The 144,179-nt window shown below is 44.8% G+C and overlaps 1 protein-coding gene across 2 annotated transcripts; it reads left to right on the top strand.

Annotated features, from left to right (window-relative positions):
* The first annotated feature begins 38,422 nt into the window (after positions 1-38,422).
* PHRF1 (PHD and ring finger domains 1) lies at positions 38,423-132,766 on the top strand. Of its 2 annotated transcripts, none has more exons than XM_088471006.1 (20): positions 38,423-38,530; positions 53,471-53,588; positions 58,132-58,215; positions 58,747-58,964; positions 59,353-59,436; positions 59,787-59,908; positions 65,099-65,193; positions 66,445-66,617; positions 69,138-69,270; positions 69,663-69,745; positions 78,228-78,415; positions 80,681-80,800; positions 80,954-81,102; positions 87,008-89,742; positions 91,763-92,021; positions 98,588-98,898; positions 100,167-100,341; positions 104,762-104,817; positions 112,577-112,705; positions 132,073-132,766. In XM_088471006.1, the coding sequence occupies exons 2-20, from the start codon at positions 53,495-53,497 to the stop codon at positions 132,220-132,222; spliced, it is 5,358 nt and encodes a 1,785-aa protein (XP_088327132.1). In that variant the 5' UTR covers positions 38,423-38,530; positions 53,471-53,494; the 3' UTR covers positions 132,223-132,766. The 2 variants fall into 2 exon arrangements, with proteins under 2 accessions (XP_088327132.1, XP_088327133.1); XM_088471007.1 differs by having other exon boundaries at positions 38,426-38,526.
* Positions 132,767-144,179: the final 11,413 nt, after the last annotated feature.

Genomic DNA, 144,179 nt, shown 5'->3' with positions numbered 1-144,179 from the left:
CAGCCGGAAATTTCATAACGTCTAGTTTCATAGATAAATTTCATATTCCTTGTTTGTCTCTCAACCATGCCATCTCTCTGACCGCTATAGACGGACGCCCTCTAACTAACGGGATAGTCACCAAAGAGACTCAACCAGTATTGGTCCGAATTGGGGCACTTCATTCTGAGTCCTTAAAATTCCTGGTGATATCAGAGGCCTCTCAAGAAATTGTTCTTGGTCTACCCTGGTTACATCAACATAATCCCAGGATTGATTGGAGTTCTATGCAGATTCTGTCATGGGGTATGGACGGTCAGAAATCCTGTCTTCTAAAAATTCGACCTGTGAGGAAGACAGTTCCATTAGTTTCTTCTGCCATTCCCAAGGAATATCAGATGTTCGCCAACGTTTTCTCTGAACAACAAGCAAATATCTTACCCCCTCATAGGGAATGGGACTGTCCAATTGAATTGATACCTGATAAGATACCACCTCGTGGTCGTACCTATCCGCTGTCCTTGCCTGAGACTCAAGCCATGACCGAATACATCCGGGACAACCTGGCAAAGGGGTTCATTCGCCCCTCTACTTCACCTGCCGGAGCTGGGTTTTTCTTCATTGGCAAGAAGAACGGTGGTCTAAGACCATGTATCGATTATCGAGGCCTTAATGACATTACTGTAAAGAATCGATACCCTCTTCCCCTGATTACTGAGTTGTTTGATAGGGTCAAGGGCTCTGTCATTTTTTCAAAATTAGATCTAAGAGGGGCTTACAACCTCATTCGTATCCGAGCTGGCGATGAATGGAAGACCGCTTTTAATACCAGAGATGGACATTTCGAGTATTTAGTAATGCCTTTTGGATTGTGTAACGCCCCTGCTGTCTTTCAAAGTTTCGTTAATGAGATTTTCCGGGATCTGTTATATGTTTCGGTTGTTGTCTATCTGGATGACATACTGATTTTTTCACCCTCTGTGGCTAAACATCAAGAACATCTTAAAGAAGTTTTGACCCATTTGAGAGAAAACCACCTTTACTGCAAACTGGAGAAGTGCGTCTTTGGAGTGCCCAGTGTACCTTTTCTCGGCTATGTAATATCTGGCTCCAGTTTAGAAATGGACCCCAAGAAGGTACAGGCAATTCTGTATTGGACCCGACCTCAAACACTGAAGGCCATCCAGAGATTGTTGGGCTTCGCAAATTATTATAGACGCTTCATTAAGGGATTTTCTACACTGCTGGCTCCCATTACAGCCTTGACTCGCAAAGGTGCTAATCCTGCCCAATGGTCACCTGAGGCAGAGTCTGCCTTTCATCTTCTAAAACAGGCCTTTATCTCAGCACCAGTTCTTCGACAACCCGATCTGGACTGGCCTTTTTTGTTGGAAGTAGACGCATCATCTGAAGCTGTGGGAGCAGTCTTGTCTCAACGTTATGAGGACAACCGAGTCCATCCGTGTGGGTTCTTTTCTAAAAAATTCTCTCCTGCCGAAAGGAACTACGCCATAGGTGAGCAAGAACTACTAGCTGTAAAGTTGGCGTTGAAGGAATGGAGATATTTGCTAGAAGGCGCCAAGTTTCCATTTACTGTATTTACGGACCATAGAAATCTCCGATTTCTCAAAAACCTCCAATGTGTGAGTCCTCGTTTGGCCCGCTGGGCAATATTCTTTGCCAAGTTCCAGTTCACCCTGACTTTCTGGTCTGGAGCACTTAATCAGAAGGCTGATGCCCTATCGAGATCTCTCCTCTGTGATGATCAATCTGAAAATCAAAGCAATACCCCTGTCTTGGAATCAAGAGTTTTCGCCGCATTACAACTTCAGCCTCCTATGGGAAAATCATTTGTGGCCCCGGAATTAAGGAAGCAGCTTCTCACTTGGGCACATTCCTCTCGCTTCGCAGGGCACTCAGGCACTCGGAAGACCTTGGAGTTCCTGAAAAGACACTATTGGTGGCCTGATATGAAGGCAGATATAATGGAGTTTATCTCTTCCTGCTCCTCCTGTGCCCAGCATAAATCATCACGACAAGCTCCAGCTGGGGAGTTGCTTCCATTACCTACTCCATCACGTCCATGGATGCATCTCTCCATGGATTTCGTCACAGACCTGCCAGTCTCTCAAGGTTTCAACACTATCTGGGTTGTAATAGACCTATTTTCTAAGATGGTCCACTATATACCGTTGAAGAAGTTACCTTCTGCCCCTGACCTGGCACAGTTGTTTGTCCAACACATATTTCGTCTACATGGCCTTCCTGCTGAAATTGTCTCTGACCGTGGTGTGCAGTTTACTGCAAAATTCTGGAGGGCTTTGTGTTCTGTTCTTCAAGTGAAGTTAAACTTTTCCACGGCCTACCATCCACAAAGCAACGGCTCCACCGAGAGAGTTAATCAAGATCTAGAGACTTTCTTAAGAATTTTTATGTCATCTTTCCAGGACAATTGGGCTGCCTTGCTGCCGTGGGCTGAGTTTGCACATAATGCTTCCTACCACTCGTCAACTAACCAAACGCCATTTCAGGTTGTATATGGCCTTCATCCTCGTGTTCCCGAATTCCGAAGCCTGCCTGTTTTCGATGTTCCGGCCGTGGAGGACACGGTGCGGAATTTTGCTGCCATCTGGACTCAAGTACGGTCTGATTTGTTGAAGGCATCCTCTCGCTATAAGACCCAGGCCGATAAGAAGCGTAGAATAGTTCCACGCATGCAAGTAGGAAACCAGGTCTGGTTGTCTACTCGGAACCTTCGTCTAAGAGTTCCGTCTATGAAATTCGCACCCCGCTTCATCGGTCCCTTCACCATTACAGAAGTCATTAATCCAGTGGCCTACCGTTTAAAGTTACCCCCATACCTAAAAATTCCCAATTCCTTCCATGTTTTCTTATTAAAGCCCCTAGTCCTGAATAAGTTCCATAATGCTCTACCTGCTTCTCCTCGAGTCCAGACGGAGAGAGGAGTTGAGTTTGAAGTCACCCAGATCTTGGACTCTCGTTGCGTAGAGGTCATCTTCAGTATTTGTTGGACTGGAAAGGTTATGGTCCAGAGGAACGTTGCTGGACCGATGCTCGTGATGTCCATGCTCCCACGCTCATCAGGAGATTCCATTCTGCCCATCCGGAGAAGACTGGTGAGTGTCCTGAGGCCACCCCAAAAGGGGGGGTACTGTCACGGCCAGGGTATTTCAGCATGGCGCTAGGCGGGTGTTACCTGTGAGGCCATTGTGGCGCGGGCTGCCTGGTGGCGGAGCTGGTGTCTGGCGGGGGGCTTTGGCTGCGCGCATTGTTGTGCGGCCCTGTTGTCACTCTGCGCTGGTGAGGCCTGGCGGTGTCTCCGTTCCGTTTGGCATGGGCGCCGCCATCTTGCCTTCTGGCCATGTGATGCGGCTGGCCAATCCTGGTGAGTCACATGTTCCCTCCGGCCAGTAACAGCACGGCATGGGGTATTTAGGAAGGGTCAGTGCCTTCCTTCTTTGCCAGTGCAACATGTATCTCAGCCTAGCTGAGTGGGAATTCTCTGTGCTTTCCTGTTCCTGTGAATTTGCTGTCTGCCAGTCTGCCTGTCAGCTCCTAGTTCCCACTCAACTACCCCTCTACCTCCACCACCCTTGCCCATACCTGAGTGCCTGAGCCTGCTGACATCCTGCGCTTCAGTTCACTACCTGCAAACCTGGCTTGATTATTTTCAGTTCACTACCTGCAAACCTGGCTTGATTATTTTCAATTTCACTACCTGCACACCTGGACAGCTCTAATTGTTTCTACCTGGACATTAACCCTTTTGCTCCCACCACAGAACTCTTGTGCACATTTATATTTTCCTGGACTTTTATTTACTGCCACATTATATGTCTACTCAAGCACTTATTAAAAATCCTAGTTTTATTTACAAATCTGCTTCTGTGATCGCTCCTGCTACCACCCCGGGTCCACAAACAACCCAGAACATAACAAGGGTATTGTGGGGGAAAAGAAGTGGGTGGATATCCTGGGACCTGTGGTTGCATTGGGTTAGTGGGATAGAGTTGTGTTTGTTGTTGAGTGGGGTTAGTGAGAGCAACTTGTTCTGACATGAGTGTGTGTGCAAGTGCAAGCGTGTCTGTTGGCTGTGATGTTAACGTCATTCTCTCCAGAGCTTGTATACTGACAGCCTTTAATTTTTCGCTCTGGGTCTCCCTCTTTTTTGAGATGTTTTTGTCATGTTCTATGGCAGACTCTATGAGGTTATCTATTGTAAGTCCCCGCCAGCCAGGCTGTGAGGTCTGAACCCGAGTTTTTAAATTCTCTTTTAATCCATCCATGAATATCGTGACTATCATTCCCCTGTGGTGAATGCTATCTTTAATCTCTTCTATCCCAGTGTACTGGGTGATAGCCTGCAGAGCCCGGTCGCAATATTCTTCTGCAGTTTCACTCTCTTTTTGTTTGATTGTGAAGATTTTGTTCCAGTTAATTACTACTGGAAAACATACACCCAATTGAGTCACAATGCGGGAAATGTTACCTTGGTTTACTTGGTCTGTTAAAGGAACGTTGCCATCCAATACACAGTCCGTGATAAATTTTGTCACGTCGGTATTGCGTGGCAGGCAAGCCCTTAACACTACACGCCAATCTTTATTTGTGGGCTCATGAGAACTACCCAAATTTCTCAAAAATCTTTGACATTTGGCTAATTCCTTTTTTGGATCAGGGAAATCATTTATGATGGAATTTAGTTCTGCCCTTGTCCATGGACAATGCATCACTACTTCCCTCGTGGGTACTATACCGTTTGCATCCCCATTTCCATTTGGAACAGTTATTATCCGAATGGGATGCAGACCGGCAGCGTTGCCACCTCTGACCTGGTTACCTGGCTGGGGGTTTAATCTGCTGCTGCTACGTATGGTATTAACAACTTCCTCAATGTGTGCAGAGTGTATTAACACTTCCCTTGCTGTTACCGATGGAGATGGCGGCACCACCCGTGATTGTGGTGATGCAGTATCTATCATTTGCACAGCATGGGAAATGGCAGACATTACAATAGGCTCATCTTCTACATCATAAACATTTTCTTTATGGTTACTTAAGAGGGGGTACAAATTACTTTTTACATTTTTATTGGTATTTTTGGTAACTGTACTTGCACCTCCATCCACATAAGGTGGGGGAGGTGAGCGTGAACTGCTGGCAATACTCCCCACGACGCTACTTTGCAGCACGTGCACGCCAATTTGCGGCTCGCCCGTATTGCAACTCAGCGTCGTGGATGTATTTTCTGGCAATGCGTTCGCAACGCTAGCTTGCGTCGTTTGCACATTTTTAAGCCAAGCATCCCCTTCATGCTGCCATATTTTTAAACATTCAAAATACTTAATCTTTTTCTCTCGGGATCGCACCATACTGATGTGATCCTGGACATTATCTAACACATTTTTGTCAAAACTACCAATTCTGGGAAACGGTCTAACACTCTTTCTCGTCATATTAAACCATATATCACAATACCTTATTGCATAAGTACCGTACTTGGTATGCATGATACGACGGGCTGACCCGATCGGCGCTTCCATTAGCAGCACATCATTGCCTAACATTTCTACTGTTTGCGTGGCTCCCATTCTGAGACAACTCCTACGCTTTTCAATAAAAATTTAAACTGGTGAAAGACAATCAAGATACTTTCACTTACCTGTGAACGATTTAAGTCGGCGGCGCCCACACACCTGGATAAGATTTCGTAAGGCCACTTCCACACCTCGATAAGTTTTGAAACAGGCAACTTCCAGACCCGGATAAGCTTTAGTAAGGTAACTTCCAGACCTATGAGAGTTTATATGTCGGCCACTCTCACGCACCTCTATACAACAAAGACAACATGTACACCTGCTACTGTGTTTTGAACGGTAAAGCTGCTTACTAAGCGACTAGGCTAACCCTTGCACCTAGCCCTTAAGGATCATACGGTACCCTTAACTTTAGGGAATAAATTACCCCTACCAACAATACACACACTGTTACACACTTTTTCTCTGCGCAGAAAATAAACGTTTACCCAGATATTGGTAGATAGAAAAAAAATGTAAACCTCAATGGCTTTGTTCAAACACGTGGCAGCAGAACCGGAAGTGCGTATACGCTATTGTGCGATCGGTCGCATACACAATTATGCGACTACCACACAAGCGTATAATTACTTTTTTTAACTGCGTACGCAAAAATGCGTTTTAGCTGCATACGCAATACTGCAGCAACCTTCTAAACACAAGGCTCTATCAACAGAGGAAAAACAAAAACTTTTTTTTTTCCTCTCTTGTCCCTGGATTCTGATCAGCGCTTCCTCTACACAATAACCGGCAGTACGCTCTCAGCAACACTGTGGTAATGAAAGACTAATGCGTCTCTCAAAAGGCGCCTCCACCCTTTTGCTGAGAGAGGACTGACCGAGTGTTATCGTGTATCAGATAGTGTGATAAACCTACGAGCCCCCAACTGTTGAATCGTCAGTATTAACCTTTAGTATATTCCTTCCTATAAACCTCTAAGATTTACCTGCCTAGAACCTCTAAGACAAAACCCTGCCTAAAACCTCTAAACAGAACGCTAATTGCGTACGCAATATAACCGCAAATAAAGACAGGAGTGGAATCTGTGTTTCCAACACACAAGTATTATTCAGTTAAAAGTACAGTCAGTTACACGCAATCTATACATACACAAGTTAGGCGTAAAAGAAAATAATACAGACCCAAGTACAGTTATACATACGCTGCGCCTCTGGACCCAGAGATAGACCTCAGACTAGATATCCTCAGTTCATCCAAAATTCAGCATGAACTGGCAAACCAGTGTTCGGACACATGTATTTATTCCCCCCCAGACTGAAACAGGACAAAGGGAAAACTTCCTGCTGATCTCATTGGTTCCCAGAGGAGAAGCATATGTTACGACACATTTAACAGGTTGTTTCAAATAGACTTTCCCTGCCTCTAACAGCCGAAGTCTTTCTGGTAACGCCTCCTGTAACATTCCATCAGCTAAACATTTTGTTGCTTGTAAGTTCTACGATCCGTAACTTGAGTTTGCATGAAGCGATCTCTCCACCGATAACACCGGGATGCTGTAAAAAGCGTACGCATCAGAACGAAACCAAACACACCTTGCTTATCATGTATAATACCTTAGTTATCAAAAACCTCTATTTCTTAGCATTTAAACTAACTTAACCAACTTGAATCATACAATTTGATGCTAATGGAACCTTGTGTGCGAATATGTAGTGTGTGAGTATTCGGGGTTTGATATAAGGACGCTAGATAATTTGGGGCAGATGCGTGTGCCTAAAGCTACTTTTTCAGCGGTTTCATACTAAGTCTCATGCATTCGCTAATATGCGATTATTTAATAGCGCCCTTGTGGGTATAATTGTGCGTATGAAAAATGGTGAAAGAAGCGATCGCATAGTGCTAATAAAAATATCGCCACATGTACTATATTGTGAGTTCACCTAAAATGGCGCTTAGGCGGCCATTCGCAAAATGGCGTCTTGCGATCGCAATTCTAAAATGGAGTCTTGCGGCCATTCGCAAGATGGCATCGCTGCGATTAAATTTTAAACTGAACTTGTCTCACTCTATTATTCAGCTTCAACAGTCATAACTTCTGGGACTACTCTTCCCAGATAACACAAACCTTCGGAACTCGGGGAGAGCCACTTATACGCTTTCCTTCCACATATAAAATATACATCATCGGGGGAGAACATAAGGAATAGTATGCATCATCATCATTAAACACATTTCCCTCACAAATAATCCTATCTCAGGTTCTCCCATCTGGCAAATACATGTTTCTGATTGTATAACCTTAGCACAGTACCCTTCTGGTATTCTACCAACCATTTCTTTGGTGTTACTTAGTGTATATTTATACCGGAAGTGTCTTCCACCTGACCTAATTTTGCGTAATAGTTCATAATTCATAGGCTCATGGTCAGCTGTTTGTGAGAAGGTCATCGTCTGATTATTCCCAGCCACTTCCAAACTTCCTACGCCATTGGAGTTGGTGATGTTTAAACATAAAAGTATTTTATCTGCTTGGTACTGGTGGAGCTTAAAATGGGGTGATTTGGTATTAAGAAATTTTCCGTCCAGTGTCTTCCCTTTTGGCAATTCTAAAATTTCAGAGATATTTAACGGGAAGGGCACTAATCCTACATTATGCTGTCCTTGGGGCACGTAAGAGCACACCCAACAGTCAGTTTGGTTCAAAATTTTGCCCACCATGGTGTGATAATCCTCTAAAGGATACTCATCCCAATACTGATTATACTTTGGTTGACAATGTTGGATGCATCTCTCGTCAATTACGGACCCACAGAACTCACACATACAATAATCCTCAGACGATAGACCTTTACACTGTCCCTGAGTATCCAAAATAGAAGATCTCTTAACAATTACAGTACTACGATTGGTCAAACACTCCCTGATTGGCATAGCACTCCTCCTTCCGACTGTACTCCATCAATTCTGCCATCAGCTCCCATCTCCTCTATCAGTCCACCGTCACAGAAACCAGAAATCCCCAAACAAATTAGGATGATGGAAATGGAAACTCTGGAAGAGAATATAAAAATGAACACAGCAGACCAGTCCATTGCTGCAGCAAGGACCTGCAAATTTCTTTACCTCAGATATCTCACTGCAACCTTTTAACCCTCCCTGAACAAGCTCGCGATCGACAGGTCCACGTTATCAGCCTTGTCTCCACCTTGTTCTTCACTGGTTTTTTGACCTTCTTGCAGTGAGTGGAATGGACCCAGGTATCTCTCTCGGCCACCTTCAAAGATGTGGCACTCATCAGCTACACCTGATACGGACCTTCCCAACGATCAGTCAAACAACCTGAACGTAAGAAATTTCTGATCATAACATATTCTCCAGGTTCAACATCATGACAGTTTGTTTCAGGCGTATCATGGGACAACAATTTCAGTTTCTGCTGTTCCTGTTTTAACTGTTTACTCATTGATATAAAATACCTTACAGTTACCTCATTGTTACCTTTCAAATCTTCCTGCGGACTTATAATCAAATGAGGTTGTCTACCAAACAGTATTTCAAAGGGGGACAGATGTAGAGGGGGTCTAGGAGTGGTCCTTATGCTATGTAGGACCAACGGTAGTGCTTCTGGCCATCCTAGTCCAGTCTCTGCCATGATTTTACAGTTTGTTGTTAATAGTTCTGTTCATCCTATCCACCTTGGCACTGGCTTGCGGTCGGTAGAGGGTATGAAGTCGACTATTAATACCCATCAGCTTACACATATTTTGAAAAACATCACCTGTGATACCGTATCTGCACACAAACTCCTGAACAATTTTCTTGGCAGTAAACGCAGCAGTATTAGTGGTAGCTGGGTATGCCTCAACCCAATTGGAAAACACATCAGTGCACACTAGTACATACTTGAGATTCCTGCAGGGTGGTAATTGGATTAAATCAATTTGTATTACCTGGAAAGGTCTGTCAGTCGGGGGAATGTGGGATGGTTCGGTAGGGATAGTTTTCCCAATGTTGTTCCTCACGCAGGTCAGATAGGACATTGCTCTCTTTTCCGCTTGAGAAGAAAATCCCGGTGCGCACCAGTATGCTCTCACGAATTTACACATACCTTGCTTTCCCAGATGATTCAGCCTGTGCGCTGCCTCAGCCAGGCTTGGGTAGTATGCCTTGGGAGCTACTGGCTTACCTTGTCTGTCTCTCCAGAGTCCAGAGGACTCTTGCCCACATCCCTTGGACCTTCAGATTGACTTTTCCTGGATAGAACACAAATTTTGCATCTCAAATAATTTCAGCATATCAATTGTTTGGAAAGTCATGATTTGTTCAGTTGGTTTATTCATTTTTAGCCCTGCTGCCCATTTTGCAGCTCCGTCTGCCCTATTGTTGCCCAGTGACACCGGATCATCTTCACATGTATGGGCTTTACACTTAGTTACTGCCACTGCCACAGTTGGATTGCTGTTAATAGTCCTTTTATATGTTTGGAATGTGCAATTGGTGTGCCTGCTGCTGTCATAAATTTTCTCAGACGCCATAAGGCACCGAAATCGTGTACGATTATTAGCAGATTTACCTTTCGCTAATTCACACGCTCTCTTTAGTGCCACCAGTTCCGCCACTTGGGCCGAGTGTGGTGGTCCTAAAGGGTCGGCTTCTATGATGTCTTCGTCATTTACAACAGCATAACCTGTACATAACTCTCCAGTGTCAGTCTGTCTATGACAACTCCCATCCGTGTAAAATGTCACATCTACATTTTATAAAGGTGTATCCCGTATGTCAGGTCTTGCAGTAAAGGTTTGATTCAGATATTCCATACAATCATGTGCATCAATATACCTGCAGAACTCACCTGTTGCCAGCTACTCACCTCTCTCCACCCTTTGTGCATCATGTTGCATATGCACAAAGGGTATATGCATGTGCACATATGGTAAATACGTAGCTGGTTTTAACGTACTGCACCTTTTGATGGTGATGTTTGCAGGTGCTATTAAACCAAGTTTCCATTTTGTGAACCAAGCTGAGGAGACATGTCTGGTTTGGGCAGAGTCTAGCAAAGCAGATACAGCATGGGGAGTATAGACAATCATATCATGGCCTAGTACCACATCCTCACTGACCAATAGAGCAGTTGCTGCTACACTTCTTAAACACGTTGGGAGTGATCTTTCCACAGTGTCCAATTGTGTACTGTAGTATGCTACGGGCCTACTGGCATCACCATGTTTTTGTGTGAGGACACCTGCTGCACACCCATCAGCTTCCGTACAATACTAATCAAAAGGTTTTTCATAATCAGGTATTCCCAATGCAGGTGCTTTTGTCAGACTGTCCTTAAGATTAAGGAAAGCCTGCTCTGTTTCCTCTGTGTGTATGACATGATCGGGCTTCGAGGAAGAGACTAAGGGCCTGATTCAGAGCCACTCGTAAGCGGCCGCTCGTTCGCTCCGAGCGATGTTCGCACATCAGGATGAGGCGTTTGTGGGTGGTAACAGGGGAAGGTGCTTGAAAACGGGGAGTGGTGATCCGAACGCAGGCGTGCCAAACGGTCAAAACGGGTGTTTTAAGGGTGTGCATAATTAACAAAGCAGCGTCATCGACCACGTCACTTGGTTGTTTCTTATCCTGAACTGTTCACATGATTGCGGTAGGAAAATCTTACCATAAGCACTTGCGAGCAGTTCAGATGCCTTTCAATGTACTCGATTAATCAAATAAATATCGGAGATGACGTATGATGCGAGCGGCCAGGGGGCGTCTTTACAAAATAGCGAGCGCATGTTTCGTTCGCTCGCTCAGACATAGAGGCGTCAACAGACCGCAAAGAGCGAGCGCTCAATTTAAATAGCCGGCCCCTTTTTCTGAATGAGCGAGCGCAAATAGCATCCGGCTCTGAATCAGGCCCTATGTCCTGTAATGGCAAGGCCAAAATAGAAAAACCTGGGATCCACATTCTGCAGTATCCACACATTCCCAAGAAGGTACGAATTTGCTGTTGGTTCTGCGGCAGTGTCATGTTCTGTATGGCCTGGATTCTGTCATTTGTGAGATGTCGTAACCCCTGAGTTAGGCAGTGTCCTAAATATTTAACCCTGAACTGGCATGGCTGTAGTTTGTCCTTAGCAACCTTGTGTTCTGTTTGCGAGAGATGAAGCAACAAAAGTTTAGTATCATTTAAACATGACATAAACAAGTCAGAACATAACAATAAATCGTCCACATATTTTAGAACAGATCCATTGGCAGGTTGAAAAGATTGTAAACAGTCATGTAAGGCCTGGGAAAAGATACTGGGGCTGTCTATGAAACCTTGGGGCAATCGTGTCCATGTGTATTGTACACCCCTGTATGTAAAGGCGAATAGGTACTGACAGTCAGGATGAAGAGGCACAGAGAAGAAAGCAGAACAGAGGTCAATGACAGTGAAATGGGTTGCATTTGGTGGGATCTGCATGAGAATGACAGCTGGATTTGGCACTACGGGAAATTGGCTCTCTACCACCTTATTAACCCTTCTAAGGTCTTGTACCAGCCTATAACCCCTCCCACCACTCTTCTTTACGGGAAAGATGGGATTGTTGGCTACACTAGCTGTATGAACTAAAATTCCCTGCTGTAGCAATCGCTCAATTATGGGATAAACCCCTAATTCTACCTCCTGTTTTAATTGGTACTGGGGAATTTTAGGAGCTTGCCTACTGCCACTTTTTAGGTTTACCATTACGGGACTTACATTTGCCATTAATCCAGTGTCCTGTCCATCCTTTGTCCAAAGTGAATCTGAAATTTGGGATAACATTTGATCTACCTGAGATGGATTCTCACTTAAACTGGTGGAGTGATACATTATCATTTGGGGAGTGTACAGTATATCCCGCACCTCATGCGCAACTCTCTCTGGGATATCTAAAAATACACCATCAGGGGTACAATATATGACACATCCCATCTTACATAACAAATCCCTTCCCAGTAGGTTAGTAGGGGTGTTGCTGCCAGGAGGAAAGAATGCCTGGTATGCAATGGCCTGATAGTGACCTCTGTGGATTTTGTTAAAGGATAATGTTGCACTTTACCCGTTACGCCCATTGCTGGTACTGTCTCATTGGTTACCTGTAAATCAACAGGAGATTTGATCACTGACCTGTGTCTAGAAGAAAAGGATATTTAGTACCAGCTACATCAACCATCATTACCGGTTCTTCCCTAGTACTTGCCATTAACCTGACTATCTGTAGACTACAAGTATGACCTGACCCCTAGTGTTGACACCCACTCTCCAATAAAGCATTAATGGCCACAATTGGAGCTGGTGTCTTTTGGACATTTACTGGTCTCTGTGTATATCTCTTATGGGGATATCCAGGTACTCCCTGATTAGGGGGTGCTATCCTCTTCACCGTACAGTTCCTACTCACATGTCCCAGTTGGTTGCAATTAAAGCACTTCCGTGAGTGGGGTGGATGAAAGGATTGCTGTGTGGGTTGAGCAGGAGGGAAAGGTGGTGGGTATGGGTAAGGATATTGAGGGAGATATGGTGGTTGTGAATAGTAAGGGTGTTGTGGTTGTGTGTGATAAGTGGGGTAGGGCTGTGTTTGCGGTGGTGTAGGATTAGTGAGGACGTGTAGCTGTGCAGATTCAGGTGTAGGTGCAGGTGTGTCTGCTGGCTGTGGTGTTATCGTCATTCCTTCTAGAGCTTGAATACTAACAGCCATTAGTTTCTCGCTCTGGATCTCTCTTTTTAGAGATGTTTTTGTCATGTTCAATAGCGGATTCTATGAGGGTGTTTAAAGTGACTCCCCTCCACCCAGGCTGTGAGGTCTGGACTCGGGTCTTTAGGTTCTCTTTTAGACCAACCATAAGTACAGTGACAATCATTCCCCTATGGTGAGTCCTAGCTTTAATATCTTCTCACCCAGTGTACTGGGTTATATCCTGCAGAGCTCGGTTACAATAATCTTCTGCAGATTCACTTTCTTTTTGTTTTATGGTGAAATTTTTGCTCCAGTTAACTACTACTGGAAAATATAGACTCAACTGAGTTACAATGCGGGAAATGTTACCTTGGTTAACTTCGTCTGTTAAGGGAACATCTCCATCCAATACACAATCCGTGATAAATTTTGTCACGTCAGTATTGCGTGGAAGACAAGCCCTTAACACCACTCGACAAGACCCAAATTTTTCAAAAATCTTTGACATTTGGCTAATTCTTTTTTGGGATCGGGGAAATCATTCATTATGGAATTTAGCTCCGCTCTTGTCCAATAGACAATGCATTGCTACTTCCCTTGTGGGCACTACACCGTTCGCATCCGCATTCCCATTTGGTACAGTTATTATCCGGATGGGATGCAGACCGGCCGCACTGCTACTTTTGACCTTATTACCTGGCTGGGGGTTTAGTCTGTTACTGCTACTTATAGGGTTAACAACTTCCTCTACGGGTGCAGTGGATGTTAACACTTCCTGTACTATCACTGATGAAGATGGCGGCACTACTTGTGCTTGTCGTGGTGGAGCATCTAACATGTGTACAGCATGGGAAATAACAGACATAACAATAGGCTCATCATCCGCATCATAAATATTTTCCTTATGATTACTTAAGAGAGGGTACAAATTACTTGTTACATTTTTATGGGTTTTTTCAACAACTGTACCTGCACCCCCATCCGCATAGGCTGGCGGTGGTGCGCGTGAACGCACCACAATGCTACCTTGCTGCACGTGGATGTTATCTCGCGGCGCGCACGCACCGCAATTTAGCGCTGTGGGTCTACTTTCCGGTAACGTGCTTGTGACGCTAGTTTGCGTCGCTTGCACACCTTTAAGCCACGCATCCCCTTCATGCTGCCATAATTTTAAACATTCGTTATATTTTACCTTTTTCACTCGAGAACGCACCGTACTGATGTTATCTCGGACATTGGGCCATAGTCAGGGCCTGATTAGGCCCATTCAGAGATGTACACTAATGCAATCGCAGCTGCAATTTCGCACAGAACACATCTGCAAAACTATGCTAATGTTTCCAAAACTTACCTGAGCATAGGGGCGCCTACTGCTGCCTTCTCGTATCCGTCCAAAGTCATGCACCAGCGTGAACATTGGTAACATCGACGCAGATCAGTCAGCCATGCAGCATATATATGCGCCAAGTCTGACCTGTCTTAAACACAGCGGCTCTTCTGACACACAGTGAGCTCTCATGCTGCAAAGAAGATCGCAGTGGCTAATTTATGCACACCCATGAAACGGTATTTAAACGGTCAGACAAACCTGCGTTTGTCTAGCCACCCCCCGTTACCTTCCCCAAATGCTGACTACCTGTCACTCACTTTGCGATTGAAAACTCTGTGCGTATGTAGTCGCAGAAGTAATCGCTGCAAGTGCACATTGCGACTTACACGCATGCGGAATGGCAACTTGGTCTGCGTAAATATCTGTATTGCGTACACCTCTGATTCAGGCCTTCAGTGTATTGCAACTTTGAACTCCCAAGCATAAGTACAGTTAGTTGGCTAAACTGTAGCTTGGTATCTGATGGTGAGGACCTATCCTGTTTTATCAGGATTAAGTTGCAACCAACTGGCACTCATCTGGTCCTGGAGTTCAGCTAGATACCATTTCAGATTGGTATTAGGTAATCAGCACCCAGAGCAAAGGACAGTCAAGTGTCATGTGCATAGCAGTGGTAGGCCAGGCCATGGTATCTGATTTTTTCACCAAGTGGTAGCATGTTTACTGCAAATAGCATGAGACATAGGATAGGACCCTGTGGAACACCACATGGCGGTGGCACTGGTAATGATGAATATACTCCTGAAGATACCGTACTCTCTCTGACCTGCCAGTGAGAAATTATTTGAACCTGCTAAGAACTGTACAATCCAGTTCACAGAAATGTTTCAGTCACTAAACACAGACTGTGTAATGGTTAGCATTACTGCCTCACAACTCTGAGGTCATGGGTTCGATTCCCACCACGGCCTTACCTGTGTGGAGTTTGTATATTCTCCCTGTGCTTGCGTGGGTTTCCTGCGGGTACTCCGGTTTCCTCCCACACTCCAAAAATATACTGGTAGGTTAATTGGCTCCCAACACAAATTAACCCTAGTGCGTATGTGTGTGCGCAAGTGATAGGGAACATAGATTGTAAGCTCCACTGGGGCAGAGACTGATGTGAATGGCCAAATACTCTCTGTAAAGCGCTGTGGAATATGTGTGTACTATATAAATAACTGGTAATAAATAAATAAATAATAATAAATTAGAATCCTATGGTCCATGGAATCAAATGCTGCTAAGAGATCCTGAAGGATTAATATTGAAAAAACAGCTCTGTCTGGAATTACTTGTATAAGGCCCAGCGCTTTAATACAGTGCACAGGATGTCTTCGCCATGGTGTGAGAGTTTATCATGTCCCCATGCATTGAAATCCCTCTAGGATGAGCCATCTTTGATGCTCCAGGACTTCCCATCCCAGGGGTGGGGGGCAGAAAATTAAGTTATTTGAAAACTAAACTCCGGGCAGTGATACACCTGAATGAGCAAGTAATTTCTACTGGCTGAATGTGAATACCCTTTTTATACCAAGCTTCTGACCCGGAACAACCCGGGTCCTGGCTTGGTGTGAAAGGGTCAGGTTGTGTGTTCTGGGACTTCGACCCTGGTTGCAACCAGGGTTAAACTCGGGAACAACCCGTGTACAATGCAGACTGAAATGGGAGAGCGGGGTTATACGACCCAGGTTAAGCTTAAAAGCTGCTGATTGGCTGTGGATGCAGAAACTTGCCTCAATGGGTGACATGCAGGGCAAATACGATTGGAGTGTAAACAGGGATGACTCGGTAATAAACCAGTTCCAAGGTGCAGTATGAAAGTGTCTGAGCAGCTGTCACATGGGTTGAAATCGCGTTCAATAACCTGGGTCAGACCCGGGATTTTGGTCTGAAAGTGGTATTAATTTCAGTGCTTTTTTTAAGGCAGTTACCCATTCCACCTCCCTTGCAGTTCTCTCTTGAATTGTAGATCACAGAGTAATTTGTTGGGACTGTGGCTTCCAAGATAGCGCTGCATTTTAGTCTAGCCAAGTCTCTTATACCCCTTTTATACTAGCAGCAATAACCTGGGTTATTGCACGTGAACGCACAGCAACCTGGGTGTTATGAATCCCTGGGGAGATTCACACAAACAGGAGATAATAAAGAGTCCCAGGAGAACAGATGAGAGCTAGACTAAGGTACAGTCCTATAATTGAGTTACAGCTTTCAAGGCTGGTAAGTACTTGGCGGAGGTGCGGCCTCAGGCCGAGTTGCAGCCTTGAGGGCCGATGTGTAGTTGGCTGAGGTGCGGCCTTTGAGCCGAGTTGCAGCCTTGAGGGCTGATGTGTATTGGCTGAGGTGCAGCCTTGGGGTCATGATGTGGCTGAAACTGCAAGGATGTAAGACACAAAAAGTCCACTCAGACGCTGCAGTGCGACTGAGAACGACGTGATGTTAAGGAATTAAGGCCCTCATTCAGAGCCGGACGCTCTGAGTAGAGCGCTCGCTCTGAATGAGGGCCGTCCTCCATAAAAATGGAGCGTCCTCCTGGACGCTCTTATAGCTGTGGGTCACCACCCACAGCCTATATGAGCGTGCAGGTTGATGGTCGCGATGGTCTTGACCATCGCCACTGTGAGCCGTAGCCTGCGGTTGAGTTTCTCAACCGCAAGGCCCGGAGTGATTTTGGCTCTATCAGAGCCAAAATCACTCCCACTGACATCACTAGTGATGTCAGTGGGCCGGCTACTGACGGTAGGCGTTCCCTTGGGAACGCCCCCGTCTGGGAGGCACGCCCCCGGCACGCCCACCAAAGGGGGCGTGCTGTCAATCAACATCGACAGCACGCCCCCTTTGATCAGACACAACGAGCGGAGGAAAGTCCTTCGCTCGTCGCGTCTCGCGCATGCGCACGACGGAGCTCCCTCCGTCGTGCACATGCTCAGTGCACACCATCGACCAACTTGCGAGCGGACAGCTGCTCGCGAGTGGGTCTGAATCAGGCCCTAAGTTCACACAGATGCTGCAGTGCGGCTAGGACCGCCAATTTTTTAAGGAACAAATAGTCCACTCAGACGCAGCAGTGCGGCTGAGACTGCTCTGATGTTTAAAGGAAATAATAGTCCACTCAGATGCAGCAGTGTGGCAGAAACTGTAGAAACTCGCTGGACAGAAGGAGCTGGAACACACACGAAGATGATCTCCATACACAGGAACTGGAAGGCATGTACTGAATGCTATCACCAGCATCTGAGCAGAGATCCAGCAGGGAAGAAAAAGGAGAAGGATCCAGTCTGAGCAGCACGGAGATGATGAAGCAGACAATTAGGAGGACCTCACGGAGAAGCAGGCCGGCGTCCTTGTCTCCTCGCAACGGGCCTGAGAGAGCTGCCAAGAGTAATGTTGAGGAGGGGTTAAGGAACCCCTAGAACTCGATTTACCAGGAAGTTCACAAAAAAATCTTCTTTTTAGGGTGGGAGCATGTAAAGATCTTTCAAAGACCCAGGAACACTCCTCTGTATCATACCCCTTCCAGTGAACTAAGAACTGTAGACCTCCTTGTGAAAACCTGGAATCTAAAATTTTTCTCCACAATTAATTCTTGTTGATCCTGGATGAGAACAGGAGAAGTTCTAACTGGATGTCTGGAACTGAACCTAACAGAAGAAAAAAACGATTTGAGTAGAGAGCAATGGAATATATTGTTAATCTTGAGTGTGTTGGGTAATTTCAGCCAAAGGTGACGGGATTGATCTGAGAAATGATTATGAAGGGAGCAATGTATCTAGGACCCAACTTCTGTGATCGTTGGTGAATGTTGATGTTTTTTGAGGACAGTCAGACCAGATCTCTAACCTTAAACTTGCATGGCTTGCGGTGTTTGTCGGCCAATGCCTTGGAGCGAAAAGATGCTTTGAGAAGACGCTGCCAAACCTTCTTCTAAACAGAACGGAGCCTGGAGACTGGCATAGGAAAAGAAGTTCTTCCAGAAACCATTTCAAACTAATTAACTCTAGGATGCAGTCCAGAATTACATAAAAATGGAGACTAGGAGGAAGATGAATGACAAGAGTTGTTGAAAGCAAATTCTGTCAATGGTAAGTGAGAAACCCATTCATTTTAATATTTGGAGACAAAACACCGAAGATATTGCTCCAAGGACTGATTGACCCGCTCTGTCTGTCCATTAGATGAAAGGCTAAGGCTGAAGCCAAGCCAGGTATTTTTTTTTCTAAAAATGTGCAATAAATTGAGTTCCTCGATCTGAAACAATATCCACCGGTAAACCATGAAGTCGGAAAAAATGTTGAATGAACAAAACAGATAATTCTTTGGCAGAAGACAGTTTGGAGAGTGGAATGAAATGAGCCATTTTACTGAAAAGGTCAAGGACAGTCCAAATGTCTGCTTTGCCAGAGGTCCCAGAGGTGTCTGCCTTGCCAGAGGTCCCAGAGGTGTCTGCCTTGCCAGAGGTCCCAGAGGTGTCTGCCTTGCCAGAGGTCCCAGAGGTGTCTGCCTTGCCAGAGGTCCCAGAGGTGTCTGCCTTGCCAGAGGTTCCAGAGGTGTCTGCCTTGCCAGAGGTCCGAGAGGATCCACCCATGTCTGCCTTGCCTGAGGTGCCGACTCCAGAAAGGGAGTCTGAAATACCAACCCCACATATTGGGGATAATGTCCGGTTCTTTGAGGGGGTATCTAAGTCTCCAGTTCCAGGAACAATATCGGGTCTGTCTACCCCAGGAGGGACATCTGATTCTGTGTCCTTAGAAAAGACATCTGTCCTCAAGTCTAGTTCTGTAGCCCCTGGAGAGATATCTGATTCTGTGTCAAGTCCTGAAGCCTCAGAAGGGGCATCTGTTTTCAAATCTAGTCCTACAGCCCCTGGAGGGGTACCAATTCCAGCTAAGGGCCCAGGAAGGAGGGTAATTCCTTTCGAGTTCCCTGAAGGGGAGAATCCAGTCAAAACCCCAGGAGGGGTGTTTCATCACTTGTCTCCAAAACAGACTTCTAAATGTCCAGCTTCCAGAAAGACTTCCAAACATTTACCTTCCAAAAAAGCTTCTAATCTGTTAGTCCTAGGAGGGACATCACATCCTGTAAAGTCTGCCAAAATAACTGGTTGGTATTTCTTTCCAGAGAATTCACATCATCCTCCTAAAGACTCTCAATCCATTGTTCCGAACCAAGACCCTGACCTAGTCATTTTTTATGGGAAATTAGAACAATATTATGGTCTATTGCTTCAGTGTCTAGAAATAGCACCTCTTCTTACTCCAGCTGAGACCATACAATGCTTGACTATGTCCTTCAGAGGGGAGGCTTTGAAATGGGTTAAGCCATTTATTTGGTCCAATGATCCTATTCTTCAAGATTTACAAGCCTTCAACAATGCTGTTATAAGAAGATTTGGTGATCCTGACATCCTTTCTGACTCTTCTGGAAGTTCTGCCTTGTCTTTCAAAGAACCGCCTATCACTGAGCTCAGAATATCTTTAATTAATCAACGCACCAACAAAGAGTCAAGCTTGTAAGAACCAGGCTTCTGAGGACCTTCAGTCTCTGGTCAATCACAGCACGGTATTATCTTCTTCAAGCTCTTCAACCAGGATGATAACTGTTGGCTGTGACGCTTTGTCCTCATCTTGTAAAGGAGTTTTGAATAAATCTGATCTATTGTATCCAATACCCGTGTCGGCTATTGGACATTCTGCCGGTGCCCAATCTAATTGTGTTTCTTTTCCGGTATCATCTGTCTCGGAGAAGAGCACTGTAATCCTTCCTTTATATGGGGATTCTAACTCTGATTACAACTCTGAAGCCGAAGAAATTCCTTTGAGGGCACCATCAGTTCTGAAAATACTTTTGGACTTTCCATACTCAGACCTCAGCAATCTTCCAGAAAGAAGAAGTCTCAACGTAAATTTTGAGTCTGCCTTGTCCGTTTGTTTTCTTGTTTTCAGTTCATCTTAGTCCTGTTGGGGTGTCCGGAGTCCACCCTCAAGCGCGGGGGGGGGGATACTGTTACATGTGCCACTGCGGCTCTCTGCCTGATTGGCTCTCAGTGGTTATCCTAACTACCTGGACTCTGGCTGCTACATGCAGTTACTCACCTGTTGGTAGTCTAGAAGGTGCAAGGATGGAACTTATTGTCCTGGAGGTCCCTTTGGGACAATACAGCGCCAACACCAACTTCGGAAGTATCCACCTCAACAATGAATGGGATGATGAAGAACAGGAGCCGTGATGAAAGCTGACTTCAAAGAATTAAAGGCCAGTTCTGCATCGACTGGCCAGTTAGCTGTGTCAGCCCCTTTTTCAGTAAGTTCCACGATAGGAGCGACAAGGGAGGAAAAAGATTTGATAAAACTACGATAGTAGTTTGCAAAGTTAAGTTGAGAAAGCATTGGATGGCTTTAAGTGTAGTTGGTTGGACCTAATCCAAACCGTCTTTAACTTTGTTTGGGTCCATGGAGCCCTGGGAGATGACATATCCCAAGAATGAGACCTCTTTCACCTCAAGCTCACACTTCTCTAACTTTGCATACAAGTGGTTCTCTTAAAGTTTCTGTAACACCTATCTCACATGTTGACGATGCTGACTGCAAAAACTCCAAGGAACTCTCTTAGTACATTGTTTATAAGATCTTGAAAGACAACAGGTGCATTAGAAAGTCTGAATGGCATGACCAGGTACTCATAGTGGCCAGAATGAGTATTGAAGGCTGTTTTCCATTCATCTTCCTCTTTAATTTGGATGAGGTTATAAGTGTTACATGTGCCGCTGCGGCTCTCTGCCTGATTGGCTCTCAGTGGTTATCCTAACTACCTGGACTCTGGCTGCTACGTGCAGTTACTCACCTGTTGGTAGTCTCGTTACCTGATCTCAGCCTGAGTGACCAATCACAGGAGACCTCTCCCTTCATTAAGGATTCAAGCCTGTTCCTGCCTGCCGGTGATATTACTAGTTCCTGCACCTAGTGGAGGCTCACGTGGTCGCTGCATGCTGTGCAGTTCCTTGCTCCTTAACCTTTGTTCCTGTGTCCAGTATCCTGCTATTGAATATCCTTGCTCATAGACTCTGTCCTCGGTGTCCTGTCCCTGCCAGTCCTACTCCTGTGTCCTGCTGATTTCTGCCTGTTCATGTGTCCATTCCTGCTATGTGTTTGTGCCTTATCATGATTCTCCAGCTTACCTATTGTGTCCCCTCTGGTTTGTGTCTAGTCCAGCATGTACCTGTGGCTTCATCCTGCCTGTTCAACTACATCAAGTACTGGTTCTGCTACAACCTCCAACCTGCATCTCCCTGCCAGTTCAACCATTTCAAGTACAGATTCTGCTACAAACTCCAACTTGCATTCACCTGTATCCTGAGTAGCTGGCTTGCCACAATCAAGGCCATATCCAACAATGCAAGTACAACAATATTCACACCTGCATCCTGAGTAGCTGGCCTGCCACAACCAAGCCCAAATCCAGCATTGCTGCTTTGACATTGTTCCAGCCTGCATCTTGCAAAGTTGGCCTGCTACAAGTCCAGATCTGCATCCTAACTGATTTTGTGCATATCCACCTTTGCCAGTTGATTACTTCCAGCAGCAGTCTCCAGCACACACTTGCATCAGCTATTAACCCCTATCTTGCTTGATGCTTTACTCCAGGTAAATTATTATCTGTGGATCCCTGCCTATTGCATGAGCCCCATCTGCGAGCTCTAGGGGTCTCATGCAAATAGTGCAGGTACATTCATAACAATAAGCCCCGCATAGGTCAATTTTAGAAAAGATGGATGCTTCACAAAGTTGGTCAAAAAGGACTGAAATTAATGGCAATGGATACGAATTTTTTATGGTCATTTTATTTAGCCCCTGATAGTCAATACATGGACATAGTGATCTATCTTTCTTCTGCAAAATAAAGAATCCAACCCCCACCGGAGATTTAGATGGATGAATTAAGACCTTTTGTAGACTATCTTGGATGTATAATCTCTCTTTATGGAGTTTAGCCCCGCGCTGTAGTTCAATAGCACAGTCGTATGAGCGATATGGTGGAAGAATGTCAGCTTTCTTCTTAGAGAAGACCTCAGAGAGATCCCATTAGGGAGCAGGAATTGCAGAAAAAAATCTGATTGGATGGAAACAGCAGCTCGTACAGGAAGGACCAAGCATCTAGAGGAAAAAGAGGATCCCCACTGAAAAATCTCGCCCGAATGCCAGTTGATAACAGGATTATGATTCCTAAATCAATACTAACCCTAGAATTATAGGTGCCAAGGGCAATGAAACAGAAGGAATGAAATGTTTTCGAAATGTAAAGCACCAATAGATAGATGGATTGGAGGTGATCCGGAGTAGACTGCACCTTCAGAAATATGCCTACCATCTATTCCAACAATAGAGATGGGGTGAGGTAAGGACCCAAGAATTAAACCTAAAGAATTAAAAAACAAAATATATATAAAATTATCTTCTGCAACACTGGCCATGAAGGCGGAAATGGAAAGTTCTTTCTCAAAAACCTGTATTACTGTGGAGATATGGACTGAATTACCGGGAGAGACAGATGCAAGGCCCAGTAACTCTCCCTGTACATCTAGACCTTGCCTTTTCCCGACTTGACTGGGCAAACATAGGTGGTATGTCCCTTTCTGCCACAGTACAGGCATAATCCTAGTGACCGTCTCCTGCGTTTCTCTTCAGAGGAAAGACGGAAAGCCCCTCACTGCCCCTAACAGAAATCCCCTAACCTCTTGTGCATGTCACCCAAATTGGAGATCACGGAGAGATGGTTGGAAGCTCTTTCTAAAGTCTACGCTCCCGAAATTGACGGTCAATATGGATAGACAGATGCATTAACCCATCCAAACTGTCGGGAGCAGAGTACTGGACCAGGATGTCCTCTATTTGGTCCGAGAGACCAAGACGAAATTGGCTACGGTGTGCTGGATCATTCCTTCAGTCAGTAGACCATTTGCGAAACTCAGTACAATAGTCTTCAGCTGCTCCCTGTCCTTGTCTTAAAGATCAAAGACTTGCTTCGGCCAAGGCTGCCTTGTCTGGGTCATCCTACAACAGACCAAGGGCAGAAAAGTCAACATAGTGAAGTGCTGCATGAATAGAAGGAAGTCCAAATGCCAAGTCACCCTGGAGTAAAGAAATAACAATACCTTCAGATCCAAAGGATTGGGGATGCAACTTGAAATATAACTTGCAACTTTCTCGGAAGTTAATAAAATCTTTACGAGTTCCAGAGAAGCGGTCGGGTAGATTAAATTTAGGCTCCCTGAGCTTATGAAACTCAAGTGTCCTCTACTCAAAGTGAGTTATTGTACATTTTGGGTTAAGGCCTGAATTTGCGCAGCAAGGACTTGGGCCGGGTTTAGAGTGGGATCTATGGTGAAAGACAGTTGGCTCCTCTGTACACCTACTACAATATTTTTAGTGGCCGGTGATAATGTTATGAATCCCTGGGGAGATTCACAAAAACAGGAGATAATAAAGAGTCCCAGGAGAACAGATGAGAGCTAGACTAAGGTACAGTCCTATGATCGAGTTACAGCTTTGAAGGCTGGTAAGTACTTGGCGGATTTGCGGCCTTAGGCCAAGTTGCAGCATTGAGGGCTGATGTGTAGTTGGCTGAGGTGTGGCCTTGGGGCTAAATTGCAACCATGAGGGCTGATGGATACTTCGCTGATGTGTGCAGCCTTGAAGCCGAGTTGCAGCCTTGAGGGCTGATGTGTACTTGGCTGAGATGCGGCCTTGGAGCTGAGTTGCAGCCTTGAGGGCTGATGTCTACTTGGTTTAGGTGCGGCCTTGGGGCCAGGTTGCAGCCTTGAGTGAAGATGTGTACTTGGCTGAGGTGCGGCCATGGAGCCGTGATGCGGCTGAGACTGTCGGGATGTAAGACACAAAGTCCACACAGACGCTGCAGTGACCGCCGATGTGGCTGAGACTGCTGTGATGTTTAAAGGAACTAATAGTCCACTCAGATGCAGAAGTGCGGCTGAGACTGCTGTGATGTTTAAAGGAACTAATAGTCCACTCAGATGCAGCAGTGCGGCTGAGACTGTAGAAACGCTGGACAGGAGGAGCTGGAACACACACAAGGATTATCTCCACACACAGGAACCGGAAGGCACGTACTGAAAGCTATCACCGACATCCGAGCAGATTACCAGCAGGGATGAAAAAGGAGAAGGATCCATTCCGAGCAAGATGGAGATGATGGAGCGGACAGTTAGGAGGACCTCACGGAGAAGCAGGCCGGCATCCTTGTCTCCTAGCAACGGGACTGAAAGAGCTGCCCGGAGCACTGTTGTCGGACAAGATGCAGCGGCGGCCTGTGACACCTGGTTACTGTGCAGTGTGAAAGGGTCGGGTTGAAATAAGCCAGGTTGAGTGACCCGGCATTTCAACCCTGGTCATGAGAAGGGTTGAACACATGTTCAACCCTGCTCGTTGCGACCCGGGACCTGTTCTCTGCATAGGAAGCGCCGATCATCACGTGATCCATATGACATCACAGACCCAGCATTAGTGCCAGGTCGGGACGCCTGTCTGTATGAGGTCTCAGCCTGGTCGCCCAAAAAATTAGCACGTGAACATAATCCCGGGTGCGACCCGGCAGTCAACTGTAAAAGCAGTATAATCTGATGATTCAATAAGATCAGCAATTGTAACAGTCTTGTTTCTTATACCCATTTTACACGACAGCTAAAATCTTGGTTATTGCAGTTTACCCAGGTTACTGCTATGTGTAAAAAGGGCAAGGGATGGATTCAAAGGTTGAATGACCCAACAACCCAACCCGGGTAGCTTCCAGGGTTTAACACGGGAATGACCCCTGTAACCCTGCAGTGTTAACAGGTAACCCGGGTCATCCAAACTGGGTCCTATTTACAGCATGGGTACTTCAGTGTTTCTCGGCACATGGAGTGATGTCATCTGCACCCGTGTGCAGTGTGAACGGCTCCAACCTGGGGTCTTTCCCGGGTCTGACTCGTATTGGAACCATGTTCCAAATACCGGGTCAGACTCAGGACTTTAGTATAAAAGTGGTATTAAAGATCATGCGTTACAAAGGATCAGTCTTCTTCTGCATACCTTGGAGCCTGAGATAGTTTTCTGTTTGTCCAGTGCAGGGGTTTTGGGGATGGCAGTCACAAAGTGAGAATTCACAGTTCTGCTCCTCCAAGCACAGGACTGTTTGTTGGATACCCCTACTATTTTTCTCTAAGTCCAAGTAGGTATGAGCAAAGGGACAAGTAATAAAGTTACAGGGGAGAAGAGGTTTTTAGCCTACTCATTACCCACGACTGACCCGGTGTGTGTTTTTGATAATGCAAAGGGATTGAAGAATGGAAACCTGTGATGGTTTACACATGGTTGGCGGAGTGAAAGGATGAAGTTGGAGGTGCAGGATTACATTGGGTCAGCAATGAGAAAGGAACTATGACAGAGGTTCCCAAACTTGGTACTCAAGGCACACTAACAGTCCAGGTTAAGGATAACCATGCTTTGGTACAGGTGACTAAATTAGTACATTAGTCTTTTGATTTAACCATCTGTGCTCAACCATGGATATCCTTAAAACCTGGACTGTTAGAGTGCCAAGTTTGTGAACCTCTGAACTATGGTTAAAATTATGATGACTACAATTAACTATTGGCAGAGATGGATGGAACAGTTTTTAAGTGAAGTCTGTGTATGATCCAAAAATTATAATGGGTTAATGTGTAGAGCAGTGGTTCCCAAACTGTGTGCCGTAGCACCCTGGGGTGCCTCAGGGCACTTGCAGGGGTGCCTCAGGTTGGTGGTCAAGTACCAAATAAAATAATTTTTAGTCAGTGTGATAGGCAAAACCAGTGCCAATGTCTGCCAAATAAACAATATGTGGACAAAAAGAAGTGCAGCCCTGTCGACCACCACATAACTGAACCTAAGAGTGACGTATAAGCACAATTTACTAAATTTAATTTTTGCTAAATTTCTCAATGAGAAACATTTGGCCCAGGGGTGCCATGATAAATGCTGATACTCTAGGGTATGATTTGAAATAGTTTGGGAACCACTGGTGTAGAATGATTCATCCAAGCTTTTGCTGTGTCCAATTGCCATTTTTTTTCTCTATCTTTGAACTAAATATATATTTAAAACAATGAGTAATGAAATAAACGAATGTTTCTTTGCTATTACTGACTCAGTCACACAAATTAATGCAAAGTAGGTTTGTGGGAAGGTGTTAAAATCCCTTCTTATTGTTCAGGTGTGAGAATCCCAGTGTGAGAACCCTTTGAAGTGTACATTCCTTGCAAGGGTAAAGATAACATTTCTCCTGTATTTTGAAATTAACTGTGCCCCTCTCCCAAAAATACAGAGGCTGTGGATACTCTATATTAGTTTATTAATACAAGAAATTAGACTTATTTGCTGTTCAGAGAGCTGAATGATGTCTAAGGGAGGGATGGAATCAAAGATAGGTTGTTTTCTGCAGTACCTTGGCCTGGAATATTCAATGCAAAGGTTATGCCAATCTTTAGTGAAAGAGAGCAAGAGGTTGCAATCCAATTTGAATCTCAGTGGAAGAATGCCAACCTTTGATTTTGGACAGATCTTTGCATTGGCCAGTTAAAAGTAAGTTATTGGATATTTATGATGTTTCTTAAGTAAATTGTATTGCATTAGAAATGTTCCGGGGCACAAAGAAGGTGAGACAGCTATCTTGGGTGACCTCAGTATGACCTGTCAATGGGAAGCAATATTATTTACCGCCGGACACCTGCCCGGCGGTTGGAATCCCGACACCAGGAGGCCGCAAAGGAGGAAATCCTGATCGTCGAAGGTAAGTATTGTCTGACCTATTTCTAACCCCCTAAATCTCCTTTAGGGTGCCTAACCCTAACCTTCCCCCCCAGTGCCTAACCCTAATCCCCCCTCTAAGTGCCTAAACCGCCCTTCCCCGCTGCCTAAACCTAAGTCCCCCGGGGGGGGTCCTTAACCCTAAGTCCCCCCCGGGGGTGCCTAACCCTAACCCTCCCCCTAGCCTAACCCTAACCTCCCGGAGGGGGTGCCTAACCCTAAGTCCCCCCAGGGAGCCCTAAACCTAACCCCCCCCCTCTGCAGCAGTCTCCCGGCGCCGGCAAAATGACAGGCGTCTAGATTTAGATGCCTGTCATTTAACCCTTGCCGGGAGGATAAAACAGTCGGGAAGCCGGCTGTCGGGATTAGGTCCGCCGGCTTCCCCACTACATACCTGTCAATGTACAGCCATGGCCAAAAGTTTTGAGAATGACACAAGTATTGGTTTTCACAAAGTTTGCTGCTTCAGTGTTTTGTCAGATGTTACTATGGTGTACTGAAGTAAAATACAAGCATTTCATAAGTGACAAAGGCTTTTATTGGCAATTACATTAACTTTATGCAGAGTCAATATTAGCAGTGTTGACCCTTCTTTTTCAAAACCTCTGCAATTCGCCCCTGGCATGCTGTCAATCAAATTCTGGACCACATACTGACTGATGGCCGTCCATTCGGGCCTAATCAATGCTTGGAGTTTGTCAGAATTTGTGGGTTTTTGTTTGTCCACCCGCCTCTTGAGGATTGACCACACGTTCTCAATGGGATTAAGGTCTGGGGAGTTTCCTGGCCATGGACCCAAAATGTAGATGTTTTGTTCCCTGAGCCACTTAGTTATCACTTTTGCCTTATGACAAGGTGCTCCATCATGCTGGAAAAGGCATTGTTCCTCACCAAACTGTTCTTGGATGGTTGGGAGAAGTTGCTCTTGGAGGATGTTTTGGTACCATTCTTTATTCATGGCTGTGTTCTTAGGCAAAATTGTGAGTGAGTATTTCAGCATGGCGCTAGGCGAGTGTTACTGTGAGGTCATTGTGGCGTGGGCTGTCTGGTGGCGGAGCTGGTGTCTGGCGGGGGGCTTTGGCTGCGCGCGTTGTTGTGCGGGCCTGTTGTCACTCTGCGCTGGTAAGGCCTGGCGGCGTATCCATTCCGTTTGGCATGGGCGCCGCCATCTTGCCTTCTGGCCATGTGATGTGGCTGGCCAATTCTGGTGAGTCACATGTTCCCTCCGGCCAGTAACAGCACGGCATGGGGTATTTAGGAAGGGTCAGTGCCTTCCTTCTTTGCCAGTGCAACGTGTATCTCAGCCTAGCTGAGAGGGAGTTCTCTGTGCTTTCCTGTTCCTGTGAATTCGCTGTCTGCCAGTCTGCCTGTCAGCTCCTAGCTCCCACTGCTTCCTCCATCACCCTTGCCCATACCTGAGTGCCTGAGCCTGCTGACATCCTGTGCTTCAGTTCACTACCTGTATACCTGGCTTGTTTATTTTCAGTTTCACTACCTGCACACCTGGACAGCTCTAATTGTTTCTACCTGGAAATTAACCCTTTTACTCCCACCACAGAACTCTTGTGCACATTTATATATTCCTGGACTTTTATTTACTGCCATTATATGTTTACTCAAGCACTTATTAAAAATCCTAGTTTTATTTTCAAATCTGTTTCTGTGATCGCTCCTGCTACCACCCCGGGTCCACAAACAACCCAGAACATCACAGTTTGCACTGGCCCCATGGAGCCGGCCACGGATCAGGAGTCAGGAGTGGATTTGTTCAGGTGCATTTCTGGTCGTTTAGAAAATCTGGAAAACATGCAGCATCAGATGGCTCAATATCTGCAAGATGTGTCCAAGCGACAGGATAGTTTGCAAACTTCCTTTTCTACCCCTGAAGTACCAGCAGCTACATCCGCATCAGCGTCTGGGAATACAGGAGGCAGATCATCTCCCCGCTTACATCTTCCTTTACCAAATAAATTTGACGGCAATCCTAAACTCTGCCAAGGATTCCTAAATCAGTGTGACATACATTTTACCCTGCAGCCTGACAACTTTCTAACTGCAAGAACTAAAGTGGCTTATATAGTCTCTCTGTTATCCGGCCAGGCCTTGGAATGGGCTTCCCCACTCTGGGAGCGCTCAGATCCGCTGCTGGATAATTATGCAGGCTTTGGGTCATCCTTCAGGAGGATTTTCGATGAACCTGGGCGTACTGTATCAGCATCATCAAACATCATGACACTGAGACAAGGGGTCCGTCCTGTCAGTCAATATGCAGTGCAATTTCAAATTTTAGCATCAGAGCTCAAATGGAATGAGGAAACCCTCACCTCGACCTTCTGGCATGGGTTGTCAGACCGACTAAAGGACGATCTAGTCACTCGAGAGCTTCCTACTAATCTGAACGACATGATTTCGTTGTGTATCAAAGTTGACCTACGCTTCAGGGAACGTCAGGCTGAAAAAAACAGAACTGACCGGCAAAGGTCATTTATCCCCTCCATTTCTACCCGTCCCATTCCTTCTCCTACTGAAGAGGAGCCTATGCAGGTGAATCATACACACCTCTCCAAAGAAGAACGTCAGAGAAGAATGCAAAAGAACCTCTGTCTGTACTGCGGAGAGTCCGGTCACCTGCTCATCTCCTGCCCCCGTAAACCGGGAAATGCCAAATCCTAACTGACCCTGGAGACATCAAGTTAGGAGTTATAAACACGTCTCCAAAAATTTAAGATTTCACGATTACCCTAGCCTTGGATTTTAAACCCAAACCTGCCTTTGCTACTGCTCTACTCGACTCGGGAGCAGCCGGAAATTTCATAACGTTTAGTTTCATAGATAAATTTCAGATTCCTTGTTTGTCTCTCAACCATGCCATCTCTCTGACCTCTATAGACGGACGCCCTCTAACTAACGGGATAGTCACCAAAGAGACTCAACCAGTATTGGTCCGAATTGGGGCACTTCATTCTGAGTCCTTAAAATTCCTGGTGATATCAGAGGCCTCTCAAGAAATTGTTCTTGGTCTACCCTGGTTACGTCAACATAATCCCAGGATTGATTGGAGTTCTATGCAGATTCTGTCCTGGGGTATGGACTGTCAGAAATCCTGTCTTCCAAAAATTCGACCTGTGAGAAAGACAGTTCCATTAGTTTCTTCTGCCATTCCCAAGGAATATCAGATGTCCGCCGATGTTTTCTCTGAACAACAAGCAAATATCTTACCCCCTCATAGGGAATGGGACTGTCCAATTGAATTGATACCTGATAAGATACCACCTCATGGTCGTACCTATCCGCTGTCCTTGCCTGAGACTCAAGCCATGACCGAGTACATCCGGGACAACCTGGCAAAGGGGTTCATTCGCTCCTCTACTTCACCTGCCGGAGCTGGGTTTTTCTTCGTTGGCAAGAAGGACGGTGGTCTAAGACCATGTATCGATTATCGAGGCCTTATTGACATTACTGTAAAGAATCGATACCCTCTTCCCCTGATTACTGAGTTGTTTGATAGGGTCAAGGGCTCTGTCATTTTTTCTAAATTAGATCTGAGAGGAACTTACAATTTCATTCGTATCCGAGCTGGCGATGAATGGAAGACCGCTTTTAATACCAGAGATGGACATTTTGAGTATTTAGTAATGCCTTTTGGATTGTGTAACGCCCTTGCTGTCTTTCAAAGTTTCGTTAATGAGATTTTCCGGGATCTGTTATATGTTTCGGTTGTTGTCTATCTGGATGACATACTGATTTTTTCACCCTCTGTGGCTAAACATCAAGAACATGTTAAAGAAGTTCTGACCCGTTTGAGAGAAAACCACCTTTACTGCAAACTGGAGAAATGCGTCTTTGGAGTGCCCAGTGTACCTTTTCTCGGCTATGTAATATCTGGCTCCAGTTTAGAAATGGACCCCAAGAAGGTACAAGCAATTCTGTATTGGACCCGACCTCAGACACTGAAGGCCATCCAGAGATTGTTGGGATTCGCCAATTATTATAGACGCTTCATTAAGGGATTTTCTACACTGCTGGCTCCCATTACAGCCTTGACCCGCAAAGGTGCTAATCCTGCCCAATGGTCACCTGAGGCAGAGTCTGCCTTTCATCTTCTAAAACAGGCCTTTATCTCAGCACCAGTTCTTCGACAACCCGATCTGGACAGGCCTTTTTTGTTGGAAGTAGACGCATCATCTGAAGCTGTGGGAGCAGTCTTGTCTCAACGTTATGAGGACGACCGAGTCCATCCGTGTGGGTTCTTTTCTTAAAAATTCTCTCCTGTCGAAAGGAACTACGCCATAGGCGAGCAAGAACTACTAGCTGTAAAGTTGGCGTTGAAGGAATGGAGATATTTGCTAGAAGGCGCCAAGTTTCCATTTACTATATTTACGGACAATAGAAATCTCCTATTTCTCAAAAACCTCCAATGTGTGAGTCCTCGTTTGGCCCGCTGGGCAATATTCTTTGCCAGGTTTCAGTTCACCCTGACCTTCCGGTCTGGAGCACTTAATCAGAAGGCTGATGCCCTATCGAGATCTCTCCTCTGTGATGATCAATCTGAAAATCAAAGCAATACCCCTGTCTTGGAATCAAGAGTTTTCGCCGCATTACAACTTCAGCCTCCTATGGGAGAATCATTTGTGGCCCCGGAATTAAGGAAGCAGCTTCTCACTTGGGCACATTCCTCTCACTTCGCAGGGCACTCAGAAGACCTTGGAGTTCCTGAAAAGACACTATTGGTGGCCTGATATGATGGCAGATATAATGGAGTTTATCTCTTCCTGCTCCTCCTGTGCCCAGCATAAATCATCACGACAAGCTCCAGCTGGGGAATTGCTTCCATTACCTACTCCATCACGTCCATGGACGCATCTCTCCATGGATTTCGTCACAGACCCGCCAGTCTCTCAAGGTTTCAACACTATCTGGGTTGTGATAGACCGATTCTCCAAGATGGTCCACTATATACCGTTGAAGAAGTTACCTTCTGCCCCTGACCTGGCACAGTTGTTTGTCCAACACATATTTCATCTACATGGCCTTCCTGCTGAAATTGTCTCTGACCGTGGTGTGCAGTTTACTGCAAAATTCTGGAGGGCTTTGTGTTCTGTTCTTCAAGTGAAGTTAAACTTTTCCACGGCCTACCATCCGCAAAGCAACGGCTCCACCGAGAGAGTTAATCAAGATCTAGAGACTTTCTTAAGAATTTTTATGTCATCTTCCCAGGACAATTGGGCTGCCTTGCTGCCGTGGGTTGTTTGCACATAATGCTTCCTACCACTCGTCAACTAACCAAACGCCATTTCAGGTTGTATATGGCCTTCATCCTCGTGTTCCCGAATTCCGAAGCCTGCCTGTATTCGATGTTCCGGCCGTGGAGGACATGGTGCGGAATTTTGCTGCCATCTGGACTCAAGTACGGTCTGATTTGTTGAAGGCATCCTCTCGCTATAAGACCCAGGCCGATAAGAAGCGTAGAATAGTTCCACGCATGCAAGTTGGAAGCCAGGTCTGGTTATCCACCCGGAATCTTCGTCTGAGGGTTCCTTCTATGAAATTTGCACCACACTTCATCGGTCCCTTCTCCATAACAGAAGTCATTAATCCAGTGGCCTATCGTCTACAGTTACCCCCATACCTAAAAATCCCTAATTCCTTCCATATTTCCTTATTGAAGCCCCTGGTCCTGAATAAATTCCATTGTGCTCTACCTGCTTCTCCTCGAGTCCAGACGAAGAGAGGAGTTGAGTTTGAGGTCGCCCAGATCTTGGACTCTCGTCTACGCAGAGGTCATCTACAGTATTTGCTGGACTGGAAAAGTTACGGTCCAGATGAACGTTGCTGGACCGATGCTCGTGATGTCCATGCTCATCAGGAGATTCCATTCTGCCCATCCGGAGAAGCCTGGTGAGTGTCCTGAGGCCGCCCCAAAAGGGGGGGGTACTGTCACGGCCAGGGTATTTCAGCATGGCGCTAGGCGAGTGTTACCTGTGAGGTCATTGTGGAGCGGGCTGTCTGGTGGCGGAGCTGGTGTCTGGCGGGGGGCTTTGGCTGCGCGCGTTGTGCGGGCCTGTTGTCACTCTGCGCTGGTAAGGCCTGGTGGCGTCTCCATTCCGTTTGGCATGGGCGCCGCCATCTTGCCTTCTGGCCATGTGATGTGGCTGGCCAATCCTGGTGAGTCACATGTTCCCTCCGGCCAGTAACAGCACGGCATGGGGTATTTAGGAAGGGTCAGTGCCTTCCTTCTTTGCCAGTGCAATGTGTATCTCAGCCTAGCTGAGAGGGAGTTCTCTGTGCTGTCCTGTTCCTGTGAATTCGCTGTCTGCCAGTCAGCTCCTAGCTCCCACTGGACTACCCTGCTTCCTCCATCACCCTTGCCCATACCTGAGTGCCTGAGCCTGCTGACATCCTGCGCTTCAGTTCACTACCTGTATACCTGGCTTGTTTATTTTCAGTTTCACTACCTGCACAGCTCTAATTGTTTCTACTTGGACATTAACCCTTTTACTCCCACCACAGAACTCTTGTGCACATTTATATATTCCTGGACTTTTATTTACTGCCATTCTATGTTTACTCAAGCACTTATTAAAAATCCTAGTTTTATTTTCAAATCTGCTTCTGTGATCGCTCCTGCTACCACCCCGGGTCCACAAACAACCCAGAATATCACACCCACTCCCTTGGCTGAGAAGCAACACCGCACATGAATGGTCTCAGGATGTGTGGGATTGCTTCTCAGCCAACCCCACAGGCATGGAGACTACTGCTGCTGAATGACAGCAACCTCCTTAACCCCATTACAGCCCAGTGCTGGGGAGATTAGAGGGGGGGGCGGCGGTGGACACGGGTCCCTTCAACAAGCTCTGGCCCAATTAATTAGTACAAGCTCCAGTCCCTCTCAGCGCCCCTGAGCATATATCACTTTTACCTAATTTTAATGTTGGCATTAGTTCAGCTCTTCTTAGGCAACAAGGGACTCAGGGGCTACAGGAAGGTACAATTACCCTTGTCTCCAGAATTTCCTTGACATCTTTAAAAATTATCTTGAGTACCTCAGGGGCCACTAGATACACTGAGTTCTTAATGCGATGATCCTCCCTGGCATCAACATAATGGGCCACCACAAATGTGAGGAAGGACACCCTAATGCTAAGGGTGGAAGCTTATAGTTTTAGCAAATTAATTGGAGTTGTTGTACGACCGACACCAACCCCATATGCCTGGTTTGAATGTCCATTATTTGCGACCCTATTTGTACCACTTCTGGCCCTACTTTGTGCTTGGTGTCTGTTAGTAGAGCTACTCCTGGGTCAACACACCTACCTCCCACTCCAGGTATGCTGTCATCCGGTTGATATATGAAGCCGCTTCACCTTTGTTTCTAGAGCTACAGTATAGTAGGAATGGATATCTGAAGCCAATGGCTAGCAACCATTGATGTTCTCAGCTCAATGGAAATAGTTTTTCCATTCGTTGTTGGGTTTGTGATGGTTGCTAACCATCGCAAGCCTCCTTCTGATGCTCATCAGATGGCTGTCTTACCTAAATTCTTCTGCAAATGCCCGCAAGAGGTGTCTATGCCACAGCAGCTTTGCACATTTGTGAGTTCTCATTGCCGTCTGCACACAACACAACCATCGATGGTTACATCCTGTTGCAAGATATGTGGCCAATGACGAAATCGTCGCCATTCTTCAGCATCTCCATGCCTCTGAGTGAATGATCCAGCCCATGCAACCTGCAATTTATTTGTGCAAGTACAGATGTGTCCTCTTGCATCCTTGGTGCTCACGCTGCAAACGTGCGCACACATTGCGCCATGTGATTAGCCACGGAACACCATGGCGCACGCTGCGTTCGTACCATGAATTGTATGGGGTCGCAGGCAAATCGCACCTGCACTTATTTGCAGGTGCAATTTGCCACACAATTGGCAAAGATGCAACTGGACATACCTGTATGGACTAGTATTAGGGCTTTCTTTCTTACAATTATCTCCCTGGCTCAGGTATGGCTGTATACTTGATTTTGTCTAACCTGTACTGCATGAATCCTGGAGCGCATAAGCTTCATCAAGTGCTTACTCGGCTGTTCAAAATAGGGAGGGGATGATGAGTTTTTGAGTGACCACTGTATTGCAATTGTAGAGACCGGTGAATTCCTGTACTACCTATCGATAAGTGGATGCGAGCCATGAGGATAATTTCCAATCCCTCCAACAGTGGACATACACATGCAACAATTGCTTGACATTCCAACTGAACCTCTGTACAGCCTGTTATGTTGTTGGTTATATGGGTGGTGCAAAGTGGTCAGACCCTATGCATCAGTTCTCCCTGAAATTGGGACCCTGTTCATTGACTACATCTTAAGTGAATCTCACATGGTCAAACATGTCCATAAGGAACTGGAATGCTCATAATTTATGAGTACCAGTCTATCAAAGGGAAAATAAATCAGAATAATTCTAAACCATTTCCCGGTATGGCTAGGCTAAGGACAACTTTATCTAACGCCTTTAGCTGGATCGGTTCCCCAATTGTAAGTAGAATTTGAAGTGGATCCCCAGTCCTTTGACACACATTTGAAATGGCCTTGAAAAACTTCATCCTACATAATCCCCCACCCAAAGCTAGGTTGCAAGCTCACACTAGTCTTCTGCTACTGTGCTTTTATGAGCTAGTGTTAGCAGCTGCACAATACCTCAGGGAACAACCTGCTGCCAGTCAGTCAGCTAAGATTTGTGGGGGAGTGCATGTCAGTCACTCGTTTTAACAGTCTGGCTTCTCATACTACCTGGTCAAGCTAGCCGCAGCGCATACTAGAGAAATAGAGGCTTCAGCATCCTGAAGCCACTGAACCTAATTTTTCCAGCTGCAGTTTGTAAATGCACCCACATATTCCTGGAGGTGACTGTCTCCACACCCAGACAACCTCCACCTGGAACAATGCTTCCAGTGTATCATGAACTCTGGAATAGAGGAGCTCTTATAGGGACAGATGTTCATCAATGCAATAAGCTGCCATGAAAGAGCTGGGATGGGCTCCTGGGACAATTCCTTGTCACTTCAGGCAGGTTTGCTTGTTAACACCCGAAGCACTGTGGCGATGTGACAGGTCGTTGAGTTGGGGTATTCCACTGACTGTATATTTTTTGTAGTAGAGAATCACTCAGAGACCAGTGTATATATAGCCTCCCGGAACAGATGATGCTGTGGTGCAGGACATTTGTAGTGGTACAGAGAACAGTGTTTAGTCTTTCGTGGAGGGAGAGGACTGTTGCTGTGCTTCAGGGGGTTATTTCTGGCCATGAATAGACTGTAAACCAATTAAGTCTGTGCTGACAGTACTGCATTGCATCATTCGCTGTCCATATTTGTCACCTGACTGGCAGGAAGTTCCTTTTGTTTGCCTCAAGCAGGCCTCATGTATTACATTTGCCATACATTAATTTATATGCTACTGTGCTGTCACTTCTGAACAGTCTCTTTTTTTCATAGATTGTAAACTCCCACAGGCAGGGCCCTCTTTCCTTGTGTTTCCTGTCTGCACTGTCCTATCTTACCTGTGACCTATGTAATCACCTTCTGCCTGGTGTGTAAAGGTGAAATGTTTCAAACCTTGGAGAGAGAAAAAATGAAGCTGTTGCCAATAGCAAACCAATTAGCTTTGAGCTATCATTTATCTAGCACAGTCTACAAAATCACAGAAGCTGGTTGCTATGGGCAACCTCTCCACTTTATCTGTCATGATAAAGCCTATGGCCCTTTGTAGCGCATTAAAATAAATACTAATAGTAATAATAATGAAAAGGGGAAAAAATCCTTGAAAATATGTCATTTCATTTTAATTTTGCAAATGAACCTCATGCCTCACAGAGTCAGTGAAATCAGGTTTTTCATGCAAAGAATATCCTGCATTCTCCATAATAATAGATGCCATCATTAGACAGCTGCCTGCACACTGTGTAGGAGACAATGGTGCAGATGAATGAAGCTCTGGAAAGTAATAAAGTGCAGAGTGATAACCGTCCAGCCACTCAGCTCCCTACTGTCATGTTAAATGCATACCCTCCAACTATACCGTTTTAGCCGGTACAGTACCGTTTTCTAATGGTCTGTACCGGCAAACGGGGCTGTACCGTTTTGTACCGGGTTGGTATACTCACCAGATTTGTTAAGCAACACTGTTGGGACACAGGACTCCCACAGCGCTGCTGAGTGACAGCCGACCTCCGTGCTTCTCTGCTCTGACCGCCAGCGCTGGTATACATACAGAACATGCAGTATATTACTGCAAGTTCTAAACTAGCCAGCGTCCGATACCCCCACCCCCCATGGACACGCCCCTTTACCCGTGATCACACCCCTTTTTCTGTGGCCATGCCCCCATGTACCGGGTTCTTATTGGGAAATGTTGGAGGGTATGTAAATGCTGTGTTTGAAAAATGTCAGTTGGGAGCTGATTGGCTGGTCGTTTATCACTCTAAACTTTATCACTTCACAGACCTTCATACATATGCCCCATTGTCTTCTGCTACACTGTTGCTAAACATTCACATGTGCCGTAACCATGGAGACACATTAGCAATGGTTTACTCCACAGTATCAGACGTATCACACCTTCTAACGCGGACAAGTGGAGGTGTTACTCCTAGCAACCAATCAGCGTCTAGCTAGAATGTATTTCATACGTTCTAGAAAATGATAGTGAGAATGTGATTGGTTGCTATGGGTAACACCTCCACTTGTCCGCTTTAGGCTCGATAACTCTCCCCCTATTATATGCGCTCTAATACTGATATAGGACAACATGCAGAGATATGCAGTGAGCGGGGACATGTTAGCAGTCAGCTCGGCTGTTCCTTACTCCCCTGGTGAGTCCTCATCACTGCCATTTTCGCCGCCTCCATGGTAACCAGGGAATCTTACCAAGTGCCCTGGCGTCACATCTGGGCGGGCCTAACTAACAGCCTGACGTCACCACTTGTAGCTGTAACCCCGGATGCAGATCTGCCAGGACCGCTGTTGGCTTCCGGACGCAGTGTCAGTGTTTGGGCCGCACACGGAATATGCAGTGACGAGACCCCGGTGGGTGAGTGACAGTGTGATATGAGGCCTATCAGCAGTGTGCTTCGTTACGTCAGGTCGAAACACAGTCGGCGACGTGACGTCACATATTAGTTGGCGGAGTCCATTACCTGTCACCCTCCGTTAGCTTTGCGTGTTCTGTTCCTTATGGCTATGGGGACACATAAGTAGCCCCTCAGCAGAGGGTGTCTCAGATCAGGAGCTGCCCGTCACCAGGCTGTAATGCTCCCCCCCTCCCCCTCGTCTGCTGCCTTGTTTCCAGCAAGGATATCCTGTCTCTTGTGTGAGCTTCCATTGACGAGTGTTGTTGGAAGTGTTGCTCTAAGTCTAGTTCAGACAGGCTGTAAAATAAGCTGAGACTTATGGTTCCACAGCAGCTGCAGAGTCCTAGATTACATGGTTCTACTGCAGGCCTGGACAACCTGTGGTTCTCCAGCTCTTGTGAAACTACTAGTCCCAGTATACCCACCCACTGATCAGCTTGTAAAGCATGCTGGGACTTGTAGTTTTTCAACAGCTGGAGAGCCACAGGTTGGCCAGGCCTGCTCAACTTTCTTATCAAGCAGATTTCAGATCACGTACTGTCCATCTGCCTCCCTATACATTCATGTTCCCATATTACAGGTTACTACTCTGACTGCATGTAGGTTACCCCATACAGTTGTGTGATGTTTAGCACTGTCATAGGATAAATGACGTGTGTGATGGTTACATCATATAACAATAAATTCCTGTTTCTCTTTATTCTCTTCCAATGTCTTATTAATTTGCCATGCAGTGCCATACCAATGTGTTCTGCTACATCTTTACTGATCGTGCTACAAACGTGCGCATGCATTGCGCCATGTTATTACCTGCAGCAGCATAAGCTACGCAATGCTATGGCGCGCACTGCGATCGCAGCATGCATTTTTATGGAGGCACAGGTGCGAACGCAGTGTACATATACACTCGCGGGCACACACCTCGTACCATGCGTGGAGCGATTTGCTGTGAACGCAGCAAAGCTGTAGCAGGACACGTGTATATCAATATTCAAGAATGATGGGTTATATTGTGGATAAGACCATAACATGGATAAAAGGTCCTTTTTAGGTAATATTGCCTGTCACTGATTAATAAGTGTTTAGTTCTTATATTCAATGTAATTCTTTCTATCCTCTATTATATTGTATGACTTTAGATCATTGATTCCTAATGATAAGGTCTAATCAGCATTTAAAAGCTGTCTGTAGTAATGGACAGAACAAGTGATGGTAGGCCATATTTACATTACTTCAGAGTCTTCCTTACTATGTATCATTGCTTCAGCAAGTAAACACTGTTAACCCCTTGTGTGACATTATCTTAGGGCTGATGTAATACAGCGGTTTAAAAGCCAATGATATGCATGGAATTAATCATTGCCTTTCCCACTCTATTACTACCTATATAAAGCCATGGCTAAAAGTTTTGAGAATGACACAAGTATTGGTTTTCACAAAGTTTGCTGCTTCAGTGTTTTTAGACCTGTTTGTCAGATGTTACTATGGTATACCGAAGTAAAATTACAAGCATTTCATAAGTGACAATTACATTAAGTTTATGTAAAGAGTCAATATTTGCAGTGTGGACCCTTCTTTTTCAAGACCTCTGTAATTCGCCCTGGCATGCTGTCAATCAACTTCTGTACCATGGCTGTAGAGCTGGAAAACAATCATATTGAGCTATTAAACACTTACTGGAATCTAAACCCATTCTAATGGGAGAGAAGTGCAGCCATTACATTTGTACTACCACATGCCCTGCATTGATACAGAAACTCTAAATGAATTCTGCTTGCCACTTCAAAATGCTGGCAGTGGGTGCTAGTATGAGTGGGAGGGCAAAATCATGATGGCAGCTTGTGACTTGTCCTACTGCTCAGTCCTGATTTTTGGGCCAGGGCTGTAAGAGGAAGTGAGGAGCTCCTGGAGTATCATTGTTTCAGCACAATAGTTTCCTGGTCAGAAAATTGCCACGTTCCAAACTGTGTGTTTGTGACCCTACTCTGAGGCATGTGACAATTACATGTGCAGCAGATCTGAAAAAAAAGAATGCTGCACCTATCTAGAGCGGATTTATATAATGGGTGGTGTTGCATGTTAATGAAGTTATTAGCACACCTTTGTTATTCCATGTAAGACCATTAAGGATGTGACTCTGCCATGTGGGCCTACGGTTAGTTGTGATTATGCCTTTCAAAGATTATTGCATGTGTCTGATGTATATTATACTGTAAACACCATCAAATAGTTACCAATTGCCTCTAATTTTCTGTAACGGACCCAGGATTAACAGATTTATACATGGAAATATCCCTGTTTTTTAACAGTGACAGATTGCACAATAACATTTCTTTTTGTCTACCTGCTAGCAGTAATTCTTACCAGCTATCCTTATTGTATTGCAATACTCCATTGTCCGCTGAGACAGTAGTGTAATACCCCTTTCACATTGCAAATGCCGGGTCGCACCTGGGATTTGTACACGCGTCAATCCCGGGTGCAAACCGGCTGAGACCCCTTTCAGACTGGCGGCTCAACCCGGCAATAATGCCGGGTCGATGACGTCGCCGCCATCGCTGCTGAGCTGGCGCTTGGAGATGAGATCATCGACAAGTGACGGCTCTTCCTAAGCAATGAAGGGAACCAGGATTACCTGTTCACAATGCACCGCGAGCCGGGTTGAACGCGCATTCAACCCTGCTCATTACTTGAGTTGAAATGCCGGGTCGCTCTACCCAGATTATTTTGACTGGGCCCTTTCACACTGCGCAGTAACCCTGGTTATTTGCTGGCATTGTGAAAGGTGTATAAGTGACATACTCATGTGCTCTGTAGCAAAGAGTTCCTTCAAAAGTAGCCCCCGTTATTATAAATAATAAATAGATTAGAGTTTATGGTGGTGGAGGAAAGCACCAAGCTGCTCACGATTGGTACAGAAGTCGCAGTGACTAGTCACTGACCAGCTGGGTGATTCCTGCCTCCCCCATAAACTATTGATCAATTTATTTACCATTCTAGGTCAGAAGTTATTTATGCTGAGCACCTGCTTTTTGCCTGCTGCATTCTTCATATATCCGCAGTAAAGGGGCCTATCCATTAGCAGATCTTTCTGAAAGACAAAAGATTTATCTTTTGAAAATCACTGGAGCTGCGGTGACAGATATCTATCATGTACATGACAGATTTTTGCAAACGACGAACGATATTGCATGACAACATTCTGGGAGTGTTTTTTTTTTTTTTTTTAATGTTTGTATTCATTTTCATTAAAAAAAATCGTTCGTCGTTTACCTCGACAGATATTTCTAATATCTGTCAGCGATAAACGATAATTGACCAACATGTTGGAGAGACAAATGACCCAATTTGTCGGCCGCAGGAGTGCGCATTTTTATCTTTCAGAGCCTGTCCATTAGCAGATAAATTGAACGATAAATCGTTCATCGTTCAAATTTATCTGCTAATGGATAGGCCCCTTTATTCATCTTGCTGTAACAGTACAGTATTTGCTGCTGCATGCTAAAAGCTTTGCATTGTCATTCTTTAAGAACCCCTCTTGGTTTACACAGTGGTGATTTTGATTTATTTTTGTTCTCTTTACTGATTAAAATAAAATTATACTTATACTTAATGATTTGCTCTGAAGTAAAAAAAAAAAAAAAAAAAGGAAGCAAACATTAAACATTTCTGTATTAAATGTGGACCATATTGAACAATGTTTACCTGAACTATGGAAATGTCCAATCCTATTAATAATTCCAAGTGGGGGTTGTAATACTTTTTTTTTCCCCCTCCATCTGTCTTGCTTAAGGCTTATAGAAAAAAAAATACCTTGTTGATCATTGTAAATTTAATAAATATAAGTATGCCCCATAAAACACTTACAGAAAGTTAGTAATATTCAAAAAAGATGCAGTAAAAAACGAGATATTTTAATACCAACAATATTGATGATGATAATAAAATCCTATTTCATAGGAATGCTCCACGCATACATGTTGCAACCATAATGGACACAATAAACAAATGTTACATGAAACAGTGTTTCTCTCTTTATGTTGCTATACAGAAAATAATCACAATTCAAAATAGCAGCTAGGAGCTCCCTGATTCTATGCTCTTGTATATAACCAAGTGTTTTTATTATTAATTTGTATAGCCCCATCCGGCTGATTTTTAAAGAATTAATTAATACTCCAGATTTCTTTTTTCTTCCTCAATTGATTCTCGTGAGTGGTACAATAAACTTGTATATCCGGCCACCAAGTGTCTTATTCAATTCATCCGTGTATACTGATGGTTTATAGACCCGCTGCTGTCATAATCCCTGTATTAAGAGGGGGCCACTTGCCTCTTATATATTGCGGTACCTTGTGTAAATGTTCAAAGAAATTTCACTTTTACATATGTTTATTGTGTCCATTTGCGGTTGCAACATGTAGGCTTGGAGCATTCCTATGAAATAGGATTTTATTATTATCAATGTTGTTGTTATTACAATATCTAGGTTTTTACTGCATCTTTTTTGTATATTACTAACTTACTTTAAGTGTTTTATGGGGCATACATATTTTTTTTATTCAATTTACACTGGACATGTTTTCTAAGCGCGGTTAGTTTCCCTTTTTATTTTCTCTGTATGTTATTGGCTAGCAACCACATTTACTGCAGCTAGAAAAATTGCCAAGAATATAGAAAGGAGGATTACTATTGGGTTACTATAGTTTTATTATTCTGTTTAAAGCGCCGGGGCTGTATGTTTTGATTCTTGTTGACCATTGGTCTGTTCCCATTAATTTGATGACTGTTAAGATTTCAGAACAAGTGCCTTCTCTGCCCTAAAGTACTGTTTTGCTAATAGAAGCACCTATCCAACAGATATTTTCTTTATTTTATCTGCTGTGTGGCCGTGTTCAGTATATGACAGCAAATGAAATAAAGTATCCCTAAAGCTGGTGACCTACGTTGAAATACAGCACCCAATATTCATCAATTGGTCTGATATAACAGTGCATTTGGCCTAAAAAGACCAGAATGGCAGACAATAATTCTATTATGGGGAATTACATTTTTTTCTTGTGCCCGATGGGCTATATTTAGACGCGTAAAACAGCTAAGCATGTGCAAAGTAATAGGTGCTACCCTAACGGCGGACTTTTAACAGGTTTCTGCTCGCCACCTCTGCAGGCACTCGCACACATTAGCATAAACAATTGAATAGCTTTTGATCACTTTAGACAGATGAAAGGGTGCCCAAAAACAATTGAATTCCCCCCCATTGAATTCAATGGGACTATTATCAGACATAATAGAGCATATGGGGTGGATGTTCTTTTTGGCCTGTGTGTGCTGCAATTTTCCAACAACATTAATACCCGGAATTAATTCATAAGTGAATAGGCCGCTTCACCTGAGAGATGAAAAGCCTGATCATTTCTGAATTGGCCATCTATGTATGTGGCAAAGTTAAACAATTACTAGGTCATTGACATTTTTTTTTTTATAACATACCCTCCTGATCTCCAAGCCAACCATGTTTTAATTGACCCTTCATGCACAGCGTATTTAATAACTGCCTAAGGTACTAACTAAAGCACTTGTGCTTATGCATGGATATCCTTAAAACCTGTTAGGATGCTGTGTGTACCAAGTTTGGGAAACACTACTTAAGGGTATATCCAATTGCAGGTGTAATCCCCCCCCCCCTTCCTAATAATTAAGCAATTTAAATTTTCCAGTGTGTTTTAATTAGTCAATAATACCTTTTGCAATGCTGTCTTTTTCCTCTGTGTCCCCGACTGAAGTCTTCTGCCTTCGTCTTCTCCAGCAGCATGAGTGTTATGGTCCTTGTTAGTGTGTGTGACCCCCTGTATGAGGGGTGTTTCCTGTGTTTGTGTGTGAGAGACCCCTGTCAGTAGTGTGTGTGCAGGTGGTGTGTGGAGCTTGCGGCAGCTGAGTGAGTAGCACTGGAACACAGGTGAGTGTAGTGTGTGCGTGCAAACATTTCCCCCCTGCAGGATTTTGGCTGCTAAGAAAACAAAATCTGCAACCACTTTTTTCATTAGTTAATACCAGTGGCTATCGGGAGCGGTAATTCAAAAATGGGCACAAGGTCCGCAACATTTTTCATGGCAAAATCTAGCAACCAATTGGATAGGCTTCTTAGTGTATGACTAGGTTGGTGTGTGTATGTATGTGTATGTGTATGTATATATATATATATATATATATATATATATTATAGTGTTCCTTCTAGCTCCGGCGGGAGGCAGGGCGCCGGAGCTAGAGAGGGCATGTCTATAAGACGTGTCCCCTTTTCGTCACTCTTGGGGGCGTGCCCGGCACTTACGGACACGCCGGGCAGCCCCCAAGCCCTGCAGACAGGGAGAATAGACGGCGTCTATTCTCCGGCGGTGACCGGGTCACCGCATGTTTCTCCACCCGCGGGACACTGCGTCCCGCGGGTGAGAACGGCTCCCGCAGGCTGTGAGGGCAGGGCGCTTTTTGCCCTCCTCCTGGAGGGCAAGGTGCTTTTTGCCCTCCAGAAGGAGGGCAGGGCGCCGCGCCCCGCTAAAACAGCCTAGCGGGAACGCTATATATATATATATATATATATATATATATAACACATACACAGTACCAGTCAAAAGTTTGGACACGCCTTCTCATTCAATGTTTTTTGTTTATTTAAATTATTTTCAACATAGAAGATTAATACTGAAGACCTCAAAACTATGAAAGAACACACATGGAATTATGTTGTAAACAAAAAAGTGTTAAACACATCAAAAGATGTTTTATATTTTAGATTCCTCAAAGTAGCCCCCTTTTGCTTGGATGACAGCTTTGCACACTCTTGGCATTCTTTCCATCAGCTTCATGAGGTAGTCTCCTGGAATGGTTTTAAATTAACAGGTGTGCCTTGTTAAGAGTCAATCTGTGGAATTACTTGCCTTCTTAATATGTTTGAGACCATCAGTTGTGTTGTGCAGAGTTATGGAGCATACACACGGTCAGATTTGTCAGACTTGTCAGATTTGTCAGATGAACGACTGACCGATTGAACGATTTTTGACTGCATTAAAATGAATGGAATCGTCCAAGTCTGACTGCAAACCCATCAGATGTCAGATATCGTTATCTGACAAACGGGAACGTGCATCGTTGATTGTCCATCGTTCAGGCATGTCAGATATGAACGATTTTCCTTCAGATATGAACGACTGAACGATTTTTAAATCGTTATCGTTCATATCTGAAGGAAAAATCTGACCGTGTGTATGCACCATAAGGGTTACTACACAGTGGACACCACTATTTGACTACTGTTGTAATCCATATTATGGCACCAACCACTCAACTCAGTAAAGAGAAACGACAGTCCATCATTACTTTAAGACATGACGGTCAGTCGATAAGGAAAATTTCAAGAACTTTGAATGTATCCTCAAGTGCAGTTGCAAAGCCATCAAACGCTATGATGAAGCTGGCTCTCATGAGGACCGCCCCAGGAAAGGAAGACCAAGAGTTACCTCTGTTACAGAAGATAAGTTCATTAGAGTTACCAGCCTCAGAAAACGCTACTTAACAGCACCTCAGATTAGAGACCACATGAAGTCTGCACAGAGGCCCTGATTCAGAGCCGGACGCTCTGACAGAGCGCTCGCCCTGAATCAGGGCCATCCTTCTTGTTTTTCAGAGCGGCCTCCTGGCCGCTCGCATAGCTGTGGGTTGCCACCCACAGCTATAGCGAGCGTCCAGGAAGATGGTCGCGATGGTCAAGACCATCGCGACCATCGGGCTTGCGACGAGACCCTTGTGGTAGGGTCTCGTTGCCGCAAGCTCCAGAGTGCTTTTGGCTCTATCAGAGCCGAAAGCACTCCCACTGACATCACTTGTGATGTCAGTGGGGCCAGCCCCTTACGGTAGGCGTTACCACGGGAACGCCTCCGTCTGGGCAGCCCTGGCCCGCCCACCAAAGGGGGCGTGCTGTCACTCAACATCGACAGCACGCCCCTTTTGATACGAGACCCAGAGCGACGGCTTGCCCGTCGCTATCAGGGTCTCGCGCATGCGCACAACGGAGCCGACTCCGTCGTGTGCGTGTGCACTGGGCCACCATCGACCCGCTTGCGAGCACATCTAAATCAGGCCCAGAGTTCAAGTAGTATACAAATCTCAACATCAACTGTTCAGAGGAGACTGCATGAATCAGGCCTTCATGGTCATATTGCTGCGAAGAAGCCACTACTGAGGATGAACAACAAGAAGAGGAAGAGAAATGTTTGGGCCAAGAAACACAAGGAATGGACATTAAACCCGTGGAAATCTGTACTTTGGTCCGATGAGTTCACATCAGATGTCCAGGCTTCCACAATCACCTGACCTAAACCCAATTGAGCTGGTTTGGGATAAGCAGCCAATAAGTGCTCAGCACCTCTGGGAACTCCTTCAAGACTGTTGGAAAACCATTCCAAGAGACTACCTCATGAAGCTGACTGAGAGAATGCCAAGAGTGTGCAAAGCTGTCATCCAAGCAAAAGGGGGATACTTTGAGGAATCTAAAATATAAAATATATTTTGATCTGTTGAACACTTTTTTTGTTCAGCAAATCAAAATAATGTTTTATGTTCATTATTAAATAATTCCATATGTGTTATTTCATAGTTTTGATGTCTTCAGTATTAATCTATTATATTGAAAATAATTTAAATAAACAAAAACCATTGAATGAGAAGGTGTCCAAACTTTTGACTGGTTGTGTGTGTGTGTGTGTGTGTGTGTGTGTGTGTGTGTAATAATAATAATAATAAAAAAAAATAATATATATATATATAATATTATTTTATATTCCTGGGGAAAAAGACAACACCATAGCTCTTGCTGGAAAATAAACTGAATTTGGCAAACTGGGGAAAGAGCACTACAGATGCCATGAAATATATATATATTTATTTTATGTAAACGGACCGAATTGAATAGAGAAAACTTTGTGTAGAGCTTAATTCCTGAATAGTTGGTTTATATTGTATAAAGGATTAACTTCATTTGACTACCATTCTGGAGGTATTCCAAACACTTATTACATAAAATTTTGGGCAAAGTCCAAAATAAAAAGAAGTATTTCATTGTTAGGGCATGACGATCATAAGTATAGGCGATGCCCCTTAAAATTGTCTATTTTAATATACATCTATTAAAAGCTCAAAAGTGCAAACATAATGAAAAATAAAGACCATGAATAAACATTAAACCCACTTTGTATAGTTGTCTGTATTGCAATGGTGATGTTCAGAATAATAAGTATTGGTATTCTGTTGCCTGTTTCATACATTTGTTTTCTATTAGCCATTTCCCAATAAAAATAAAAAAAATAGCAATTCATGTGATTTTTTATTTTATTTACTCTTACATATTTAACATCTTTCTTTATTCATATAGTGACTGAAAATGTAGGGATAAGAAAATTAAGTACATTTGAAAAGCAGGAAGATAGGGAGATTCAGAACATTGCCTAAAGCCGCGTATCCACTTGCAGATATAAATAAGCGATTGAATGATAATGTTATCGTTCAATCGCTCATTAATCGGGCAGGTTACTGTTGGAAACGACCAGCAATGTGCGCTCCTGCTGGTTGTTTCCGACATCAATCATCGCCTGAACATGACTGTTAATCTGCCGATAACGACAGACTGGCCATGTTCAGGGATGAGGGAGGGTGCCTGCACTGAACGACAATGTTCAGTGTAGGCACTACAGGGGATGAGGAACGATTGTACGATTAGAATGTTGTAATTGTACTGCCCTTTCACTATCTGCAAGTGGATACGTGGCTTAGAGAAGAGAGGGGAATCTGGTGTTGTGCCTTCCCTAGGTCTCCAGGGCATTCTCTTGTCCTGGTTCTCCTTCTACATCTCAATCTGCTCGTCCAGTGTTTGTTTCCCTGGATATTCCTCCCCTCAGCCCCTATCAGTTGGAATATCACATGTCTAGGGCCTCTGCTCTTCTGTATCCAACTCATTTCCCTTGGAAAAGTAGTAAACTCCATTGCATTTCAGTCAGTGGTTGCGCCACGTTTCCAATGGAGTAATATGGGTCTTTTTATCCAAAGATGAGCATCATACTGGTACTGGCATCGTACTGGTCAACATATTGGTAAACTGGCTTCTGATATTCAAAATACAAACAGTACAGCATTGTAATAACATACATGTTTCATATTTAGAAGAAAATATAAAATACAGGTTGAGTCTACCATATCCAAAATGCTTGGGACCAGGGGTATATTGGAATATTCCGTATTTTGGAATAATTGCATACCATAATGAGAGACCTTGGGAATAGGACCCAAATCTAAACACAGAATGTATTTGTGTTACATACACCTTATACACACAGCCTGAAAGTAATTGTGTACAATATTTTCAATTATTTTGTGGCTCAAACAGTTTGTGTACATACATGAAATTCATTTATGTTTCATATACACCTTATACACACAGCCTGAAGGTAATTTTATACTTTATTTTTAATTATTTTGTGCCTTAAACAAAGTTTGTGTACATTGAACCATCAAAAAGCAAAGGTTTCACTATCTCAGTCATGCTAAAAAAAAAAAATTCAGTATTTCAGAATATTTGGATATTGGAGACTCAACCTATATTGCCTAAACTCTCGGGGGTGGTATTCAATTGTATCGCCCCCCTACGTGCCCGACAGGAGCTATTCAATTGTTGCTCCTGTCGGGTTTAGGCAGTATAGCGGGGTTAGGGTTTTTTTTTTGGGGGGGGGGTAAGGGTTAGGCACGCATAGGTGAGGGGTTAGGTTTAGGCACTAACGGGGAGGGTTAGGGTGCGGTGTGGGGAGAGTTAGTGTTAGGCTACACTAAGGGAGGGTTAGGGGGAGAATGGGGGATGGTTAGTATACTTACTAACCACTATCAGGATGTCGCTGTCTGTATTTTGACAGCAGGCATCCCTACTGCCGGTATTACATTACTTTATATACGCAACCCTTCCCTGGGGGGCAACACAAGCAAGTGGCCCTGGTGTTGTTAATCCTGACTAGAGGTTACACGTAAAAAACGCAATAGCCCTCACAGGAACAAAATAAACACATTTTCCCCTACAGGAAAAACAAATCAAATGCAATGGCCCATATGCATTGCCCATGCCGCCCTACAAAAGTCTAACCTGACCTGTCAAGACTCGCACAGCAGAACTACTAGCTGCTGCCACTTCAACTTGCAGGCGCTGAAGAGCGGAATAGAGAGAGGAGCTCCCCCTTGCCCTCATCCATGGGCAGCACTGGCACACTGCAGCATCAGTGACTAAGTCACTGCAGATCACAATGCACAGTACTAAGCCCTGGAGAGAGTTAAACTGAATGAAGATAAAGTACCAACCAATCAGCTTCTGTCATTTTTCAAACACAGCCTGTAAAATTACAGGAGCTGTAGGCTGGTACTTTATCTCTCTCTAAGGCTTAGTACACAGACCCCCTAGTAAATACACATTACACCAAAAAAATATATCCACACAAGAATTAACATTTAAAAACATACTGCACATTATATATATATATATATATATATACACACATACATACATACATGCTTTATACACACTAGATTTAATGTCCTGTGTTGCCTGGCTCTCTTTTTAATTTTTTTTTTTTTAACTTTCTTCTCTCTTCAACCCACGTTTCTCCTCCCCACGTTTCCCTTCTTATTCCATCTTTCACTTCCCGCTCTCTCTTCTCCATATCTCTCTTCTCCCTCCACTATTTCTTTTTCTCCAATCCCTCAACTTCACTACTTTGTCTCTCTCTTCAATCCCATCTTGGTCTTTTTCCCCTCTTGCTCTCCTGCTCCTCTATGTCTCTTTGTTTCTGTTCTGCCCCTCTATGTCTGTCTTTGTTTCTGTTCTGCCCCTCTGTCTGTCCTTCTTTCCGTTCTGCCCCTCTATGTCTGTCTTTGTTTCTGTTCTGCCCCTCTATGTCTCTTTGTTTCTGTTCTGCCCCTCTATGTCTCTTTGTTTCTGTTCTGCCCCTCTATGTCTGTCCTTCTTTCCGTTCTGCCCCTCTGTCTGTCTTTTTTCCGTTCTGCCCCTCTATGTCTGTCTTTGTTTCTGTTCCGACCCTCTATGTCTGTCTTTGTTTCCGTTCTGCCCCTCTGTCTGTCTTTTTTCCGTTCTGCCCCTCTATGTCTCTTTGTTTCTGTTCTGCCCCTCTATGTCTCTTTGTTTCTGTTCTGCCCCTCTATGTCTGTCCTTCTTTCCGTTCTGCCCCTCTATGTCTGTCTTTGTTTCTGTTCCGACCCTCTATGTCTGTCTTTTTTCCGTTCTGCCCCTCTATGTCTCTTTGTTTCTGTTCTGCCCCTCTATGTCTCTTTGTTTCTGTTCTGCCCCTCTATGTCTGTCCTTCTTTCCGTTCTGCCCCTCTATGTCTGTCTTTGTTTCTGTTCCGACCCTCTATGTCTGTCTTTGTTTCTGTTCTGCCCCTCTATGTCTCTTTGTTTCTGTTCTGCCCCTCTATGTCTCTTTGTTTCTGTTCTGCCCCTCTATGTCTGTCCTTCTTTCCGTTCTGCCCCTCTATGTCTGTCTTTGTTTCTGTTCCGACCCTCTATGTCTGTCTTTGTTTCCGTTCTGCCCCTCTGTCTGTCTTTGTTTCCGTTCTGCCCCTCTTTCCTGCTCGTTTTGTATTTTGGAGAACATTGAGGGTTATTTTACAGCGTGTTACTTTTGCTGGGCATGCACTGCCAAATAAAATGCCTGTCAGACCGACAGACATTTTATCTGGTAGCCTGATACCCAGCTGATATCTGTGCTCCACCCCTGGGCAGGAGACATTTCCCTGTTCCTTCCCTAGGAAAGGAACAGGGGAAATGTCTGTCCGTCGGCTGCTGCTGGGCATACACTGCCCTATGAGGCCGACATTTAACCAATAATATATCACATTGGACGGGCATGCTGGACGATCTGGCATGCCCGACCGATCAATATTTTACTCTCTGTCGCCTGCACACACAATGCAATTATAGGGGCAATCTGCTGTTATCGAGTGAATCGCCCCGATAATTTATAGTGTATGCCCAGCATTAGCGTTAGGGCCAGGGTTAGTGTGTGACAGTAAAATTTTGGGTAATTGTGTGGTGCTTAGCGTTAGGGCCAGGGTGAGTGTGTGGTGCTTAGAGTGAGTGATAGTGTGCCTGGCAGGAATACAGTAAATGATGAGTGTAGACACTATGAGGGTCAGTGAGAGTTATATGAAGGGTGAATGTGACTGAGTGACAGGGCAATGAGAATCAGGGGAAGTGACAGGCAGTATAAGTGACAGGAATATTGAGTGTGTGTGTGTGTGTTAAAGGGGGGCTGAGGGCAGGGACACTAAAGGGAAGTTGGGGAGGGAGAGGACAGGGAGACTGAGGGCAACCTACAGAGGGGGTGAGGACGGAGACTGAGGGGGATTTACATTGAGTGCAGCCTATTAAGTGAGTTTGAGGGCACCAGTGGAAGCTATAGATTTCAATTATGCGATTGACAGACCTTGTGGTGTGTGTGTATGTGTGTGTGTATATATATATATATATATTTTATTATGTGCACTTCATTTTTTCAGGGACTCTCTAGTTGCGATGGCACTACAAGTCCCAGCACATCCAGTTGACAAGGTGTGCTGGGACTTGTAGTCTCATCTCAGCTGGACAGGCAGTCAGTGGCCGAGTAGTAGGGCCCCCAAACTTGTTACCTCCATGTAAGGTCCAGGTAATTCTAGCTACCAGGGGAAGCCTCCGGGTATCTGTAGCAGCACAGTCGCCGCAGGGATCAATAGCTCCCTCTTCTAACTGCTGACTCTGCAGTGTGGAGACAGACCGTGCGGGACAGCTGGGAAGTGGAAGGGAAGATGAGGTGCCTGGCTATCTCCCCTCACCCAGTGACGCCCCGCCCCTGGTGAATGTCTGAGCGATCTGCCCCTGAGTCCGACTCCTGGCTTGCGCTGCCCGCGGCCAGGAGACGTGCACAAGATGCTCCCCGGGCAGCTCCTTATTACAAGGGCTTCAAATAAAATCAGTGTGGCAGACGGCCGCACTGATTATCCTTTCTACACAAACTGAGTGGCCGGGGAGCATCCTATGCATGTCTCCTGGCCACCAGAAGTGTATGGAGAATGACTGCCCCATAACACTGAAATTATAATGGCCCGGGGGATAGGGTGCCCAGCCCGCCACTGCCTTCCCTATTACATGCACCCACACTAGGGATATTTTTGTTGGGAGCCAATTAACCAACCTGTATACTCTTGGAGTGTGGGAGGAAACCCATGTAAGCACAGGGAGAATATACAAACTTCACACAGTTAAGGGAATCGAACCTACGACCTCAGTGCTGTGAGGCAGTAATGCTAGCCATTACACAGTCTGTGCTGCTCAATATGCACATATGTCGTTGCTTCACAACTTATTTCAAGCAATTTACCAAATTTTATATCTTTTATATTAAATTAGTACTTTTGTGTAGTTTGAGTGAGGTGGTATTGTGGTTTTTAATAAAAGAAAACAAACTAAATGACCACCCTAAAAGCATATTCCTCCTGATGACATCTCACCGTGAACCAGATGACCTTATCCTTGCTTCTTTCTGTTTAGGCAATACCACTTCTATTCTATATAAGTACTTTAAGAGAGTTGCTCTGGCTCTTTACATCTCTCTGCTCTTTGCATATTTGTTGCATGTGATAGCAAGTACCAGAGATTGGTAGGGTGCAGTAAATAAACTTTTATTTTATGTAATCTGACGGATTGTAAATGATTTGTTACCAGATGTAACAAATGTGCTCTAATTACGCTAGTTATTACATTGTCCTAATGCCAAAAGCAGAGGGTGCAGATTACTGACTGACTGACTGTATTTGTGACAGGGGATGGTCTTCTAATGCAGAGAAATGGATGATGAGGAGAATCAGGATCAACTAATAAACAGGAACACTTCACAGGGGAAAGGCAGACGGCAAGGGCTCTTCCTCGCAAGTGATGACGGTAATTCCACAGCAACAACCTTAAATTTTCACTCTGATACTTTTGTCGCTAATAATTAAAATCTATTTGTTTAAAGCAAAAAATATTTGTTTTTAAATATGATAAGTTCCACCAATTTGATTCGCCTGTATCTGCTACTTTTGGCTCTGTAGCATAACCTTGTATTTAGACTGTATATCCTGCTGCTCTTTCATATACTGGTCAGAAGAAATGTTTTTTATTTTTTTTATTTTAGAATGATTTTGATTTCGAGGATTCTTTAATACCTCGTCATCAGGATAATAACATATACAAAAACTCTCATTAAGTACCCTCCACCATCACCGCGTGCAGGGGAAACAGGAAGTCGCACCATAGTGACGTTATCCATGTTCACCGTTGCCAAGGCAACCGCTCTGTGTATAGACAACAACAAACAGTGCAATCAAAAATGTTGGCAAATAATACAGTACATACAGAAAACAAAAAAACATGGCACAGATATCTGAATCATAATCTTTACAGATACCCATTAAGACATAAATTTTTAAATTTACATCTAAACACGTGTCCAAAAGACGATATTTCAAGCTCCTTAACATCATATGTTTAATGATAAGCCCATCAAACACGTTATCAACAGAGATCCTGACTAAGCTACCGCAGACTTAACACGCACATCGCACTGTTTATGTAAAACAATGCAGCCCCATATTCTCATTAATGCATCGCGGGAATAAAGTCCCTAATTTGTGAATCCAGCGTGTTTCGCATCATAATAGCCTGCCAGATCGATCTCCATGGAGCAATATTTCAGGAACATAATCAATCAGGATAAAGTTAAGCATGGCGAGGCTTATTAAAGAATCCTTGAAACGTTGATATTTTTATCCAGCCATGTGTGGAGTTTTCTGTTCGGAGTGCTGCCTATTTGTATGCTGTATATTGTACCCATGCCGCAGGGTTACTAGGGTGGGCACCCGACGCTGGTGTTGGACACTAAGGGAGTGCTACCCGCTTGTTGGACTGTGTGTATTCGTGTGTGTATATATATATATATATATATATATATATATATGTATGTCTGTGTGCAAAAAAACATTTTTGCATACATGAGGGTGGCTCAATAAATAAGGTAACAAGACCTCTCATTGCTTGGTACAGATTATTTTTCCACATAGTCCCCATACCTGGCTAAGCAATTGTTCTAACGGTGCACCAAGGCATCTATCGCGGCATAGAAGAAATCCGTGTGAAGTGCTTGAAGCCAGGACATGGTGGCTTGCTGAACTTCACCATCTGTTGTAAATCTCTTGTGAATCTGTTGTGAATCTCTTTCCACCCAGGTGCTTCTTCAATGATCTAAAGAGATGGAAATCACTTGGGGCCAGGTCAGGGCTGTAGGTAGGATGGTCCAGTACCTCCCAATGGTAACGCTATAACAACTCACACGTGCGGTTGGCTGAGTGTGGCCTGACATTATTGTGCAGCAATATGATGCTTGTTCCCAGTAACCCAGGTCGTTTTTGACAAATGGCCCGCCGCAACCGTCTCAATGTGTCACATGATGCACCAACATTTCATCGCCTGTAACAATATGCTGCAGGATCTACACTCTCTCATGGTGCTGCGTCAAGTGCACGGGAGACAATTCCATCCTATTGGTTTTTTTTTAGCTACTGTGAGTTATTTATTATTTATTTATTTATTACAAGTTATTTATATAGCGCACACATATTCCGCAGTGCTTTACAGAGAGAATATTTGGCCATTCACATCAGTCCCTGCCCCAGTGGAGCTTACAATCTATATTCCCTATCACATGCACACACACATACACACTAGGGGTAATTTTTGTTGGTAGCCAATTAACCTAGCAGTATATTTTTGGAGTGTGGGAGGAAACCGGAGCACCCAGAGGAAACCCACGCAAGCACAGGGAGAATATACAAAGTCCGCACAGTTAGGGCTGTAGTGGGAAACTAACCCACAACCTCAGTGCTGTGAGGCAGTAACGCTAACCATTACACCATCTGTGCTGCTTCCATACCCAACGTGAACCCTTTTTCCTGTCCCCCAGTTGCACATGAACGATGTTGTGCACATTACCCACTGAGATGTTCAGTTTGTCAGCAATATCACTAACTCGAATGCGTCTGCCTCACGAATAAGACCTTTAATGCGGCACAAGTTGTCACCTGTGGTGGACGTGCTTGGCCGGCTGGATCGCTGCTCATCTTGAATGTCTGTCCTGCTGTTATCAAAGGCAGTGCACCAAACTTGTTACCGTGGCATCACGTTATCACAGTACACTTTGACAAGCTGGCGATGCATTTCAGCTGCTGATGTGCCATTTAGACGCAGAAATCAGATCACACTTCTCGCCTCAATGTATGACCATGTTTCTGCCAGCCCAGCCATGACTGATATGAGGTGCAATGGCAACGAGTGAAAGCAGTGGTCTACCTGCTCCGGCCTGGTGGGAAATTAGACTGAAATAGAGAACCTTACACTTGTGAGAGGTCTTGCTACCTTACTTATTGAACCACCTGTGTGTGTGTGTGTGTGTGTGTGTGTGTGTGTGTGTGTGTGTGTGTGTGTATATATATATATATATATATATATATATATAATTTTTTTTTTATAATATATATTTTTTTCCTGGGGAAAAAGACAACATCATGGCTCTTGTTGCACAATAAACTGAATTTGGCAAACTGGGGAAAGACCACTACAGATGCTATGAAATGTACGAGTATGATGTTTTAACTTTGTCTCATTTCAACTAGTGTTTTTATGTACCGTCTTTTTTTTACACTATTTGTATGTTCAATCCCTGTGGTGATACATCATTATTAGCTGGATATATATAGTGTGTGTGCGTGCTTATTTGTCTCACAGCCCTGTCATGTTTTTTTTGAATATACTAATTATTATCGGTTAATAGGATCTGTAGCTACACAGCTGCGTTTGATGTTGTTAATAATGTAGTACAAGCAAAGGAAGAGAGCTGCTGAATATGAGCATATTGGTGGTGGCTGAGGCACTTTATCATGGACAGCTTGTGATGTGGGTCTTGTTAATATCCCTGTTTTTTGTGTATTTCATTGGCCGATCATTTATTTGTTTACAGAAATCTCCAATATGGTTGTCTGTTATAATGAAGTCAGTCCTGTAGATATGACCGTAACAAAGGAGCAGAACAGAATCCTCTATAGCGGTGCATGTGCATTCAGTTTATTCTGCTGGGCCTAGATTCCCACTATACAGTACTTCCTGAGTTTGTATAGGAGCAGACGTTTGTATCCAACCAATGGAAGGAATTGGGCTGAGGGCCTGATTCAGACCCGGACGCTATTTGCGGCTGCTCGCTGGCTAAAAGGGGCCGGCTATTTAAATCATGTGCTCGCACTGCGTCACGTAAAGCCGCCCACTAAGTAATAGCGAGCAGCCGCACTATGCACTCGCACCTGTATAAAGTCGCCCCTTTGCCACTCGCAACACGCGTCCTCTCCGGCAGTTGTAGGATTAATCTGGAACATCGAGAGTAATCGACGCTGCTCGCAGCGCTTGTGGTAACCTTTTTCCCACAACATTGCGAGCAGTTCAGGCTAAAATACAACCCAGTCACGTGTGTAATGACGCTACTTTGCTAATTTTGCACACCCATTAAACGGTTGGGTACGCCTTCGTTCGAACATCCACACCCCCGTTTACAAGCACCTTCCCCTGTTACCACCCACAAACGGCACTATCTGTCACTCAATATAGAGGCCCGACTGCGGGCTATGGGCGAGCACTTTGCCATCGCAATGTGTAGTTCGCGCACGCGCATTGTGACATATGCATGCGCAGATTGTGTAAAATGGCTCAATGCGAGCGCAGCATAGCGTCCGGGTCTGAATCAGGCCCTGAGTGAGGTGGTTTCTTGCTAAAGGAGACATGCATTTGTGTGGTTAGTTTTGCAGTACAATAGAGGAAAAAAAAATATTTTGCAATACTATTTAAATGAGATAATGGATAGAGAGGGTTCTGCAATAGGACTCAAATTTTGCACCATTACAGATCTGAAGCAGATTATGCTCATCCAAGTGTTTTAATGTGCTGCATTTTGCACCTTCATTTCCACTTTCTAGATTTTCAGTATGGTTTCTAGGCTCACTTTGCCCAAAAAAGGTTTAACCTTGTATTCTAAGCACACTTAATAATTGTCCCATATGAGACTGCTTTCTTTATACACTATATAATGTAAGTAATTGAACAATGCACGTAGCATTTGTACTTAATACCGTAATCTGTAGCACATTGATTCTAGATCCAGGAAAACTCATATCACTGTATTTAGTTCTTCTAATTCCCTTTTTGATTTAAGAAAAAAAGAATCTGTTCTCCTATAATGAGCGCTGCATTAAACCACTACCTAATTTGAACCCTTTTACCACCACCGGAGCCTGTACTCTTCTGAAGTGTGCTACGGACTTCTGGATAAGCAGATACTAACCTACAAATATACTATAGTGTGCGCTATACTGTGTGGTCTCTAATATTGATGTTTATCCGGTAGAAAATGTTGGGGAATCTGATGAATCAGGGGATGAAGAGGAGGAGGACATGGACGAAGAAGATGGTGAGGAGGAAGATGGTTCTGGTGAGTGTCAAATAAACGCATCCGCTATCAAGCCACCATTTTTATCTGAGATTTTGTTCCCTTTGTGATTACTACCACTTTTGTAAGTTGTAGGTAGGTGGATTTGCAGCATGTAAGTTTGGACTTAGCGAGGGTGGCTTAGATGAAAGCAGACCACTTTTCTACTATTTTAAGCACAGATGGATATGCCTGGCGCTTATTCTCAATTATGTCAAGGTAAATTTTCACGTTAATTCTCCCTTATGCACAAGACAATGGCAGAACCAGCCTTGGTGAGTTAATTGACCAGTTCATTACTGCCTTTAGGCAGTTCAGCCAAATTTCTGGAGTATGAGCGGGAACCACCGATGGAACAGACACCATAGTTCATTTGGTTTGGATGAATTATTTGAATAATATGATTTTTAACTGGTTATCTCTGTGATGTGTGCAATAACTTCTCTCTGCTCATGACTGATGAGACATCACTGGCTTATGCTTCGTGGGTGATATTGTATGGGTATTAATAAAATTTGCTTTTTAATCTGTTAGATTCGGAGGAGGAGGATGATGATGAAGATGAGGAAGACATACCATTGGGAAGCTCCTACCCCACTCAGTCCTCAGCAGATTTGAATGAGGCTCTGAGCTCAGATGAGGAGAGAGAAAACTGTCCCATCTGTCTGAATGGTTTCAGAGACCAGGTTGTTGGTACCCCAGAAAACTGCAATCATTACTTCTGCCTGGACTGCATCGTCGAATGGTCAAAGGTTAGACTCGTTGTGTAAAGCCTCAGTGTTCTGTACATAATGTCAGACAATACTTTGTAAAATGTTAAGCCTCATGTTTGATGCATGATAAGATTCAATTAAAACCTATCTAGTGTGGTCCTTATTACCTCTTCAAGATGCGAAAATGGATCTTGCTTTCATACAGCTGGGGTTACTGTCTTTGCATAGAAACTTTCCCTCTATGTACAGAAAACACTATTTCCTAAATAGGTTTAAACAAGTTACTCTTAAGAAGTATAACATGCAAATACCATGTCCAGTTCTTCATTTGATAGTCATTGGATGAGTTTGACTTTCTATCTGCTACCTTCCTTACTAACCAGAAGGCCAAGAAAATCTCTTCCCAACTTCATTTATTTCCTCCTAGAATGCCAATTCATGCCCAGTGGACAGAATCACCTTCTCCTGCATTCACATCCGGGCACACTATGGTGGCGAGGTCATAAAAAAGGTAAGTGTGGTTATCCAACTGGGAAAGGCAGATTTGTATGTCCTGACTGTTGTAGATGTACTCCACCAAATGCTAGTGCTATACTTCTCTTAGCAACTAAAATGGTCATGCTCATATGTGAAATTGGGATGCTCGGTCTGTGGACATATAATGTACAGACTGTTGTTTTATAGGTAAAACACACAGCCATATTATGATCTTCATTGTTGGCTATAATATTGTTTGTCCATGAAAGTAAAAGGTGTATAAATGTGGTCCTCGATATGTGGGTATTACTTATATTGTTCATATTCTTTTTAAACTATTTAAGTAATGTAAAATACAGGTCTCTGATTTTCTGTGCTCGTCAGGTTCCTGTACAAAACAAAGCAGCGGAGACTGTGGTGATAGAAGATGAAATTACAAACTGTGAGGTCTGTGGGCGCAGTGACCGCGAGGACCGTCTGCTACTCTGTGATGGCTGTGATGCCGGGTAAGTGTCTGTGTCGCTTTGCTTTTACAGTGGAGGTGCTCGTCTTCATTGCTGTGTGTATGAGTAACTCTTTTTGGGGCAGAAATGAACTCTATTTACAGTGCCAGGTCAGTTGGATCTCTTCCATTTGTTCTCCTATCTCTAAACAAATACTGCTACATGTTCAGAAAGTTTATTCAAACAGAGGCTCAGTGTCATGTTTACATAATCCTCATTGCTCATTTATAAGGCGCCACAAAATCCCACGCCTAAATTGAGTGCGGGGGATGCCAGTAATTAGTCCCAAAACTGTAGGGGGTAAATTTACTAAGATTTGAGGTGACCATCTCAAGTGATTTTTTTTATTCCTTTTTTTTTTTCTTTTTCCTGTCTGCATATTTACTAAAGGCAAAGCCGGGTGAGTTAGAGAGAGAGATTTCTCTCATCTCACCCGTAAAACTCGGGTGAGATGACAATCTCGAATCAAATCACCATCTGGCCAAATCGGAAGTACTTTTCACCTAAAAATTAAATCTCATTGTGATTTGTGTGTGTTTATTTCTGTAAATGTTTAAAATAGAGTTCATTTAATTTAAAAAAAATGACGTGAGGTCCCTCCCCCTCCCCCCTCGGGCTTGCCAGCCAGTCCTGATTCTTAAAATTACAGGGAAAATAATGTGTAGGGTTCCACTGTAAATTTAAAAACCAGCAGCAGGGACAGAGCTGGTTTTACATATACGTAGAAAAAAAAATGACGTGAGGGCCCACGTATATTTAAAACCATCCCTGGATCCTTTCTAACCGGGGACTGATGCCATAGCCAGGGGTGCCCTTTCACCGGGCCACCCAGCCGCAGCATCAGCCCTGACCGTTAGTCAGCCCAGGCCAGGTATCCCTGGGGAGTTGGGGACCCCTCCAATAAATGGGTCACCCTCTCCAGGGCACCCCTGGCCTAGCCTGATAGCTCGGGGCTATCCCCGCCACTCCTGGGTGCTGGGTGGCGGGTTGATAGTGTTAGGTGTAGTGTAAAAATTTGAATTTTTGTCATTGTCTTTACAGTGGAACTACAGGTCCCAGCAAGCCTCCCCCGCATGCTGGTGCTTGGAGAACCACAAGTACCAGCATGCGGGGCATTAAGGGCCCACTGTAGTTCACCTGTAAAGAAATGGTTAATTAAACACACAACACACCGTGAAAATAAAGCTTTATTACATGCATACATACACACACCTGCTTACCTGCTGCCAGATGTTCAGGTCCCCTTCTCAACGTAAAGTATCCATTCGAAATACCTGAAAAAAAAGCCAATACTCACCCTTTTGTGCCTCGATGTTCTCCGCAGTAATCCTTTTAGGTGGCTGGACACTCTGTGACAACATGTATCCGCATGGTGTTACAGTATCGCGAATGACTTCAGTGTCCCGGCCGCCAGCCAATCAGCGGCGGCTTCCATTAGCAGCCGCTCATTGGCTGGGACCCACGTGGACTTAGCCAAAGAGCGGCTCCTCCACGTGGGTCCCAGCGAATGAGCAGCTGCTAATGTTAAGCCGCCACTGATTGGCTGGTGGCCGGGACACTGAAGTCATTCGCGATACTGTAACACCATGCGGATACATGTTACAGAGTGTCCGGGCACCCAAAAGGCTTACTGCGGAGTGGGGTGAGGGGTGCCTCACGTCACTTTTTTTTTTTAACAACATTTAACACACAAGCAGCCAACACAGATCTCACTGATATGTGCAGGCTGCTAGCTTGGGAGAGATTTGCAGAGAGAAAACACTGCAATCTCGGGTGAGTAATCTCCTGCAAAACGAGATACTCGGGAGAGATATCTCGTTCTGCTTCACCATCGGCAAACTCGTTTAGCCTCAAATCGCCTGTTGGTAAATTTGGTAAAATAAAAGGGATTAAATCACCCGAGTTTTGGCAAGTACCAGCGAGATAAATCGCTTTGAAAATCGAGACCATCTCAAATCTTAGTAAATTTACCTCTAGGATTATTTTAAAAAAAAAAATCATTTTTTTATTACATATTAGTAGCTCTGCTTTATAACAGTACAGGTTGAGTCTCCCATATCAAAATGCTTGGGACCCAGGATTATTCTGGATATTGGAAAATACCAGATTTTGGAATATGTGCTCATCATAATGAATTATCTTGGGAATGGGACCCAAATCTAAACAAAGAATGCATTTATGTTTTATATACACCTTATACACACAGCCTGCAGGTAATTTTATCGCGGGACCCCCCACATAGCACTCCGGTCTCTCTTGAGACCGCCCCGGCCCGGGGATCTGTGTACACAGTCGCCCTTTTGGAGGGTGCTGGCAGAGTGCGATCCTAAGGTGGCGGCCGCCATCTTGCAGGGGTTTGTTATGTGGCAGCACCCTGCCCATTCGAGCAGGGAGAGCTACAGGCTGCCTGCGGGAGTTTTCCCCCAACAAGGGGAAGTATTCTGCCACGGGAGAGTGGAGAATGGAGGAGGCGGAGCTTCCAATGTTGCATTCCCCCTAAAGCAGGGAATGCACAGTGGCCATTCCTCTGCAGAGACAGTGTGGAGGTGAGCTTCCCAAGTCACTTGTTTTACGTTCTTTCGGAGCAGTGCTGTATCCCGACTTTGCGAGGTCTCCCTTGGCTTCCTTGTCTGTGCCTTCAATTCTGGGGGTGGCCTTCGTCACCCCTCACTCCAGCTGTGTTTTTTTCTAGCATCAGACTTTGCACTGACCCTACCAAACTTGGTTTTAAAGGTCTGGATGGGGGTACCTCATCCATCGACTTTGTGGAACATTCAGTTGTTTGGCATGAAGGTCTCCGCGTAGGGACCATTCAGTGGTCCAGGGGGTAATTCTCCAGACTCGGAAGGGTTTCTCTACATACCTCCCATTTCTTGTTTGGTCCGCAGGCACTCATCACTCTCCATCGTAGAGGTGTTCTTCTCCTCCAGGTCCAATCCTTGGTCCTCCCTGATTGGCTCATTGTGTCCAGGGCCACGAGTCTCCTTGGCTGAGGTGCCGTGAAATAGCTTTTTTGGCTCCAGTGCCTTTGGTCACCGTTCACAACAGCTTGGGTGATCAATGGGCTCGAGCCCCAAGCCATCTTTTGGCTCTCTTGGACTGAGTCGGTTGGACAACAACATGGCGTTGGGGGAGGCTACCCTCAGTCTCTCCTGGGCAGAGACCTTTGTTCCAACTATCCCTTATATCGGTTGTGGGAACTTGGACAGCGGTCTCCCTCAGCGGCACCGCATTCTCCCAGATCAGTGGTTTCACCTTCCAGTGGTCTTCCGATCGTTCATTCGGACGTAGAGCCCTCCGCGGGGGGATCTCGCGGCCTCTCGACATGTTTGCAAGGCTCCAGAGTTTTGGGTGTATCTTCTGGGATCCGCAGTGGATACGTCACTATTCTGTGGAATGTTTCATCTAGAGCATGGGTTTCCGCTGACCCCACTGTTCCCTTAGGTTTCCAGACGCGTCGAGGCTTCCCGAGTGAGGGTAAATCCTAGGGGCTGGCTACGCTGGCCATTGTATGTGGCCGTTCTCCTGAGTTCGGTAGGTCCGTGGTGGCGTCTTCCATTTCAGACAAACCTGCTACAACAAGACCCGATATGTACAGGGGACCTTCCTCTTTCAGTTTTCACAAATTGACTTGGGTGACCGAGCGTGAGAAAGCTGCAGGTTTTTCTATCTCGGCGGTCCATACTCTGCGGCAAGCCCGTTTTCCATCTCGAGCTTACCTCAGGGCTTTGTTGCTCTAACACTTGTGGTGTATCCAATACAGGTTTTCGCCTGTGACTTTCTTTGCCTTCCTTCTGGTGGGTTTGAAGGCCGGTTGACGACTTAATTCTGCGACTATACAGGTTTCTGCCGGGTCATTTTCTTTCCAGCAGCAGTTGCTTTTTCTTCCGAGGCACCAAACCGTTTTTTACAGGGTGTGCTGCGTTTTGCCCACCGTTTTGTATGCAGATGGAGCCGTGGACTCTTATGCTAGTCCTATAGGCTCTTGCACAGGCTCCATTGGGGTCGTTGGGTTCAGTGGATCTTCCGTTAGTTGCTTGGAAGATGGTCTTCCTTATGGCTGTTGCCTTCCCTCAACCTAGTTCAAAATTTAGGGTTTGCAAGCCGCCTTTGCTCGTCTTGGTGCGGTTCTCCATACAGGTTTACGATTACAGTCGACACTGGTTTTGGCCTTGAACTTACACCAGGATATTGTCCTTCGGGTTCTTCCTCCTTTGGCGACTTCCCGGGACTGGGATGATCTGGCTCTGCTAGTTAGGCTGAGCTCTGCAGATTTCCTTGAACCCGCCGCACTGTTCTCTGCGGGTTCTTTATAACCGGTATGAACATTCTTGGTCGGCTACTCAGCAGACCCTTGCGTGGTGGATCAGCTCAGTCATTACTGACTTCTATTCTGATGTGGGACGACCGACACCGAACCGGGTGTTGACACTTTCCGCTAAGTTGGCGGGTATTTTATGGGCAACGTGACGCGGAACTTCAGCAGCACAGTTCCGTCGTGCGGCTATCTGGTCCTCTATTTCCCTCACGCTCAGTCGTGCGAGGTGTTTGGTTCTTGATCGGTCTTTTCCCCTACTTGGTTGTTCTAACAGTTTCATGGGGTTCCTGCTACTCGTCTCGGACTCTTTTAAAGAAGTACTGGAATTGTGGGATTGCAGGGGGAAGGAGCTTAAGTTTTAAATCTACAGTTTTTAATTTAGGTGCCAGCTCCAGCCCCAACCTACAATCCCATGGTCCAGTGTTCCCCAGCCTGCTTAAGATGAGAGGATTCAACGGTAAGTTGACCAAAAATCCTATTTCATCTAATTCAGAATATAATTTTTCAAATAAATCAGTTCTCTTTAGTTGATGTGTTATGAACTTGTGTATCTATTTTTAAAGATAAACTCGTGTTTACCTTGAGTAATTTAGAAGTTCTTCAATGCTAGTCCCACTTGGATGAATTCATTATAAAGTATTGAAATGCGTCAAAGATTTAGTAAGTTATTACTTGAAGAGAATTTACACTGTTGAAAGTATGTAATGGAGAGACTATGTTTTCATGAAGATCCTTTAATACTTACCGCATCATTGAATGCAGAGCATGACCAAGTGATTCAATTCAGATCTTGGTTTGGACACTCTTTTACAATATTCATTCATCCTATACATGCACATGGATGTATGAAATTAATTATTTGATGTTTGCTTTAGATACCACATGGAATGTCTGACTCCTGCTCTGAATGCTATTCCTGTGGATGAATGGTTCTGTCCAGAATGTGCTGCTGCTAATCGTCAGGAAGATGGTAATTATAAATGTATAGTCATGCTGCCACTTAAACACAGTTAAACTTTGCAATAGTTGTAGATGCTTAGGTAAAACGTCCGGCAGAGATGTAGTAGGAACATGGGGTCTATTGGGAAGAAAGCTGTTTGGAAATGTTTGTATCGTCCTTCTGTTTTCTGTGGCAAGTATACAAAATAGCCCCATTCTGTAGGCCATTACGAAAATCAGACCTCCCATCTAGTTACTAAGCACCTTCATGGTCTGTGACTGCTGGTCTGGTCCGCATACTGTCACTAGTTCCATAGTTTTAGTGGTAGATTTCATTAATAGGTTGTCAAATGCTTCTAATGCTGGCCATACACTGGACGATTGATCACACGATTTGGGTAGTTTCTACAGGTTGGACAGACCAATCATTTGAAAATAGTTGTATTTTGAGTCTTCTGCAACCTCCGATGCACGTCCCCGCCGTCGTCTAGTTGAATTGCAGATCAGATGGTTTTGCAGAGAGATCTCAACTGTTCGTGAACGAATTGACACACATTATGTGATGTGATTGATCAAATCGTATGGTCTTATGTGAAATAGTTGCATTTTAAATACAAATCGTCCTGTATCTGAAGGGAAGAATTTTCATGGGAAATCGTAAAACTGATCTGACCAACTTTTGAATCTCACCGTGAATGGCCACCTTTACACTGTAATTGTTTAATAGGTCACGCAAGGTACTTTTTGTACAGTGATGACCAGTTGCATACTATAGGTCTCCTAATTACAGAGCTTCCTGGGACGACTGGTCAGCTTTCACTAGTCCCAAGCACCTTGGCTAGAGAAACATTGGCTCAAAATTTTAGTTTCTGTAAGAAATGAAGCCACAATGAGTAAATGGATTTGATCGGAGGGTAATATTAATGGCAATATTAAAGATAAAATTATGATTACAGTTGCAATCAGTGCCCCGGGCCCCCCTCTCTCAGAGGGCCCCTCCAGCCGGAGCACACTGCTGTACTGTGCAGTTCCATGCATTTTCTAAAGGCTGGACGAGTGGGGGTGGGCCGGAAGGTGGATGGGGGTAGGCTGGCCGGGTGGCGAGTTAGCGCAGTTCTTACAAGAGTGAGAGGCCTGGATAAGTGGGGATGGGCCCCCCTCAGTTTTAGTCTTAATGTGGCCCTGAATATTCTTTAAATATACATATGGTGATACCCACTTTATAGCTTCACCTGGATTATTGGGATATCATCTTATTACGAGGTTTTTTTTGTCCACACAGGTCATGTGAGTGAGGAAGAAGTGGCAGGGTTGTTGGCCGACGTGGTTCCTACCACAAGCCGACTGAGGACCAATGTGGTGAGGACTCGTGCCATTGCTCGCACCAGACAAAGCGAGAGGGTGAGGGCCAATGTAAACCGGATCCGCACCACGGCACGCAATATCCAGGTTCGGGTAGGTATGGAGAATTGGTTTCTTGTTACGTGGCATGTTCTTTTTTTTTTTTTTTTTTTCACTTCTGCAATGTTATATACAGTCAGGTGCATAAATATTGGGACATTGACAGAATTTTCATATTTTGGCCTCTATTCACCACCACAATGGCTTTGAAATGAAACAAACAAGATGTGCTTTACTGCAGACTTTCAAATTTAATTTGAAGGTAATTACATCCAAATCAGGTGAACGGTGTAGGAATTACAACGGTTTCTATATGTGCCTCCCACTTTTTAAGAGGCCAAAAGTAATGGGACTATGAACTCAAAAGCTATTTCATGGACAGGTGTGGGCTATTCCCTCGTTATTTCATTATCAATTAAGCAGGTAAAAGGTCTGGAGTTGATTCTAGGTGTGACATTTGGAATCAGTTGCTGTCGACTCTCAATATGAGATCCAAAGAGCTGTCACTATCAGTGAAGCAAGCCATCATTAGGCTGAAAAATCAAAACAAACCCATCAGAGAGATAGCAAAAACATTAGGTGTGGCCAAATCAACTGTTTGGAACATTTTTAAAAAGAGAAAACGCACCGGAGAGCTCAGCAACACCAAAAGACCCGGAAGACCACGGAAAACGACTGTGGTGGATGACAGGAGAATTATTTCCCTGGTGAAGAAAAAACCCTTCACAACAGTTGGCCAAATCAAGAACACTCTCCAGGAGGTAGATGTATATGTGTCAAAGTCAACAATCAAGAGAAGACTTCACGAGTGAATATAGAGGGTTCACCACAAGATGTAAACCATAGGTGAGCCACAAAAACAGGAAGACCAGATTAGAATTTGCCAAACAACATCTAAAAAAGCCATTACAGTTCTGGAATAACATCCTATGGACAGATGAGACAAAGATCAACTTGTACCAGAGTAATGGGAAGAGAAGAGTATGGAGAAGGAAAGGAACTGCTCATGATCCAAAACATACCACCTCATCAGTGGAGCATGGTGGTGGTAGTGTCATGGTGTGGGCATGTATGGCTGCCAATGGAACTGGTTCCCTTGTATTTATTGATGATGTGACTGCTGACAAAAGCAGTAGAATGAATTCTGAAGTGTTTCGGGCAATATTATATGCTCATATTCAGTCAAATGCTTCAGAACTCATTGGACGGCGCTTCACAGTGCAGATGGACAATGACCCGAAGCATACTGCAAAACCAACCAAAGAGTTTTATTTAAGGCTAAAAAGTGGAATGTTATGCAATGGCCAAGTCAAGCCATTGACCTGAATCCGATTGAGCATGCATTTCACTTGATGCAGACAAAACTGAGGGGAAAATGCCCCAAGAACAAGCAGGAACTGAAGACATTTGCAGTAGAGGCCTGGCAGAGCATCACCAGGGATGAAATCCAGCGTCTGGTGATGTCTATGCGTTCCAGACTTCAGGCTGTAATTGCCTGCAAAGGATTTGCAACAAAGTATTAAAAAGTGAAAGTTAGATTTAGGATTGTTTAGTTTGTCCCATTACTTTTGGCCCCTTAAAAGTGTGAGGCACGTATAGAAACCGTTGTAATTCCTACACCGTTCACCTGATTTGGATGTAATTACCCTCTTCTCTTCTTCTTTTTTTCTCTCCAATAAGGATTTTACTCTAGTGAGCACCTCCACTGCCCGATATGTTTTGTTATGATGTGTGAACAGGGAATAGTGGTTATATGTCTGTATCTACATCTCATTTCTATTGGTCAGTGCGTCGAGTTTCCAGCCTCCCCACTTTCCCCTTTTTACTTACCCTCAAATTAATTCTGAAAGTCTGCAGTTAAAGCACATCTTGTTTGTGTCATTTCAAACCATTGTGGTGGTGAATAGAGGCCAAAATATGAAAATTCTGTCAATGTCCCAATATTTATGCACCTGACTATATGAATGGAGAGTAACAGCAAATTTACGTAATGGCTAAAGAAGGTGCTGCTTATGAGTTATGGTACCAGGTTTGAAAGCTAATTCATGAGAGAAGAGGAGATATAATGGAAAGAGCACCATAAGTTATTAAAAGTGATATAAGCCAGATTTTTTTAAAATAATTATTCACTGGAACCAATGGATATAAATTGCATTCTTAATAGCGAGGAAATGCATAGAAAGAGTGGATCTTGAAGCTTTTTCGAAAAACCTGTTTGCATATAGATGAGGCCCACATTTTGTGGGCTGGACAAATACGTATAATTTTGGCTGTCTTACCATTCTGAATCAGTGACATTACTGAGGAACTTTGACTTGTATTAATAATATAGAACCAATTCCTAGTATTTTCTCTTGTATTGTGGTTTACTCACAAAACGGCTGCTTCGTCTGAGTTCTATAAAAGATCCCAAAGATTTTCTTATGCTTTTACTGAATTTCTTTTTTTTTTATTTTATTCTTTTTGTGTGTCTATTAATTAGCTATAGAGACTCTGATAAATAGTGAGAGCTAAAATTGTTAACTTTTTTTAGTTTTCTGCTTTGGTTCTATAACATGTTCTATTTGTTATCAGAATGTTCCCAGGTACTTGATGTCATCTCTTCTCGATGAAACAATTGAAGCAGTTGTGGCTGGACTCAACACTGCTGTCTATCAACGAAACCTGGCGCCTCGTCTGGTCACTACCAGAAGGAGAAGGAAAGCTGGTTGGTGTCATGAAGGCTCACCAAGTTACAGTCACTATATGTTTGCTGTTTAAGGGGTCTATTTACTAAGCAGTGTTAGGAGATAAAGTAAATGGAGATAAGGTACCAGCCAGTTAGCGCCTAACTGCCATGTCACAGGCTGTGTTTGAAAAATGGCAGTTAGGAGCTGATTGGCTGGTACCTTATCTCCATTCACTTTATCTCCCAACAAAGCTTAGTAAATAGACTCTCTGTCTATTTCTAAAGAGACCTTATGTTAAACAAAATTTGAAAACCTTTTTTTCTTTATCAATAAATAACAACAGATTCTGGAAATAAACTCTGCACATAATTTCTCCTTTTCCATACATACACAGTATTCGTCATTTACTGTGGATTCCTGTTTTCATTAGGAAAGGCGACTAAAGGAAGCCGTGGTGTAGGAAAACGGCGCAGGCGACGATTTAAGAGACGAAAGGGACGCAAACAGAAAACGGTGAGTGTCTGATACTGTATATAGCAGCTGTGCGAAATACATGCAGTCCTTTTAATGGATGTACTCCTGGACTTTCTGTAATAAGTTTTTTAGGGGTCAATCATTCCTATATTGCACATATTTCATTCATTGCTGTGTGTGCTTTTATTAAAGAAACTGTCCATTAATATGATATAAATATATATCATAAGCAGAGTTCTTAGAAAAAAAATATATATATATTTTTATACATTCAGTATTTGGTTATTTTAATATCTCAGATGTAAAATAGGAAGTTAAAACATACTTTGCCATAAACCCTTATGATCAGACCCACAGCAGCAGTAGGAAGTTCTTAAATTATGTTGCTTTTAGGTTTTTCCATCAACAGTGTCTTTGTGTGGGGGTGATATCACACAGGGCCGGCTCAATACACGTTTGACCAGTGCAGTTGAACAGGGTTGCCACCCCATAGAGGGCGCACCCCTCCCAGCCATTCCCGATTTCAGCGGGACAGTTCCATTTTTTTTCGGGCACTGTCCCGCTGTTCCACCCGCGGGACGAAGTATCCTGCGGGGGGTTGGGATGTTGGGCACCTCACCGCCGCAGCGGTTCTGGCCCCGGAGAAGAGGAATGGTGCAAGGTATCCATTCAGTGCTGGAAGAGGACTGGGGGCAGCCCAGCTACTGACGTAGCTGGTACTGGCTCGCCCCTAGCCTGACTTTAACGGGAAGCGTGCCATACGGGCACGCCCCCAAAATAATGCCATTTAGGGTGACATGGCATATGATGATTAGGCCACACCCCCAAGTCCCATCCTGCACATGGCGCGGTTCCCCCTGGAGCCGGCCCTGTGATCACATTGAGACACTTTATTTTTCTTCAAAAGCAGAGAAATTTAAGTTTTGTTTTATTTATTGTTTTACTAGATTACCTGCATCTGCAGATCCAGGGTATAACATGCTTCTCATGCAGAGTGTGCATTTAGTAAGCTGCAGTTTACTTTTCTACAATGGCCTAGTGCAGCCCAAACTACAACTCCGTCCCCAACCTGCAGCTTACACATTTTACTACTTATATCCCATATGAGGGTGGTTCCCAAACTGTGCCGTGGCACCCTGGGGTACCTCAGGGCACATACAGGGGTGCCTCGGGTTGGTGGTCCAGTACCAAATAAAATACATTTTAGTCAGTGTGATGTGCAAAACCAGTGCTAATGGCTGCCAATCAAAAACTATGTGGACAAAAAGAAGTGCAGCCCTGTCGGCCCATTCAACCACCACATAACTAAACCTAAGGCTTATATGTCACCTAAGGGTGACATATAAGCACAATTTACTTAATTTTTGCTGAATTTCTCTATAAGAAACTTTTGGCCCAGGGGTGCCATGGAAAAATGCTGATACTCTAGGGCGCCTTGATTTCAAAAAAAGTTTTGGGAACTACTGCCAAAGGGATGCAATCGTGGAGCCGGCTGACATTATACCGATAGCCGGCTTCCCGACTGTCATATGCCAGTGAGGGTGAAATGACCGGCGTCTAGATGTAGACCCCGCTCATTTCACAGACGCCGGGAGACCGGTGCCCGGCATCCCGTTCGAAGAGATGCCGGGCGCAGCGGCATTGTAGCTGCATCCAAAACTACTTATACAGTACTATACTAGGCAGGGCTGTAACTAGGGGTGCGCATCAGGTGTGGCTGCACAGAGCACAGGGCTCTGTGGGTGGGGTATACGTTTATGAAGCCGGCGGACGGAATGCCGACCACCGGCTTCTAGACTACTTAATCCCTGCAAGGGTTAAGTGACAGGCGTCTAAATCTAGACGCCTGTCATTTTACCGAGATTGGCGGACAGCCGCTGGGGGAGGGTTAGGTTTAGGGCTCCCGAGGGGGGGACTTAGGTTAGGCACCCCCCCCGGGAGGTTAGGGTTAGGCTAGGGAGAGGGATGGTTAGAGTTAGGCACCCCTGGGGGTAGGTTAGGGTAAGGCACCCCCCCGGGGGACTTAGGTTTAGGCAGCGGGGAAGGGGGGAGTTAGGTTTAGTCACTTAGAGGGGGGATTAGGGTTAGGGGGATAGGTTAGGTTAGTTAATACTTACCTAGGGACGATCGGGATTTCCAGCGCTGCCGGGCTGCTGCGGCCGGCAGTATTACATACCGATTCCCTGCCAAATGACCATTATTTGTATATTTCTTTATCCTCCACTAGGGGGCACAGGGATCGCTCTGGGTATAGCCTGAGGAGGAGAGTCTGGGCACCAAACAGTTACTCATTTTCTTCCCAGCAGCTACCTGGCTCTCTCTCTACTATACCCCAGGACACAGGACAGCCAGTTTGAAGTTTGGTGTGGCACCTTTTCCATGGGGGGCTGCTTTTAAGTGGTCCCTCGGTTACTTATTTATTATTTTTACTGTATTACTGCGCTGTCTGTTCAAGGCGCTCACCGTGGGTATCAAGCAGGGACAGCGCGAGTCTCTCTCTCCGCTCCCCAAGCCGGCAGCCGGTCGCCTGGCAAGTAAGAGACCGGCTCCCTGCAAGCTATATCCCGCTGGTGTTGGAGACCACCGGCAGGGTGGGTGTAGTGACGGTCCAGTATGCTGCGCTGTACACTGGACCACCAGGGCAGCGTGTAACAGGGCACTGCTGCGGCACTGTATTCAAAGTCCCTGGGGGTTTTGTCATCTAAGGGGGAGGTAAGCACTGCCTGTTAGCCTCTTGCAACATGTTGATTGCACATCTCAGGTTTGCTTCTCTCCTAGAATGCTGGGCAGCCATTTTAAAACACATGGCTCACTCAGCTCTGGACAGCTTGGGCTACAGTCGACTACATACCTCGCTCTTAGCTGCTTGGTACTAATTTTATACTCCATCCTGCCCTCTCTGGCAGGATTGTTGAGCATTATAGCCTATTTATTCCGTGCACTGGATGTCCTGATTTCTCTGCTAGGGGCCACTTGGTACACCTCACAGGCCTTTGTGGTCCCTCCCTGGTTATGTTACTAAGTAGATTGTTTTTAGGTGCATTGCCACTCTTACAGTCTAACTAAAGTACACACCATTGCTTCTGGCTTGTGTGTGATATATACTTAGATTGCATTTAACAGGAGGGAGGTGAGCACTCTTGTGCCTCACACTTAGGGCCTGTATTAACCTTCTGTTTCCTCAGAAATCATAGAGAAATTATGTAACTTCAGTATGACTTAGGTTTTTATATAACAGTATGGATACCTTATAAGGGAAGGGAAGTTCTTGGTTTTATATGTATTTATGAGCTCTGTTTGTAAGTTTTCATGACTTTTTATTCTGTTTTATGTATTTATATATCATAATAATATGTTTGGTTATTATATATGATGCCAATTTTTTTTATTGTGAACCTTTTGCCTGGATATTGGGAATTATGGGTGGTCTTTGGTTGAATAGGGGGTTATTGGTGTTTCCAAATTGATCATTGATAGGGGGATAAATAGAGCTTCCTGTGCAATCCATACCACATACTGAGGAAGAATATATTGTCTGAAACACGTTGCTGGTGGGGGACTGTACATATGGCTGTTGAAGTGATTTCCTTTGTGACTGGTTCCATCTGAACTTCTACACCTTGCTGTCCTGGATTTAAGAAAGGTGTTTTTGCTTGTGGTCTACAGAGTTATCCATAAACCATCCAGTGACCATTTTTTGCTGTTTTTATATCTGCTGTTTTTGTGGAATAAATATCGTTTCATCAACCAGAATAAAAGGAGTGTTTGGTTGGTGAATCAATAACCAACGAACGTCGCAAGGGGTGTTGAGGTGAGATTTGTTCCATGAGACGAGTATATGAGTGAAAAGCTGATGAACAGAATGACATATATGAATGGTGTATAAAGAAACCTTTCAAGGAACGTCTGTTATTGCTATTCGGTGAGTGGGATCCGGGTCATAAGACCAGACGTGTGTTATAAGATCAAATCACCTGGCAAGACAATAACGTAACACTCTGTAAAAGAATACTTGAAAATGCTTGGGACATTATCTTTTATTGTTCTATTAAAGGTTGCACACTGGGAGAGACTGTTCGCTCCACTCTGACCTCCAGGGCCATTGTCCAGAACCCCTCTCACTGAAAGTGCGTGTTACAGGTCAGACGCCGGACTGCTTGTTCCAGCCCATCCTCATTCTCTGGGCGCTAGCAGGAACTCCAGGGTTTTCAGGTTCCACATGGGGTCGCTCCACTCCGTCATTGGCTAGAGGATTTAGAGCATTCTTTCATGCCTAAGAGGCCTATTTTCAAATTGCCATCCGAGTCAGTCACTAGCACTTCCTCGAGTTGACTATACAGGACAATCACTTCCAGTTTCTGGTTTCACCATTAGGAAAGGTCCACCGCCCCTCGTGTTTTCATGAGGATCAAGACCGTTATGGCAGCTCTCGCCCTGCTCTTCAGTGCTCAGTCACTGGAACTACGGATGAGTAATTACTTGGAAACTTTTCTCCTTGGGGGAGAGCTTTGCTGCATTCCAGGGTTCAGCGGGTATTCCTCCCTGCGGTTAGACTAAGGGTCTTCCAATTACCGTTCCCTCTATTCCGGCATCTCTACGAAGTGTTATTACACTCTTGCAGGCACATCTTTGGCTCTCCCTTTGACGGAGCGGGGTGGCTGCAGTTTTCTCAGTTTCATCCCCTTCCTCTTCATAGGGAAATTTGGGCCCTATGACATAGATCGTGTCTGCTTTTTATGACTCAAGCTATCATCCCTATTTTGTGCTAGCTAGAGGCGTCCCCTTTAGGATCCAGCACAGGAGTCCTTCTCAACACCGATGCATATCTTCTCTAGTGGAGGGCAGTAACCCATCTTTAGACCCTTAGGATCTGTGAATGGCTCTGGTGAGCCTGTTACCGATCTTCAGTCTGCTGCTCTGGATAGTCTTGAGAGATCCCTTCTGGTTCTATCACGCCTCCAGCATTGTCCTGTCCTGGTCTAGTCCGTAAGCGCAACACCTGTTGCTTACATAAGCCATCAGGGTGACGCTCTTAGTTGCAGTTTCATTACGATGGTTGGCCGCTTCCCTAGTTGGGAGGAGGGAATCTGTATGAATTACCGCCGGACACAAATCCCGACAGCGGCTGGCCGACACGGCTGAAAATCCCGATCGTCCCCAGGTAAGTATCAACTAACCTAACCTCCCTAACCCTCCTTAGGGGTGCCTAACCCTAAGTCCCCCCCGGGGACTGTCCACAGCGGCATTCGGCATCATTTCGATCAGGATGCCAGGCGCCGGTCTCCCGGCGTCTGTAAAATGACAGGCTTCTAGATTTAGGCCCCTGTCATTTAACCCTCGCCGGGATAAAGCAGTCGGGAATCCAGCTTCCCTACTGCATGCCGGGCGGAGTGTCCTCTTACAGCTCTGTAGGTGGCCTTCCTTCCCACTGTTCTCCCGGTGAGTGGGCTCTACATTCTGACACTTTTCATCGCCTTGTAATCTCTGGGACCTGATAAATATTGACATTATGATGCCTCCTATAACCACAGGTTACCGAGATACTGTTCCATCTCCAGAGTTTCAGGAACTCTCCTAATGGTCAATATGGTGGAAGTTTCGGCTCTTATTTGTCTTTCCTTCACTTTCCATGCTCCCACGGGTTGAATTTGGAAGGGAGCATGGTGATCCTCGTAGCTTGGCGACGGCGGCTGTATTATGCAGCTCTTTTTGCCTCTCAGTAGGCACTCCAATGCGCCTTCCTCTATGGTCTGTCCTTTGGTCTCCGGACTTGTACTTCCGTCAGATTCTGGACCGCCTCGCTTGGCCGGAGTGGTTCTTGACCTGTCTGAGAAGATGGGATGATTTTTCCTGAGGGCTCAGTTATACACTGCTGCATGTCTAGTAGACCACTTCGGTCAGAATTACTTCTCAAGTTAGAGGCTTCTTCCAGCTATCATGAGTCCTCTTTTTTTTTTTTTTTGAATGGGCCTGCAGCCCTCTTCCTGGAGATACCAGTCTCAGACCTGTCTGTTCGTTTATTTAAGGGCGTCCTCTAGGTGCAGCCACCATTTGTTCTTTCCATGTGGCTCCATCGAACTTCCCCTGGGTTCTTTGGTCTCCTCAGAAAGCTCCTCAGAGTCCTTAATTGTGGTGCACATTGCTGAGTCATTGCCTTTTTCTACATGCCATCTCTTGGCATGGCAGATGTTTGGAGCACCTTGTATTGTCGCTCCCTCTCTCTGATTTTATACTTGGATCGGACCGTTCTATGATCTTGCTTGGGTTCCTATCCAGGGTTGTGTCTCAGTTCGATTGAATTAGATTGGGGGAAGCTGGCGCTAATCTTTCGATTTGTATACTAATAAAGGCAAAGTTGTGACTTAAAATATGTTTGTCCTAACAACAGCTTAAATGCTCATGATAATTTAGGAATAACCATGAGGAGACTCTGTTGGTGGTAAATTGTGAAAGCAAAATTTTAATGTACTAGCATCGATTCACAACACTACATTTTTCTAACACAGGAACATGAAGGAAAGGGAGGGGATTAAAAAATGAGTAAAAATCAAAAAATCAAAATGATAAGAGTTGATAAAATGGTTTTAACCAAAAAAATAAATAAATAAAAATTATATAAGTTGAGAAAAAACTGAAGGTTGATTAAAAGTTGGAAAAAGTATTTTTGTAGTCCAAATGAAGTATTGATCCAAGTGAATGCCAGAGGAATTCCAATAGTGTTCTGATATGAATACGGATCCAAGTTAGTTTAAGATCAGTATCTTTTATCCCAATGCGTATTGTTATATATGAGTTTCTTATAGGGGGGAACCAGAGTGCAGTTGCAGATGTTTGCAGTAATCAGCTCTGCAGTAGCCGACAATATTGCCCAGCAGTGAAGGGGTGGTAAGGTTTGTCGGATGGCGTACACTTGCACAGCTGTCCGGCAGTGCAAGTGTAACGTCTCCTTTGTGGTTCAAAGAGGATACTGGTATTTTGGGGGTTTGCTGGTGAACAGCACTTGCGGCGGGTGTCCCGCTGGCAGGTGCCGCGATCCCGGAGTTTCCCGGCTAATACAGTCTACCTCTAGTAATGAATCACCTCTTACCTGTGCTCGCGGTAACCCAACCGTGGGTGCTTGTTTGCGGCTCCGTCCCTACACGCGGTCTGCTGGCTCTGGTGTTCCCTGGCAAATGATGAGAGGAGATGTATCAAACGCGTTTCAGCCAGCTCCGGTGGCCTTTTTCAAGGATATCTCTGTGTTCCGGTGTTGTGGTTAAAATAGCCGTGTAGGTTCCGGTCCTTGATTGTCAATTAATGTGTCTCAGTTCCCCTCCTACCTGAGATTGTGGTTCTGGCTTTCCGCATTCCAGATTCTTTGCCGGAGGACGCCTCTTGGGATAAGGGCTCTCCAGGAATTTTTTTCAGTGGACACAGCCAGAGATTGGTTTCTCTATGGTCCAGTAGGATTTTCACATAAACTGGCCGGTTGCTGAACAGATTGTTTTGCTGGCCCCTCTTGTTTATCCGCCACACACTGTGGCCGATATCCTGACCCTGTTGTGGTTTCTGCTGTTCGCACAAGGACAGTAGACCTTCTTGGGTGGCTCAACGTGGTGTTTCTGCAGTACAGCTTGTACAGCTGCCACTTGGTTCTCTGCCCACACTTTATTTGTTTATATGCAGTTGTCGCCTCTGCGTCTTTGGATGCAGCCTTCGAGCAAAAGGGTTCTCCATGCAGCCCAGGAGCGTCCCTCCCATCAGGGGACACTTTTTAGGATGTCCCAGAGTGATTCCTGTGCCCCATAGTGGAGGAAGAAGAAAGGAGAATTTATATTCTTACCTTGTTAAATCCTTTTCTTCGACTCCATTGGGGGCACAGGGCTCCCAATCTGACGCACCTGGCGTGCAGGGTTTATTTCCTCTGATGCTGGTTCTTGGCGCATCTTTCTCTGACTTTGTTCTGGGTGTGTGGCGGACTTCCGTCTCCCTCTTCTTCTCTCCGCTCCTGCCATTGGCTTTCTAACTTAAACTGGGTGGGGTATTGTGGAGAGGGAGCCAGGTGGCTATTGGGAAGAAAATGAGTAACTGTTTAGTGCCCAGACTCTGCTCTCCAGGCTATACCCAGAGTGATCCCTGTGCCCCCTATGGAGTCGAAGAAATGGATTTAACAAGGTAAGACCATAATTCCTCCTTTTAAGCACTTGCATGTACACTGTGTTTTATATAAACATGAGTTTAGGACAGGGGAAGTGCTGTGTCCTAAAGATAATAATGGAACCGCTCTTGTCTTTGGGAAAACCCAGTCACTGCCCAAATTCGTATCCTCTTATGTTTCAGATTGGTGATCTTTTCAGCTGGCCCAATGTTGCAATCTGTATGGGACTCTGCCTTCCCCATGCTGTATACAAAACTTGTCAATGAGATTTGTCTTAAGTTCTTTTCTCTGTGTTTTAAAGCTGATAATGTCTGGTTAGTATTTAACAATCCAGAGATATGCGGCTCTCTAGATTTTTAAATTGCATGTTTCTTCTCTTTCCAGTTTAGAAAATCTCCCACTTCTCATAGTCGCATCGCTAAGTCACTTGGTCTGTGCAACCTATCCCGGGGGTCTTCTTTACCTCGTGTACAGAGGGCACCTGAACAGACATTGGGGTCCATGAGACATGACATTGGAGCTGCCACTCTGTCTGTGTTTGGAAACGCATACGATCTAGATCCATTTGACAGGTAAACTCCTCCTCCCTCGCTGTTGCACACACTGACTCACAGGCTACAATGATTTGCCACGGCACTTATCTGTTCTTGCTCTGAATTGAGCCGGCAGTCTGTCAGTAAACCAGGAACAAACCGTAAAGAAAGTAAGGTGTTGTGGGTCATACATGTTAGAGGACCTAGTAAATAATAGTGGACAGTCCAGTGGGGTCACAGATGAGTAAATAAACACAATACTGCGCTGGTGTGCAATGAAAAAATTGATTTGAAATACGACTATCATGAACTGAAAGTTAAAATAAATCCATTATATAGAAAAACATTTTTTAATTACAGAGTTAAATGCAATATATAACTCTAGAAACTTATAATCAATCTATTAGATGTAAAAAATAACTAAAAAGTTCCTCACGTAGCAGCAATATATCCACTATTCGTTACATAAGTTGTATTAAAAACAGCACATTACAATGTGTCAGTTTTTTATTTTTTTAAGCCTAGTGACCTCAGATTCTTGAATTGAGTTTTTTCCAGAATGCTGCGAGTCCAATATATAACTGTTTGGGTACGGGATGCCAGCAGTTAGAACAACAATAGCGGCATCCAGATAGTCAGGATCCCGACGGCGGAAGGTAAGTATACTAATCCTAAACCCTAACCATCCCCCCCCCCCCCCCCCCCTGCAGCCTAAATCTAACCCTCCTCCTAACCCTAATATTTACCTAAAAGGGGGGATGGAAAGAATATGTGCCTGATGGTGTAATAATTTCAACAAGTAATGTGCATGTGCTGGAATATGAATGTGTGTACCAAATAAATGTAACTTTAACGCTTATCTGAGATTTTGTAGAGAGATTCCAGGTGGAGGGATGGACCTAAAACTTGTGACGGCTGAAGAACATTTATATGAGGGGCTCATTCGGAGACAGATGGAAAGAAGATATAGTGTAGTACTTTCTTAGTAAAATATGTAGCAATGACAATAGGTATACGTACCATAAACGCACTTGAAACACACCTAATACTTACCGTTGAGTTTCTGGCTGTAATCAGGATTTCGGCGCCGGTTTTCTGAGCGCCGGGATGGTAACTACATCCCCATATACAGTCAGGTGCATAAATATTGGGACATTGACAGAATTTTCATATTTTGGCCTCTATTCACCACCACAATGGCTTTGAAATGAAACAAACAAGATGTGCTTTACTGCAGACGTTCAGATTTAATTTGAGGGTAATTCTGCACATGACTGTATAACATAACATTACCTAGGTCACTGAATTATGTTCTATATTGTCATAAAGTGCTTATAGAAAGGTGGCTGTATTGGACTAGCATCCACACGGAGTGTAAAACACTCTAAATCCCGGCGCCTAGGAATTAACAGGTGAAGGTTTATAATACTAAAAATTTGCCGCTAGTCTTTGAGGACTTATTTCTCTGCTTTTGGACTTCAAGCAATGACTAGAAGTATTTTAAGGAAAGACTGCACCAGCCAACCAAAATACTGAGAAAAAGAAATCAATTAAATAAATTCATAGAGGAATGGCTTAAATTTATTTTTTTAATTGCACACCAGCACAGTATTGTGTTAATTACTAATATTGCTTAGTGAGGTTGGCACACCTTTTAATACTGCTGCAGGGGTGCATTTATTACTTTATTGTTTCTTTGGTGCCTGGTGTATTTTTAGATACTTTGAGGTCACAGATGAACTTGGTCTCTTTTGCGTGTTTTTAGTTTTACATGACTTACCAAAGTTTGCTTCAGCTTAGTGAAATGTGTCATTTATATGGTACAGGTTGAGTCTCCCATATCCAAATATTCCGAAATACGGAATATATTCAGCATGACTGAGATAGTGAAACCTTTGCTTTTTGATGGCTCAGTGTACACAAACTTTGTTTAGGGCACAAAATTATTAAAAATAAAGTATAAAATTACCTATAGGCTTTGTGTATAATGTGTATATGAAACCTAAATAAATTTCATGTATGTACACAAACTTTGTTTAAACCACAAAATTATTGAAAATATTGTATAAAATTACTTTCAAGCTGTGTGTATAAGGTGTATATGAATCATAAATGCATTCTGTGTTTAGATTTGGGCCCTATTCCTAAGACATTTAAATATGGTATACACATATTCCAAACTACGGAATATTCCGATATCCAAATACCCTTGGTCCCAGGCATTTTGGATATGGGAGACTCAACCTGTAAATTGAAAACAATGTGCAGGATCCCCCTTATCTACAACTTCTTCATGTTTTACAGTAACGAGGACCATGTCAGTAATCCCACGTCTCCACTCACTGCGAAGCGAAGGGTTTTATCTCGTTCCGCATTGAGATCCCATCAGCCTGTTGCTAGGCCTCTCTCTGTGTCTCTGTCACGGTAAGAGTGGATAAGAACTACGTAGGAGCATAGTATATGTAATTGACTATAGGGAAAATGTTTCATCATGGGTATGGGCCAGATAGTCGCAATGTGTTTAGTCAAGTACTCTGCTAATTTATTCTGTGTCTATTTTGTATAACTATAATATAGAGGCGGAGTGGCTCCTCTGGCCCTGGACTCAGTGGCAGAACCTGTGCCAGATCTCCTTGGAAGCATACTGACTGGGCAAAGCATGCTAATGATGAAGAGTTCTGACATCGTTATTAGTAGGGATGGATCTTTAATGACAAAGAAATCTGGTAAGAAGTCAGGGCAGCTGGTGTGTACTTTGGTTTAAACCTAGTTTAAAATGAAATTTTGATTTTTAAATTCCCTATGTGTCATTTAACTGATCCACCAGTTTTATGATGTCTCCCATGGTCACGCTGGTCTTCCAATGGTCCCATTCTGGTCTTCTGAACAGTAATCCTGCATGCCTGATGCAATGCACAATAGCCATTGTCGATGTTCTTTCCTCTGTGTGTTTTCCTTTAACATGCAACTAGAAGAGATCGCTGACTTCAGCTGTGAGTTTAATTTAGGATCATTAGTATACAGTTTGACAAGATGGGCTTACTTAGCCATGCTCTATTGGGAGATAATGTCTTGACGTTTCTATTACATAAGTAACCTGCAGTTTACTGACCACTTCTACAGACTGTCAGTGTAAACTTGAAACCTCCAGTTGTAGTAGAATAATTTTCTCCTTCACGAGCACACAGAACTACTTGTTTCTGTGCAGAATGTATAGCTTTTTACTGGTGAGCAAAGGTGGTTCCTACTAACTGCTTTCTTTTGTACCTGGACTGCTCTGTAGCAGGCAAAGCACTGGCTTAGGAGACTGGGTTTAACACAGGACAACCAGGGGCTCGATCTTCTATTTTGGGCATTGCTAGAGCATGAAATTTGTTACCAATGTGATGTTTAGTTGCTCCAATGTATCTCTTAAAAGAGCTGTTACCCATTTAAAGGTAGTAAATGTTATAAACATACATGGGACTTTAATGCCCATTCAGGCTGAAAGCACTGCACAGATCAATATGATCTGTGCATGCTTCGCTATGTATGAAATAGAATAAAAGATTAATTTAAAGAAGAAAAACTGTTTCCCCCCCCCCCCCCCCTCCCTGGGATTTGCTCACAAAAAACTCTGCAACCACGTGTTGGAAGCTGGATACCACATGTATTGGCAGCCTGCATAACCGCTGTAATCCAAAATTGATTGCAGGTCCGCATGATTTTTTGCGTGCAAAACCTTCTTGCCAATTGGATATGCCCCCTAGTGTATATTGGTTTTGGTTGTAGTATTTTATATTGGGTTCTGTAAAATGCAGGTGCCTCAGCTGGAGCAGCATTAGAAGAATGTTTTAGTACACAATATACTTTAGTGCTGATTTGTAAAAACCATCCCACAGCACGTGCGGAGTGTGGGGGAATCTGATAATTGAGGCTTTATATACCTGGCTGATCAAGAAAACAGTAGTGGATAAAATATGGTATCTTATTTGACAGGCAAATCGTTTCTTGACTTTCATTTGAGCTTTTTTCCCAAAAAATAAAAATAATGCAGAATTGTTTTGTAGATTCTTCTACTCAAGCATTAGTCTGCGGGCCTCTCTGATACAGGGCTTGCTGTTATAGGCGCTGAAATGTTACTTATGGTAAAAACAATGTAGTGCACTACTGAATAAATAATACACCTACAGTACAACTAGAGTACCTTTTCTATGAGTCATATCCCTGTAGCTAATTAACAACCCGGACCTAGATAGGTCCTGCTCCCTGCCTGTAACGCTGATTCTCCCTCATAGAAATCTGCGTTAAATGCAGTCTCTTTGGTTTTACGCGCGGGGAAACCCATAGATTCCAGCCTTCTACGCGGAATCTATGGCTTACCGCATGGGATGCTAAATAATTGATTAGCTCCGGCCATGACACATGGAGCTTTCCCCATGTGGTACACCCCATTTGAATATACCCTTATATGTCGGTGCTATAGTAACAAAGATACATAGTTCCATTGTTGCTATACATACAATGGCTGCCTTCCTGTTGTGTAGGTGAGAGACTACATTCAGATAAGCTTGATTTGCAAGAGCTGGCAGCCCTGTAAAGGATCACCACTCACCCTGCGATACAAATGGCTTTATATATAAGAGCTGCTGATGGCATTACAGTTACAGATGTAACAATGCCATCTTATCAGAACTAAAGAGATTTTACATAGTTTGAGAGGATTTTCTTCTCCTCATAAAAAGCGATTTCCCTTTGGTAATCCCATTAAAGATAATTAAAATCAGCCTCTTTCTACTAGCTCCGTTGTGTCAAACTCGTGGCCCTCCATCTGCAAAGTGGAACTACAAATCCCAGCATGCATTGCCACAGTTTTGCTATTACGGCATCCTGGGATATATAGCCCCACAGCAGCTGGATGGCCTTGAGTTTGACACCCCTGTTGTAGCTGATATAGAAGAGTAGATTGTACTCTGCTCTATGGTAAATTTGACATGGTGTAAAACATCTCATGTTCTGGCAAGTCACAGGAATGTAGTTTGTACAGTGGCTATATATACCCTCACAAGAGAATTATCAGTTTTGCAACATCTGTCTGCTTACTCAGGGCCTGATTCAGACCCGGTTGCAAGCGCTGTACGCTCGCAACCGGGTCGATGGTGGGCCAGTGCGCATGCGCACGATGGAGCAGTCACTCCGGGTCTCGCAACAAAGGGGGCGAGCTGTCGATGTTGAGTGACAGCTCGCCCCCTTTGGTGGGAGTGGCCGGGGGAGTGGCTGTCCAAACGGAGGCGTTCCCATGTGAACGCCTGCCGTTTGGGGGCGGCCCCACTGACATCACGAGTGACGTCAGTGGAGAGATTTCGGCTCTGTTAGAGCCGAAATCTCTCTGGGGCTTGCGGCCACGAGACCCTACCACAAGGGTCTCGTCGCAAGCCCGATGGTCGCGATGGTCACCCACAGCTATGCGAGCAGCCAGGAGGCCGCACAAAAAAAACCCAAAACGCCCTGATTCAGAGCGAGTGCTCTTTCAGAGAGTCCGGCTCTGAATCAGGGCCTCAAGCCCTGATTCAGAGCTGGACTCTCTGACAGAGCGCTCGCTCTGAATCTGGACTTCTTTTTTTTTTTTATGTAGCGGCCTCCTGGCCGCTCGCATGGCTGTGGGTTGTCACCCACAGCTAATGCGAGCGGCCAGGATGATGGTCGCGATGGTCTTGATCATCGCGACCAACGGGCTTGCGACGAGACCCTTCTGGTAGGATCTCGTGGCCGCAAGCCCCAGAGAGCTTTCGGCTCAAACAGACCCGAAATCTTTCCCACCGCCCCCAGACAGTAGGCATTCTCATGGGATCGCCTCCGTCTGGGCAGCCACCCCCCCCGGCCCGCCCACCAAAGGGGGCGTGCTGTCACTCAACATCGACAGCACGCCCCCTTTGTTGCGAGACCCGGAGCGACGGAGTGCCCATCGTTATCCGGGTATCATGCATGCGCACGACGGAGCCGGCTCCATCGTGCGCATGCGCTCTGGGCCACCATAGACCCGGTTGCGAGCGCTCATCGCTTGTGACTGGGTCTGAATCAGGCCCTCGGTACATAATGTTTGCCCTCATTAGAAGTATATTGTGATTCTTCTTCTGATGGTTTAACAGCAGTTTTGGTCAAAATTCCATGGGAAACAAACCCACCACAGAACCACTGTAAAACAATGGACAATGACTATGGTTTACAAAACCCCATTAAAACCACTGAATAGTAAACTCAGTGGTTTGGTTCTTCAATTTACTGTCAATGAGCAGGGGTTTCAAAAGGCGAGCAAGACTGTCGTTTAGCAAAATGTACTCCCTAGTATTCAGATGCCCCTAAACAAAAGTGATTTTTCCCTGTTTGACAAGGAAGCTGGAATTTGCTTGTAAACTAGGTTTGTTTACCAGATTGGCAGAATACAGTAATATGCTCACTAAATGTGGTTACACGTGGCAAGTTTCTCTACTTAAACTGTTTTATGCTGACGACTCCTTTTTAACACCATAGCTCTACTTTATTTTATGCCACCAATTATTATTTTCAAAGAAAAGCAGTTATTATCTTAAACAGCAGATGGCAGTAGAGCTACTTCTAACCATGTACTTACAGGTTGTCTGCTTAATACAGTAATAATATTGATGGTGCCTACTGTACCAGTAATAAATAACATTACTATTGGCCTATCACAAATGGTAAATGGTGAAATGCCTAAGCTATTTTCCACCATCCCTGCTAAATTCCAGGCAAATTTACAATGTGCTATATTCTCTCCATTTCTTTATGGGAAAACTTGATTTGATACGGGAGATAGTGATTCATTTACATTTTCTTATTTCTTTCCCTAAGATGTGTTTTTCAGTAATCTTTTCTCAAATTGGATTTGAATGTTATTTGATCTTATTTAATTTAGTTGTTTAGAAACTGTAGGACAAAGGTATTCAACACGTGGCCCTCCAGCTGCTATGGAACTACATATCCCAGCATGCCCTAATAGCAAAACTGGGGCTGGGCATGCTGGGATGTATGGTTCCACAGCAGCTGGGGGGCCGCTTGTTGAACATCCGTGCTGTAGGATAGACAGGTATTTATTTATTTTTAAATCACCGGTAGATCCCCAGCTCATTCATTTTGTGACCTCTGAAGATAACTGATTGTTAAGATACACCTAAACAGTCTATGGTACAAAGGGCAAATACTTATTTCACCATTTATTGGCTTATTTATTATTAATAATATCATCATCATTAGCAATTACGAAAAAGCCTTAGCATTTTTTCACATTTGAATATTTTATGTTGATCAGAGGTAAAAATGCATTTTAATTGCTTATTTTTGGGGGATAAAACGTTGTTAAACTGAATTGATTCGTTGAAGTGTTGCTTATTTTGATGTTGGTAGAAACTAATGACCTCACCGAGGCGGAAAGTGATGTGATGCCACTAAGTTATAATGAATTGATAGGCTGCACCTCTTAAATATTTGTGCAGCTCATAGAATAGCTTCACAGATGTAGGCAACAGGCGGACGTTGTTACTGCGTAATGCCCTGGCTGTGTGAGCATGGGGAGCCCTGCCGGATTTCTTCTAAACTATTTATAGAAAATGAAGGTTAAGCGAAACCTAAAATGGCAATATCGCAGCGTAATTTAAACATTTGTCCTCTACTAGGACTGCTCAGTGAGAAATTGCACATAAATGAAAGATGGATAAACTTGCCAAAGCACTTCTGTAGAGGTTTCCCTGATAGATATATATAGATATAGATATATATATATATATATATATCTATATGTACACACACACAATGTGTTCCTTCAATCTCAATTTATCATGTTACATATTTTTAAACTTTAACGGTGTAATAGAAATTTTACATCTATCTTATCTCTGTCTATCTCTTAAGGCCCCCATACACAGAGCGATTTAGCAGCTATATCGTTCCGTTTTGTGGGCATATCGTCCGCTGCGCGCTTCTGTGGAGTCGTTCGTTGGTCCTCCCGATCTATCTACATGCACGAGATCTGAAGGAGCAATGTACGATCCCATGCTGGTCTATGTGTGGCAGCATGTCTGGCACCGTTTCGCTCCGTGTGTGGGGACCGCCCGATATGTCGACCGTTGGATCGTGGATCACATTGCTGGGTACACATCGTACCGTGTGTACCCAGCTTCACTCACTTTATTAAAGTAATACATTTTAAATCAGCCCCAATATATGCAATTTATCATTATAGGCCTGCTTCAGAGTTGGGAGTAAAGTAAAAGAAGAGCACGTAACTGTGCATCTTGGTGAAACCATGCTGCACTGCAGGTGGGGCAGATGTAAAATGTGCAGAAAGTTAGATTTGGGTGGGGTCTGTCCAAACTGACATCTAAATTGCAGTGTAAATATAAAGCTGTCCAGCATTTGCAAAAGCAGCCAGTATTTACCCTGTATGCAAAAACTAAAATGTATTTGCTCCCTTTGTATTGCAATATGGTTTGTTCCAGATGCAAAGTTACTTGATTTGTTTTTTGCTTTGCTGCCACCTCAGAATCCGGCCCTATAAGTTTATCTCAGCTATAGCTTTCCTGAATATAGTGACAAAATATTTAGATAAATATTATCTTTCTTTTCACCATTGTGTAGGTGAAGCAAGCTCACAGACATCCACTTCTGGGGAAGAGGTAACGCCATCTAATGTCATCACCCCAAGCCCGTCTCACTCAGGATCACCAACAATCACCTCCTCGATGAATACATGGAAACCCATTGAACATCAACCACAGCCTACTTTTCCTTTGTCTGGTCTATATTCTCTGTCCCCTTTGCCTTCACCACCTCCATCGTCGTCCTCTTCTAGAGGAATAGATAGATTATCCGTGCCCAACTCTTCAACGTCTCCGATGTCTGCATTCAGACTTAAAAATGCTTTTACTCCGAGGGCTGTCCAAGTGCAGTCCTCTGCTAGCCGCTTAACTTCAAAGTTTGCAGAGCCACCACGTTTCAATGGGACTTTTCACAAGCAAGAGTCTCTATGCTCAGATGATCATTCACCTCCCAAGAAACAGGAAATCAAGCATCCGAGTATTCCACCTGCAAAAAGACTTGACATTTCTGAATTTCCCCGGATACCAAAGATAAAAAAGGAGACTGACAGCACTAATAATGAAACCAGTAAGCGCATGGAGTCCTCAGCCAGCAGCAGTGCAAATGCCAGCCCTCCAAGACCAAGTGTGAATCAGCTAACTGGGCGAGGGGATACTAGGCAGTTAGGCAGATTTGCTGCAACAGAAAAAAACACGCGCCAGGAGCCTCAGGCACATTCAAGACACTGTGGTGGCATTTCCTCTAGTCATTCAACCTTAAGCAGTAGCAAACCACCACCTTATTCCAACAGCTCAAGGAGTGTGGGCAGTTCGGATTCTGGAGGAGGTGGACTTCGAATTACAATTAGTGGGAGTTCTAGCAGTTCCTCTAGACAATTTAGTCCTAGTTCAAAGGAGTCCTGTCGTACATCTGAAGATAAAACCCAGCAAAAGGTTACTCCTCTTTATTCCACAACCATCAAGAGAGAAAAAACTGTTAAAAATGAAATTTATGATCCTTTTGAGCCAACAGGCTCAGATTCAGGCTCTTGCAGTAGCAGCCCAGAAAGACCAACTACACCGCCTTTACCGATTCCATCTCCAGAGACAACTAGTCCAGCTCAGTCGACTGGAGTGAAAGTGGGAGCCTTTCGCAGCTTTAAATTCACTACTCACTCCAGTAAGGTGGGTTTGTGTAAACTCGGACCTGACTTCTCTGGACTGTCGCCTAGCAACAAAGAACCTGATGAGACTAAAAGTCCAGTGAGTGTAAGCCCCGTGCTTCCCACTTTTATTAAGTTGGAGAAGGAAATCAAAAAGGAAGTAATTGAGGAAGACACAACTGACCATGCAGATTTTAGAACATCATGTCAATTGTCTGGTTTAAAAATTACCTCAGATCTGAAGTCAGGAGGCACACGTGGCTTCCATTTTGATATAAATGATCAACCTAAAATTTCTGTAAAAACTGAGCCAGACATTCCCCCAAACAGGACTTTCCATCAGGGTACCTCAAGTAATCGGGTTGTTTGGGAGTCCGAAAACCTCTCTGAAACCCCTTCTTTGTCCACTAGCCATAGCATTGAACCACAGAAAAAGAAGACCACCGTTGAGGCAGATTTGATGATGTGCTCAAGTTCTAGATCTAGAACACATTCCCGGGATCGAGAATCAAGATCTGCTTCTCGGTCTGTGGAGGATAGAGAAAGGGAAAAGAAATACAAGACAAAGTCACACAAAGCAAAGAGAGGACATAGTGACAGGTCAAGCTCTGGGAGCTGTGAACGTTCTAAGAAAAAGCGTCAGAAAGAGAAGAAGAAAGAGAAGAAGAGAAAGATCTCCGAGTCCAGGGAAAGAAAGCGGTCCAGATCAAGCAGTCATAGCAGCTCCTCCCATAGGGCATATAACAGTAAAAAAAAGAAGAAAAAGAAAAGAGATTCAAGAGTTGAATCCATAGGTCGATCCATTAGTCCCGAAAAAGAGAAAAAGCGAAAGCACAAGAGTGAAAAAAGTTATTCCAGCAAAGAAGGAAATTTTAGGGCAAAAGAGAAAAAGAAACCCAAAGACGATCGAGGGAAACAAAGATCAAAGTCGCCACCAATGATCAAGGAGTATAAAGCTCACAAGTCAAAGGAAAAAATGCCTCAGTTTAGAGACCAGGAAATAACTAGACACATTGTGCTATCCCCAAATAACAATGATACAACTATAACATGTACAGTTAGCTTTAAAACGGAATGCCCCCCAGTCACACACGAGACAAAGTCTACACGTATCCTACCGATAGAGGAAGTACAAGACAGAGAAACATTCATTCACTTGGAAAGAGAGGTATCAATTAAAGATGAAGAAGATGTAGAAATATCCGATCATGATGAGGGAATTAAAATGGAAATAAAAAGCCCACCATGGTCACCATCTCTTTTGGATTCCTTACTACCAGAGGACAAGAGTGAGGATGTCCAGGAACCACTATCACCAAAGGATAGTTCTTCATTAAATGACATGCCAGCTGCTTCTCTGGTTAGTCCTCAAACTTCTCCAATGTCAACAGGCACAGAACCTCCTAGTCCAAGATCTCATAGTCCACAATCTAGCTCTCCTGAAGTAGATCCCAAGCCAGTTGCTCTTCTGCCAATCAAGAAAGAAGCTGATGATCTTCAGTGGTCACCATCCCATTTAGATGACCTCCTGCTAAATGAACTTTCCGATGATGTGTGCTCAGTGGGAGCTGCCAGCCCGGATGACGTGGATCTTGAAGAAGCTATATTGATGAAGAGAGAAGACAATTATACGGTAAACCATATGGGTTAGCAAACATTCAAATGTTTGGGGAAAAGTTTCTATAGAATACATTACCATCATGGTTGTGTATAGTTTACTAGCTTAACTGTATGGGTAGCCAAAAATACATATACCAGTAATCCATATAAAAGTAAATAATGAACAAGAAAGGGAGAAAATTAAATTCTAATGCAACTTGTAACTGTCAATACAATTCTCCTTTTTACGTGGATATCATAGTGTGATGTTGGATCAAATTTTAAATAAATGAACAAATTATGTGTTTGCTTTTATAAGTACAGAACTATAGAAATAATTATAATCTAGTGACTTATTTTTGTATATATACAAATGTTAATTTATATGTTAAAGCATCTTTATACTGTTTCCACAATACCACTGACAAGCTAGTCATTGATGAATGGGTCTTTTGTGTGTTGCATGTGGCGAGGGCATTTTAGTCACAATTGTATCCCATACCTAGTGGGATTTTTTTTTTAACCTTTTACCCCAAAATAAATTTAGATATTACCCCCTTGATTTGAAAGGAAGGAAATCCTATAGTAGTGCCCCCGTTGTTATGCCCCTGTAGTAGTGCCCCCATATAATGCCCCTGTAGTGCCGCTTGTACAAAACCCCCCCCCCCCCCAAAAACACTTACCTTAATCCCCGCTCCTGCATCCGCCGCCGCCGTCCTGCCCGCCCGGCTGCTCCTCGGAACTATGGGAGAGAAGTCATGACGTCTCTCCCATAGTGCGCATGGAGAGATGCGGAAGCTGGAGTTCAGAAGAGAACTCCGGCTAACGCGGTGCTGCAGGGAAGGAGCCGGGAGCCCGCTGGTAATAACATCTCAGCGGGCGTCCGGTTTAGAGCTTCCCTGCGGCACAGCCGGGCATGCATAGGAATCATTCTATATTATAGAATGATTCATATGTATGCCCGGCTGTCCGTCCATTGCCCCCAGGAATTTCATTTTTACCCCATGTGGGGTAATTTACCCCTGTTCCCCGACCACTGGTCTAGTGTGTATGCCAGTGGTTCCCAAACTCAATTCTCAAGGCACCCTAACAGTCCAGGTTTTAAGAATATCCATGCTTCCGCACAAGTGACTTAAGTAGTACCTCATTCATTTTAATTAAACCTTCTGGCGTTCCGTCACCCATGCATGCACGGCAGATGGAGCGACCCAGCTGCCGACGCCAAGAGAGCGAATGGTGCAGGTGAACGATGTATCAGTTGGTCAGACACCGGATTGTGCAGTGTGTACTGACTGCTATATATCGTGCTTCTCATTGGTGTACCCGGCTTAACAGTGATGCATAATGCCAGTGCTTTATAGCTTAAAGATGATACTTGTAAACTGTTGGGAAGGTTACTTGTGACGTCTCTAGTGCTGCTTTAAGCACAGTTTTGCTGCTGTTTTGCTTGACACAGATCTGCTCAGTTATCCATTCAGAGTTATACATTTTATTGTTAGGAGATAATTACGCACACAGCAGGCCAATTTAGGTAATCTCACGGCTTCATTTATGAATAAACCTGATAATGATATAACCTGCCCCACACCACTATTTCTCCAGTGACGTTGCTGCTTCAGGCTAATATAAAAATGCTAAACTACGGGAAATTCCATAGAGCTTCCGCTAGTATTTCATTTTTCCTGTAAGGAATTAATTATTATTATTTAAGTTAAATAAACACCGTGGTTCCCATGTGTCCTGGCTTTTGCGTGGAACGAAAAAAATTGCCCTTAATTCCTGAGTTTTAATAGTGCGTCCGGAATCTATTCCTAAATGTCATATTAGTTTGTGAGCTACTAAAGTCTGCATGGTGAGAAAATAAGTACTGCAAGCTAAATATATTGTGTGGAAAAAGGCAATTTGTCAAGGAAAACCCAGGAGAGACCTCTGATTAAGGTCTCTCCTGGGTTTTAAGGTCTCTCCTGGGAAAAATGGCGGTGACCTGAAATGACGCTTAGCGCAGATCAGGAATCTCAAACGTTTTTTTTTTTTTTTTTTTAATTATCTTCCAGGAACCAACTATAATTACCTTCTCTAAAAAGACAGCCATACCGTTTCTCCAAGATGATGAGAATTCAGGCGATGAAGCAGGAAATCACATTGCTGAAAAGACCACGAAAGCCAGCAACACCATAGCGGAAGTAGGCAAATCTGATGTCCTCAAAGATATTAAAACGACTTCCCTGTCAAATTCAAAGCCTCAGATAAAGAGAGTCACCTGGAATCTTCATCATAAAGATTCTGAGAAGGACACCCCAGAAGACTCTGTCTGTAAGTACTTGGACCTTTCCTCGGAAAGACTACTGTGAACATAAAAGATTATTCTGGTATAATTATGTACTATGCAGATTTGGTTTCAGTTGCACAGAAGTTTCATGATCTTATTTCATGGATTTTATTTCCACTTTAGTTTGACTTGTGCCACATGGGTACATTAGTAGCTATGAAAGTGCTAGTGTTTTTGTATTGCTGAATTATGTCTTTAACGGATTGAAGTGGAATAAACCTTCCGTGTCTCAGGAGCAGTAACACTCAGATTGAGTTTGATGTATATCTTAATTACTCATGTAACAAGCAAGCGGTATTCCTCCTTTACTTTAACCAATCACAGAGGCTGCATCTGAGCATCATGAACGCTGGAGCTCTCCTGTTTGCGGATGCCCTTGTTTTTGTATTTTTTTTAAAGCCCCCATGCAATGCCACCTTTACCGTAATCCATTATAGGAGGTTTTATATGCTGTACAGTTTTGTGAGTTGGTTAGGATTAACTGTGACCGTTAATAAACCTGCTTTCTTCTTCAGGGTCCATAGGGCTCCACAGGGAGACAATGGGGTGTAGGTGGGACCTGGAGGACCGGACACCAACAGCAAAGCTTTTCAATCCCAGGATGCTTCGGTCCTTCTCCCTATACCCCGCCCACAACCTGAGAGCACTTCAGTTTTGTTGGTGTCCGGCAGGAGCTGGACCACCATTATAACGATTATAACGTCCACCATTATAACAAGCTTTTATTTTATGATTTAATTTATTTCTATTTTTTTACCATAATGGACGAGCAGCACCAGACTGTCCTCCTGACATCTGTGCTGCCACCCCATCACCCCTCCGAGGCGCCGTGACTCCAGGCCTGTGCTAGGTACTCCCGGCGGGGCTCCGAGGGGGACTAGCTAGCAGGCTCCTCGGACCCCAGACTGCAGCCCAGAATTCAGGGGACAGGTATGGTGGAACCCCATTCCACCCCCCAGTTTGTTGCACAGTCTTGCCTCCGGTCTCAGAAGACAGACCGGAGGCACTGATGTGGACACTGGTGTGCCCACGACTCCACTAGACCACCGGGGCATATAATATACTGGCATATGTAAGGAGGCCAGGGGACCCGGTGGTTAATGTCAGCAAGGGGAGAAGGTTCTCTCCCTGCAGCCCCTCCCCCAGTCCAGGCGCCATTCCACTGCGGTCTTGGTGATTTTAGTGCCTATTGCAGACATGTAATGTTTTTCTGCGTTTGTATGTGACTTGTGCTAGCTCTAATCTCTTCTTTCTATACCATACAGCTTATACCTTTCCCTTTATTCTACTGTACCCTGACATACTTGGGTATAGGGGGTTCATTGTACCTCACATTTCCTAGATACTTGTGAGCTCTATCACGTACTTTATAACATGGTTGCACGTTACACAGCCTGATGCTGCTCCTCCTACTCTGGTGTCTTTTAAGTTCTGCTCTGCGGGCTTAGCCACAGAGGACCTCATTCAGGATGGTCTCTGTATTCATTGTTACACAGCCCCAGGCCCATCAGCCCCGGTGTCTCTCCCTCAGGACCCACCCTGGGCTGCCTTTTCACAAATGCTGGCGGACCAAGTAGCAGTCTCCATGGTAGTTCCCCCTATGGGATGGCCAGAGTAGGTACTCCCCGCAAATCCTTTGCCTCCCACATGGATAGACGTACTGTCTACCTCAGTACAGAGTTTGGCTAATACCTCTACGGTTTTTCAGCAAATGCTGCAAAAGGAAAAACCTTTACCTACTAAACGTGCTATAATATCTTCCCAGTCCACCCAGTTATCTGATTCTGATATATCATCTGGGGAGGCAGAAGACTCAGATCTCTCTCACTCGGTCTCACTCTCAGGAGAAGAGGAGCCACCCTCTAAACTAAATATACCTGCTCTTGTGAGAGCTGTTAAAACTATTCTACAAATAGAAAAGGATGAGTTTCTTCACTCGGGCCAGCTATCTGATCACATGAGTGAGGCTTGGAATATGCCCTGTAAAAGGTTTTAAATTCCAAAACGGTTCAGTTCCTTTCACCCTCTTCCAGCTACTGATTGTACTAAATGGGAAGTTCCCCCAGCAGTGGATTCTCATGTAACACGTCTGGTTAAAAATGCCACCTTACCCATTCATACTGCAACCTCCTTGAAGGACCATTTTTACTTCCAGGTAGACCAACACATTAGTGAATAGTTCCCGTTTCTCTAAGTACTATACTGGGGAGAAGTTCTCCTGATCTGATTGCGTGTCCAATTAATCTTGGAAAACCTGTACCAGCACGCCGGCCAAGATCCTCGCAACAATCTGGTGTCATCTGCGGGGGACCTCCGATGTATATTGCTGATATCAGCATGCCTGACCGGATCCCCGCTGAATGCATATCATCCACAGCAGGTGAGCATTTCTGGCAGCCATACATTAATCTCCGCTGCCGTGACTTGCGGCTCCGGCAGCGGTAAGTGTGGATCAGCGGAGGAGATCAGGCTCTCCCACTCGCCGTGACTATTCGGCTCTGGCTAGTGGCAACGGTACAAGTTAGAGCGCAATAGTAACTGGCTCTCCCTTTTTGAAGTGATCTCATGTACCCATGCTTATGGATCCCCTGATTAGAGGTAATAACTAATCCTCTGCAGGGCATGCACTGGGAGACTACTATTTTACAGCTTTACTAATAGCTGGTATGGGACTATGTTTCATTGTTTCCAATACAGGTGGATTGTATTTATGTATCAAGAATATGTTTTTTTGTTTTGAAATCTTAAAGTACACATATTTTCTTATTTATTTATATTTTAACTGCAATCAATCAATTATTTAGATATTTATCAATAAATCATTTGTAACAGCACATTGGCATTGGTATACTATATTTATTTTATGGTTTTTATATCCTAGTACCGACCCTTTAAACAATTTTCTTTATTTTGTGCAACCTATTTGGGGGATATAGGCAGAAATCCCCTGTTTTTGGGTCAGCAGCTGAGGCTATAGGAGATTCCTACACTCGCCTAATTGGCACACCTGGTCTTCTATATTTAGTACCTCCTTGAAGGAGACTACAGACTTACAGAAGCTGCTCATAATCTATATACTCTCTTACAGGAGCTATTACTCTTCCTACTAGGGCTACGGCCTGGGTGGCAAAAGCCATTGAGATTTGGGCAAAGGCCCTAGAAGAGACTTTTTCCCCTGATGCTTCGAGGGAACAGCTGTCCTACATATCTCACATTAGAGATGCAGCCTCCTACTTAGGTGAAGCAGCTATGGATACGGCTCTCTTGGCCTCCAGGATATCTGCTACTTCGGTAGTGCCCGCCATATTCTTTGGCTACGTTCTTGGAAAGCAGATTCAGAATCAAAATGGACTCTAGAGTCTCTGCCTTATGCAGGAGACATCCTATTTGGTCCAGAATTGGATAAAATTAGAACTACTTTGGCGGCTAACAAGACTGCATTCCTGCCCTCTGCATATAATAAAAGCCTCGGACGTCATCCTTTCGCCCTCAAGGAAAAGCCAAGGGTCAGTCTTTTCCATAACAGCAGACATCAACCAAAGCCTCCAAGCCTAGGGCCAAACAGGCATGGGCTACTCGACGTCCATCTGGCAAATCTGTGGACAAGCCTACAGCCTGCCGGGGCGGGCCTCTCCCTGGGGGCTCCCAGGGTGAGAGGCCGACTTCTTCAATTCGTCCATGTTTGGCATCAAACCACATCAGATGCCTGGGTAAGGGAAGTGGTCTCCCACGGATATGCCCTCTCATTCCTGAGGTGACCCCCTCAGCAGTTCTTTTACATAGGACCCAATCAAGGCCCTGCTGCTCCAAAAAGCCATTTAGTCTTTACTGAATTAAGGTGTAATAATTCTGGTCCCCTCACAACAGGGCAAGGGCTATTATTCTACCCCTTTTTTTTAGTTCAGAAGCCCAATGGGACTCATTGGCCTATCCTCAACTTCAAGTCTCTGAACAAGTTTATCAGGGTGTCCAGGTTTTGTACGGAAACCCTCCGTTCCATTATCCTAGCTATGGAGCCTGGGGATTTTATGGTATCTCTAGACATTCCAGACGCTTACCTACATATAACTATAGTGCCTTCTCATCAACAATATCTCTGGTTTGCTATTCTACAGCAACATTACAAATTTCGGGGCTGTGCCGTTCGGCCTTTCAATGGCCCCCTGGGTCTTTATCAAGATCATGGCAGTTATGGCGGCCTCTCTTCACCATCAAGGCATCAGACTGCTCCCATACTTGAACGATCTCTTGTTGGCCAGCTTCCCAGAGACTCTTCACCGCCATCTACAGGTAACCATTGCCTTTCTTCAAATGCACGGTTGGCTGATCAACTGGTAAAAATCTTCTCTAACACCATCTCAAAGGATGGTAGGTTTGGGAGGCCTCCTGGACTCTTGAGTTCAGAGAATCTTACTAATAGCGGACAAGATTTCAGCAATCTAGCGCAGACTGCTCCACAAGCGGCTAGTGTCAATTCACTCTGCAATGCAGGCCATGGGATCAAAGGTGTCCACCTTCGACATGGTGGAGTTTGCCCACTAAGTGATAGAAGTGGAGAAGTTGCCCATAGCAACCCATCACATTCTAGCTATTATCTTCTAGAAGGTGCTAGTCAAATGTTAAGTAGAATCTGGTTGCTGTGGGCAACATCTCCACTTCTAAAAACTCTCACTTTAGTAAATATACTCCCAGGCCCCTACAACACCTGATCATTTACAGGTGGAACGGGCTACCCCATCTGCTCAAATCCCAGATAATGAGCCTCCCCCCAGAGGTTGGCCTGTCCATAACCTGGTGATACAGAATTCCCATTTTGAACAAGGTCGTCCCTTTTAGATCCTGGAGTGGGCTCTCCTCACCACGGAATCAAACCTCCGAGGGTGGGGCGCAGTAACTGTCCAGCACTCCTTCCAGGGCCGATGGTCCCCATTCGAGGCAGTGTTACCAATCAATATCCTGGAATGTCGAGCCATCTACAAAGCTCTTACTCTGGCTCTGAATATTCTGAAAAACAGGCCAGTACACATTCAGTCCGACGACGTCACGGCGGTGGCTTACCTCAATCACCAAGGGGGCACTCAAAATCAGTCAGCAATGACAGAAGTGTCCCGCATTCTCACATGGGGCGAAAGCAATCTCCCAGCCATCTCTGCACTGTTCATCCTGGGGATTCTCTATTGGGAAGCGGATTTACTCAGCCGTCACGACGTGCATGCAGGGGAATGGTCTCTACATCCAGACGTCTTTCAGCTTCTAGTGGACAAATGGGGTCTTCCGGAAGTGGATCTCATGGCCTCCAGACACAACAACAAACTTCCAATTTATGGAGCCAGAACACAGACCTCGACGAAGCCTTCATAGACGTATTGTCGGTGAAATGGAACTTCCATTTGGCATCTCTCTTCCCACCAATATCCCTACTTCCTCGAGTGCTTCGAAAGTTCAGACAGGAGGGGGGCACAGTCTTGTTCATAGCTTCGGCTTGGCCCAGACTTCATTGGTACTCCCATCCTCAAAGGCTCTCCATAGATGTTCCTCTGCAACTTCCTCTACGAGTAGACCTGTTGTCTCAGGGTCCATGTCTACATCCGGACCTAGCCTGTCTGTTTTTAACGGCTTGGCTCTTGAGACATCCCTCCTAGCGGCTAAGGGTTTCTCCAGCTCTGTGATCCAGACCATGCTCAGAGCACGTAAACCGGCCTCAGCCAGGATTTACCACAGAATATGGCATACGTATTTCCAGTGGTGTGCTCCAAGAAACTATGACCCGCAAATCTTTAAGGTTTCTCAAATTCTTGCCTTTCTTCAGGCTGGATTGGATCTAGGTCTCCACCTCTTAGGAGCGTTCCCCCCTTGAACAACTGCTTTGGGACATCCCCAATTTCTCCCTGTGGAGCCCTATGGACCTTGAAGAAGAAAATGAGAGTTATGGTAAAACTTACCTTTTGTTAACTCTTTCTTCGAATTCCATAGGGTTCACAGGGCACCCGTCCTGACGCTCCTGGCTTCTATGGGTTTCTTCTCTTGGTCACTTGTTTCCTTCTCTTTGTGAGAGTGTGATTCTTCAGTGTACCAGTCTTCCTTCTCTCCTATTATGCTCCTGCCTTGGGCTTGTTAACAGAACTGAAGTGCCCTCAGGCTGTGGGCGGGGTATAGGGGGAAGGACCAGAGCATCCTGGGATTGAAAAGCTTTGCTGTTGGTGTCCAGTCCTTCAGGTCCCACCTACACCCCAATGTCTCCCGGTGGACCCTATGGACTTAGAAGAAAGAGCGTTAATGAAGGTAAGTTTTACCATAACTCTCCTTTTTTGTAAGTTTAAGTACCGTTCTGTTATTAACAGTCTGAAGTAGTTATGATGACGTCACTTTTATCCTAAAAAGTAAATGTAACAATAGAATTTATTTCCATTTTAGTGGATTATTTATTGTATATATTGATGACAATTAATATGATGGTCTTGCTGTTGATCTATACAGTCTGATCGATATCGCCTATCATGTTCTTGGTATTAACGTGTAACGATAACATTTTTCTGTATTTCTATTAAAGCTTCACCCTTCTACAATGCTGAGCAGGAGGAGAATTGGCCTGACTCACCCAAATATACAGCGGATCAAACAGCCGGTCATGACCATGATCCATCAATTGAGACTCCCAGTCCACTTCCCTGGAATCCTCCTGACACATGCTTGCAGGAGGATTCTGTTCTACAGACAGTGAATCAGGGTTCATGGAATGCTGGAGAACGGAACTCTGTTGTTCTTGTGGATACATCTAACAAATTCGTAGCCCCGGCTGTGGAAAGACCATTGAGTGAGGGCAGTCAGGTCCCTTGGAAGGCAGCAGATACACCTCTTCAGGTACTTAGACTTGTTATAGTCTTATAGACTACCTGTACTGGGGAGAAGGATATTAAGGGTTCTTCGCTGTGAAAACAGGCACCATTTTCTACTTAGTAGTGCATACAGTTCTGTAAAATAGTGTGATGTGACATAAATTGTTTTCTGGAACGCGGTTTCTATCTCTGTCGCAGTTGGTACCATTATATTAGAGTACTATTTATATATTAAAGCGATTCCACATGATGAGATTGCAAAATGTTCCAGTTTATTGAATGCACAATTAAAAATAACTACAAGGTGGGTGGAATGAATACAACAGTGTCTTGCATTTCAATGCGTTTCGTGGGGTAACTGCTTTCGGACTACTAGGGGTATATAAAGTGAGTGTTTTTAGAAGTGATGTTGCCCATGGCAACCAATCAGATTTTACTTTAACTCTCACTTTAGTAAATATACCCCCTAGTCTTCTTTTCAGAGATACCGCCCCAGCATGATCATTTGCGATCTATACTCATGAACTGAAAATGAGATTAGTGGTCCGAAGTAGTTACTAGAAGTTACGTATAGAAGCATTCAAAGCATGCCATTTCTAATGGTGCAGGAAACCATTCTGCGACATGCATAGAAAGTGTGGACACTGTTCTGCATTCATCCCATCCTTCTGGGAGTTATATTTAATTGTGCTTTCAATAAACTGGACCATTTTGGAATCTAAGCTTGCATCAAAAAGGTTACCTTTTGTGTCTAGGTTATTCATTTGTGCAAAATTTTCTCTACCCAAAATATTTTGAGTCTCTGACTACTAAATTATAAACCCTTGAAATAGACTGATGGTGCCCACACACATAGCGATATTTTACACGATCTGGCCGATTCCGACGTATTGGAACGACAGATCATGTAAAATATGGCCAAATTGTCCCCACTCACGATCATGATGCGATGCACGTCCCCGCTGGTTGTACATCGCATCGTCAGATCTGCCGTGCTGCAGGGCAGATCTGCCAAACTGGGATACAAATGCACTGGAAAAAGTCTGAATACACGATAGATCGTTTGAAGATTGGAAACTGCAAACACCACATCGTGTGCAGAGCTGCCGAGGAGAGTTTTCAAGGGAAATCGTGCACGATGTCTGATCGTGAGCACATCACTGTGTGAGTGGGCACCTTAACTGTAATGTTTAGTTCATTCCTACAAGGAACAGATTTTTTTTCCATACTGTATTCCCTCAAGTGTCCTTGGCTTGTAAAATCTCACTAATCTACTGTCCTATCTTCACACAGGTGTTCCCTCAGACCCTGCCTCCGTTACCTCTCCCTCCAGTCTTTCCTCCCTATGCCCCTGTGAGTGAGCCTGCAGTGCCCTGTATAATTCAAAGCAGCAGAACAATGCTTAGCCAGACACCAAAACTTGGCAGTCTGGCTACAACTAACGAACCTATTCAAGCAGCAAGCACAGGTGAGACTTCAATATTCCAGAAGCCTCCTGATTTTCTAACCTATTGGATGACCAGTTTAACAAAGCAAAGTTGTGACTTGTCTACCAGCCATAACATATTGACAGGCTAAAGTGTGTCTTTTTCTTCCTACATCTGGGAGACACTTCATTATACTAGGAGTGGAGTTGAGGCATCAGCACTTAATGAGCTAAATTGTTAGCATAAAAGTGTCTCCCCTCTAACCCCTCCTCAGTTTTTTATTAAGTGCTGAAGGAGTAAGTCAGCACTGAGTTAGTTGATACCTTCCCCCCCCCCGCCCCTCTCTTTCTGCACTACCTCCCCAGCTTCACCCCTCAGGCTTTTGTGTGTGGAAAACGGGCAGTAACCTTCTCCTTATCAGGACAAGTCTAGAAGTCAGAGACTGAACTCCGGGCTGTCAGGGTGAGCGGTCGCGCCACTTGCAGTGTCCAGAGCCAGCGGATGCTCACGGGGGGAGGGGGAGAAAGGGCGGCAGGGGACACAGAGCAGCAGGAATGGTGGGAGGCGCCACAGCACTGTTCGCTGGAGTAGATGGAACGCACAGCTGGGCGCTCACCAGTGGCAGTTCCGGGGGGGGGGGGGCGATATAGGGCGATCGCCCCCGTAAACACAGCCCCGTTTACTAAAATCCCCATCAACTTATTGACAGTAGTTTCAGCCGTCTTAGCTGGTGCTGCTGCCTGTCAGCAGTGCGTGCCCGCGGCGCAGCACCAGCGTGAGCGAGACTCTCCGCGGCCACCAGGCAGGGAGTGAAGGCCAGCTGAGACTGAGATAATGGTCTCTTCAGCGGCTGGCCGCCATGTCCTCCTTTACGCATGCCGAGCGCACGCAGAAACCACCACCCCCTGACACCAATTTTTTTTTTTCTTCGAGGCGGAGACAGTCTTGTCTCTGTCTCTCCACCGGCCACAGGCCACCCACCACCATTATCAGAGCTGCCCGGCCAATGCCTTTTAAACTTTCAGCGCTTCCACGTTATACCACCTGACGCAGAAGCGCTGACAGCTTTACCGGCAGGGTCCGGACAATGCGTCTGTGCTGCGGTGTCCTTTCAGAGGGAACATTTTCAGCGTGCGAGAAGGCGGATCACTGCCGCGCAGCATCCCGGCACCTAGGAGGAGGTCCAAGCAGCAGAGCCCACAGGTATGTGTGTAAGTATGGTTGGTGTGTGTGTTTGTAAGTATGCTGTGTGCGTATGCAGGGGTGTATCTAGGGGTCCGAGCGCCCCTGACAAAGTAGGGGACTGGAGCCCCCCTTCCCACCCTGTTGGCAGTTAGTAAACAGACGTGGTGGCTGTATGGGCGGCAGTCGCCCTCCCCTCCCTCGACGCCCAGTGCTGATGCTTCTGACTTTGAGATCAGCAGCAATAGCACAGACTTTTAACAGACAGAACTGGCCACGGGCGGCAATGCCAGGCAGTGCTGGCACCCCTGGCAAGTGCCATCCTGGCCAATAGGAAGATACGCCCCTGTGCGTATGATTTGTGAATGCTATGTGTGTTGTATTGAATGTTGTGTTTGTATGATCAGTGTGTGTGTATATGTGTGTATATGTGTGTGTATGTGTGTATATATATATATGTATATGTATATATATGTATATATATATATATATATATATATATATATAATGAAATATATATTCTTTTCCTCCTTATTAATACTCCCCTCTCGTGGCAGCAGCAAGTCTGCAGGGTGTGAGAGGGCGAAGGTGGACGGGTTGTGCTTTGGAATCAGCAGGGCCCTGTGGGAGGTTTGCAGCTGCTAAGTTGCAGGACAAAAAGTGTTTGGTGTGTGACAGGTATCCTATATCTGTTGTAGAAGCACCACTTGTGAAGTGGTGGAGCTGATTTGGTGAACAGTTCTGTACTCTTCTGTACAACTAAAGGGGATCAAAATTACCACACTATCAGGCACTCGTCCTTGTCCCATATATATAAACCTCCCACTAAAAATCCTGTGTTTGTCACTGCCAAAGTGGCAGATCTCTGACATGTGCAGTGAGGAGTGACACTAAAGAGCACACTGGCCTGAGATTGGATAATTGAAGAGTTGCAGACTCGTCTTATCCTGTCTGTCTCACTTTTTTTTGCAGAGTGCCGTAAGTCATTGGGGGCCAGGAGGAGGATCTGGTGCACATGTGGGACTATGGGGAGCCTGCTCTGTGGGGTATATTATTGGGGGGCAGTGGGGTCCAGTGCACAGAAACCGCCCCCCCCTAAAAGTAAAGTTTAAATTCGCCACTGGCGCTCATACACCAACAGCAGCAGCAGGAGGCTGTGAGACGTTGGAATGGGAAAGACTTCAGGTTTCCCAGAATGCACTGTGGCGGCAATTACAGATGATATAAGCTGCTTCCCAGAAGCAGAGACAGGATCAGTACAACCCTGCCTATGGAAAGACTGAGTTTACATAAATGGGCCTCTCTCTGAAGTGTTGACTCTAGGGGCAGATGCTCTCCGTGTCTACCCTCACTAAAAGGGTAACGTGCTGAGGTAAGTTATCTGGCTAAAGCTGAGATACCCACCTGATCAGCACTTTGCCATCTGGGATGTTTTTGTAACTTTCCCTAATTCTGATGAGAAACTTTACTAACTCCTATGACATTTCTACCTGTATTTTATGGCCATGGACCTATATTTATGCCATGTGTGTACATGCTAATCTACTGATCACTTTGAAACAGATGTCGCTCAAAGGATAATAGCATTATCAGGGAGATTTAGGGAAACTGAATAGCAATTGGACAGTCTTTATCATCCAGTCATCACATATACATGATTGTGACATCTGTCCGCAAAAGGGAGGTAAAGGTTTATATGTGACCTCCTCACTCATCCTCAGCAGTCTTGTTTTCTTAGGTATAGAGAAGAACTATTTTACATCTCAAGTCAAAAGTCCAAATTTAAAAAAAAAAAAAAAGGGTTCACAAATGTAAATGAATCAAAGTGCAAAATCCTAGTTTTGTAGCACTTTTAGCAAGGTCCTTTTCGGTGATGACCGCTCTTCTTCGCTGAGAGGGCGTGCGCTACTGACCCAACATAGGGACATGTGAGCACCCAGACACAGAAAGAAAGCAGGACACAATTGCTTATACACTATAAGATTATCTGTCCAATCTGACAAGTTGGAACGAAAATCTGTTAAGGTATGGGAGTAAATGACAATCGAATATTTGTTCCCAAACACTGGAAAACAGACAAAAATGGTCGTTTAGACAAATTGGTTAAATCCGTTCGCTTTAAACTGTTTGTCCGAATTATTGTGTTTGTCCTTTTTCTAGCGTTTAGGAGCCAATGGTTAATTGTCATTTGCTCCCATACATTACCAGATTTTCGTTCCAACAAAATCAGACTGGACAGATAATCCGTTTAGTGTGTACCTAGCTTTAGTGATGACGTTTAGTAGTAAGAAGGGGTGTGTGGGGTAATTTGATTTAATTAAGCGTTAAAACAAATAGAGCAATTTTATGGTTAAGCTACAAGATGAATACTGACATTTCTTATTTAGAAATATTCTGTTCAATAAGTTGTCATGCAATTCTGTTCTAATAATAATCTCATTAATGTGGATATAAATGTTATGATTTAAAACAAATTTTAATTTAGAGCTCTACGGTCAAACTTTTCCATACCAGAATATCTGTTGGTTCAGTATTCTAGTTCTCCGTGTAATTGATTAGAATATTCAAAGTGTAAATTGTATGATGCAGTAATGCATCAAGTATTAAAAATATATTTTTTTTTATTAACCGTTAAAAGAAATAAAATAAAAAATCCCTTTTACAGTTGAGCACTAAGCACCTAGTAATTAAAGGTACATCAGAGTGAGAGAAGGAATGTAATTGATTAGTAGTACCAAATAATTATGTTGAGTAATGCTGGGGTACACACTAGGCGATATATTGTGAGTACAGCTGACTATCGATATTAGTGCCTCAGCCCTTGAGTACACACGATACATCTGTGAACTACTTCTTTCACAGATCTATTGCATTGGCCGTGCTGTACACGGCAGATAAGATATGTCGTTCTCATCTGCTTATGTGTACACATGATCAAACCACCGACCCATATGCTGGCCATAGGAACCAAACATAACTGGTTCTTCTTATCGTGCGTCCGATTGGTAGGTGTGTATGCTTCCCAAAATGGGTACGTCGTCCAAGTGTGTACCCCACATTAGAATTGTCTTTATTGAGCTGGAATTGACTGTGACCTTTTAAAAACTGTATATATGGAAAGCTCTGTGACACCAATACCAGTCAGCTTACTTCTGTCCATTACAGAAGAGTAGTGGGCAATGGCCATTTCTGATGTCATTCAGTCATTACTGCAGCCTTGTTTCTCAATATTGGTACTTGGTTATACACTGTCTTGTTCTTTGTTTCCTATTTCTCTAGGTAAAGGTAAAGGAAAATCAAAACCAGTGAAAGGAGAGAAGGCTAAGAATGAAGAGGTAGGACATGGGAAGTGCCTATCGGAGCACATTAGGATTGGGAAAATCCAATCCCCTTTCTCCTCTTTTCACTATTACTACTTTCACTTTTTGTCATATATTTTCACTTATTTTATTTATTTATTTTCAGAAACTAAAGTTTGATGATAAAACAGACAAACAATTCTGCTATAATCTAGTATTTGTAAAAATGTTAACCCTATACCAAAATACAAGCGGTAGACCTTATTCTTAACTGCTCCTATTTGCTGGTACTTTGGGGTTATGCTGCCCCTATCCAGGAAAATGGGCTTTTTGGTGATGCCGCTTTGTGTTGGTGATTTCCCTGTGAGTATTTATTTTAGAGAGTGGCAGAGAATACCCAAAATAGGCTCTTTTGTGCTTCGGCATTAGAAGAATGACATTTTCTGGTCAAATGCCATCTATCTATGACTGCATTACTGTTAACAATTGTCATTTACTATCATATGTATTCCCACATCTCTACGAAGGTAAATATGGCTCTGCCCAATTGAGCTTATAACCGGTTATATGCCTTTGTATATAATTTGTTTGTGTCATGTCACGATACCATCAATGTACAGCGCTGTGTAAAAGTTATCACTTAATAAATAAATGCCGATATGGTAGTAATGCGATGTAAAGCATTGTAATCGTTTCGGCTTTAGAACGTTAAACTTAATGATTTACCATCATGTTTTAAGTTCTAAAGTCGACATGGTTACAGTGCTTTACATCGCATTACTACCATATCGACATGTTGGGTTCAACATAACTGCATCTGCTTCTACTTGTCGTCATTTTCACTGTCTAGAACATATAGACATCCCTCACCCCTTGCTAAATTACTATAAAGGCGGGTATTCACTTGACGATATACTCCATGAGCGATATAGTCTAGTGCAGTGGTCGCCAACCTTAATTGAGGTGTGAGCTACTTTAGTAAAATGAAACCTACTGAAGAGCTACTAACATTGTAGAAAAAAAATCTGGCTAATAACAGAACAAGTGAAGGTCCTATAAGGAAAAATTTTAGAAAGTTTCATAGAAGATAACCATGCATTTAATTATTACAGTGATATTGTTGTAGTCTGTAAATAAAATGTAAGCACTGGCACATTTCACTGTTAATTACGGCTCCAAGGAGGTACGTGCAGTAGAAGAGCAAAATATACTGTATAGGCATGGCTGCTGTGTGATTTTCCGGGAGGGCTGGGCGAGAGTCACTTGCTCCGCCATAGCGTAAACGCTGTGGGTGGAATTACAGGGAAGCACAGCTGCGGCAATCACCCGACGTGCTTCCCTGTGGCTCCACCCATGGCGTCGACACCACGGGGGAGCATGCGTCAGAGGTCACTTCCACCTAGTTTACTCGGCAGTACTGCAGCTAGGTGAGCTACCAAAATTAAGACCACGAGCAACCGGTAGCTCGCGAGCTACAGGTTGGAGACTACTGGTCTAGTGTTTCCCCGGCAGTGATGTTCTTGATGTCATTAACGACATAGAGCACCCACACTGAACAATATAATTCACGATATCGTTCAGTGACGTCACCCTCATCCCCGTACTTGCAGAACCTGATGATATCGTCAGGTCACCCTGCAAGTACTGGGGGATGAAAGATTTCGTCAACGACCAGCGGGAACGCGCAACGCTGGTTGTTGACTGCATATCCACTGGACGATGAACGATATCGTTATCGTTCAACTTATTGTCTAGTGGATACGTGGTTTAAGATTAGGATGGTTTCTATGCATTTTGTATGAGAAAATAAATCCACTAGAATTGTAATGTAAAGCAAAGCAGAGAATACCCAAAATAGGCTCTTTTGCTATATATATATATAGAGAGAGAGAGAGCGAGAGAGAGAGATAGCGCTCTCTCTCTCTCTCTCTCTCTCTCTCTCTCTCTATATATATATATATATATATATATATATATATATATATATATATATATATATATATATATATATATATATTTTCTATAGATATCTCTATATATAGTCTGTCTATCTAAAACAATTGAAATGTCTATGCTTTGTTGTGCTACCTTACAGCAGGTAGCCTTGTTAGGAAGGTGCTTCTATAACTTAGCAGGTAGAGCTTGAGTGACAGCTTTGCTATGTAGAAATGTACAGATGTGTCCTCATGCATAGCCTCAATACGCCTCGCAGTGCGACTTGCCTGCTGTGAGAGAGTTGACAGGTCCCATGCTACTCTGCTAGTGTCAGGCATCTTTTAACGTACCAAAAGATTGTGCTGATAATTTTGATATGTGACACTTGTATATCTGTGTGCTCCTGAGCCTGTATATGACGCACAACAGAACTTGAAATGAAGAAAGCTTCGGCCACTACATTGTAGAACTTCATATACAGCTTCAGAGACTCAGTCACACACAGATATACAAGTGTGGCATATCAAATTAATCAGCACAGTCTAATCTCATCTTTTTGCAACTTGGATGCATTTTCGGCGAAAAAAGATGCAAAAAAAACGCCCGGTGCTAGCAAATAATGATCCTTCCGCAGGTTCACCTACGGAAACCGTGTTCTGACTTTTACTTCCTCTAGATAGTCAAGTTTTACACGATGTCATTATGGGGTATCGTGTGTAGAATTTTGAGGACAGAAATTAATTTATTCCATTTAGGAATAAGGCTGTTACATAACAAAATGTGGAAAAAATTAAGCATTGTGAATACTTTCCGGATGCACTGTATAAGATCACGTCAGTATATTGGTTGACTCATGTAGGAACAGAGTCAGTGCCAGTGATGTTCCTTCAGAATCCGCTTTTATGTCATGTATGACCTGTAACATTGAACTGTACTAAAGACGTGAGAGGAGTTTTAATAATAAGTTTAGTATCACTGATACAAATGAAAAATCCACTGGTATTTACCAATACTTACCCCTGCGGCGAGGTCCAGCGTAGTCCTCCTCCTGTGCGAGGTCCTCCGCTGGGCTAGCGACGGGAGTCTTATGAAATTACAGCCCGTCTGCGCATGTGCATGACACGGGAACCCGGCAGTGCCTGGAAGGCTTCGCTGAAGCTGGAAAGGCAGCACCGGGTCCCCATTGCCATCAATGGGGACCGCATTGCTCTCACTATCTAAAGATGGCGAGAACGATGCTGGGACAAACAGTGTTTGTTAAATGCAGAAAGGAAGTCCTAATACTTTAGCGAGTGCTTAAGGGGTTATGCTTCGTTGTAAAATGGAGCCCAATATATTTTCTCTCCATGGTTACATTTTTTGTTTTAACAGTCATCCTTTTAAAGTTCTCCTTTGTGCTTTGTCAATTTCAAGTGACAACAATAATGAAAAAATACAAAGTGACTATAATTACTGTTCTTCTCATGTCCTTGTTGTGTGTGAGTAGTGAAGACATTTATATAGCTCTTGTTCCCTGCTTGTGACCTTAGAAGGCTTTGGAATTCCGCACAGGACTGATGATATTTGGACAATGAATGGCAAAACGGTTAATCAAACAGTAGTAAATATCATAAAGTTGAAATATAGTGGTACAGTAACTGTGTGTTGGGATTGGTCCCCTGGGTTAATAAACAGTATGCATCCTGGGATTTTTTTGTAAGATCCTGCTATGTGGCCCCCAAAGTTCTAGGATATGCCCTTGCATGCAAACAGAGGGCTGCCTAATATATGAGGGTCACTTTAAAAGCACTAGCTCTGGATTTAATATGAACTTGCATAAGTCATAAGATTTGGCACTTGCTCAGTCTGTGAGGTTAAAAGGATACTTTTGCAGCTTTCACACAGGTTTTTGGCAGACTGCCAATTTCCACTAGATCCAGCCCTGGAACCTGTGTAATTTAAGTGTCCTCATTTTTAGGGATTGTGTGATTTGGAAAGTGTGACCGGGATGGAGCTGGTCACTGGCGATGTTGGCTGGGCGGACTTATTACTGACGGTCCCTCGTGGAAATGGGGATCGACGGTGGAGACACCCCTGGCCAGGAGTCAGTTGCTGAGCACGCCTGGGAGCAGGGGGGGAGAGAGGCTGGTCCGGGGTGGAGCCGGTCACTGGAGGTGTGAGCGGTGCGGACCAGCAGGCGGGTGGGCTGAGAGCTTTCTGCACTGGTGGTCCCTGGTGGGGATCTTTAGTGGAGGTCAGCCTGGATCGGTGTCGGGTTTGATGTGAGGGTCACCAACGCGTTTCGGCACAGGTGCCTTCTTCAAGGAGGTGTGAGAGGATCAATGCTTCTGAGGTTCTTATGTAGGGCACTTCCGGGGGTGGGGGTGTGTGCAGGGACTTGCTGATTGGTCATGCGGTGCAGGTGTGTGCAAGGACTAGCTGGAGTGGTAAGTGTAATCGTATTAGGCCAATGGTGTGTTTGAGAGGTAATGCGGTGCAGGTGTGTGCAGGGACTTGCTGATTGGTGATGCGGTGCAGGAACTAGCTGGAGTGATAAGTGTGATCAGATTAGGCCAATAGTGTGTTTGAAAGGTAATGCGGTGCAGGTGTGTGCAGGGACTTGCTGGAGTGGTAAGTGTAATCATAATGGGCCAATGATGTGTTTGAAAGGTAATGCGGTGCAGGTGTGTGTAGGGACTTGTTGAATGGTGATACGGTGCAGATGTGTGCAGGAAGTAGCTGGAGTGACAAGTGTAATCAGGTAAGGCCAATGGTGCTTTTTTTGTTTGTTTGTTTTTTTGAAAGGTAATGCCTTATGTTATCCCTCGGTACGGTCAAGTGAACACCATATCGGGCACAAGCCGCCGGATTCCGCTGCGGCTATGGGACTCCCCGACAGGCTCCAAGAGTAGATGTTTGTATCGCAGGTGTCTCTGAGCACTCAGCTGGTGACGTTGATATTCTCACCACATATGTAGTAGCATGGTCATGGCTTTAGGGAACTCCCCGCACCTGAAATCAGTAAGCCTGTACGGGACAAAAAAAGGCAATTCAGGTATAACTCCGGTACATCAGCACAACAATGGACAGCAACATGTTTCGTCCCTATCCTAGAACTTTTTCAAGCTTAAGGGTTGCAGTAATGTCTTCACGCACTGCAATGCATGCGCAGTACGCAACAATTGACCGTCTACGTATGCTTTTGCCGTTGTGATTCATGCTGAATCAGGCCCATTGACCACAATATAAGGAAATGTATTATCTAGTTAAATACAGTAATATACAGTAGTGCCTGAGTTGTCGATATGTTTTCAGTTGAGCGATTATCAATAAACAGTGCATGTACATCTAAGTCGCACTGCGCATGCGTCCAGGTACATTATCGTAGTGGCTCGCAGAGACCATTTACTCGTAGTGTGATAGAGCATTGCGGGAGGTAATGGGGAGTGTGTGCAAAGAATGTAGGCGTGTTGCAATGTTTTCAGGGGCGTCTCATCCTGCATCTGCGATCCTGTATGCAGTAAATATGGCATCAGCGTCTCAGTACATGTGGCCATTCTGCGCAACCAAAGGGTTACTCTGGTGGCCGATTGTCAAAGGATCGGCGTCCGATGCTGCATCTATGTATGCAGATGCTTGGATTTGTGGGAGTTGCAGCTCAGGGAAACGCACAAATGTATATTTACTTGTCCATTGTGAACTTCTAAAGAGATGTACACATTCTAAACTAAAATCTGGCAATTTAAACATAGACATCATCTAAGATCAGCTCTGACCATTTAGCCAAAAGAAGAGAGAGATAGTGTACACACACACACGAGTGGGTCGATGGTGGCCCAGTGCGCATGCGCATGACGGAGCCAGCTTCGTCGTGCGCATGCACGAGACCCAGATAGCAACAGGCAAACCGTCGCTCCGGGTCTCGTACCAAAAGGGGCGTGCTGTCGATGTTGAGTGACAGCACGCCCCCTTTGGTGGGTGGGCCAGGGGCGTGGCTGCCCAGACGGAGGCATTCCCATGGGAACGCCTACCGTCTGGGGCCGGCCCCACTGACATCACAAGTGATGTCAGTGGGAGTGCTTTCGGCTCTGGTAGAGCCGAAAGCACTCTAGGGCTTGCGACAACGAAACCCTACCACAAGGGCCTCATCGCAAGCCCAATGGTCGCAATGGGCTTGATCATCACGACCATCTTCCTGGCCGCTCGCTATATCTATGGGTGGTCACCCACAGCTATGCGAGTGGCCAGGAGGCCGCTCTGAAAAACAAGGACGACGGCCCTGATTCAGAGCGAAAAACAAGGACGACGGCCCTGATTCAGAGCGAGCGCTCTGCCAGAGCGTCCGGCTCTGAATCAGGGCCTGAGTCCACAGAGCCTTCAGAGGATATTCCTACTGCACGGTAATCCTTTAGTAAATTAGTAGAGGTGCTGTTTTCGATAAACACACTGGGGGAGATGTACTAAGCCTTGGAAAGTGATAAAGTGGAGAAGAGATAAAATACCAACCAATCCGCTCCTAACTGATTTTTTTTTAAACCCATCCTGTAACCTGACAGTTAGGAGATTAGTTGGTTCTTTATCATGTTCTACTTTATCACTCTCCAAGGCTTGTACATCTTCCCCACGGTCTGGCTAATCACCTGCCGGTCAGTACGCCATCAACTTGGGCCGCATATGAGATGTAATAGCTGCCGTATTAATCAATTAAACAACGGTTATTCTCTTATGCCAGTGTTGGCTAACCTTGACACTCCAGCTGTTGTGGAACTATATATCCCAGCATGCCCTAATAGCAAAACTGTAGCAGTGCATGCTGGGTTATGTAGTTCCATAACAGCTGGAGTGTCAAGGTTAGCCAACACTGTCTTATGCCCATAAGTGCTGGCAGCAGGTCACATTAATATATTTGCATTCACAACAATAATTTTTTGCTTATACTAAAGGTAATACCCCTTTTACACTGACATGATAATCACGGGTTTTTGCACGTGAACGCGCATCCAAACCAGATTTCTGTTAGTGTAAACTGATCAACCCGGGTCCAGTGATTCGGGGATCCAACACTGCTTGCAAGCTTGGACATGGGTCATTCCAGTGTCACCCTGCAGGGTAAATGGCACGATCCGGGTCACAATGACCTGGGTCGTGGTGCATTCCGCCTGATTGGCCGGCTTCAGTGGCGCTTGGAGATTACATCATCTCCAAGCGTCCACTTCAACGCCGGAAGACCCTGCTCACTGCAAACCAGGGTCTAGTGTGAACGGTGCCGACCCGGGGATAACCCGGGTTGGCGCCGCAGTGTGAAGGGTCTTATCCAGGTTGGAACAGTATTCCAGATCCGGGTCAGACCCGGGACTTTGGTGTAAAAGGGGTATTAGTGGTCTATAGAGGTGAGCCCATCTAGTGACACGCATTTCGCATTTGCTGCTTTTTTGTTGAATCTACTGTCTTACTCATAATATTCGGTCTACATAGGTATAGTATGCAATATACATAGTATGATGTGATGTCAGTAAGCATGTAAATTCTGTCCCACAAAAAGCTGGAATAGTACAAAATTTGTCACAGTAGTATATAGCAACCAATAAATCACCCTTGTTAGTATTTGTAAATTCCACAAGGTATATACTTACAAGATAATTTATGTTTGTCATTCTCTTTTTGACTTTCATTTTTACTTTTAACTTTTGTACTGCTCGCGTTCTTAAATTTTAAATGGTATGTTGTAAGTTTAAAACGTAACCCTATTTTATTGGGGCGCATTTATGTTTCTCACATTCCTTATGCTCACTTGCAAAACAAACCAAACATACAAAAAAAAAAAACAGTGTGTAATTTATGCTCCGCTTAGCAACATGCTTTCTGTGGTTTTCCTTTACAGTACATGAAGAAGCTTCACATGCAAGAACGAGCGGTGGAAGAGGTCAAGCTGGCGATCAAACCATTTTACCAGAAGAGGGAAATCACAAAGGATGAATATAAAGAGATCCTGCGTAAAGCTGTGCAGAAGGCGAGTTTGTAAAAGTCACGTTATGTCAGTTAGGTAGTGATTACACTCTGATAAAAAGGTAAATCTACAGAAAAGAGGATTTTTGGGTACTCACCGTTGAGTCAGGCTGGGGGACACTGGACCATGGGGTTGTAGGTGGGAAGGTGTGGATTTGGCACTAACACTGAAATCTATAACTCCTCCCCTCTGCAACCCATGACTTCAGTAAAACTTCAAAAGTGCCTGGTAAGGAGAAGCAATACTCAGTGACACTGTCACACCGAAAAATAAAACTTAAATTGACGGTCAATATGACCCAAATCATAACTCATACTCAATACAGCTGAGTGTGAGGGAGGGAATGCAGTGTCCCCCAGCCTGATTCAGAGAAAAGGATTCAATGGTAAGTACCCAAAAATCCTCTTTTCTCTTTCGTCTGGGCTGGGGGACACTGGACCATGGGGATGTTCAAAAGCCGCCCCCAGGGGAGGGAACGCTCAGGCGACCTGACCGGAGAACTGTATGACCCCAGAGGGTGCCGCCAGAGGCAAGAAACCTGAACGCTGAAAAATGAGCAAACGTGGGCAGGAGACCGGAGAACTGTAGAACGGACTGTGCTGCTGGTCTTGGGTTGCACTGCCCCTCAGAAAACAGACGCCCTGGCAAAAGGTTCTGACACCTGGTCTGGTGGTGGTCGTCCCGCTCCAGAAGAGGCATGATTGATGCCCGAGTGGATCCAATACGCAGGGGTCTGCTGAGTAGCTGGTCAACCCCCTAATGCGCTACAAAAGCAGCCGCAGAGAACAGTGTGGCTAGCAAAGCCATCTCGCCCTAGTCCCAGGAAGTCGCCAAAGGACAAAGAAAGACAACCTCCTGTTGGAAGAAAGGCCGAAACAAGAGTCGGCTTGTGTAAAAAAAAAAAACTGTACAGAGCACCACGCCATCCTCATGGAAGAGGAGAAAAAAGGTGACTTGGGAATGCCAACACGAAACCATGCCAACTGAAGGCAATAGCCATAAGGTAGACTAGCTCAGAAGCAACTAACCGAAGACCAGCTTAACGCTCCAACACCAATGCCGCTTGTGTGAGAGCCGACAGGAACAAAGTCAGAGTCCACGGCCCCACCTGCGGATGAAACGGTGTCTAAATACGCAGCATAACTAGTAACAAGGAATTGGACCTTCGGAAGAAAAGGCCAACGTCACCCAAAATAAAGTGACCGGGCCAAAGCCAGTATAATCACAAAAAGTAGTAGTCAGCCGGCCTCCAAACTCACGTGAAGGAAGGCCAAGGAATGTGAGAAGTGAAAACTTGTAATCCACCCCTACCAAAAACAGTTTCCCAATTCAGAGGAAATGAGAGATATAAGCTTTCCAACCCCTGGTCACCAAAGGCCAGATCGGGAAAACCAACGAACGAAGGTCCCTGTGTAGAAACAATGAACCATGTAGCAGCAGGACTGGTGAAGTGGAAGACCCAATCCAGGACATACCGGCTGCCTGAGAATGTCCCCACATCATGACAGAGCCTCCAGGATTACCCGTATACGGGAAGGCTTTATGCACCTGGAGAACCATAGGTCAGAGTGGGGACGGCAGAACCGACTCGCTAGCTGAAACCTGCACGGAACAGTCAAGGCATTCTCTGCAGAACCAGCAGATACCCTGTTCAGACAGGGTATGAAGACGTGAAGTCTTGAAGACGTGCCGAGAGGCCCCAAGATCTTCTCGCAGAAGACCTAACCAGCGAACGTCAGAAAGACCCCTGCATAGCGAGACCACTGCCCTGAGAGGAAGTCCGCTGTCCCCTATCCCATTACAGGCATTATTACCGCTGAGTTTCAGCGCTCTAGGGTCCCCCCAGATGACTTACATTTGCCACTGTGCAGTTGTTTGACCACCTACAAACCTGCCGGCCCCCAAGAGAGGCAGAAAATTGGTTCAGTGCTCGAGCCATTGTGGACGGCTACCCAACGGCCCTAGAGTCCTAAAGGCAGCGTCACGGCCCCATAGTCCAGGAGACTTTTATGTCCTCGGGTACCACAAACCCATCCAGTAGGGACCCAGGAACAGACCTAGAGGAGAGTACCGGAAAACAGTCACTGAATGAGAGTGAGGAGTGCGGTTGGACCCCACCAGCAACCTAGACTAGAGGAATGCCGAGCAACCCTTACAAGGCTGGAGACTTACCCAATGGAATTCCCGCGAGTGACCTATGTCCAATGAATGGTCGCTAAGTGGAGAGTCTCATGCCCAAAAAGCAAATGCTCCGCAAGAGCGACTGACAAGGCACCCACAGAATGGATGAGACCAAGGTCAATAAGGGTCGTGCGCTGGCCACCCCAAGCGACAAAACCCCGCTGGAGAGAAATGTCGAAGACCACTTTCGGAGCTGAAGGCGCCAACAAGAAAACAGGGAAGGCCCTGCAATGTCGTGAAACCAGCGACCTAGGAAGGTTCGTAACTGTGACGCCCGAGTATCCGTCACAATCTGAAATCCAAAAAGAGCCTAGTTGTAATACCTTCAGTGCAATATGCGTGGTATCACAACCCGTAGTCTGATGCAAACCCCAAGGAGCCTGGGCTCCACTGAACGGTAGGGCCCAGCCTGGGCAGATTCGATCAATGACTGAGGAAGAAAGACGACCTGCCAAAAACGGTGAGGGTATGCGTTCCATACACAGAGCGGGTATGAGTTGGCCTCCATGCTGTGGGCTCTGAATGGAACTACCCACTCTGTGGAGCTCGAGGCACGACGATTCAAGGTCCTCCAGCAATCGAACCAGAAAGGAACCAGAAAACAAGTTTCTGTGCCTGCGGCAGGACTGGAACAAAAACCCAGGTCGAGGGGATAGGAACGATTGCTCGGTCAATGCCCCCATGCCGCCCTGGGGAAGAGCGACGTTGAGATATCGAAAACACTGTCCTGGCAGCGGACCCTGAGGTTCATGGTGGCACCCTAGCCATGTTGCCTAGCACCCAGATGTCTCAAGACGTCACTCAATAGTTGCTGAACTCACCATTTGCACCTGTACTAGTTATAAAAGATACCTCATGAGGCACAAGACTACCCTGGAACCCTGACTCCCAAAACATGGCGACCAGTACTGGCACAGAAAGAACGTTCCTACCCAACAGAAAATATTGTAAGGATCATTCTGGTAAAAGGGCCCTTCGAGTCCCTCAGCTATCTGTCTTGCATGGCTTCCCACACAGAGAACCTGATTCAGATCCGGTCGCAAGCGCTATGCGCTCGCAACTGGATCGATGGTGGGCCAGTGCGCATGCGCACGAAGGTGCCGGCTCCGTCGTGCGCATGCGCGAGACCCGCATAGTGACAGGCACTCCGTCGCTCCGGGTCTCGCAACAAAGGGGGCGTGCTGTTGATGTTGAGTGACAGCATGCCCCTTTGGTGGGCGGGCCAGAGGAGTGGCTGCCCAAACTGAGGCGTTCCCATGTGAACGCCTCCATCTGGGGCCAGCCCCACTGACATCACGAGTGATGTCAGTGGGAAAGATTTCAGGTCTGTTAGAGCCGAAATCTCTCTGGGGCTTGCGGCCACGAGACCCTACCACAAGGGTCTCGTCGCAAGCCCGATGGTCGCGATGGTCTTGACCATCGCCACCATCTTCCTGGCCGCTTTCTGTAGCTGTCGGTGGTCGTTCAAAAAAAAAAAAAAATAGCCCGGCCCTGATTCAGAGCGAGCGGCTCTGAATCAGGGCCAGAGTCTCTAAACAAGTGATATTTGGAGTGTGTGTGAGAGAACCAAAATACCACAGGGAGAACATACAAACTCCACACAGCCAGGAACAAAGTGGGACTCGAACCCACGGCCCCGGAGCTGTGAGGCAGGATACCAACCACTACACAATCTGTGCTGCCCCGCGGAAATTGGCCCCCCCAACCGGTAGGGAATCTCAGAGCGAACTATTGTAAATTCTTTGGACAAGTTCGTCAGCCAAAGTGATCATAGTAGACCCCAATTAGGTGGGGCAAGCATAGGCTCTGGCTCTCAGCAGGTCCGTGGTTATCCTGGCAAAGTAGATGCTGCTCCAGGCACAGACTTTGGCTTGGTTTTCATAGCCTGCCAAAGTCTGTGCCTTTTTAATTCTTCCGTCATTTGAGCCCCTCTTCCTGCGCTACCCTGAGCCCAGAAAAACACTGAAGACTTTATAAATAAATGTCACACGCGGCAATGAATACAAACAGGCATAGGAAAGAATTAACTGTAAAATATTTAGCTGCACCCCGCAGAGGGAAAGGAGCTTGAGATTTCTCTGTCCTCCCTCCATGCTGGCCAGGTTTGTCCCACTGTAAAGACAGGAACAGCTCCCTGGAGTCTCCATTCTGCCGCTGGAGAACGTGGGGAACCAGCAGTCCATAGCTCCTCCCCCCGCTATACTGAGCAAGCCCTAAGGCTTCTCCCTCAAGTGCTACTTCCCTCAGTGGGGAAAGCACTTGGACTGACCCGCATTTACCTACAGCACCTGGTATTCCCAGGTGGTCTCCCATTTAAGTGCTAACCAGGCCCAACACTGCATAGCTTCCAAGATCAACATGTCCAGTGTGGTGTTGCTGTCGGTCTGTAGTCTGCGCTCTCCCCACAGGAGCCGCCGACAAGAAACCCGGCAAGATGGCGCCCGCCATCCAGGACCACACTGACTGCCTGCATCTCTACCAGGTAACAGCAGCGCGCTATCCCCGGGCCCAGAGAGAGACCGGAGTGTGTGGAATGGGGGCAGCGCTAAGCGCCATCCCCCCCTTAGATGCGGCTCTCCCTGCCGCTTTACACTCCAGCTGTGTGCTGCTAAAAGCAGCGTGCAGTACCTATAGTAAAAAATAAACATAACATTACAAATAAAGGAAAAAAATCCGTAAGCTAAACCAGGGCTGCAGAGCAGCCCTAAAAAACGTGCCTCTCTCCACAGGCACTAAAATTACACTGAAGTCATCTTCCCACCTACAACCCCATGGTCCAGCCCAGACGAAAGAGAAAAGGATGATCTAATTATATACAAATTCTGAATATTATGTTCTAGAAATGTATACAGTGTGGAAAAAAATATTAATTCCTGGTTTTTACAATGCTAACATCCTGAGTTCACCTTCGGTTTGGAGTGGTCATAATAAACCCAGTCAGTCATCAGACAAAGTATTCTTTATCCTAGTGAATGTCCTGTAAGAATCTGACAACACATTTTTTCCATTGTGGGAAGCTATCAGTACAAGCGGCAGTTTCCTCCCCCGGTGTGGGGGTCACCAGAGGGAGGAGGGACCAGTGAGGGCCCTGTTCTCCACCAGGGACTAGCTGGGTGCCGTTAGTTAACGGAGAGGGATCCTTGACATGGTTGCCCATGGTGAGGGACCTACTTCCCGTTCACCCCTCCCCACTCTGTTGGAGCGCTCCCTACTTTGGCAGCCTGCCAAGAGTACTCCATGCTCTGCTCTCAGTAGGATGCTGAGCGACCATCTTTGATCTGTGGTGCCGCTTCTCACACCCTGCCTGTGGAGGGTGGTGTGGCTCCCCTCCTGCTGTACCTTGCTCAGGGCCAGGGTTATAATTTATTCTGCTCACCTTTTTAGGTTTGGTATTGGTTTAGGTAGTGTTTATTTTCCACAATTCCCACTGGCCACTATGGTGCCCTGTGTGGTTACTGTTTTCAGTACACAACCATGTCTAATAGGAGAAATTCCAGAGCTGTCTCAGAAGGGTGCTTCTGCTAAGTTCCTTACCTGTAAAAAATTTAATTAAAAATGCCAGGATATATTTGTGCTTTCTGTTCAGGACCTTGGTGGCCTCTGTGTTTACTGCAGCGCTGCAACCCGGGCCCCAGGTAGTCAGTCCCCTGTCAGACCCAGCGTGGGCTTCTAACCTGTCTCGGGCTATACCAGAATTGACAAAGCAACTAGCCGTGTCTAGGCAACCCCCTCAGGATGCACATGCGGGGCCTTACTCACTTCCTCTGCATATTGTGGAGACTCTGTAGGTTACTTCCCTGTAACAGATGCTGGATCCTGCTACATGTACGTGTCCTGCTAAGCGTGCTTTACCCACTCCCTTCCAGTCGGGATATGAGTCTGATTCAGAGCTGGGATATCCTCTGTTCAGGAGGAGGAACATACTAGTTTGGTAAATGTGTAAGCCTTTAATAGCAGTGGTTAGGTTGACTCTGCTGATTAAGGACTCAGATGATGCTCTACCTCAGGATTTTTCTCTATTTAAGTACAAGGAAAAGAAAGCAGTAACCTTCCGTTCTTCAGCTCAGTTGGAGGATCGCTTCGCTGAAACTTTTACTCCCCCTAAGAAGCGATTCCAGATTTCCAGGCGGCTTATGTCTTTTTCCCCTCTCCCTTTGTCTGATAGAGCCAAATGGAATCTCCTCCACTTGTAGATGCTCCTATAGCTTGGTTGGCTAAGGCTATAACCCTTCCAAATGCGGCCTTCTTGAGAGACGCTACTGATAAAAATAAAAAATTTAAAAAAACGTGGAATTTTCTTCTTCAGTGTCCATAGGGTCCACAGGATCTACCTTGGGATATGTAATTGGAGTGATCCATTGCACCAAACAGCTTACATCTTTGAAGCTACCAGCATGCACAGGTCCACCTCCCTATACCCCGCCCCCAGCCACAGACATTGTTTTTTTGTTTGGTGCGTGGCAAGTATCCAGACTACCGTTTTAACAGCGTGACTGCTTAGGCAGTCCCAGGCTTTTTCTTTTTTTGATTTACCCTAGTTTTTTGAACGTCTGAGTTTAGCAGTATTAGGCGCCGAATACGACGCTTATACTGTGACTCCTTCTACCTCCGCCGATGCCAAAATGGCATTACCGCTATATGCCCTGGGGATTTTCGGTGGACCTCAGCGTGGCTCATCTAGCGGCATCACTGGGGTCCGGACTGCATTTGGATTCACGGAGATGGCAGGTAAGATGATTCCTCATATGGGAAATCATACGTGGAGCAGTCCAGGCCTCCGGTGTAGGAGACGCATCGGAGGCAGTTGCAGGTGAAGGTCTCGTTCAACGTGTCCTCACTAAGGTGGCCGGGGCCATATCTTCTGTCGCCGGGGACGGGTAGTAGACGCACTAGGAGCTTCTACAACTGTGAGGCCAATGTACCCGTGCCGTCAAATTCGCAGCTTAGGGGAGATAGGTGCTCCTCCCCCAACCCAGATGCAACTTATGGTTGTGGATTTCCACTTATGGCTTGCTGCTTCTGACCACTTTGTGTGTGAGACGCTCACAGTCCACCTTGGGTGCGCTGCTGAAAGCTGTTGGTCTCAGAGGTTAGGTCTGTCTCCCTATATACCTCTCCCTTGGGTCAGGTATATAGCACTGTATATCCTACCAATACCCCTGAGGGGCTGGTCAGTTGATTCTGAGCCCATTTGCATTAGCATTTGAATGTATTTATGTATTGTATGTGACTGTGATGCTAGCTGCTGTATTTATACTGCCTTTTTGTTTTCAAAACTGTCAGATATATCTATCACTGTGTTTCTCCTCATCCCTCTGAAGGTGTGTGAGGTTTGTCATTTAAAGTCACATTGCATTTATACTCTATACCTTATACCTGTTACACATTGTTATGTCTAAAGGTAAAGGAGAGAATGATGAGCTTCCTTTGCTAAAATCATGTAAATCCTGTTTTGTAGGCCTGTCTCAACAGGATTTTGTGCAAGATGGGTTGTGTAGTGTCTGTTGTAAACCGCCACCTTTTCTATCTTGTACACCTGCACCAGCACAAAAACCACCCTGGGTGGCCTCTTGGTCTCAGCTGTTGTCGCATTTAGTGGACAGGGCCGCAGCGTCGCGTGCTCCTGCCACAATATTGCCTCCTGCTATGGGGTACCCATAGCATTTGCAACCTTCTATGTATATGTCCCCAATGAATCTCTATTGATTTGATTCTTCTGCTTACTCTAGTCAGAGTATGCTGCCGTCTATAGCCCCTTAGCAAGTGGTGCAGGTGAATAGACCAGGGGCAGTAAAGCATGGGGCATAAGAGAGGTTATATGCAGACAATTGCCTCAGGATTCTGACTCAACCTCCTCATCGCACTCTGATACTCAGGGTTCGGGGTCTTGCTCGGTGGAAGAGCATCAATCCTCTGTGGATGTCCCCTTTCTGGTGAGAGCAGTTAGATTTCGGCGGAACCTCCTCCTCCTCCTCTATACTGAGGACAGATCTAAGACTCCGGTCTTTAGGCATCAGAAGGTGGCTAAAGATTATTTCCCTCAGTCTGAACAACTGACGAATTTCATGTCTAAAGCATGGTGTACTCCAAGTAAGCATTTTCATGTTACAAGGAACTTAACCTCTCGATACCCATTTGCACTTGGTGAGTGTAACAAATGGGAAGTTCCCCCATCAGTAGTTCCCCCATAACTAGATTGATCAAGAGTTCTACAATACCCATTTCTGCAGCAACCTCATTGAAAGAGGTTACAGATCGAAAACTTGATAACTATTTAAAATCAGTGTTTTCATTATCTGGAGCGATTACCAGACCAGCTATGGCTGTAACTTGGGTAGTCAAAGCTATGGAAGAATGAAGGCTCTGGGGGATAGCATCCCGAATGCTGCCAGAGAACAGCTGTCTCATCTCAGGCAGATGCAAGAAGCAGCTATGTATATGGGGAAAGCGGTCATTGATGCCGGCATCTTGCCTTTTAGGGTATCTGCAACTTCAGTTGCAGCTCGAAGAACCCTTTGGCTGAAGACCTGGAAGGCGGATACAGGGGCCAAGAAGGCCCAGGAGTCATTGCCTTTTGTTGGGAAGGTACTGTTTGGGCCAGAGCTTGGTGACCGTGTATTCTCTGGCGACATCTAAATCTGCGGGTTTGTCATCTACGACTATCCCAAAGTATAGGCAGTCGTCAGCTCGCTTCTTTCACCCACAGGGTAAGGCAAAGGGATAGTCCTTCCTCTAGATGGGATAATTCACAAAAGAAACCGCAGACCAGGAAATCGTGGTCAAGCAGACATCCTGTTTCCAAGCTGGATGATAAGCCCACTACCTGATGGGGCGGGCCTCCCCCTGGAAGGTCTCAGGGTGGGAGGCCAACTTCTACAGTTTTCTCATGTCTGGCATCAGATGACCACGGATGCCTGGGTTTGAGAGGTGGTCTCTCATGGTTACACTATCACGTTCCTGTGGCATCATTCTCAGAGGTTTGTTGGTACAACCCTTCAGGTAGACCCGGTCAGATCTTTGGCCTTCCGTGAGGCTATCGGGGCCCTCCTGAGGTCGGGAGTCATAATCCCTGTTCCTGTGATGCAACAGGGGAAGGGTGGTTATTCAAATTTGTTTTTGATTCAGAAACCAAATGTGTCACATCGCCCTATCCTCAATCTGAAGTCTAAACAGATTCGTCCATGTGCCCAAATTCTGTATGGATGCTCTATGGTCAATTATGCTGGCAATGGAGCTTGGAGATTTCATGGTCTCCCTGGACATACAGGATGCTTATCTGCATGTTCCTATTGCATGATCTCACCAAGGATTTCTGAGAATGGCGGTAGATCAGCAACATTACCAATTTCAGGCTCTAACTTTTGGATTGGCCACAGCCCCTCGGCTATACCAAGATAATGAGTCATGACTGCTCATCTCAGGCGACAAGAAGTCAGGATACTGCCATATTTGGATGACCTCCTGATATTGGCACAGTCTCAGGAGATATTACAATGTCATCTACAGATTACCATTGTCTGCCTACAAGAGCACGGCTGGATAATCAATTGGAAAAGTCTTCTCTTTCTAAAACTCAGCAAATGGTGCACTTAGGGACACTGCTGGACACTCTGGGACAGTGGATTCTTCTGCCACAGGACAAGATTGCAACACTTCAGTCTCGCATGCACGGTCTACTTTGCAAGCAGGAAGTATGGGTTCACTTGACAATGCAGTTGCTGGGCTCCATGCTGTCCACATTCGACATGGTGGCTTATGCCCAGTTCCACTCCAGGTCCCTGCAGCAATGGATTCTATCTCATTGGGATGGTCGGTATCATCGGTTACAGGCTCAGATGATCCGCATCTCGCCAGAGGTTCGACTTTCCCTCGGTGGCTGCTGACGACTCACTTAGACAAGGGTCGTCCGTTATGGGTCCCAGATTTGGGTACTCCTCACCACAGATGCAAGTCTGCGAGGATGGGGAGCGGTGACCGGTCATCACACCTTTCAGGCAAGATGGACTGATCAGGAAAGTCACCTACAGATAAATATTTTGGAGCTTCGTGCAGTGCACAGAGCGCTCATTCTGGCACAGGACCTACTTCAGGGCAGGCCTGTCCAGATTCAGTCCGACAATGCGAAAGCGGTGGCCTATATCAATCATCAAGGAGGCACATGAAGTCCAGCAGCCTTGAGGGAAGTGGCGAACATTTATGCAGTGGGCAGAATGCCATCTTCCAGCAAACTCTGCAATATTCATCCCAGGAGTCCTCAACTGGGAAGCGGACTTCCTAAGTCGTCGGGACATACACGCCGGAGAATGGGCTCTTCATCTGGATGTCTTTCAACTCCTGGTGGACAGGTGGGGACTACCAGATGTAGACCTCATGGCATCACGTCACAACCACAAGGTCGCCAGATACGGGTCCAGAACAAGGGACCCCTCTGCCGCCTTAGTGGACGCTCTGGTGGTGAGATGGGACTTCAGGTTAGCATATCTGTTTCCTCCAATCTCCCTCATCAGAAAGTTCAAACAGGAGGGTGGCAGGATAATACTAATAGTTCCTGCCTCGCTCAGGAGACATTGGTTCACTGATCTGACATGTCTATCCATAGACAGTCCACTTCCACTGCCTCTACGACCGGATTTACTAGTGCAGGGTCCCTGCCTATATCCGGATTTACCTTGGCTGGCGTTGATGGCATGGCTCTTGAGTCTTCCATCTTAAAGGCCAAAGGGGTCTCTATATCTGTGATCCAGACAATGCTCAGCTCCTAGAGTTTCTGATTCGGCAGCACTGTCAAGTTGCTCTATTTTGATGAAAAATCAAATATGGGGAGCGGTTCTTCGTACTAGAGCGGGTTACCTTCCAAAGGTGGTATCCCGTTTTCATATTTAATGAAGAAATTGTAGTCCCGGCCTTTTAGTCTTCAGACCTTTCTAAGGGTGAAGCTTCCCTGGATGTGGTTCGTGCCCTACGTATCTACGTGGATCATACCAGGAAAATCTGATGTGCTTTTCGTGTTATATGGATTTCACAAACTAGGCTGGCCAGCTAACAAACAGACTTTCGCTCGCTGGTTGCATATAACTATTTATAAGGTCTATACCCAGGCTGATCTCCCTGTCTTGAACAAGGTGACAGCGCATTCTACTCAGTTTGTGGGACCTTCGTGGGCAGTTAGACATGGCGCCTTGGCTGAACAGCTGTGTAAGGCGGCCACTTGATCTTCCATCCATACCTTTATCAAATTTTATGCACTTTATACTTTTGCCCTCTGCTCAGGAGTGTCCCCACCCTTAAGGGAACTGTAAATCAGCGTTCCTACCATCCTCAGCCGCTAAAGCAAAGGTTCCTGCTTTCCGGTTCTTACGTTCCCAGGGGTGCACTAGGTTCTACCCTTCCTTTCATATTCACAATTTCTCCTTCCAAGTTGGAAAGCCCTTAGGAAAACAACCCCAGATAGGGGTAACAAGTCTACCCCCAAGTCCGCTGAAAAACAACCCGCATGACTGGTCGTACTCCCACCTGGGAGTTCCCAGGACAGGAGGCAGTCTGCAATTTTTCTAGGAGGATTGGTGTAAAACTACTTTTGATTCTTAGGTTTGGAGCGTCCACCGGTCTATGTCAGGTCCTTTCTTAACTCCGAAGTTATTTCCCATGTCCATTCACTTCAAAGGTCCTCCATATTCAGCCCCTGTTTGTGCCTCTGGTCGAGCCGTAGTACCTTTTGCCTCTGCAACATTCTCCCTTTGAGCCTCTGGAGTCGGTAGATCTGAAATGGCCAAAAGGACAAGTTTTCCATGTAAGCCATTTCTTCGGCCCGTCAGGTTTCAGATCTGAGTGCCTTATTACTAGGGGTGTGCACCGGCCACTTTTCGTGTTTTGGTTTTGGATCTGGATCTTTCTTCGTGTTTTGGATCTGGATTGGTTTTGCCAAAACCACCCTTCCGTGTTTTGGGTTCTGGGTTTTGTGTTTTGGATCTGTATTTTTTTTTAAAAAAGCATAAAAACAGCTAAAATCACAGAATTTGTTGGTTTCTCTGCTCCTATGCTATTATTAACCTCAATAACCTTAATTTCCACTCATTTCCAGTCTATTCTGAACACCTCACACCTCACAATAGTGTTTTCATGTCCAAAAGGTTGCACCGAGGTAGCTGGATGACTATGCTAAGCGACACGAGTGGGCGGCACAAACACGTGACCCATCTAGGAGTGACACTGCAGTGGCAGACAGGATGGCAGTTAGAAAAACTAGGCCCCAAACTGTACATAATGCAAAGAAAAAAAAGAAGTGCAAGATGGAATTGTCCTTGGGCCCTCCCACCCACCCTTATGTTGTATAAACAGGACATGCACACTTTAACAAATCAATCATTTCAGCGCCAGGGTCTGCCACACAACTGTGGCTGAAATGATTGGTTCGTTTGGGCCCCCACAAAACAAGCTGGCAATTAATGTGTCCCTGCACAAACTGGCTCTACGGAGGCAAGATGTCATCCTCATCCTCCTCATCCACCGATTCCTCACCCTCTTCAGTGTGTACATCCTCATCCTCACAAAGTATTAACTCGTCCCCACTTGAATCCACCACCACAGGTCCCTCTGTACCTTCTGGAGGCTGGTCTCCCTGGAAGAGCTGATAATTCATTTTGATGAACATCATCTTCTCCACATTCTGTGGAAGCAACCTCCTACGCCTTTCGCTGACAAGGTTCCCGGCTGCACTAAACACTCTTTCGGAGTACACACTGGAGGGGGGGCAACTCAGGTAAAATAGAGCCAGCTTGTACAGGGGCCTCCAAATTGCCTCTTTTTCCTGCCAGTACAGGTATGGACTGTCTGACATGCCTACTTGGATGCTGTCACCGATGTAATCCTCCACCATTCTGTCAATGGTGACAGTATCATATGCAGTGACAGTAGACATGTCAGAAATTGTTGCCAGGTCCTTCAGTCCGGACCAGATGTCCAAACTTGGTCCTGCCTGCCCTGCATCACCGCCAGCGGGTTGCATAGGATACCTAAGTTTTTTCCTGGCAGCCCCAGTTGCGGGAGAAAATGAAGAAGGAGCCGTTGACGTGTCACGTTCCGCTTCAGCTGACAGTGTGTTCACCAGCAGGTCTTTGCACCTCTGCAGGCTTGTGTCGGCCGGAAAGAGAGACACCACATAGGCTTTAAACCTAGGATCAAGCACGGTGGCCAAAATGTAGTGGTCTGATTTCAACAGATTGACCACCCTGGAATCCTGGCAAAGCGAATGAAGGGCTTCATCCACAAGTCCCACATGCCGAGCGGAATCGCTCTGTCTTAGCTCCTCCTTCACTTTCTCCAGCTGCTTCTGCAAAAGCCTGATGAGGGGAATGACCTGACTCAAGCTGGCTGTGTCTGAACTGACTTCACGTGTGGCAAGTTCGAAGGGCTGGAGAACCTTGCACAACACGGAAATCATTCTCCACTGCGCTTGAGTCAGGTGCATACCCCCTCCTTTGCCTATGTCATAGGTGGATGTATAGGCTTGTATGGCCTTTTGCTGCTCCTCCATCCTCTGAAGCATATAGAGGGTTGAGTTCCACCGCGTCACAACCTCTTGCTTCAGGTGATGGCGGGGTAGGTTCAAGAGTGTTTGCTGGCGCTCCAGTCTTCGGCACGCAGTCGCTGAATGGCGAAAGTGGCCAGAAATTTTTCGGGCCACCCAAAGCGTCTCCTGCACGCCCCTGTCGCTTTTCAGAAAATTCTGCACCACCAAGTTTATTGTGTGAGCAAAACATGGGACGTGCTGGAATTTGCCCAGATGTAATGCCCGCACAATATTGGTGGCGTTGTCAGATATCACAAATCCCCAGGAGAGTCTAAGTGGGGTAAGCCACTGGGCGATGATTTCCCTCAGTTTCTCTAAGAGGTTGTCGGCGGTGTGCCTCTTACTGAAACCGGTGATACACAGCGTAGCCTGCCTTGTAACGAGCTGGCGTTTCTGAGATGCTGCTACTGGTGATGCTGCTGCTGTTGCTGCGTAAGGTGATACATCTACCCAGTGGGCTGTCACAGTCATATAGTCCTTAGTCTGCCCTGTTCCACTTGTCCACATGTCCGTGGTTAAGTGGACATTGTGTACAACGGCATTTTTCAGGACACTGAGGACACTTTTTCTGACGTTTCTGTACAGTCTCGGTATCGCCTGCCTAGTGAAGTGGAATCTAGACGGGATTTGGAACCGGGGACACACTACCTCCATCAATTGTCTAAATCCCACTGCACTAATGGCGGATACCGGACGCACGTCTAACACCAACATAGCAGTCAAGGCCTCAGTTATACGTTTTGCTTCAGGATGACTGCTGTCGTACTTCATCCTCCTCGCTAAGGACTGTTGGAGGGTCAATTGTTTAGTAAAAGTAGTGGTGTTCCTACTTCCTCTCTGGGATGATGAACGACTCCCAGCAGCAGCAACAGCAGCAGCGGCAGCAGTAGGCGTAGCAATGCAGGATCCTCCAGAGGAATCCCGGATAGGAGAGTCAGTCATGCCAGTGACATGGCCTGCAGGACTACTTCCGATCCTGACTAAGGAGGAAATTGACGAGGAGGGAGTTGACGGTGTGGTTTGCAGGCGCTTGGATACAACAGGACAACGGGATTTAGGTGTCCCTGGACTGCTTACGGTCTTAGCCAAAGTTTCTGAACTTGACAGTAACTTTTTATGAACGCGCTGCAGGTGCCGTATAAGGGAGGATGTTCCTAGGTGGTTGACGTCCCTACCCCTACTTATTTCACCTTTACATATGGTACATATGGCAAGACAGTTGTTGTCCGGATTTGGATAGAAATATTGCCAGACCAAAGAGGTGGAATGTTTGGTCTTCTGCCCAGGCATGACCGTGATGGGCTTTTTCATCCCACGGACAACAACTGTCTCCCCCGGAGCCTGATTTAAACAAACCACATCACCATCAGAATCCTCCTCGCCAACTTCCTCCTCAGCGCCAGCTACACCAGTATCCTCATCCTGTTGTACTTCAACAGTGACATCTTCAATTTGCATATCAGCAAGTGGACTGTGGGTGCTCCTTTCAGCACTTGCAGGGGGCGTGCAAATGGTGGAAAGAGCCACCTCTTCCCGTCCAGTGCTGGGAAGGTCAGGCATCGCAACCACCACCACACTTGGACTCTCCTTGGGGATTTGTGATATCTTCTTAGAAAGCACAGTTCTTCGCTGTGCTTTTGCCAGCTTAACTCTTTTGATTTTTTTAGTGGGAGGAGGGCTTCCATCGTCATGTGAAGCTGAACCACTAGTCATGAACATACTAGGGATCGACCTTAGCCGTTCCTTGCCACTCCGTGTCGTAAATGGCATATTGGCAAGTTTACGTTTCTCTTCAGCTGATTTAAATGTCTTTTTCAAGGTCATTTTCCTGAACTTTGCCATTTGGGATTGTATGTGCCCTCTACTATGACATTGGGCATCGGCCTTGGCAGACGACGTTGATGGCATGTTATCGTCTATGTCATGACTAGTGGCAGCAGCTTCAGCACTAGGAGGAAGTGGTTCTTGATCTTTCTCTATTTTATTTTTATCGGAGAAAGTTTGGTCCTCCATTTATGTTATATCGATTTGATATATACGTGCGGCTAAACACAGAAAATAATTTTTTTTTTGGTTTGGACTGGAGTGTACTTTCAGGGGTTACAGCACCCTTAACGGTCAAGCCAGCCGGCCCTTTACTTATGACACAGGCGCACGCTTGGCACTACTTTGTTGATGCACGTGCGGCTACTGCGCACACAATTCACAAACACAGAAAATAATTTTTTTTTTGGTTTGGACTGGAGTGTACTTTCGGGGGTTACAGCACCCTTAACGGTCAAGCCAGCCGGCCCTTTACTTATGACACAGGCGCACGCTTGGCACTACTTTGTTGATGCACGTGCGGCTACTGCGCACACAATTCACAAACACAGAAAATAATTTTTTTTTTGGTTTGGACTGGAGTGTACTTTCGGGGGTTACAGCACCCTTAACGGTCAAGCCAGCCGGCCCTTTACTTATGACACAGGCGCACGCTTGGCACTACTTTGTTGATGCACGTGCGGCTACTGCGCACACAATTCACAAACACAGAAAATAATTTTTTTTTTGGTTTGGACTGGAGTGTACTTTGGGGGTTACAGCACCCTTTAACGGTCAAGCCAGCCGGCCCTTTACTTATGACACAGGCGCACTCTTGGCACTACTTTGTTGATGCACGTGCGGCTACTGCGCACACAATTCACAAACACAGAAAATAATTTTTTTTTTGGTTTGGACTGGAGTGTACTTTCGGGGGTTACAGCACCCTTTAACGGTCAAGCCAGCCGGCCCTTTACTTATGACACAGGCGCACGCTTGGCACTACTTTGTTGATGCACGTGCGGCTACTGCGCACACAATTCACAAACACAGAAAATATTTTTTTTTTGGTTTGGACTGGAGTGTACTTTGGGGGTTACAGCACCCTTTAACGGTCAAGCCAGCCGGCCCTTTACTTATGACACAGGCGCACGCTTGGCACTACTTTGTTGATGCACGTGCGGCTACTGCGCACACAATTCACAAACACAGAAAATAATTTTTTTTTTGGTTTGGACTGGAGTGTACTTTCGGGGGTTACAGCACCCTTTAACGGTCAAGCCAGCCGGCCCTTTACTTATGACACAGGCGCACGCTTGGCACTACTTTGTTGATGCACGTGCGGCTACTGCGCACACAATTCACAAACACAGAAAATAATTTTTTTTTTGGTTTGGACTGGAGTGTACTTTGGGGGTTACAGCACCCTTTAACGGTCAAGCCAGCCGGCCCTTTACTTATGACACAGGCGCACTCTTGGCACTACTTTGTTGATGCACGTGCGGCTACTGCGCACACAATTCACAAACACAGAAAATAAATTTTTTTTTTGGTTTGGACTGGAGTGTACTTTCGGGGGTTACAGCACCCTTTAACGGTCAAGCCAGCCGGCCCTTTACTTATGACACAGGCGCACGCTTGGCACTACTTTGTTGATGCACGTGCGGCTACTGCGCACACAATTCACAAACACAGAAAATAATTTTTTTTTTGGTTTGGACTGGAGTGTACTTTCGGGGGTTACAGCACCCTTAACGGTCAAGCCAGCCGGCCCTTTACTTATGACACAGGCGCACGCTTGGCACTACTTTGTTGATGCACGTGCGGCTACTGCGCACACAATTCACAAACACAGAAAATAATTTTTTTTTTGGTTTGGACTGGAGTGTACTTTCGGGGGTTACAGCACCCTTAACGGTCAAGCCAGCCGGCCCTTTACTTATGACACAGGCGCACGCTTGGCACTACTTTGTTGATGCACGTGCGGCTACTGCGCACACAATTCACAAACACAGAAAATAATTTTTTTTTTGGTTTGGACTGGAGTGTACTTTCGGGGGTTACAGCACACTTAACGGTCAAGCCAGCCGGCCCTTTACTTATGACACAGGCGCACGCTTGGCACTACTTTGTTGATGCACGTGCGGCTACTGCGCACACAATTCACAAATACAGAAAATAATTTTTTTTTTGGTTTGGACTGGAGTGTACTTTCGGGGGTTACAGCACCCTTAACGGTCAAGCCAGCCGGCCCTTTTCTTATGACACAGGCGCACGCTTGGCACTACTTTGTTGATGCACGTGCGGCTACTGCGCACACAATTCACAAACACAGAAAATAATTTTTTTTTTGGTTTGGACTGGAGTGTACTTTCGGGGGTTACAGCACCCTTAACGGTCAAGCCAGCCGGCCCTTTAGTTATGACACAGGCGCACGCTTGGCACTACTTTGTTGATGCACGTGCGGCTACTGCGCACACAATTCCCAAACACAGAAAATAATTTTTTTTTTGGTTTGGACTGGAGTGTACTTTCGGGGGTTACAGCACCCTTAACGGTCAAGCCAGCCGGCCCTTTACTTATGACACAGGCGCACGCTTGGCACTACTTTGTTGATGCACGTGCGGCTACTGCGCACACAATTCACAAACACAGAAAATATATTATTTTTTTAGCACTTGGGGGGAGCACCCCTGATGGACAGAGCACCCCCTGGACAACACTACAGCACTCCTTTAGGACTGGGACACTGCACAGGACTTTGGATTGGACACAGCCCCTATGGAGAACTGACTGCACAACACAGTCCAGCCAGCCCCTATGGACTTTGAAGTAGTGGACACAGCCCCTATTAACAACAGCAGCACAGCACAACACAGCCAGCCCCTATGGACTTTGAAGTAGTGGACAACAGCAGCACTACACTACACTACACAGCCCTAACTCCCACCCTCCCTCTTCACTGTCCACAGCCGAGTGAGAAAATGGCGCCGACGCGGGTACCTTATATAGGATCCAAAACCCGCGAGACTCGGAAGGCGGGATGATGACGTTTTGCCTCGATTTCAGATCCGAGTCAGGTGGGAAAAGTCGAGCCTGACTCGGATCAGACTCGGATCGGGGGGGTTCGGGGGGGTTCGGATTTCAGAAATCCGAACCCGCTCACCCCTACTTATTACAGAGATCTCCAATCCTTGTTTTTCATCTGGACCGAGCAATTTTACGAAATACCCACTTTTCCTTCCGATGGTGATCTCCAAATTTCATATTAATCAGGATATTGTAGGTCCATCCTTTCAGGGTACCAGTTATTCCAATACATCTATCAAGTACTTTGACGTCGTGAGAGCTCTCTGCATTTACATGCAGATCTAAGGACTTCTTTGATCTCTATTCGGTGGTCAAGAGAGGTTGGCCCGCATTCGAGCACACCATTGCTTGATGGGTGCGGGAAGTCATAATTCAGATTACACATTATCTAGTCTTCTGGTTTGGACAGGGGGCAGGGTATAGGGGAGGAGGAGCCTGAGCTGTCCTTAAAGTTAACTCCTTAATGTCCAGACTCCACCAGCTTTAGCCCCATGGTGTCTCCAGTGTCACCCATAGCATCAGAGAAACAGATTTAGCAGGCAAGAACCAAAATTTTGTTTTATCACTCAGATATAATTTTGGAACCTTGGTATCCTAGGGATATAGAACCTCCCTAACTGTAATGGAGCACTAATACTGACATGTTCCACAAAACAATATTCTGACAACGAATGAACACTGTTTGAGTGATGATTGTATTGAACAACTTTCTCGCTTTCTCGTGTAGATCTGCCACAGCAAGAGTGGAGAAATCAATCCAGTTAAAGTGGTGAACTTGGTCAAAGGCTATGTGGATAGGTACAAACACATAAGAAATAAACAAAAGAAATCTGGTGCATTTGAGGATCTAGACCTGGGGCGCGAGTCACCAATATGAAGTACGTTGAGAAATAACAGAGTGTAGACTCGGACAGCCTACAGTGCAGTTCATCGGCTGACGTTACATGCTGGAGTGTAATCATTGCATAATAAGAAGATGATGTCCATCTTTCAAGACCCAACATTTTTATTTGATTTTTACTGACATGCTGATCTTGGGTTTTTGTTTGACCGTTTTGAACCATTTTGCCATATACTGAACACTACTCTGCCAGAATTTATTACAGAGGTCCTCACTGGGCAAAGGCATGGAGGCAGTTCTGGAAAGATGGGCAGGATAACACCTTTGTCATTAAAACTGGATTATTGTGAAAGCTGTTGTCCTATCCCTTTGTAGTCTCAGTGTTACTAAAGTATACACAGAAAAATTTGTCACAAATATTATTTGTTGGCTGTGGGTACACTTTTCATTGGCGTGGAACTGAGAAGGGGACACCGTTTCGTTTTCAGAGCGATTGAAGAAAACGTTCTGGAATTAAGATTTGTCCTTTGACAAGAGAAATGTGTATAAAGGACAATTTATAAAGTTAATTTTAATTGTTGCTCTGGAGGTTTCTTTGTTTCAATGGTCAACTTTATTTCACACCGTGGAATTATTTAAGTGTTTTAGTGGATGGGTTCAGTCTGATAAGTCCCCATAAGTGGATAGTTTTAAAGTGAATGAATAACACCTTTAAGAACAGGTGTTTTTGTTTTTTTTCCTTCTAGGTAATTTAAGCAGCCCATACATCAATAAACCTGATTCCCCAATCCCCGAGTCTCTATTGATCGGCAAAATCCAACATGTTAGAACTTCGTGACTTGCCGATTTCAAATTGACGATTTCCAAGAGGTTGGATTTTGCGTTTTTTTTTTTGTTTTTTACACAATCATTTACACTTCCTAAATCATTAACTAATGGGGCCCATACAACTAGCCTGTATCAGGGCATTTCCACGTTCTGCCAGGGTCAGGGAATCGGATAAATGATTGAGAATCCCAATTCTGACCCAAAAATATGTTGACATTTCCCGGACGCATCACCAATCATCGATTTTCACCAATTGCCATTTTTTTGATGGGTTCGGTGTAGCAGAGCAGGGAATCGGGCCATAGATGTATGACCTGCATAACTTTGTAAACTGGAGTTAGGTGAAACTAAACTATAATAATTGGGTACATGTTACTAATTTAATTTGAAGTTACATAAAACTTAGAAGCAGTTACATAACTTAAAGACACATTCTCACTATAAAAAAATATTTGAACAAATTATACTTGAATTAATTGAAGTGTTGAACTTCTATTGCCAATTAAACTTTAATATAGAAGGTACTTGACAGCATATATAAGTTTTAACTATTAGCTGTTTTAGCCTTATGGCAATGATCTTCAGTGGTGTTGGGAAGTTTGATGTGCAAAAGAATTATTCCTCCCCATGGTGATTATTTTATATCATCGCTTGATAAAGCAATCCAGCATAGGAGTGCGATACTTTGTCTCCTAGATAACACAAGTGGTCGTCTGCGCATAGTGATGCATTGATACATCAAGCAATGGAGCCACAGCAACTGACAAGTTTTGCATTGCCATTTAACCTTTTTTTATTTTTACTGATTTCAGAATTTGGGGTATGTAACTGAAACGTACATTTTAGCTTTACGCTTCATATATGAACAGTTAACATGAACAGTAGTATACATTTTAAGATATGACTAACACAATTGATACCTTGACAACACAAAATGTTAGGGTTCCACAAGGGCCTAGTTTGAGAAACACTAATTTAGATAAATGGGGATGATGAAGGTTTGCATAAAGGCTGCATATGCAATAAATATCTCTTTAATTTCCTAATTACTCAAGGATTTCATAACAGAATATCTAGAACCCCTACAATGTTCACAATTTAAAACATACTATTATAATGTGCAGAGTAACTGACAAATTCCCTTCATGCAATATAATGATAGATTGTAGGTCAGAACGGTTCCATAACAATATACTTTATTTTAACATTCTTTTTAACCACTGTTCTAAGATTTTCTTCTTATTGCATATAGGTTAAGGCAGTGGTCTTCAACCTTTGGCCCTCCATCTGCTGTGGAACTACAGATCCCAGGGTGCCCTGCCAATTTTAGCATGCTGTTATATCAAAACGGTGGCAGGACGAGCTGGGATGTGTAGTTCCACAGCAGCTGGGGGGGCAAAGGTTGAAAACCCCTGGGTTAAGGGTCTAGACTCAATTACCCATTAGTTGTATTGCACGGTCTCTTCTCCTAGGTATAGTGCCTGGAACTAGTCAGTCCTGAGACACACATGCAGCCCTGAAACGCCAGTTAGCACTTAGAGAACATTACTTATGCTGAGTACACACTTGGCGATATATCGCTCATTTTTATCGACAAGCGATACATCGCAAGTGCATTGGCTGGTGTGTGCAATGTCGTTCAGAAACATATCAGGTCAGCCCTGCAGCACAGCTGATACCAATATATTAGTGCATTTGGCTGTGTTTTTGCAAGACCCATACACTGGCTGCAGGGACCGCCGACAATTACCTCACAACTGAGTGAGCAAATTTAAATGCCCGCCCAGTTGTGATGTCATCCCAGACATATCAAACGGCCGATTGACTACGACACCATCAGAGGGGACAAAGTGTGTACCCAGCCTTAAGAGTGAGCAGGAATAACTCTTAACATCTGCTCTGGGTCTACCCGCAGATTGTTTGCGGGTCATTAATTGAAGATCTCCGGCACTTTACAAGGGAGAGAAGTAATTTCCTAGTTTAAATAACAATGTATTTTAAATTCACTTTTATTTTCTTATATTATACAGTAATTGTAAGTGAATATATACAGCGGGTAAAATAAGTATTGAACACATCCACATTTTTCTCATTAATTATATTTGTAATGGGGCTATTGTAATTGTATTGTGACATTGTACCAAATGTCAGCAACAACCCATGCAATCCACACATGCAAAGAATTCAAACCATAGATGTCCATAAATTTTTACGTTTTTTGTGTAATAATTTGAAATGATACAATTAAAAAGTATTGAACACATGATGAAAGGGAGGTGCAAAGAGGCATGAAAAGCCAAGACACCAGCTGAAATCTATCAGGAATTAGAAAGCAATCCTGCCCCTTGCCAGTGCAAATTAATATAAGCTGGTTCATTCCCAACTGATGGCCTATAAAAAGGTGTCCTATTACCAAGGTGTCACACGAGATACATTTCATGATGGCATGTGGATGTGTTCAATACTTATTTTACCCGCTATATGTAATGAACCCTTTCAACAAGCAGACCTCTTTCTTTGGACATATTGATGATGGCAAACTCTATAAAATTGGATTATACCTTCAGTGGTGCATTATGTAGAATTACTAACTACTACTAGGCTTGGAATGTGATGTTCTTAAAGAGACTAGCACCAGATCTTCTATTAAACCGGGATAAACACAGAGCTGCACCTACTTTTGTTGCTGGGTGTTGTGAAAGAGAAAGTATGTGCTGCTCTTATACTTGAATGTAATGTTATTGTGTGTTTTATTTATCCTTTTCTGTGTTTGATGAATAGATTGTATGGGTTGGGTACAGGATGCCAGGGCTCAGGATCCTGGCGGTCAAAATCCTGATGCCGGCATCCCGACGGGGTTAAAATACCGACACCTGTCAGGAGGTATGCTAACTCTCCCTCCCCGCACCCTGAACCTAACTTCCCCCCTAGTGCCTAACCCTCCCTGCCTAGTGCCTAACACTAACCCTCCCCCTTGTGCCTAGCACTAACACCCCCCCTCTCTAGTGCCTATCCCTCCTTGTCTTCCCACTACTTACCTTCGGATGCCGATGTCGGGATTCTGGCGCCGGTATTCTGACTATATCTCGTTTGTATTATGGGGAAAAGGAATATATTGTACACAAAGTGTAAATTAATACAGGTTGAGTCTCCCATATCCAAATATTCTGAAATACAGAATTATTTTGGCATGACTGAGATAATGAAACCTTTGATTTTTGATGGTTCAATGTACACAAACTTTGTCTAAGGCACAAATTATTAAAAATATTGCATAACATTACCTACAGGCTCTGTGTATAAGGTGTATATGAAACATAAATGAATTTCATGTATGTACACAAACTGTGTTTGAGCCACAAAATAATTGAAAATATTGTATAAAATTACCTGCAGGCTGTGTGTATAAGGTGTGTATATAACATATACATGCATTTTGTGTGTATATTGGGGTCCTATTCCCAAGATATTGCATTATGGTATGCAAATATTCCAAAATACAGAATATTCCGTTATCCAAAATATTACTGGTCCCAAGTATTTTGGATATGGGAGACTCAACCTCTACTTGTATTAGTATACAAGCATGACTAACAGGATCTGAATTGCTGCTTTCCAGGTAATTGGTAATCCTAGAAAAAATACAGATTAAGCATCCTATCTTGTATAATAGTTGAAGCCTATAATGTTGGACATGTGTTGTCATTAACCTTCACGTTCATTTAACCATCCAGTGGACTTGCTTGTTTGCAGAAGACATAACAAAACAACAGACAACAAGGATAGCTTCAAACACCCCAAGTCACTTTCGCGCTTCTACCACAGGCTGCTCACAAAACACCTTGTCAACACCTTCGAAATATTAGTCTGGTAAGATTTAAATAGATAAGATACATGCAGACCCTACCTCATGGAGGCAGAATCAAGACTTTCAAAACAACAAACAACTCCTGGTCACACTATCTGACAAATCAGTGGGGATTGTAAAACTGTACAAAAAAAAAAACACTACATCTTGGAGGCAAAGAAGATTTTGGGAGACCTCAACCCATTGGAGGAACTGAAATACAATCAGACCAAAGACGTCCCTAAACCAATAAAACCACTTTACAACTAGCGACAGGGTTTCTTAACAAATATGAATATGATACAGACAACCCAGTCACCCTGTATTGTTACCTACCTGAAATACATAAAGATAATAATTTTTGGCAATACCTAATGACAGCAAACCTTTTACAGATACACCTACCTACAACCATGTGCCAAAAGCTAACAGTCACACCTACAAGACACCTCACCGATTAATGAACCTACTGAACAGCATGATATGGGAAAAAGACTATTGGTTAGTCACCACTGATGTTACATCCCTCTACACTGTCATCAATCAATAACAAGGACTTGATGGTTCCAAAACAATATGATCAAGACACAACTGTAGAAGATTGTCAAACACAATTCATACTTGAAGGAATCAATTACATACTTAAGCACAATTATTGCTTGTATGAAGGGGATTTTTACCTACAGAAGACAAGGACAGCCATAGTGACCAGACTTGCGCCTAGCCATGCAAACCTATTTATCAGTGGGAGGACACTAACATCTGGTCTGGGCATGGCTATGGGGCGAATACATCCCTATGTAAAATATGTATTTGTTTCTTTTTTTCTATTTAGAAAGGGGACATACAGTAGTGCTGGGTACACACTGGCAGACACTGTATATTGGCCGATCAATTGATCGGACAAGACATCGTGTGTCCGTCAGCCAGTGTGTACCAGCGATATGTCTGTAAACTACGTCTTTCAGACATATCTCGTTGGCTGTGTTGCACAGCCGATGGCAGAAATATCTGCTGAAATACTGTATCTGTCCATCCTGCTGTGTGTACGGGTGGTCAGCTGACCACCTGTACAGCGGAGGCCGCGGGGAGGGTGCCGCGACACCTCTCCCCCCAGTCAGCGGGACCGGCCAGATGACAGGCGATGGTTGTTCAGTGTGTATGAACAAACATCATAGCATACATGAACACAGACTCAAAACTAGATTGCACTACACAAGACAGCTAGACATAAGTAGACTTTCTAGATCTAGACATGCTTATCCAAAACAACAACATACACACCAGAACATTTAGGAAACATGTTGGCTCGGAAACTAACTACAAGGGCTAAACACCCTGACTAGGAACGAAGCCAGCAAATACCAGCACCACCAGAAACCGAAGTTTTCCACAGAGACTTACCGATCGGATCTATACTTTGTTATATGGTATTCACAACAAACAAGGCCACTCCTTGGATAACGGAAGGAACAAGACACACCTCTAGTCCAGTTTTAGAGGCTTTAATTATTACAAAAGATTGGATGCTTAAGACTTTTATTGCGCCATGTGTACTACACATGTCCATAGATTATTGCCATACCTGTCTATGCATTAAGGATAAAGTTTTACAAATTGTTGCTAAGGGACTGTTCTCTGGCACTACCAATTACCTGGGAGGCAGCAATTGGAGCTTTAACCGCTCAGATCCTGTTAGACCTGTTTGTATTGCAATAAAATTATTTATTGTCTTTTTTCCTTCTTCTTTTCACGTATAAAGATAAAGAAAACCCACAATTAAAAACACAAATTCTTATAACAGCAGATGCAATCTCTTTCACAACACCCCCCTATAAAAAGTAGGTGCAGCGCGGTTTTCACCACAACATGTTTACAAGATTGGAGACAACAGACTTTGTCCCCTAAATCATAGCAGCTCCCCCATCAATAGCATAATTGCAAGGGTGTTCAGACATTTCATGTGATAATACTCAACTGATTAATAGGGTAAAGTATTATATAGACAAATGCAGAGGGGGTATCCAGTTGACTAGTATCCTCTGGATAACCCCCTTCTTCATTTACTAGGCACAGCAAGTGGCTTGAATCATTCGCACACTAGCAGTAGTATATTAAACAAATTTTGTTGACCTGCGGCCAAAACCTGCAGTATAAGGAACTGCACAGAGCTGTTGTACATGCCCAGTGGTACCAGCTTCTCTGTGTGTGGCTCTGAGTTCAATCCGTGCACTGGGCCAGAGAGCAGTTGACACCAAGAGGAGACAGGTGGCTTACCATGAGGTGGGAGAATCTGTGCTTAGAAAGTTCGGTTCTGTCTCCTACTTGTTATGTATGTATATTTATTTTTGGATGTTTAACCTTTTACTTTCTGATTACTTACAGTATCTTAGTTATATGACTAAATATGTTTAATACAGAAAGTTTTTTTTTTTTTTTAAATCTCTCCCTTACAATCTTTAATGTAGTGTTTCCCAAGCTTTGTCCTCAGCAGTTTTGTCAACACTCAATATGGCAATGGTATAATACTGACATGATTGTAATGTTACCTAAAGCATTTTGACCGCGTCGGCATTATAACTTTATAAAGTTTAAAGTTATAATGCTGATACAGTTAAAATGCATTAAGCAACATTACAACCGTATCGGCATTCTTCCATCTGCATATTGCCTGTCGACTTATTGTATGTCAATAAAATTAATGCTTTCCCCCCAGGGAACCCTAACTGCATATTTTACAGGGGTTGGGTAAGAAATCAAGGCAGCTCGATAGCTGCCGGTTCAAATCCCGACGCTGGAAGTCCGATTTAAAAAAAAATAAAAAATCCCGACTGGGGCAGGTAAGTACACTGTTTTTCCCCACTCCTCCCTAACCTTCCCTTAGTGGTGCCTAACCCTGACCCCCCCCCCCCCCCCCCCTGTTGGTGCCTCACCCCCCCCCCTTCCCACACCCTAAACCTAATACTCCCGGGATAGCGGCATCTGCAATTTGCCGAGCAGCGGGATTCCGGCGTCTGTATATCGACGGCATTCGGTCCGCCGGCATATTAACTACATCCTGTTTTACAGATCTCATCATTAGAATTGATATAATTAGCACCATCTGTATATCTTTTAGCCCCTATGCTGCAGACGAGTGGGGCTTGTTTTCTGGGTATACAATAATACTGCAGATAAAAAAAAATTCTTCCCTCTCCCCCTGACCGGTGGAGACCCCTGGCAGCTGCCGGGTTGCATCGGGAGGTGACGTCTACGTGCGGCGGCACTTTAATTAAAAAAAAAGTGAGAATGACGATGGTAGAGGGGGAGGGAATTTATCTCCCCAATCCCACCACCTAGGAAAATCATGGTTCTCTCATTTTAAAGAGTGGTCCCCTCTTTCAAATGGTGTTCCCATACAAAAGTTAAAGGTCTGGTGATCACCAGACATTAACCCCCTGCTCTACAGAAAAATAATGTAGTCCAGGCATAGGGAAGATTTCCCCCCAACCTGGCTGCAAATAATTAAGGGGCATTAATTTAGAAAGAGGGTGTTCCCTCATTCAAATGTTTAGGCCTCTTACTACTAATTCCCAGGCAATGTTACCCCACACTATAAAAAAGAGTTATGGCACACTTACCATTGATAACTCTTTTTCTTCGAGGTCCACAGGGATACCATGGGGATAATGTAGTTGGAGTGATTCAGGCACCAAACAGTTAAAGCTTTCCACTCCCAGGATGCTTCTGGTCTTCCACATATACCTCGTACCTGGCCACAGGCATTCAGTTTTGTAAACAAGCCCAAGGCAGGAGAAGTAAGAACAAGCTTACACCAGAAACACTCTCATACAAGATGAGGGAACCCATGACCGAAAGAGAAGCTACCCAATGAAGTCAGGTGGACCTCGAAGAAAAAGAGTTATCAATGGTATGTCTACCATAACTCTTATTTTCTTCTTCAGGGTCCATAGGGATCCACAGGGACACCATGGTAATGTCCTAAAGCAGTTCCCCTAAGGGTGGGGACGCTCCTGAGCAGAAAAGAGAACTAGTCGCCCAAAGGAAGCATCCTGAGAGGCAAAAGTATCAAAGGCGTAGAACCTGAGGAAAGTTTGACCAGAAGACCACGTGGCTGCCTTGCACAATTTCTCAGCAGAGGCACCATGACTAAATGCCCAAGATGGCCCTACAGACCGAGTAGAATGTGCTGTCACCATGTTTGGAACAGTGTATATACCTGAGAGATAGTCAGTCATACGTAACCCTCTAGCCAGAGTCTGTTTGTTAGCTGGCCATCCTCGTTTGTGAAAACCATATAACACAAAAAGAGCATCTGATTTTCTACAAAAGTTTGTATGCTCCACATAGATATGGAGAGCACAAACTACATCCAGAGAGGCTTCACCTACAGAAAGATCTGAAGACTGAAAAGCTGGACCCACAATTTCTTCATATGAAAACGGGACACTACCATAGGAAAGTAACCCTCCCTTGTACGAAGAACAGTTCTATCCTGGTGAAAAAGAATCAAAAATGGTGAGTGACAAGAGAGTCAGAGACTCTGTGTGCAGAAGAAATAGCTATAAGAAAAAGTGTCTTTGCTGTCAACCATTTCAAGTCTACAACCATTTCAGCCCAGAGGTTGTAGTCACCTGAGAACCAAAGACAAATCCTACGGTGCTACCGGTGGGACTAAAGGAGGCTGAACTCTGAGAACCCCTGAAAAAAAAAAAAATTCTAACATCTGGTAATAAAGCAATCTTTCTCTGGAACCAGACTGACTGTGCAGAAACCTGCACTCTCAAAGTGGCCAGGCGGAGACCAAGGTCTAATCAAACCTATAGAAAAGCCAGTACTCTGGAAACCCTAAACACCTTTTGGGTTATATTTTCTATGGGAACACAATTGACCAAAAGAATGCCAAACTCTGTAATAGATGGGGACAGAGGAAGGCTTTCGTGCACTAAACATCGTTTGAATCACAGAGCTGGAGAAACCCTTGACTCTTAAGATGGAAGATGCGAGAGCCACACCATCAAAGACAGGCGAGGTAAGTCCGGATGCAGGCAGGGAACCTGCGCTAACAGATCTGACCATAGAGGAAGAGGATATGGACTGTCTATGGATAGATTCCGTATGTCTGTGAACCAATGAAGTCTGGGCCAAGCAGGAACCACAAGTATTACTGCTCCACCTTCCTGCTTGAATTTTCTGGGAGGGATCTCTGGTCTTGGACCCATACCTGGGGAGACCCTGTGGTTGTGACGTGATACCATGTGGACTATGGAGCTCATTCAGACCTTCTCGCTAAGCTGCTGCCGCTCACACTGACCGATATTTGCCCGTCTGCACATGCGTATAATTCGCAATGCGCGTGCGCAAGCCAGTCTCTGCGATCGGGAATCGTGCACTCGTAGAACACAGACTGCACGCTACTTTGAGTGACAGTGCCATTTGTGGGTGGTAACAGGAGAAGGTGCTTGTGAACGAGGGAGTGGTGATGCGAACGCATTCGTGTCTGACCGTCAAAACTGCTTTAAATGGGCGTCGATAATTAGAAAAGGTGTGTCATTTGACAAGGCAGCAGGTGTAATTTTACTTTAAGTACTTGCATTGCTTCCGGTAGGGTAGAGCTCCCACAAGCACTGCGAGTGCTTCCGATGGCTCTCGATGTTCCCGATGGTTTTAAACACTTCCTGGAGATGACAGCTGTGGGTGGCATTACACTATTTTGCGAACGCACAGCCGCCGCTTGCTAAGACTTAAGGGTGTCCTTAGGCCTTGCCGCATGATCATGCTATTAGAATACCCGGACCCTTTCTGATGCGAGCGAGTGCTGCTTAGCATCCGGGTCTGAATCAGGTCCTATGTCTGTTAGGCCCCATTTGTTCACCAGGAGTTAAAAAAAAAAACCCCAGGTGGAAAGACCACTCTCTGGCGTGTATGTCCTGATTACTTAGGAAGTCCGCTTGCCAATTCAGGACTCTCGGGTTGAATATTGCCGAGATCGCTGGAAGATGTCGTTCTGCCCAAATCAGAATGTTTCTCACTTCCCTCATGGCTGTATGACTTTGCGTCCCTCCCTGATGAATGAGATAGGCTACTGTGGTTGCGTTGTCTGACTGGATCTGGCCTGGCCTGCCCTTGAGCAGGTCCTGTGCCACGTTGAGTGGTTTTGTATACTGCTCAAAGCGCCAGAATGTTTATGGGCAGATGACTTGCCTGATTTGTCCATCTTCCCTGAAAGGTGTAATGACCTGTCACTGCCCTCCATCAGCGAAGACTGGCGTCCGTGGTGAGAAGCACACAATTTGGAATCCAGAATGGGCGACCTTTGTCCAGGAGAGAGAGACCGAGAGCGACCTCTGGAGTGAGAAGGATCCTCTGGGACCTTTTATTAGATGATACTGTCCGTTCCACCTGGAGAGAATCAATTTTTGCAGAGGCCTGGAATGGAACTGAGCATACCCCACCATGTCGAAGGTGGATACCATTGACCTCAGGAATAGTGCCCACATCCAGAAAAAAAAAATACATTCATCTTAGGCAGAGTTGTAGTGTGGTGTCATGGCACCTGAAGCATGCCTATGCTACAGACTTAAGTCCCGGGAAAAACCCAGGTCAATTGAAGGGGCAGCTACCCGGGAACCTGTTCCCGGGTAGGTACCTTTCAGACAGACGTGTTCCCGGGTAGGTACCTTTCAGACAGACGCGGCTACCTGGGAATTTGATTGAGGCAGGCCAAATTCCCGGGAATCTCGAGATGTCTGAAAGGGGTATAATTTGACATTTTGAAATAAAAAACAAAACCATGAATTGTTTAAAGAGACTATCTTTTACTGGATAATAAACACCCTCTTTGCTGTCCTCAACTTGCCCCTGTGCTCTCTCCACCCAGGGCACATTGCTATGTCATCAAAGTTTATGTGATGCCCTCATGATGTCCTCACTCCAATCACTCTCTTTGAGTGTTCAGCTCTTGATTATTCATTCTAACACCAATTTGTCATTAAAAGGTTAATAAGATCCATAAAAAGATATACAAATGTTTGAAGAAGTCATCAACATTTTACCATTTTTACATACTTTGTTCACACTGTTTTACAGGGATATTATTTGCTTTACTCTCAGGGCTAAATTTTGTGTATTATTTTCTAGGATGCAAAAGAGAAATGGTAGATAGAATCTGATTGGCTGCTATGGGTAACACCAACACTTTTATATTTAGAAGCTTTAGTACTATAAATCTACACAATAGTCTCTTTCATGGCACATTATGATATGCAGTGTCAGACTGAAACACGAATGGTCCATCAGGGGAATGCAGTGATAGGGG

This window comes from Taudactylus pleione, unplaced genomic scaffold (genome assembly GCF_031769625.1).
Source record: "Taudactylus pleione unplaced genomic scaffold, aTauple2 ptg000109l, whole genome shotgun sequence".
Lineage (NCBI taxonomy): Eukaryota > Metazoa > Chordata > Amphibia > Anura > Myobatrachidae > Taudactylus > Taudactylus pleione.
Note: the sequence above shows the minus strand (reverse complement) of the source record. Positions and strands in the feature narration are given on the sequence as shown.

Bases quoted from the DNA above. Each gene is read 5' to 3' on its own strand.
- PHRF1 (XM_088471006.1), top strand. From the start codon at position 53,495: ATGGATGATGAGGAGAATCAGGATCAACTAATAAACAGGAACACTTCA. The intron at 58,965-59,352 runs GTTAGACTCGTT...ATTTCCTCCTAG, and splicing joins GCATCGTCGAATGGTCAAAG to AATGCCAATTCATGCCCAGT. The intron at 112,706-132,072 runs GCGAGTTTGTAA...TTTCTCGTGTAG, and splicing joins TGCGTAAAGCTGTGCAGAAG to ATCTGCCACAGCAAGAGTGG.